The sequence below is a fragment of the Rhinolophus hipposideros genome (genome assembly GCF_964194185.1).
Source record: "Rhinolophus hipposideros genome assembly, chromosome: 16".
In the NCBI taxonomy this organism is placed as follows: Eukaryota; Metazoa; Chordata; class Mammalia; order Chiroptera; family Rhinolophidae; genus Rhinolophus; species Rhinolophus hipposideros.
Genome location: NC_138062.1, coordinates 39553741 through 39689215, shown reverse-complemented (window position 1 = coordinate 39689215; position 135475 = coordinate 39553741). Strand labels below are relative to the sequence as shown.

Below are 135475 nucleotides of genomic sequence, written 5' to 3'. Positions count from 1 at the left end.
GCTACTTGCGTTATCAGGGGATGGGGAGGACTATATTCACCCACCTTACAGATGGGAAAATTGAAGGCCAGAGAGGGGAGAGCACTTGTCCAAAAGGGTGGGGAGCCAGCCTGATTCGAACCCCTGCATCCCCGGAGGTCTGGTCCTCTTCAGCTGCCTTCTTGTGAGGGAGAACACTGACGCCAGGTCCCTCATCTGCTGAGACCTTCCATGGCGCCCCACTGCCCTCAGCATAAACAAACACATTTTTGGCATGGCTTACACTGCCTGCATGATCTTCCTGACCTCATGTCCCCCTCGCTCACTAGGCTCCGGACACCCTGCCCCAGGACACTTGCACTTTGTCCTGTTGCCTGGAACTCGTTTCCCTTTTTTCTGGACGGCCAGCCCCTGTCACCAAGGCACTGTCTTTTCTGTCACCCTGTTTTGTTTTTGTGAAAGCTCTTACTAACATCAGTTATTCATTATCTTATTTGCTCATGAATTTTTCTGTCTCCCACACTGAAAGCAGAATTTTGTCTTGTTCAAGGATGGGTACCCAAGAATGTTGATGAACCCAATTGGTAATGCCTTTCCCCTCCTCACACTTTTGTTCCAGGGACTGGAGGTGCCCAAACATCAGTAGACCCCCCAGAAGACATCATACCCAGAGGAAGCTCCGTGCAGGTGACCTGCAGAGCCTCCTGTGACAGAAATGCTGCCTTGGGTCTGGAGACTCCATTGACTAAGAAGGAAGTGGCTAATGGGACCAACTGGAAGACCTATGAACTTAGTGATGTACAAGAAGACAGCACTCCACTATGCTTCTCAAACTGCAACGGTAGACAGTCGTCAGCTTCAATGACCCTCACTGTGTACTGTGAGTGGCCGGGCCCAGGGGCCTCACTGGGCAAGCTGGGTGCAGGAGGTGGGCAGGGCTTTCGCTGCTGGCTGTGGGGCTAGGGAGAATCTCACCGAAGGGCAGGGGGACACATCTTCAGAGAGCCTCCTTGTTATTTGAAACCCCTCCTTGAACTTCCTTCTGTGCAGTTAGAAAATCAACAGGGATTCAACACATTTGAGAATGCTGGCTCTCTAGGCCTCACTCTTTAAACATGTGACAGGCCCTAGATCTGACTTTTTTAAAAAAGATGCAAATTAAAACTGGCCCTGAGATGGCATTTTTTACATATTGGCAACAATCAAAAGAATTGATAACAGCTGTGCTGGCAAGACTGTGGGGCAGCAGGCACAGTCTTGTCAGGACATTGCTGACAGTGTGGGAGCCTAAAGAAGCACAACCCCAGGCAGGGAAGAGGGTGTCAGTTCTCCAGATGACACATACTTATTGACATGGAAACTCCACTCCTGGGAATTGGGTTGACATGTGTCGCCACCCAGGAGGGAACTGGAGTGGGGGAATGGGGTTACTCACTGCAGCTTTATTCGGAAGGGCAGAAGTTTGCAAGCCACTCAAATGTCTGAGACTGGGAGCTAAACTGTGGTTTGACTACACGATGGAATAGTATGCAACTGTGTATAAGAATGAGGACTCTTCTTGTATCTCAAAAGAGAGTGAGCTCCAAGGTGTATAGCCGAGTTCAAAGGAAGCAAGCTATGCCCAGAATGAGTGGCATGCCATACTAGGCATTAGGGAGTGGCAGGAGCAGGGTGACGGAGGCTGTGTTTACTGAAAGAAATAACCATGTTAGCTGGCTGTGAGGAGAAAAGCTGGCGGAGGGGCCTCCAGGAGAAGGCAGGGGCCGGTTTTCTCCTACTGTTTTGTTTATTTTTTGGTTTTCGCTTTTGGTCTTTTGAAATGTGAGAATGAGTTACTATGACCAAAGGCAACAAATAAAATTCAAATTGGAACAAAACAAAGCCAAAAGGAAGGAAGAAAGGAAAGAAGGAGAGAGAGAGAGAGAGAGAGAGAGAGAGAGAGAGAGAGAGAGAGAGAGAGAGAGAGAAGAAAGGGAAAGAACAAACGAACTGGCCAACTGGCTTTGTGATTAGACAGCATGGCTCTTACTAACTGGATGACTGTGCGGGACTTAGCTCCTCAATTGACTCTCACACGGGACCTCGTGGGACAAGTATAATGACAGAGTGAGTCATGAAGGACATTCCATCTTCACGGTGTCTAGGCGAGGAAGCCTTTGGGCAGATATCAGCTTTGCTTCTGATTTGGAGGATGTTTGAGCAGATGTTGGCCTGGTGAGGAAAGTCCCCAGACATTCCTGGTGGCCTCTGAAAACCCCAGGGAAATTTCCTGGAAGGCCCTTTCATAGCTCAGCCTGATAGTTGAAAGCCCAGCACTCCAGGTGTGAGTTCTGGCTCTGCCACTTTCTCCTTCTGTGACTTTGGGCACTGGATTTTCCTTAATTTCTACCTCTGTGAAATGGAGCAGATAGCTGGCACACAGTAGCCATGGGTGTGACCTAGGAGAGACTCTAGTTTGGTCCTGCCTCACCCCCAGTATGAAGATAAAGGGCATCCCTGGGTGGCTATGCTTTCTCTCAAAAGGTGACAGTCGTCATTCCTGCAGGAGGTAACTGAGCCTTGAAGGACTGTAGGAATTGGTGGATAGGCATTCTGGGCAGAGGGAACAGCCTGGGCAAAGGTTTGGAGTGGGGAAACACGCTGACCTGGGGTTGGGAGGGCAGGACGGGCTGAACATCACCAGATTGGTGAGGCTGGAGTTGAAGTTGGGACCTTCTCCTCAGGGTGCTAGGGAGCCATGGATGTGTGTGTGAGCAGGCCAGCGGATCTAGACAGCAGAAAGCTAGACTTATAGGAAGCGAGAGAGCAGTTGGCCGAGGCCTTGTCCAGGGCACAGGTGTTGTGAGCAGTAGCTGTGTAGCAGAAGCGGGGGCAGACGAATGACCAGGACTTTGTAAGGTACTAAAGGTTGAGGGTCAAGAGGACCTTCTGGTCAAACAGACGTCCTCCACCAGTCTGGCCTTCAGGGCAAGGAGCTAGGCTCTGAGATGTGGGGGCTGAGGTTTGAGGGGGCCTTTGGCTCTGTAAGCTGGGGTTTGCAGCAGGTGATAAGAGATCACAGCTGAATGTCTGAGGATTTTTTCAGCCTTTTAACAGCTTTAAAGTGTATAATTCAATGAATTTTAGTGTATTTATAGAGTTGTACGACTATCACCACAATCTAATCTTAGAACATTTTCATCTCTCTAAAAGGAAACATCATGCCCATTTATACTCACTCTCTCAACCTCTTAAATGGATTAATAATAATCCTACCTCCAATAGCCCCACTTTACAGCTCAGGAAACTGAGGATCTGTTTTTGTAGCCCCGAGGGCTGGGACTATTCCAGAGGCAGTCACTCACCAACAGCCCATAGCAAAGAAACAGAAAAGCTAGGAACCATGTCCAGACACTAATAGCATTGCCGAGTGACATTTCAGGGCCTCTTGAGAAGGGAACTGGGCGTCCTCAAGACCGCTTTTTGGGGAGCCTAGGGGGTCTCAGTGCTAAGTCATAGCTCACCAGGGCTCTGCTATAAATTTTCACTGGCAATCCAGACCCGGAATTCTGTTACCTTGTGCAGAATGGAGACCGCGGCCTGCAAAAACCAAGCCCGTGGGTTATGTTTTCAGGTGCTATTCAGAGTTGTTTTTTGAACATCTGTGGATTGTTCTTATATTTTTAACATTTCAAGGGATCGCACAGCACATTTGGGAACTTCTTTCTCATAAAAGCGAATTCCTTAAAGGCCTCAAATCAGTGTGGGTGGCTCAACCTTATTCTTTGCCAACAACACCCCAGGACACAAAGCAGATAAAGATCCCTGCCCTCCTGAGCTGACATTCCATGGGGGAAACGGAGGAGAAACAAGTTTACTGAGTAGATGATGTATGTCAGAGGGTGAAAGGTGCTACGGAGAAAAATAAGGCCAAGATAGAAGAAGGGGGAGCAGAGGTCTTTTTAAAAACAATCTCTAGTGGACTGCGTAGCTGAAATGTACTGTTTATTTCACAGGATACCTGGTGACAGGCTCTGAGGTTCTCTTCCACTTTTCACTCTTAGATGCTGCAGTGAATAAAGAATTATTTTGCCCTCTTCACAACCACTTGGGGACTTCTCACCTGTAGCCCTTAACATTCTTGTCTGGCTAGGTAGTTTGGGGTGTGTTTTGGGGAGAGTGGTGAGGTTACCTTGGACAGGTGCTGCTTGGACAGGTTACCTTGGACAGCTGGTGCCCCTGCTGGCGGGTGTCCTGTCCAGCTCACAGGACACTCCCTTTCCTCCCTCCAGCATTACCAAAGCGTGTGGAGCTGGTACCCCTGCCTGACTGGCAGCCCGTAGGTGAAAACCTCACCCTGCGCTGCCAGGTGGAAGGAGGAGTGCCCCGGACCAACCTCTCTGTGTTGCTGCTCCGCGGGGAGGAAGAGCTGAGTCGGCAGCCAGCAGTGGGGGAACCCGCTAATGTCACAACTACAGTGCTGGCCGGCAGAGGCGACCATGGCTCCAACTTCTCTTGCCGCGTGGAACTGGACCTTCGGCCCAAAAATCGGGGACTGTTCCAGAACAGCTCAGTCCCCAGGCAGCTCCGAACTTTCGGTGAGGCATTGGGGAGCTTGCAGGAGACAAGTTCATATGGTGTTCTGGCTTGGAGTGAGGGGTTCTTGGAAAGGAGGGGCCGGTGGCCATGAGGATACTGAGAAGGTGGCAACTTAGATTGCAAAGGCTTCTGGGAAGAGCATGTTCTTGGCCACTGGGGTGGATGTTGGGGGCTGGGGTGCCCAAGTCACAGGACCTTCTGAGAAAGCTGTGACCTGGGGTAAGGGGTGCAAGTGTCCTGGGGCAGGGGTGATCCAGGCCACAGAGCCTCCCACGAAGAGGAGTTCCAGGTGATAGATTGAAAATGCCCCAGGAAAGGGCTTTAGCCTCCTCTCTGTTCATACCCACCCTCTCTCACCAGTCCTGCCAATGACCCGCCCACACCTTGTTAGCCCCCGGATCATGGAAGCGGGCACACAGCAGCACGTGAACTGCACCCTGGATGGGCTGTTCCCTGCTTCAGAGGCCCAAGTCCACCTGGTGCTAGAGGACCAGAGGCTGGAAACCACAGTTGACTACAACAAGGACTCTCTCATGGCTACGGCTTGCATCAAAGCGAACACAGAGGAAGAGGGCACCCAGCAGCTGACGTGTACAGTGACTCTGGGAAACCAGAGCCGGACGACATTGGAGAATGTGACCATCTACAGTAAGTAGAGACCAGGGGGGTTGGGGGGTGTGGCCAGCACTAGGAGCGGGGCTCACTGTGTGCCCTGTCTCTAGGCTTCCCTGCTCCCATCCTGACCCTGAGCCCGCCTAATGTCTCTGAGGGGACTGTGGTGAGCGTGGAGTGCAAGGCCTGTGCTGGAGCCGTGGTGACGCTGCAGGGGGCCCCAGCTGGGCCTCCAGGCCCGAGTGCCCAATTTCTGCTGAACGCCACTTCTGACGACGACGGGCGCATCTTCTTGTGCTCTGCTGCTCTAGAGGTGGCTGGGAAGGTGCTGCGCAAGAATACGACCCGGAAGCTCCATGTTTTGTGTGAGTGAGGCCACTGGACAATGACCCCCTAACCTCTAAGGCTGAGCCTAAAACCTCATGAGCTTCTGACCTCCGGTGCCCACCCCTGCCCCCATCCTGGTGGCCTCCCTTGAGTTCCTACCTAAGTCCTCCAGTCCTCGGTGGTGAAGGGTGTCCTGTTCCCTGACCTGTCCATCTTGCGGTGTTTCTCTAGATGGCCCCCGATTAGAAGAGAGTGATTGCCCAGGAAACTGGACATGGCAGGAAGGCTCCCAGGAGACCCTGAAGTGCGAGGCTAGGGGAAACCCACCCCCCAAGGTGGTCTGTCACCGGAAAGGGGGAAATGGGAGCTCACTTCCCATCAGGAAACAGATACTTGTCAAGCGGCAGATTTCGGGCACCTACTTGTGTCAGGCCACTGGCTTTTGGGGTGAAGTCACCCGTGAAGTGGTCGTGAATGTGACCTGTGAGTGTGCGGGTGTTCAGGGCTGGGCAGGGGAGGGGCAATAAGCCTGCTCCAACCCTCACTTCTTCCTATTCTTCTCACAGACAACTCGAATCAAGTGGTCACCATCATTCTGGTGGCAGCTGCTGTCATTTTGGGTGCTGTGTGCACAGCTGCTTACCTTTATAACCGCCAGCGGAAGATCCGAGAATACAAGTTACAGAAGGCCCGGGAGGCGAATGCCATGAAGCTGAACACGCCACCCTGAAGCTGCCATAGGACAGGGCCTCCACCAGTGGCAGCAGTGCCACATTGAACAGTGGCGGACATATGCTATTCAGCTGTACGTGCCTTCCGAGAATGCCAGAGGACAGGATACAGGCCTCGGTTAGGACACACACAGCATTTGGGGTCGTGGCATCTGCGCACTGAGGACTCCCAGGCCTCCCACCTGACCTGTAGCCAAGACTGGGGGTCAAGACTCAGGACATGACAGTGAGAGATATCAAAGGCTGACCTGGTCAGAAGGGGAGTGACGGAGACCCATACCTCCAACATGGAGACATCCATTTGGGAAACATTGACAAACACCCCCTATTGTGTGTGCTGAGGTCCTACAGTGCTAAGAAGTAGCCCTGCCCAAACATGGGCAGCACTGAAACACAAATCCCCATACTTCCTCTGACAGATGCCAGCTCTTACAGTGCGGTCCACTGACTCTTTCCAACTCTTGGTGATAACATATTTATTCATTGGTTCTTTTATCCGATATTTATTAGTTCCTTTTATGTGGAATAGAATGGTAAACAAGACACACAGAGGTTCAGAGGTTCTGGACCTCAGGGAGCTCTCAAGTATAATCTCATTCAGGGATGCCAGGTACAGTTGTATTGGCTGTGCATTGCATTAAGAGTGTATGGCAAAAAGGTTAAGTGGGATGGAATTTCCCACTCCATTGGCCAAACTGCTTTCCCCCAGAAGGGTACAAGCAATGCAACATGGTTTGCATGTTGCTGGTGACATGCCCAGGGACGACCCATGGAGCCCTCACCCTCCAGCACTGATGCTGACCTCTCTTAGCCATCTCTGCACCCATATGCATCTCTGCTAGTGCTCACAATGACACTTGATGGCATGCCTAAACATAAGTACCCAGTCCTTGGCAGCTAAACCATGGAGTCCCATGAAACGAGGCCCCACCCCTGTATGCCCCTGCTTTGTCCTACCTGTTTCCATCTCATTGGGACCATGTGTCATGCCGGGGTGTCATGCGGGGTCTCTGGTCCCTCTCCCCACACAAGAACACAGAATATGGTGAGGCCAAAAAGGAACATCCATGGAGCCATGGATGGAGGAGTCATACCACTATATTCTTGCTGGTGGCTGGGTTGGAGACACAGGAAGCAGGAGCCACACTATCAGCAAGCTGCCGTCCACTTCTCTGCAATCCGCAACCCTCACTCAGCCGTGCTAACTGCAATCCGCGCTTGCCAGCACCATCTTCTTGCTAGCCCCCATTTGCTGCTAGCGTAGCCACAGCAGTTATATTAGTGGCCAATGGCTCACTGGTCACAGCTGACGGCCAACTAGCCACAGCTGATGGCCATCCAATCACAGTTGATGGCCATTTACTACCTGAGCCAGCACCTTTCCACGTGAGGCTGAGAGCCTGGAAACTGCACTCCTGGCTCTGTCCCCACACCATGCAAGAACAGAACTCTAACGGCTCCAAATTCTTGCAGTGATGAGGGCCCTTCAGGCAATGGGGAGGAGAGGCCTCAGAGGACTCCCAACTCCAGAAACCCCTCCCTTGTGCTAATAAAGCTTTTTCATTTGGCCCAGCCTTGTGTGAGTTGAGGTGAGGTGTCAAGTCCAGATGGAATACTTTCTAGCCACTCTACCACAGCCCTGTCCTCCCACTTCTTCCCCCAAGAAAAGGCTGTAGTTTGAGGCACCACCCTGGGGCCCTAATCCAAATCTGAATTTATTAGGACCTTCTGAGATGCCAGTGAAAATTAAAGAGGGCCAGCCCGGTGGTTCAGGTGGTTGGAGTGCGGCGCTCCTAAAGCCAAGGTCGCCATTTTGATTCTCACATGGGCCAGTGACCTGCGCCCTCTACACTTATGATTGTAAACAACAGCTCTCCCAGAAGCTGGGTTGCTGTGAGCAGCTAGAGGTTGGTGTGAGCTGCCGTAAGCTACCATGAGCTTCCTTGAGCTACCGTGAGTTGCCATGAGCAGCTGGTGGCCAGCGTGAGAGGTCGGCAGCCAGCAAGAGCTGCCGTGAGCTGCTGTGAGCAGCAGACTGAGGACCAACTACCTCAGCCGTGGGGGAGCCCAAGGCTCATAATACCAGCATGGGTCAGGGAGCTGTGTCCTACATCAGACTGAGAAACAAAGGCTTGAACTGGAGTGGGAGGTGGGGTAGGCGGAAGAAGGGGATAAAAAATTAAAGATTCCCCTCTGGCAAAAACACATGGACATTGGTTTATAATGGGGTCTGGAATCCCATTGTGGGTATATGTATTGCAGGGTTTCTGCGCCCTCTGGAAGCAAGCCTGTCTCGGGTGGGGCTGAGGAGGCGGGGCTTCCTGCCTCCTTATCTCCAGAGCCAGCCTTGGCTTCCTTGAGCCCTGTCCCTCAGTTCGGGCTGCTTGCCATGAGGTTTCTGCTCCCCCTCTCGCTGCTGGTTTTGCTAGCGGCTGCCTACCAGGGAGGTGGGAGCGCACGGAGGCGACCGGCAATGTGGGCGCAAAGCCCAGGAGACAATTCTCCCGTGTCCTCGGAGACCGAAGCGCCGTTCTGGGTCCGCATAAGCCCCACGTTCAAGGCCGTGCAGCCCGGGAGTTCGGTGTGGCTCAACTGCAGCAGCAGCTGCCCCCTACCAGAGGGCCCCAGCCTCCATACTGGACTGCAGCGAGGCAAGACGCTCAACGGGTCCAACTGGGTATCCTTCCAGCTGCTGGATGTGAGGGCCTGGAGCTCCGACGTGCACTGCTACGTCACCTGCGCAGGAATAACGCAGGGTGCCACGGCCAGGATCAACGCCTATAGTGAGGGAAAGGGGCTCAGGCCCGGCTGGGATGGGGTGGGGGACAGAAATGGGGCGGTTGACAGTTTTCGCTAGGGGGCGCCGGCGGACCTTGCTCAGAGGCCCCCTCTTGCTTTAGAACCGCCACACAGCGTGATCCTGGAGCCTCCAGTCTTAGAGGACGGTAAGTACACTCTGCGCTGCCACGTGACGCATGTATTCCCCGTGGGCTTCCTAGTGGTGACTCTGCGGCACGGCGGCCGCGTCATCTATTCTGAGAACCTCAAGCGCTTCACGGGCCTGGATCTGGCCAACGTGACGCTGACTTATGAGTACTTGGCCAGGCCCTGCGACCTCTGGCAGCCGGTGACCTGCCACGCGCGCCTCAGTCTTGACGGCCTGGTGGTCCGCAGCAGCTCCGCACCCATGACAATCTTCGGTGAGGCACCCTTGTGATCCTGGGGACTTGAGGAGGGGTGGGAAAGGGTTATGATCCCAGGAGGCTGTGCGAGCCAAGCTTGAGCTCCATGAGGGTCGTCATACCTACAAATGCTCGGTTCCTAATTCTCACTTCCTACCCCCAGCTTGGAGTCCTGCGTCCAAACCCTTGGCTTCCACCTCCATCATAGCCCTTGTGGGGATCCTTCTCATCGTGGGGGCTGCCTACCTGCGAAAGTACCTATTGATGCAGTCCCGGCCGTAGAGGGGGTGGTCCATGCCAGTTGAGCCTGAGCAAAAAGGAATCTGGACTACTTTGGAGAACCCTGCCTGGATCAATAAAGCCAACCTCTGTTCCACCTAAAGGTCCCCCAATAGTATACTGCCTCAGACAAGTGGTCTTTTTTGGCTTTGTCGCACTTTCTCCAAGTTCCTTGTCTCCTTGAGGGCACCTGAGGTTTCCTCACTCTGGTTCAGAGTCCCAATCCCTCTGCATTGCTAGCCGGTGTAGTAATGAACACCTGTCCTGTGGCTATTATCAGTGCGGTGCAGATGGGCAAAGCAAAGGCACTGGAAGGCCTTGGGCTGTGGGCTGGCGCCTTCACTGTATGGCTTTTCCTGATTGGCTCCGCCGCTATCACCTGATTGGATATTACGTTTCCTTTCCCATCCCCCCCTTCCTTTCTACTTTTGATCCTGCACTTTCCCTGGAGCACAAGGGTGTGACGAAAACTGATCCCCATAATTGTTAGCGCTGGAGAGAAGAGCACAAGTGGGCGGGGTCACATGGACATATTGCGGAACGTGGATAGACAGAAAAGGTACCAATGTGGTGACTGCAAAGTAACAGCAATCAGATGATCCACGTGGGGTGACACAGACTTGCGTCCTGGCAACGTCCTGATAGTTATCCAGCCTGGTGGGCACATAAGGGTGTCAAAGCTTGGGGCCCAGATGCTGGGTCAAAAGTGTCACAGTTGGTCTCTTGGTCTCGCTTGGACACAGAATCTGGGTCTGAACTGGATGCCTGCTGGGCCCGCATGGTCCAGGGTTCCCATCCGCCGTGCGGAAAGTGGACTCAAGGGCGTTCTTCCGCGGCTCGCGCTCGCACACTCAGAGTAGACACGTGCCCGCTGCACGCTGGGTAAATACAGACGGAGCCGAGCCGACCCTAATTTAGACTCCCGCGAACGTTGCGCGCACTCACACGTGTTCCCGACTCATTGGCACTTTGGTTCCCGCCCCCTCTGTCGCGTGCGGGGGCGGAGCAGGAGGGGGACTAGGAGCAGGGCAGTAACCCTCAGCTCCCCGGGGTCAAAAGGGGAAGGATCTATGAGGGAGGCATCCACACCCATCCCTAGAACTGTACCAACCCCATCCAGGGCATACTAAATCGATCCCTGCCTCAGGGGGCGTTGGTGGGAAGGGCTAAATATGGGGGCGGAGCTCCGAGTCCAGCTTATTATCACAGCAAGTACGCTAGGAGTGGAGTGGGGGTATGAGGGCAATCCAGCATACCCCGACCTCCGCGTCACTGCTCGGGATGACGCGGGAGCGCGCGGCCGCCTCCAGAAGGCTTCGGGAGATTGGGCAGGCCTCCACGTAGACCCCGGGGGTCGCTTGCTCCTGCCAGGACTCCTTCTCCGAGGCCGGGAGCCTGGTGCACGCTCGCCCTCCCGCCTCCCCGCCTCCTCTGCCACCGCCCCCTCCTTGGAAACCAAGTTACCAACGTTAAACCAATCCCTGAGCGCAACTCTGCCTCCTCCACACCCCACCCGCGGCGCCGCGCCGCGCGGTCCTCGAGCCCAGCTCAGCGCTCCCGCTCCCATCGCCTCCTGTGTTTCCCCCGCGGCGGCGATGCCAGGGCTGCGCCGGGCGCTGCTCGGCCTCTGGGCTGCCCTGGGCCTGGGGTTCTTCGGCCTCACAGGTAAGAGCCCGTCCCTGTTCCGGGTGGACAGAGAGGGGGTTTCTGGAGCTGAGAAGCGACCACATGCCCCTCCCGGCTCCGCCCTCGCTCGGCTCCCACGCTTCTGCCCCCACCTTGAGCCTTGGGCTTTCTTCTCTCTCTTCCCCAACACACACCTTACACCCTTTAAGATCCTGGGTGCCCTTCCGCACTCAACCTCGCACCCCGGAGACTCCATGTCGCCCTTGTTCCCTCCCGGGATACCTCCTCACGCTCTGCTATGCACCATGGTCCACGGACTGGCATCTTTCCCTCTCGCGGCCCACGAAGACCCGATCTCCCCCACTGCTGTGATTCAGAGGCGCTGTTCTCGCTCCACCTGGAGCCTTGGCAACCGAGTCCCTCGATGTTCCCGCGGTTCCTTCCATGAGTACAGCCCCGCGTCCTCTTTTCGTGTTCTTCCCCCGGGTTTGGAGTCCTCCCTTATCCTTGATTCAGGCTCATCTCCCCTTTGCCCCGGCCTCAACCTCAGTCTCCCCATCTCCGGGTGAGAATCCTGAGAACCAGTTCATTTCCCTTCCCCCACCTGGGGCCCCTCCTCCCAGCGTTGCTGTGTGCGTCGAAGACCTCATCTTTCCTCTCATCTTCCCCCACACCCCCATACTTTCCCATCACCCCATAGGCACCTTGGAGACCAGGGCTGTCCGCTGCCACGTCCCAGAGACACCCTTGAGGTTTGCACCCTGGGAACGCGCCTCTAAAACCGAGGCTTGGTCAGGACGCGGAACTTCTGAGTTCTTTCCTTACTGCGGCCTCGGTTCATTCCCCGGGAATCCCTGACTCGGCACAGGGGTGGCTCCGCGGGCTGACCCGCGTTTCTTTGGGCAGCGATCGCACAGGAGCCCTTCTGGGCAGACCTACAGCCCCGCGTGGCGCTTGTGGAGCGCGGGGGATCGCTGTGGCTGAATTGCAGCACCAATTGCCCACGGCCGGAGCGCGGTGGCCTGGAGACCTCGCTACGCCGGAATGGGACCCAGAGGGGTTTGCGTTGGCTGGCGCGGCAGCTGGTAGACATCCGCGAGCCGGAGACCCAGCCGGTCTGCTTCTTCCGCTGCGCGCGGCGCACACTGCAGGCGCGTGGGCTCATTCGCACTTTTCGTGAGTTCTCAGCAACCACGCTCTCACTCTACTTTCCCTCCCTTTTAGGTCCCGCCCTCTGGGTCACGGGGTCTTCCCCTGCAGGCCCCACCCTCTGGATCCCCAAGCCCTCCCCTGTTGGCCCCCGGGTTCCACGCTACGTCCTGCTGAGCTTTGCCCATGGTTCCCCACATTGCAGAGCGTCCGGATCGGGTAGAGCTGGTGCCGCTGCCTACCTGGCAGCCTGTGGGCGAGAACTTCACACTGAGCTGTAGGGTCCCCGGTGCTGGGCCTCGTGGGAGCCTCACATTGACCCTCCTGCGGGGCGCGCAGGAGCTGATCCGCCGCAGCTTTGCCGGAGAGCCACCCCGAGCGCGTGGCGCGGTGCTGACAGCCACTGTACTGGCGCGGAGGGAGGACCACGGGGCCAATTTCTCTTGCCGCGCGGAACTGGACTTGCGACCTCACGGCCTGGGGCTGTTTGAAAACAGCTCGTTCCCCAGAGAGCTCCGAACCTTCGGTGAGTGGCTGCGGAGAGGAGAAGGGGACCCAGAGGGTCGGGCCGGTCCTTAAGAAGTTTGGAAGCAGAGACTGAATTCTAATCCTTACTCCAACACTCACCAGCTGAAAGCTATTTTCCTCTCTGTGCCTTGAGGATAGTAGGATGAGATAGTGCACGGTAAAGCGCTTAGTATATATTGAGTGTTCAATACAGAAATTCAAGCTCTGTTCTTCGACTCTCAGCACTGTCTCCAGACCTCCCGCGCCTCACTTCCCCCCGGCTCTTGGAAGTGGGCTCGGAAAGACTCGTGAACTGCACCCTGGACGGGCTGTTTCCAGCCTCGGAGGCCGGTGTCTACCTGGCGCTGGGGGACCAGAGGCTGAGTCCTGATATCACCCTCGAGGGGGACGCGCTCATGGCCACTGCCACAGCCACAGCTAGCGCAGAGCAGGAGGGCGCCAGGCAGCTGGTCTGCATCGTGACCCTGGGCGGCGAGAGCCGCGAGACCCGGGAGAACGTGACTGTCTACAGTAAGACCGGGTGAAGCGGGACCTCTGGGCCTCGAGGGTGGAGCCACAGGGACTCGAAGGCTAGGCAGTGAGTGGGCGGGGCCTTAGTATTGGAATGGGCGTGGTCCGAAAGTTCCTAAGTGGCGGGGAAGATGGAGGACTGAAGCCGAGTGGTGGGAGAGGCTGAGTCTGAGCCACCGGAAGGGAGTGTGGCCTGGCTTGAGCCTGAGTGGCCCGAGAGGCGGGGCGCGGTACTCACGGTTTGACCACCGTCCTAGATTTCCCGCAGATGAGGGGCAGCCTTGACCGCGGGAGGGGTGTGGTTAGTAGACTACTGGCAAATACCGCATCCCCAGGCTTCCCGGCGCCCCTCCTGACCCTGAGCGAGCCCAGCGTCCCCGAGGGGAAGATGGTGACAATAACTTGTGCTGCCGAGGCCCGAGCTTTGGTCACACTGGACGGAGTTCCCGCCGCGGTCCCTGGGCGGCCCGTCCAGCTTCAGCTAAACACCACAGAGAACGACGACAGACGCGGCTTCCTCTGCGACGCCACCCTCGAGGTGGACGGGGAGACCCTGAACAAGAACGAGAGCGCCGAACTGCGTGTCCTATGTGAGTTGACCTCTTGCCTCCCTCCTCGTGATCTCCAAGGACATACCCGGTCCCTGGCCATGTCGTGGAAGTGGGGCTTTTCTCATGGTACACGTGTAGCCTCTCTGCATCTCACACCCCTGCCCGCAGACGCCCCCCGGTTGGACGATTCGGGCTGTCCCAGGAGCTGGACGTGGCCAGAGGGCCCAGAGCAGACGCTGCGTTGCGATGCCCGCGGAAACCCAGCCCCCTCGGTGCACTGCGCCCGACTGGATGGTGGGGCGGTACTGGCACTGGGCCTGCTGGGTCCCATCACTCGCGCACTCTCGGGCACTTACCGCTGCACCGCGACCAATATCCAGGGCGAGGCAGTCAAGGACGTGACGCTGACAGTGGAGTGTGAGTTGGGGGTGCACATGCTGCTTCTCTGTCTGGTTCTTAGAGCCTAGAGGTGGCCAGCCTACAGGGAAGAGTAGGCGCAGGGTCTGAGGGGTGCCTTTGGGCGGGATTTTAGAAAAAGGAACAGGCTAGTGTGTGGGGTTGGGGGAAGACCTTAGAGAAAGACGGGAGGAAGGGGTAGGCTTTCCATAGGGATGTGGGGCGTGGTATTGGAGCAGAGTCTTGGGAAGGTGTACGCTCCGAGCCATCTAACAATTTTTAGGCCAAAGACTGGGGGAGGGCCCTGTGGGTACTTTGTAAAAACAAGAAAAAGGAGCCCCTCTGGGCTCACAAGACCCCAAAATAGTGCATGGCTTGACTGGCATGAGACCCCTTTGGTTCCACATCCTTGTGTGGGGCATTGCCTGCCCAATCCTTCCTGACTGTCTTGGGATGGGAAAGAAGATCTAGGGACATTAGGCTGATCCCTGAACACAAACCCCCTTCAGATGCACCAGCACTGGACAGCGTGGGTTGCCCAGAGCGCATTACATGGCTGGAAGGAACAGAAGCCTCGCTGAGCTGTGTGGCACACGGGTTCCCACCGCCAAACGTGAGCTGTGTGCGCTCTGGGGAGTCCCAGGTCATGGAGGGTCTGCTGCGTGTGGCCCGGGAGCACGCAGGCACCTACCGCTGTGAAGCCACCAATACTCAAGGCTCTGCGGCCAAAAATGTGGCCATCACGGTGGAATGTGAGTGAGGGCTGCAAAGGGCAAGATGGGTTATGTCAGGATAACCTTGAGCTAACTTCTAGTCCCTGCCGTGACCCTCTGCTCCCCAGATGGCCCCAGTTTTGAGGAGCTGAGCTGCCCCAGCAATTGGACATGGGTGGAAGGATCTGGACGGCTGTTTTCTTGTGAGGTTGATGGGAAGCCACAGCCAAGGCTGGAATGCGTCGGTTCTGGGGACACCAGTGAAGGGGTGCTGCTGCCTCTGGCACCCCCAGAACCTAGTCCCAGAGCCCCCAGCATCCCTAATGAACTGGCACCTGGTGTCTACACCTGCAACGCCACCAACCGGCATGGCTCCATTGTCAAGACAGTGGCTGTTAGCGTGGAGTGTGAGCGGGGCCCAGGCTGGCTGGAGTAGAGGGTGCCCCAGGTCTGGCCCCTCCCTGATAACCCCTATGACTGCTTTGCAGCGCCACCACAAATGAATGAGTCCACCTGCCCAAGTCACCAGACGTGGCTGGAAGGGGAGGCTGCCAAGTTGGCCTGCTTCGCTGGAGGTCGCCCCTCCCCACAAGTGCGATGCTCCAGGGAGGGCGCTCCCCTGCCTCAGCAGCTGCGCGTGTCCAGACAGGATGCGGGCACCTACCGCTGCTTGGCCATCAACCCGCACGGCACAGACGCCCGGACGGTCACCGTGGGCGTGGAATGTGAGTGGGGTTAGCACTAGATAGAGGGTACGGTCCTCAGAACACAGCCTTGCAGTGGTCGCATTGCCCAGGGGAGCTAGCTCAAGGGTACCTCCTTAGTCCCATTTCCGGGGATAAAGAAAACCGGCCAAACTTGAAGAGAATAAAAACTCTAGGGAACAGGAGGAGCCCGACTCCCCTCAAATCCTGGGTCAGAGGACACTAGCACGGGTCCCCACCTTCTCCCATTTGGGGTGGCGGGCTGAGGGATGTTGGTTCACACAACAGCCCGATTGTGGGGGGGCCTCTGCTGGGAGACTGGATCCCCGCCTGCGCATTCGAGCAGGGGTGGTCTCAGATTGTGCTGGGCGGAAGCGGGTACCTGGTCAGCGTCTGGGCTGGCCCTGAGTCCCCTTACAACATTCTGTCCCCCCGTAGACCGGCCTGTGGTGGCCGAACTGGCTGCGTCGCCTCCAGGAGGCGTGCGGCCAGGCGGGAACTTCACGTTGACTTGCCGAGCAGAGGCCTGGCCCCCCGCCCAGATCAGCTGGCGCGCCCCCCCAGGGGCGCTCAACATCGGCCTGTCGAGCAACAACAGTACCCTGAGCGTGGCAGGCGCCCTGGGTAGCCATGGCGGCGAGTACGAGTGCGCAGCCACCAACACGCATGGGCGCCACTCGAGGCGCATCACCGTGCGTGTGGCTGGTAAGTGGCATCTGGGGGGCGGAGTCTGCGACTTGGGACATCTGACCTCCTCCCTGCCTTCCTGTATCCACAGATGAGACTGGAGGCCAGGGTAGAAGTCTGGGGCGTCCTGACGGGTGGGGGACTTTGATGGTGGGATGAGGGTGAGGTGGAGGGAGAGGGAGCTGAATGAACTTCAAGGGGAGGGACCCTCCAGGGCTGTGACTGCTGTGGGAGAGGCTTATTCATTTGTTGGGGTTCTGCCTGGTGGAGAGTTGGTCCATTTCACCCTCCATTGTCGCTGTGGAGAACAGGGCTTGGAGAGGGACCAAGCGCAGCGGATGGCAATGGGGGGGAGGTGCGGCGTGAACTAGATCCCTTCTCCCCATTTCGTGTCACTTGCAGGCTTGGTTCTCTCTGGGGTAGAGGAATGACCCGGTCCTCCCACCCTCATCCTTTTGGGGGTGAGGAGAATTGACTTGTGGGTATCTCTGGAGCCGGGGGCTTATATCATCATGTGCTGGGGTGACGTGTAAAATGGGTCTTGTGTCACACCAGCGCTGGGAGTGACTTGGGTTTGGCATCTCATTGGGGGTAGGGGGAACTCCCAGCTGGTCCAACCTCTTTGAGGGGCTCCACCCTGCAGGTCCGTGGCTGTGGGTCGCCGTGGGCGGAGCAGCGGGGGGCGCGGCACTGTTGGCCGCGGGGGCCGGCTTGGCCTTCTATGTGCAGTCCACCGCCTGCAAGAAGGGTGAATACAACGTGCAGGAGGCCGAGAGCTCGGGCGAGGCCGTATGTCTCAACGGCACTGGCGGGGGCACAGGCACTGGCGGGGACACAGGCGGGGGCGCGGGCCCTGAAGGTGGAACAGAACCTGCGGACACCGCGGAGACGCCCGCTGGTGGCGAGGTCTTCGCCATACAGCTGACATCAGCGTGAGCCCTCTCCCCGCGGGCCGGGCTGGGGGACGCTCCCCCAGACGCAATGGGGGCTTATTGTTTTATTTATTCATTTATTTATGTATTCAATTCCAGGGCGTTACCCCCATTTTCTACCCCCCTACCCAGTAAAGTTTTTATAAGGGACATTGGTTCAGTCTGTGTCAGTCTCTGCAAGGTGGAGGCCCCCAGGGTTCGAATCCAAACCCCGTGGGTTATTCATTCAAAACAGTTTTTGTTTTTGAGAGTCTGCTGTGTCTGGAGCACACAGTGTGACTTGGAGCTTCTTTCCATTCCCCATTTCCTGCTCTCACAGGATTCTTGGGCAGGGGTGGGGACCACATTCCTTCCTTCCTCTCCCTTAGGTTTCTCTCTTCCTCCCAGCACTGCTTTCTAAACCGGCTAACTCTTTAGGGTGGGAGCTAGGGGCTTCCCCAGGATGGTTCCTAGCAGAGCTAAGGCCACCTTCCCCAGATGGGTGGAGCCCAGGGATCTGGGCATCAGACCCCTGCCGACATCTCGCCCAGATGGCAAACGAAGGTAGTGGCTGCAGCTATGCTGTCAGCTCCCAGGATGTCCTTGTCTCACTTGCAAAGTGTCCTCCATCTTGTCCATCCACTGTGCCTCAGTTTACCCTCAACCTGCCTTTGGATTTGACCCATCATGATTCAGAACAGAAACACAGGGTATCAAGTGAAACTCCTACTGCACACCACTATCCCCCTCATTCCCCACAGCATAAGGAGAGAACAGCTGGGCCTACCCCCAATCTCCTCCTCCCTAAAAAGCAGGAACAGAGCTGCAGAGGAGGAAGCAGGTCTGGACAGCGCAAACTCCGTTGGCTGCCCATGCCAACATTTCACGAGCAAAGGTGAGAGCAGGAAACGGCAAGAGGCCACGCCAGTGCTGGGTGCCAAGTACCAAAGGCAACAAGGCACAGCCTCTTCAGTCCTACACTCTCAATCACCTCTCCATTCCCACCCACCTCCTCCATGTTCCTTGAACCCCACAAAGTTCTGCCTGCCACAGGGCCTTTGCTCTTGCCATTCTATCTGCCTGGAGCGTCCTCACCCCAAATAGCCCCACAGTTAGTTCTTTATCCTCAGGTCTCTATGCAAATGTCACCTTCTCAGAGAGGCCTTCCTGAACCATGGCTAAGGTAGCCACCCAACTCTTCCACATCTTCTATACTTTCTCTGTAGCACTGAGCACTACTTGACATTGCATTAGACATGTGATTGACTATTTCTTTACTGTCACTCTAGAATATTGGCTGCACTAGAGCAGGAATCTTTGTTCTGTTCACCCTGCAGTGTCCCATTTGGGGGCTGGCATGCAGTAGTTGCTCAATAAATGCTGAATAAATGGATAAAAACAGCCATGAGTTTGCAGACACACAGTCTGAGACCTTTGTGTTTTCAGTGTGTGTTCCCAGATTCTCCATGCTGGGCAGAGATTCTCCCTGTCATGGTCAGGGACACACATGTGGCGGAGACCTTGTACCTCCAAAGTCATGGTTGAGTGAGGAGAGGACCCTGGGGCAGTAGAGAACTGGGAGTTCTGGTAGGTCGAAGAGGGAGACCAGCAAGGAGCTGAACTAGAGCCTGCCATGGGTGGGAATGGCATGTCTGTTTTAGACAGAGTGGTCAAGGGGGGCTTCTTTGAAGGCTGAGCCTCCCCTCCCTAAGTGGTAAGAAGGTGGCAGCTAAGGGAGAGTGGGGGAAGAGTGTTCTGATCCAAGGAAGGGGACCAAATGAGTCAGGGTCTGAGGGCTGAGGAATCTGGGCCCAGGCCTTCTCTACTGGCCACCCAGGAGAGACTAAAGGGGTCCCACAAGGGCCTGCCTTCTCAGGGCATGTGACCAGGCAAGTCTCACTCAGCCCCAAGGCAGGGACCAGCCCTGCCCGCACTGCATCCCACCAGTCCTTGACCCTCACTCCTCCCTCCCCATGAGCACTGGCAACCAGAGCTATGCCCAGGGCCCACCTCTTCCACATGGCTTTTGGCTTCAGGCTGGGGACACCTTTTGGTGGGGTTAAAGAGATCTTAAAAGAGGGGGAGGGGAACACAGCAGGGCCTGGTCCCTGTAGGAAGCAGGGAGGTGACATTCTGCAGGCAGAGGTGGAGCTGACAGATGAGGGGCCCACAGTGTATCAATGTGTGCCTTCTGTATGTGTTTCGTGTGTGTCTATTGTGTGTATCTGTCGTGGCTATCGACAGGTGTGTCTATTGTCTATCAGTAGATGTGTGTCTGTCAACCCGTGTGTCTTTCAGTCTTATGTGTAGTCTGTGTGTCTCATGTGTCAGCACATGTGTCTGTTCGTGTGTGTTGATGCATGTCTGTCCTGTGTGTGTGTGTGTGTGTCTTTCTACACATGGTGTCTGTGTGTGTGGTGGCTGTTCCCATGTGGCATGTTGTGGTGGATGTAGCTAGTCCCCTCTCGGGGGCTGGTGCCTGTGTACATGACCGTATGTGTGTGTGTCCCTCAGAACCCCAATGAGAAAATGCCTGCCCCACGTTCCCGGGCTGGGGGAGAGGCAGGTGAGGGCACAAGAGGTGGACTCCCAAGTCACAGCGTTCCTTCTGAGTAGCTCTGCTCTTTATTGTCCCTGCTAGTAACAGTATGAATGTCACTGCTGAGAGCATTTTCTGAGGGGAGCTCAGCCAAACCTGACTGATTGGAACAGGGACCCAGGAAGGGGCCAGTGACCCCCTGAGAAAGGGGCTCTGGGGTTTGAGGCCTGGGTCTTCTGCCTGGGGACCATGAATGGGAAGGGGGCAGAGAGCAGGCAGGCCGAAGCCCTCAAGACCCAAGTTCGTTTCCCATTCCTCCTAGGAGGTCTTCTGCCCGTTCTTCCCCTGGAGAAACTGAGTCAGGACAGGCAGGGCTGGGTGAGGAAGGGCTTACCCTTCCTGAGTTGGGCCTTGGTGGGGGCCCAGGAAAACCCCACATCTGCCACATAACCTTTTGGGCTGGACATTTTTTCTCGGTACCAGCCAGCAGCTGGAGCACCGGGTGCCGTATTTCTTATACCTGGAGTGGGAATACAAGAAACCAACATTCAGGATGCAGCAGGGGTATAGAAACTGCCACAAAAAAACAACTTTCCCCAAAGGTGCAATACCCTATGCTGGCTAAGCACAGGCTGATTTGCATGCCCACCCCAACTTCTCCATTCTGCGGACCTGATACCACAGGCATTGCAGAGAGGGGTCCCATCTTCGGCATCTCGCCAGAGAGGGGTCCTCTGGGTCCTACAGGAAGCACAGCGCCGGGGCCCTGAAGGGGCAGAGGCCAAAGGGCAGATGTCAGAGGCCAAGAGTTTGAGCTCAGGAGTCCCATGTGGGGTGGAGCATGGGGATCTCTGTGAAGGCCACACCCAGCTCTAGGCCAGCCCCAGGTGTTGCCAGATCTAAGACAGGGAAAGCTAGGAAGGGAGACAGATGGCAAAGCTTGGCAGAGGAAGAAACTGGGGGTGGAGTGACTCAGCTGAGTGGTGGGGGTACTGCAACTCCTCAGATGGGTCTAAATGGGGAAGCAGGATGGGGAGAAAGACAGGGAGGACAGGAGGTTGGTCCCCCCAAATATTTATAGCTTTCAGGTCTCCAGGACTCACCCAGGGCCTCACTGCCTCCCAGGTTAGCCTCAGGGCCCCCAGTGGGGCCTGCAGGGGGACCCTGAGAGCGGCTGCTGCAGGCCAGGCTAGAGAGCAGACAAGCATGTTAGCATTGGGGAATCTATCCTGTCCCAGACAGCCCCCCAAAATGAAGATTTCCTATCAAGATACCAGGCATCAGGAGGCATCTGATGTCTGAAGGGCCTGGCGTGGTCCCTCATTAGCAATAATAACAATGATTATCATCTGAAGAGGTAGTTAGCTTGGGGCCAGCCTGCCAGGTTGAAATCCCATTTCTCCCTAGTCTTCGTTGTGCGACCCTGGACAAGTGATTTCCCCCTCTGTGCCTCAGGTTCTTGCGTCTGTAAAAGCAGGCTTTACAATGCTTCAGTGAGACCACATACATCAAGTGTCATCTGTTACCTCTTATCGTTATTCCTGACAAATGGTAGCTATTATTATTAGAAAAAATAACACAGCAGCAGCTGTCAGTATGGTCAGGCCCATCTCATAAAGGGGAGACCCAGGCCTAGACCAGGAAGTGGCTGGCCATGGCAGCAGGGCAGGGACTGGCATTAGTCTTGCTTAGAGACTGGGCCACTTCTAATGCAGGACTGGTGTAGGAGTGTGTGAGCCAGGCCTGGAAGCACCCCACCCCGGCCCCGGCCCCACCATTATCATTAACTGCATCAAGGGTGCCCTTACCAGGGCCAGCCCTTACCTGTAGCTGGGTATGATCTGTAGGCTGGAACCCGGCTGTATCTGAAACTTCAGCGTCACCCCCTCGAACTGGGGGTCCACTTTCTCTGCGCCCCGGTGTGGGTTCAACTGCTTCCGGGGTCTCTTCTGGGGTGGGGCTGAAGGGACTGAGGGTGTCCCTGGGGGCCCCAGGCTGTGTTGCTGGTTGACTGGAGTCAGCATGGCCCTGGCATCCCTGGCCAGAGGTGGAGGTCCCAGCATCCCAAGGGCCTTCAGCTCCCAGCAGGGGCCCCGGGCCTGGGTGTCCCCAGCAGGGGGCTGGGCCAGGCCCTCCATCTCTGGAAGGAAGTGCAGGGCAGTGATGGAATCCTGGTGTGCAGGCCAGAAGGACCTGGGAACAAGGGGTAGTGTGTGTGGTCACTCCCTTCCTGGGTGGCACTACATAGGCCTCGGGGACATGGGGCAAGGGGAACCACATGACCTCTAACCACATATAACCCCACGTACCCCTGGGGACCAGAACCTCTTCTTTGTAAGTATCAGTAACTAACATTGTGGCCCCCGAATAACCTCAGAAACCAGAGGTTATGACCCCTTGACCACTGGGCCAGGATGGGGGAAGGGGCGGCTCCTTAACGCACCTGCCACTGGGTGTGAGGCATCTTGGGGCCCTTGGCGCCCGCTGGGTGGGGGTTCCGGGGAGCGGTTCGTTGTCCAGACAGAACGGCGCCAGCAGCTCTCGCAGCATCATCGAGAAGGCCGGTGCTGGCTCGGCCTCCATCATGCCCCAGCCCAGCCCCCTCTCCTAATCTCGCCTGGCCCCGCCCCTACCGGCCCACGGAGGCACGCCACCTGGGTGGGCGGGACCTGCGGGATACTGCGCTCTGGCAGAGGTGGGCAGTAAGTCCTACCTGGGCAGGGCTGGCGATGTCCGGTGCCTGCTTCCTAGCTCCCAATCTCAGGCCAGGCACTGCCCCTCTCCCTTCCGACTCTGCTAGGGTGGCCTGCACATCCCTGGCGGCCAAGGGCGGCCTGGGCCCCTCCAAATCCCTCCGCGGCTGCAGGGGCGGGGCCTTGTCACGCTGACGCACATGGGCCCTCAGGCTCTCAGGCCCTCTCCTCCAGTCTTCTGCCTCAGTTTCCCCACTGGCCCCATCACTGCTGTGGGAGGGGAGAGCTAGGGCCTGGAAGAGGCAGCTGTAGATCCAGAGGAAAGCCCCGGCCAGGACACTCAAGATGCTGCAGTTCTGTGCGACTGTTTTATTGTCACTCTAATTAGATTCCACCCCTATCCATACCCCCATTCGCAGGGGCTTGGGGAGGCCGCCCCAACCGGGGACCTGTTCCCACTAGAGCCTGGACATTGGGATCTCTCTGAAGCATTTGGCCTCCTGGGTGCTTCCAACATCTCTCTCGGGCCTGTCCGTGCTCTGGGCTGGGCTGGGCTGGCAATTTGGCTGTTCCTCCAGTTCTGGCCCTGGGGCCATGGGTGTATGGGATGGTCCAGCAGCCCATGTCAGTGGGGCTTGGGGACATGGCCGTCCACGTAGAAGTTCCTGGTGATCTTGGGCAGGGTGAATTCAGCCCCTTCAAGTTCTGGCGTCAGTATGATCTGGCAGCCCAGCCGGGAGTTCTCTTGGAGGAGGGGGGCCATGTCCAGCATGTCATCCTCCCTGGGCAAGGAGGGCAGCGGTTAGTTATGGGCACGTTGGTACAGCCGGCGAAGGACCAGAAGGGCAGGGATTGGTCACCTCTCAGGCCAGGGAGAGGCAGCCTGATCAAACCCAGGGGTGCTATGCCCCTGCCAGCACCTAGAGTGGGGAGAAGAGCTGGGGCTGCCCTCCGCTGCTGCCCAGTGGACCTCTAAACACTGGGAATGCAGAGGCTCAATGGCCAACCCTGCTGGGAGGGGCCGTCGTGCTCACCTCTCATCAGGAGGTGGTAGAAGGTCCAGGTGGTCCTCGCTCACGTACACATGGCAGGTGGAACACGCCAGAGAGGCTTCACAGGCCCCTAAGGGCAGCAAGTGAAGGGAACGTAGGTGAGGGGCATGGTCATGCTGGTGCCATCCGGTGAAAGACATAACAGAGAAGTCTATATCACCACGTGCCCCCATCTTTCCCTCCCGGGCCTGTACACCCATTGTGTGCACCCTCCAGCCTGTCATTTACTCAGCTAGCTGTTCCTGAGCTGCAAATAGGTTTTGCAAAGGGATATCCTGGGTGTCCCATTTCCCAACGATTCCCCATCATGCTGGGTCCATGCAACCATTAATGGGTGTGGACTGGACTTCAGTGTAGCTGAGAAGGGAAAGGCCAGGCAGGTTCCCAAGGGCTCACAGCCAAGGGAGCCCTTGCTGTGACTCTGTCACAGTGACTGGCAAATGTGTTCCCACTTCCCTCCAGTTCCTTAAGGAGGGACCAGCTCACTCTGCACCTAGTGCAGCAGGGGAAGGAGTCAGGGAATAAAGGTTGAAAGATGCAGAAGCGGAGGTTTCCTGGACACACTGCCACCCTTCTGATTGATGACTGAACTGTGCTTGCGGATAATGTCCCTCCTGGAGTGCTTGCGGATAATGTCCCTCCTGGACTAAAACCTTCCAAAAGGTTTCCACAGACAGAAAATCCAAATCCCTGGTATCCTCCCACTCCCTCACTCCGTCCACATCAGCCACACCAGCCCCCTTGCTCAACTCCAGCACGACAGAAACTCTGCACTTGCTATATACCCTTGGCCCGAAATGCTCTTCTGTCTACTCTTTCCATGGCCAGACCTTGTCTTCGGGGACTCAACTATCCTCCAAGTTCCCTATCTCCTGTTTCTTGTCCTTCCCCCTGCCTTGTTAACTCTTATTCATTTCTATACAGCATTTTTCACAGTCTGAAGTTACCATCTTAATCTCTGGGTTTACCTGTCCCCCATCAACCTGCCCTCCTCTCTCTGTACACGGCACTGAGCCTGGCACGTTGTAGATGCTGAGGAGACACCTGTTATAAGTGGATGATGGGACAGAATTCTCCTCTCTCTTCCAGACATGTTAGACAGTGAGGGTGGAGTCCTCATCTGAGGCCTTGGGTCAAGGCAGTCTCCTGACCCAGCAGAACCTCCTGTCCCCTGGGAAGAAACTTAACGTTGAAACTCCAAATAGATCCCAGCTTCTCTTCCTCGGCCCTGTCTCCCACATCATTAGCACCCTCGTCCCTTGAGATTATCTAATATAAATGTCCCAACTAGTCACTGCACACTAACCATGTGCCAGGCACTAAGCACTATGCACGATGTCTGTTTAATCCTCCATAACAACCCAGCAAAATGGAACTATGTTAGGCCATTTTATAGATGAGGAAACAGAGGCCCAGAGATGCTAAGTACCTTGCTCAGGGTCACAGAGCCGGTAAGAGGCAAAATTTGACCACAGGCCACTTGCCTCTAAAACTCATATTCCAATCTCCATCCTGATTGCTAGCTTGGGTTCCAGAACAAAATTTAAGGTAGGCCTGCCATGACCATCCCCATCTTCATCCCCTCTAATGAGCCTCCCAATTATATTCACCAAATAATCCTATACACTTTTTCAGGCCATCCTTTTCAGTTGCTGATAATATAATTATATATTTACTCTCTATTAGGTTAAAATTGGTATGAAATGACAGGCTTTCTCTATTTTTGTATTTTGCTGCCTGGCACACAGTAGGTGTTCAATATCCACAGACGAGCAGCACAGATTAGTGGCTAAAATAGGCTGGGTTTGACTCTAATTTTGTCATTTCACCTTGGATCAGGTCTCCACAACCTGGGGCTCAATTTCCTCCCTATAAAATGAGGTAATCTCCACTACTGCATAAACTTGTCATGAAGCGTCAATGAATGAATTAATGTGTTAACACACTTAATGTCTGCTGTTATCTTTCCTTCAACAAATACTGATTTAATACCTGTTGCATCTAAATACCATGACTGGCAACACATACATGTGAACATGGCAAACAGTGTTTCTGATCTCTTCTGGGGACAGATGACAAAGGATATAAAACAGTGAGAAGTGCTATGAGGACAATAAAACACACTAATATGATAGGCTGAGGCATGGGGACTTAAGCTTGGCTGAGGGGGATGAGATTGCCAGGAAGATAACATTTACATTGAGAACTGCTGGATGAGAAGAAACCAGAAGACCTAGTGGGAATTCACTTCAGACCCAGGGAGTAACAAACGCAAAGGCCTGAGGCAGGAAAGAATTTGGCAGTTTAAGGAACAGCAAGAAAGCTAGCGTGGACAGACTAGAGGGAGAAAGGGCGGTACAAGCAGGAGTTTTAGTAACCTCAGGTAAATGCTCAAACAAATGGTGAAGGAATGCAAGTTAAGAGCTGACCAGGGGATGAGGCAGTGGTGAGGAGTCTGGATTTTAGTCCATGATTGGTGAAAGGCATGGGAGGGTTAAGCAGCGGAGAGACGTATGATTTGTGCGTGTTTTTTTTCTTTTTTCTCTTTTTAAAAAAAATGAATGATAGGGGCCTCCCAAATTCTCTGGGCCTGACTTCTACCTTCCAGGTCCACTCCATGGCGCTGGGCCAGGTGGAGAACATTGTCCCCGACTCTGCCGCTCACAGGAATCCGTTGGCCTGACCGGTCTACGAACACCACATTCACCCTGGGGACAGACGGGGGCGCGGACGGCGAACTGGATGATGGCCCAGAATCTAGGGTTAGGAGGTCTGGCTTGGGCTTGACGGACAGTGAAATAAGCCGAAGCAGATGGGGGACCCAGGGATAACGCATCAGGGCAAGGTGGGGGGGATCAGAGGAACCTCGTGAGACGAGGAGCGGAGGACTTGGACCCCGCCCCTCCGACCCCCCCCCTCCCCCGCCACTCACACGTCCCCGGGCCGCTCGGGGCCGCTGGCTTCTTTCTCCCCCGCCGGGCGCGAGCCTGGAAAACACGGTTAGGTGAGCGGAGGCGCCGCGCCGCGCCCTGCCGGCGTTCGACGGGTTAACGCCGCCCCCATCCCGAGGCGCTCTAGGTACCTGTCGCCCTGAATTTTCTGGCTGTCGCTGGCGCCGCCGCCTTCCAGGATCCCCAACAGCCTCCAGGTCGGCTCCACCAGGTACCCCACGCCACCCGTAGCAAGAAACCGCCATTCGCACCACCCCGAGCCACGGAGGCAGCCATGACAGGCATCACGTGACCCGAAGACTGGGCATGCGCTGTGGCGCACAAGGCAGCAAAGGGTTTATAATCACCCCCATAAAAGCACCGCTTGCTTGTAGCGTGTGAATCCAAGCGTGGACTGTTGGAGTGGGGAAAGGTGAAGTCTCTGGCACACCAAGACCTGTGGAGATAATCCCAGACCACCCACCCAGGCCCACGATCCCAAAAAACAGCCAGCTCTTTCTTTAAAATTTTACTTACAAATTTTAATTCAGCAAAGGTCTGTGAGAGGATTGGGGAGAAACCGCCCCGCCCCCCAAAGTGTATGTGGACACCTAGAGGAGAGGGAAGCTGGTGGCCCAGCCGGCCAGGGGCAGGGCTCAGGGTCACTTCAGGCCAACAGGTCCTGCTGGTGGGCAGGGTCAGAGCTTATCTGCATGGAGGTGGATTCCCCCTTGGGCCAAAGGGAGGCCTGCTCCAGGTGATCTGGCCTGGGGATACAGAGGCGGAGCTCATTTTCAACCTGGGGAGAGTGAGCAGAGGCTCAGTGAGATGCGCAGTGCCCTACTTCCACAGATGGACAGCAGGACTGGTTTAAGCTGGCAGAGAAAGCCGGTCTCGGCACTTAGTTTAGGCCTGGCAGAAGGGATGGTAGGGTTGGTTTGCCAACACAATCCCCAGGCCAGAGCCATTTGGTCCTGAGTCAAGCTTCTGGAGCTCAGCGTCACAGAGGCTCTGACCAGCGGGCCTGGGGCCCAGCTTTAAGGCATCAGAAAGCAAGGGAACTGTGGCAGGGACCATGGGATCGAGAGCTGGAGTACAGGTCATAGTGGGCAGGCAGGGGCAGGAGACATGCCTGTGGCAGACATGGGAGAGAAAAGGGCTGAGCCATTTCAAACCGAAAAGTGTAGAATGGAGACCCAGACATGCTGGACCTTGCAGGAATTAAGAGCTGGGGGTCATCTTGGATTGTTTAAAAAAATAATAAAAATTAGAAAAGGAAACAAAGTCATTTGTCAAAGTTAAAAAAAGGGGACAGTCTCTGATCCTCACAGGAGGACAGGAAAACCTCCAAGGCACTCAAAAGGCCAAGATACAGGAGTGACAAGGCAGGAGAGGACTCCCAGAGAGGCAGATGTAGTTGAACACAGGGAAGGGGAGAGAGGGGCCCCCGCCTGCTCTCTCCCTCTTAAGGCTACAGGGTTTCCATGCCGGGAACAGGCCAGAGACGCAGAGTGGCCCCCAGACTCCCCCATACTCCTTGAGCTCTGGCTGGGTCAGTCAGCAAAGTCTTTCAGAGATTTTTCTATTACCGGAAAAAAAATAAAAATAAAAAGAAAGAAAAAATACAAAAACACCAGAAAACCCAAAAGCGATTTGGTGCAGGCTCTGGAGCATCTCTGGCACTGGACCCTTAGAAAATCCTCTTGCGCTTCAGGTAGGAATCTGCATAGTGGCCGCCAAGGCCCTGGGAGTGCTGGCCCACGTAGCCACCTTCTGGGCTGGGCTCCGGCGAGGGCAGCAGGTGGGCAAAGCTGCGTTTCTGGCCACCCAGTGGGGTCTGGAGACAGGAAGGGGCAGCAGGTCAGGGGCCACCCAGGGGCCACCATTCCCCTGCCCTGTGTCCCTGCCCCCACCTGTACCTTCAGCAGGTGGCTGTGGCCGTTGGGCCCAGGGCCGAGGCCCAGGAGCCCTTCTCCAGAGCTCAGTGGGGAGGAACTGACAGCCTGGGAGAAATGAGAGAGGTAGGATGGAAAGGAAACATCCCCCAGAGCAAAGGTAAGGTTTTGGTTCAAATCCTGCCTTTGCTGCTTACTAACCATGAGGCTGGGGGCAGATTACTTTCTCTCTTTGAGCTTCAGTTTTTTCATCTGTCAACTGGGGCTAATACCACCCACCCTGAGATGTTGGGGAAGGGAACGGAGGCCTGGAAGGCTGGGCAGCACCAGGTGTGGCACACAGAGGGGAGGGGTGGATGGCCTGTTTTCAGCTCGGCCTTGAGCAAAGCTGACCCCCTGCCGCCTCCCCGGCCTCAGCCTAAGCAACAAGGATCACAGGGTCCCCTTGCCTTCTGGGAAACTGAACGTAGGTGGGGAGGCTCCTCACCTTATTAAGGTGGCTCTGCTTGAGGCCAGCCTGTAGGCCGCTGGTGAAGTAGGAAGTGGGCGAGCCCGAATAAAAGTGAGAGAGGGGTCCCCCACCGCCCCCAGCACTCCGTTCGCCGAAGCCACTGGGTGGGGGGGACATCTGTAGAGAAGGGGCCAGCTGAGTGAGGCAGACTATTACAGTATCCACCCCCTTTTGTGAACCACCCCCCAAATGACTCCGGGCTTTACCAGGTGACTAGCTTTGGCCAATAGCACAGTAGCATGATGATGTAAGCAGAGGTGCCTGCCCTCCCTTCTGCCTCCTGGGAACCCTGGGACCACCACCATGTGCATGAGCGCAGGCTGGCCTGCTGGCGTGAGCACCATGTGGAACAGATAAACCATCCCAGCTGAGGCCCCCTCACCATCCTACTGACTGCTACATATATAACTAAGGCCAATGTGGACTGCTGAGCCCAGCTGATCTGCTAGGTGACTACAGAGCAAACCCACCGCCTCGCAGGAGTGCAAATAAAATGTCTGCTGTTCTAAGCCACTGCTTGTTATGCAGCAAAAACCCAGGAGGTGGGATGGACAGGATGGCTCTTACTTTGTGTCGGCTGGGTCCATGAGGCCCGAGGGCTGGCTCCCGTGGGTGGGAGAAGAGCCGCCGAGGTCCCACGTCCTGAATGAAAGTGGGAGAAGTGTGTTGGGGCCTGCCCCAACCTCATCTCCCGGCTGAATTCCCCGGCACAGCCGGGCACTTCTCAGGAAAGTCTTCCCTCTCAAGTAGAGGGCAAACTCAGGATACAGGGTAGGGCAATGAGACAGGATGTGTCTTGTCCCAGGAGGTGGCTGCACCTCAGACCCAGAGATTTCTGTGAAGGCATGTGGCCCCAATGGGGCCGGGTGTTCGGAGTTTTCAAGGTAAGCTGGGCATCTGAGTTGTGTGAATGCTTGTAGTATTTATATGCTGGCGTTAGCATTTATTTGTTATTTTTTTAGTGTGGGCCAAATATAACACAGGTGGTCTGCGGGTGGCCAGTCTGTAACATCTGACCTGAAAGAGGTTGGAATCGTAGAAGGAGCAGTTTCCTAGGGACAGAGACAGGAATCTGAGAGGGGAGAAAGGCAGACAGATAGGAGGCTGAACCCCGTCTCTAAGGAGAAGCAGAAGTGCAGCCTAAGACCTCCTGGGAGGAAAAGACAGACAGGAAGCAAGGTCTGAGGTACAGAGACAAGAAACTGAAGGGCAGGGACCGTGTCCGGCAGATTCCTCGCTGTCTCACTAGTGCTTGACCTGGCACAATCAGTAGAAGAGAAAGATCAGTTTGGAGAATGACTTCCTCCCAGGACACAAAGGGCCACAGCATCCGGCTCTCGGGAGGGCTGAGCACAGGGCAAGCAGGTACTCACGGAGGGGTAGTCGAAGCCATAGCTGTCAGGAAGCCCTGGTTCGGGGGGCAGGCGGGCACTGGTGAGAGGGCTGAGCAAGCGAGACTTGAGCTGGAAGGCTTTGCTGCTGCCACCACCTCCGGGGGCTGGGGGGTTAGGCAGGGGGCCCTCAGCTGGGCGGCGGCTTCTCCCAGCGCCTCCCCAGCCCCGGGCCTCCTTACCCGCCAGGTTGCTGGCTGGGAGCAGGCTGTGTAGGTTCAGGTAGGGGTTCAGGGGGATCCGGAAGTCCTTGGGGGGCTCCCCCAGCAGTGAGACCTGTGGCGGGAGGGCTGGGTTTGCAAGGGCCCCTGGCAGGGGGAACATCACAGGGCAGGAGGCTGGAATTGTGCTGGGTGCAGGATGGCGCCTTACCCCGGAGGGTGTTGGCAGAGGCCCACTGTCTTTCTGGAGGCCTCTGAGGCCAGTGCCTAGGAGCCCCACAGAGGAAGGGGGTGGAGTGAGCTGGGCTGCTGGGGGACCCAGGCCCATGGTTTCCCGGTCACTCCCAGAGGGGCCAAGCAGTGGCGGCAGCAGGGGTGGTGGCTTCCCTCGCCGAGGTGGCAGCTCCGGGGGCAGGCCCCCCCCTACAGAGAGAAAGAGGATGTCAGCCACACAGCCATACAAGAAGACCCTTCCTCCTAGGGTTCTAGAGCCTCTGCTTGGACCAGGGTCAGTAGCCGAGGGACAACTGTGTGCTGGGCATTGAGCAGAGCCTCCTAAGTGCATCAACTCCCAGAATGCTCATGGACATGCTAGGAAGTGGGAGCCCCACTGACAGATGAGGACACTCAGACCCAGAGAGGTTGCCCAAGGCCACACACCTGGAAATTTACCACACCCAGTGAGGAAAGACGAAGCAGGATGGGCCCAGAGAGACGATGAAGGGGCAGGATCTGTGTTACCTGCAGATAGCTCCCCAAGGAGGGGGTTAGCTGGCTGGGCCCCAGGCTGGAGGGTGCCGAGGGGAGAGTCTCCCAGGATCCCAGGCTTCTGAGGACAGAGCATAGTCAGCTGGAGATGAGGGCAGTGTGGCCTGGGCAGTAGACAGATGTGACCCAAGATCTTGGCAGTCACACCTGCCAGCACACCCAGATTCCAGTCCCATGGCCCATCACAGGCAGACATGCAGTGTCCCCCAGTGTCTGCGACACCCCAGCCATCACACATTTGGCCAGCCAATGGTAACCCAGGGCCTCCCGTACGCCAGGGCCCACCCAAGGCCTTGGGGAGACCCAGGGAACACGGGTCTCAGTGTATCACAGCCTGTCACCCCACACTGTCAGTCACCTAAGAAATACACCAGTGAGTCCTTCTTAGGTACCCACCATCCCACACCAGCCGCCTTGCTGATTATCACAGAAACAGTCACACTTAGCCACATAAGGGGCCGAGCCCACAACCTCCATTCTGACAGTTATCATCAGACAGAAGCATGTCACTGACTTGGCCCATGGAATCAAACCAGATAGGGTGGCACATGTTTGTGTGCACTTGCACTATTTTTTGTCTGTATGCATGTCTCCATGTATGTGCATTGGTGTATGTGGGTGTGTCTATGTCTATTTTTGTATGTCTCTGTATATGTACTGCGGGAGTGGGGGTGAGAGGCCCCTCTGTTCCCCTGTGGGGCCAGGACTTTCTTCCCCAGAATGAGTCACTTGCTGAGTCCTGATCACCTGTGACAGGCCAGGACCCATACTGAGCCCCAGGGACACAGCCAGACAGCCCACAACCCCAGTGAGGGCGAGCCATTGGCAGGTGCAAATAGTGTCTGAAACCGCAAGGGGCTGTGGGAGCACATGTGGGTGAGGAGGGAGCCTGGGCCCACCGCTGCGTTACCTTCTGACCCTGGGTCTGCAGGGCCAGCTGCAGTAGAGCCGTGGACAGGGCAGGCCCAGTGAGCAGTGGCATGGCCGGGGGGGCACCCAGGAGACCTGGGGAAAGACCAGGAGATGGGTGTTGGTCCCTGGATAGAAACCCCCCCCCCTCCATTAAACACAGTCCTGGGCCTGAAGCTTGGAGAAGGTAAATTACTCGCCCAAAGGAATGACCCAGGAAGGGAAAGTCTGCTCTGGGGAAGGACAGCCCTTCTTTCTACCACCCTGCCTCTTTGCAGGCCGCAAGGCTCCCACCTGCGACCCCTCACAGGTGACCTCCAGTCTCATCCCAGCTCCTGCTCATGGGGCTCGTATCACTGGGAGCTCAGATGGGACCACGGTCCCAGGGAGGTGCCCGGTTCTGAGAGGCTGGGGACCCTGCCTGCCACCCACCTGACCCACCTTACCCTGCTTGCCCCCCACGTTGCTGTGGAGCAGGGGGTTGAGCAAAAGCTGTAGAGAAGCAGAGGGCCCCAGGTTGTTGAGCAGCTGCAGGATGTTGGGTTCAGGCAGGAGGCCTTTGCCCCGATTGAGGGCCTGAGGGGAGAAACAGAGGGCACTTCAGAGCCCTGCCTGGCCAGAGGGGGGGCCTTGTCGCTCCCTGTTGGCCCCCGAGTCCAGCTGGTGTCCACCAGGGGCCTTGATTTCTTGAGGGAGGAGGGTCTGGCCCCCTGCTCCACCCCCCGGACCCGCAGTGCGCACACTCACCGTGGCCTGGGCGGCGATGAGCGCAGCCAGCATGCTACGACCCGGGGGCCCTGGGGCGCAGAAGGAGACACGCAGGTGGCTACCGCCCAGGGCCAGGCCGTCTGCCCGCTGCTGTGCCTCTTCAGCCATCTCGGCCGTCTCGTACTCCAGCACAGCGAAGCCCTTCAGCTGCCCGTCCTGGCCGTAAGCCAGCTGGGGGGTGGGGAGGCAGAGGTGAGGGCCCGGGGGCAGTGACTACTCTCACACAGAATGAGAACAGTGAACAGACGCAGATCCTGATTGTGACAGCGACCCCCCCGAGAGGGTAGACACTGGGCCAATGGGGATACTGTTCTGGCCCCCATTCCTGCATTAGTTCACTGAATCTTCTCAACGGCCCTGGGAGGCTGCATCCTACCTACTTTCTAGAGGGCAACTGAGGCTCAGAGGTCAGCATATTCAAGGTCACACAGCAAGTGGGAGGGCAGAGCTGGGCCCTGCCTCACAGTGGTCAACTCCCTTGGGCCTCTTGCCAACACTTTGGCTCAGCCAAGGCCCCAAGATGGGAGTGGCGAGCTCAGGTTGCAGAGGTGGGAGGAGGGCTGGTCAGAAAATAGGTGGGTGGCTTGGGAGGCCACGAAATCAGGAGTCTCAGGTGGAGGGCACTGCAGCCAGGGCTGAGAGGTGAGGCACATGGCCTCTGAGCTCAGGCTGGAGGCTGGTGGTGAAAGGTCACACAGCCAGTGAGCCATCGGAACAGAGGCGTGGTCATAGGCAGGCCAGAGAGGCCTCTTCACCTGCCCTGACAGCAGTCACTTGGTACTTTAGGTCCAAAGCTCCTCCTCCAGACCCTGGGGCCAGATGTGTTCCAGGACTGAGAATTTTTTGGAGATGAGAAAGGGAGAATGACACACATACTGCATATTACATAGCAGTCGCCCTCAGTGGGCTCCGGGGCTCCCTGAAAATCAAACACACAAATGGCTCTGCAGCAAGATACAAAGAGAAAGGTCACAGACGGCTCCACATCAGTTCTTCGCTGCCAGGTGAGTCTGCCACCAACTCAGCAAACAGACCTCTTGGTTTTCAGGGCACTATGGGTACTGGAATTGTCAGTGGGGACTGTCCCAGGGTACGCAGATACTGTGAAAACGCCCAGCTGGGCCCTTCACTGAGTCCAGATGCAGGCACTGTTAGCACGCCCACTTTGCAGATAAGGAAACTGAGGCTTAGAGAGGGGCAGTCCCTTGCCCAGGCCACAGAGCTGGAGCTGGCATCAAATACGGGGAGGCTGCTTCCCTTAGTGGGATGGGCCACCTTGGCGTGACGATAGCTGTCCCGAGAACCAATGCCGTTCCTCTGGGTTCCAAGTGATGTACGGCCAGTTGTGGTACGGTGTGAGACCAACACCATGTCCAGTGGGAGGGAATAGCACAGAGGCCATAAAACAGAATATGGTGCAGCCGCAGAAAGAACAAAAAAGCTCTCATGTCTGAACAAGGAAAGATGCCCAAAACAAAGTAAGTGGAAAAACCCAAATCAACGCAGGCACGGCATTAACTGAGTCAAGAAATGAGGAGTGCAGGTTGGCCGGATGGCTCAGTTGGTTACAGTACGAGGGTTGCCAGTTCGATTCCCACATGGGCCAGTGAGCTGCGCCCTCCACAACTAGATTGAAGGACAACGACTTGGAGCTGACGGGCCCTGGAGAAACACACTGTTCTCCAATATTCCCCAATAAAATTAAAAAAAAAAAAAAAAAAGAGGAACGCAGGAACATATATATGAATACAACAAACAAGAGTGAGCAGGGACTTCAAGAAAAAGCGCTGAGGGGCCGGGAGGGAGCCTTTACCCTGGATCGTGAATTTCCAAATGGGATTGGACTGCTCATTCAAAAAATTAAACAAACAGAAAAGGCTTTTTGTAACACACAAGGTCTTGTGAAACCTACTTTATACATGTCTACAGCATTCAAGTTTTTTAAGCAACTTTGCAATGAAATAATTATGATATGTAAATTGGCCTGTAAATAAATGGCAAAGTGCACTAAAGTGGGTTGCTATGGGATCTCCTTAGCAGTCTCATCTTGATGTGGAAAAATAAAGCCCCGCCCCCAGAGGACAGCGCAAACTCTCAGCTTGGCATCCGGCTGTCTTGAGAGGCAGGGGCACCCAGTTAAGAGCATGGCCCCCGAGTCAGCTACGTGACCTTGACTCCCAGCCTACATCTAAGTGGCTGGCTGGCCTGGGCACGTCCCTATATATGCCCATCCCTGGCCCTCGGTTTGGGCAGCAACGACCCAACTCACAGGGTGGTTGTGGGGATTCAATCAGATGCTCAACAGGGAAAGGGGAGGGTCCCACTCCAGGAACAGCAGCTCGAGGAGGCTGTCGGCCAGGGCCAACACCTGCTCTGAGTGCCCAGGCAAGGCAGGCTCTGGCCATCAGCCCACCTCTGGCCAGGCCCCGTATCAAGGCCCAGATGCGTATCTTCTCACAATCACATCCATCTTACCGATGAAGAGAGAGAGTTCAGAGGTCAAAGGGCAGCCAAGGCCACATGGCTTCTAAATAGGGGAACTGAGGCTCAAACCTCAACCTGCCTGACTTTGGAACCCGGCCTCCATTCAACCAGGACACCTAACTTAAGAGGAGGAATGAACAGGCAGCCATTCACAAACCAATGCTAACCCCATTTCCAAATGGGGAACCTGAGGCTCAGAGAGAGAACTTTTAGTTGGTCGTGGCCCTACCATCCTCAGTCACCTCAAGGGGATGTGGGGACCAAGCGAATTCATCTGTGTCCTGAGCTCCGCCCAGGGCCTGGTGCATGAAGTAGGTGCAAGAACATGAATGACTACTGTGGGAGCAAGGGGCGAGTGTCCTACAGTTGCCTGATTCCCTAGGTGCTAACACCCATTTACACAAGAGGAGCGGGCCCCACTCAAGGCCACAGAACTGGGGTCAGAACCCAGGACTGTCCTTTCTGAGCCAGGTCCCAGCTTCCTCCAGGCTGGCCTGTGGCTTTGGAACCAGCCTGGCTCTGCCACTCCCTGACTGTATGACCCGGGGCATGTCACTTGACCCCTCTGTGCCTTAGTGTCCCCACCTGAAAATGGGGATAATACCTGCCTCTCTGGGCTGTTACAGGATGAAGGGATTGCAATAATGTGTTCAGAACCCAGTGCGTGCTGAAGGAATGTCCACCTTGGGGGTCATCTGGGACTCGCCAAGGGCTGGGCTTGGCCTATTCTCCCTGCACTGCGCCTGTCATGGGGCTGGGCACAGGTACGGACATGCCTGACAAATGGGACTTGGATGAACCCGGGATTATTTTGTTACCCAACTCATGAGTATCAAATTGCTTTTTATGAAGGAAACTGAGGCCCAGATAGCAAGTGACTGGCCCGGGGTCACAGAGCAGGGCTGGGACCTGGTCAAGTATGCGTCCTGACCTCAAGGCTTAAACAGACTGGACTTCTCCAGAGCAGCCTCCTTAAAGCTGGGCCTGGGGCCTGAGACCCAGTAGATGCTCCACAAACATCTGAAGAGTGCAGCAGTGAAAGTGGATGAGGGCTAAACAAGCCTCGCGCCCAACTTTCACAAAAGCAGCCTCACCTGCACCTCACAGGGGGCGACCACGGCCAGCAAGGTTAAGCCAGTCGCTAGAGGGAGTGCAGGGATTTGAATCCCTATTATCTGGCTCCTAGTGAGCTGTCACCCACTATACCACATGGCCTCTCTAACAAGAACCCCAAAGTGGTATCGTCAAAGGCTTTACTGAAAAGGGACCCAGGCGACTAGAGAAGGCAGGTGACGTCAAAGGACCCCTCCCAGGTGCACTGGGCCTGGCATCAGCTCCCCAATGCCCCACTCCAGGCACAGGCTCACCTGGCAGAAGGTGGGTGTGTGGACAGCCGACAGCGCCTGGCACAGGGCGTCCACATCACTGAAGCCGGGCGGCAGACGGTCGACACAGAGGCAGCGGGAGTGGAGCAGGGCGGGCGTCAGCTGCCCCGCATCTGTCCAGTGCACATACAGGGTACGTTGGCCCAGGGGCTTGCCCAAGAGGTCCGACTTGGCGCGGGCAGCTGAGTCCTTCTTCATGTACTCAGCGAAGCCATAACCCTTGGAGTGGCCAGTGCGCTCACTGTAGACCAGGAAGCAGCGCTCCAGGCTGCCGAAGGGCCGTACCAGCTCCTCGAACTGCTGCTGCGTGAGGCTGGGGGGCAGGTTGGCCACGCAGAGCAGGGCATCTGTGGGTTGCAGCTGCACCGACAGCTCGCGCTCCCGCAGGTGGCTCTGGTGAAAGGTGCTGATGGCGGCCTCAGCCTGCTCCCCGTTCAGCAGGGTCACGAAGGCTGCAGCAGGAGGGGGTGTAGGTCAGTAGTGGCCCTGAGGGCCTGCCCCTCCGCCCCACAGCCGCCTACCCCTACTTCCCTCTAAACCACGTGACCTCAGAATACTGACCAATCAGGACATCTCAGGCCGCAGCCAACTGGATAGTTGCCAGCCTTGCATGGGTGCCTCCTACCTCCAGGAAGCCTGCTCCCTGCCCTTACCCCTACCCCTGCTTGCAACCCATAGTAGCACTCCCCTCCCCTACTCGTGAGCTCACCTGCCCTCTCACCTACTGTGCACCGGGCTTGGTAATATATAGGAACCACATGCACAACTTGCGGGACATATAGGGCAGTGGTTAAGCATGTGGTCACTGGAGCCTGGGTTTCAACTCTAGCCCGCGTGGTTTTGGGGTCTGTTTCCCCATCTTTCAAATGGGAATAACTTACTCCTCATAACGACCATTGTGTCAGCAAGGAAATGGATCTAAAACAGCATCTCCCTGCCCAAGGGGAGAAACCTAGACTTGAATCCAGGCGGACTACAGAGCCCCACTCTTCCTCATTGCCTTTCCAGGTCACTAACACCTCATATCCAAGCCCCTGCCTCAGCCTCGGTCCCACTGCCACTCCTGGTTTGCTGTCTACCCAACAGCAACAGGGAGTTTTTCAAAATGAGAATTGGATTGTGCCACGCCCTTGTCCAGGGGCTTCTCAATGCTGGGGCCAGGGGAGCCTTTGTGGCCTGGCCCTGTGGCCTTGTTGACCTCCTCTCCCATCTCCTACTGCTACTTCCTGGACCATGATGGGCACAACTCCCCTCAGGCCTTTGCACCTGCTTTTCCCCAAACGTGGAATACTGGCCCCCACCCCCCTTTACCCAGTTAACACCACCCCCCCTTTAATCTGACTGCAAAAATCATTTCATCCTCACAAAGCCTGCCCTGACTGCTCCTGTTTCAGGGCCCAGCTCTGTAGCTTCTGGTCCCATGACCACTGCACCTTCATGTCTGCAGTTGTTTGAATAACATCCTCCTCCCCAGACTAGACTGTCTCTGGCCCACAGTTGTGTCCTCATGGCCCCGCACATATTGGCATTCAGTATTTATTGAAAGACGTTATGAGTCTCTTAACCTCTGGATCCTCAATACCTGGCATATATGCATACGAGGTGCTCAGTAAACAGTTGTCTCATTGCCCCATCAATATTTACTAAGCACCTACTATGTGCCAGGCACCCCCAGCCTTTTTTAGATATCTTAATGTGACCCACCCAAGCCGGTCACGCCCAATTTGAGAAAACTGAGGCTCAGGAAGGGCGAATCACTCGCCTATGGCCAAAGAGTGAGGACAGACCACTCAAACCCAGATCCATTTGCCTCAAGGGTCCAAGAGCTTAGCCACTACCTTAGCCCACCAGATAGGTTTCCAGGGGTCACCTGTCCTCACTTCCTTCTCAGCAATGTGACAGACTGTAAACAAACGCCCTGGGAGGCTGAATACCCAGCACAATGCCTGGAGGGCAAAGACACCCACCAAGGGTCTCCCACACCAGTGGGGGGCGGCCAGGGCTGACAAGATCTGTCTCTGTTCTTATGAAGCTGACCACTGAGTGCAGGAGGCCAGGTGAGTGAGCCAGCAATGACCAACCAGGGTGGTCAATGCTATGATGGGGAGAGGGCACTGAGGGCACAGTAAAGAGCTGCCTGCTGCTACCTAGATGGAAGAGGAGACAGCTAAGAACAGCGTCACAGGGAATAGCCTGGAAGCTTATGGGTGCTTGAGGTAAGGCTGGGGTACATCCTTGCAAAATAGTGTCAGGAGAGCCTCAAACAGCTTTTGAATGAGCACATCGATCAGGGTTAGTTTAGGATCAGGTTTGATCAGATTTGCAATCAGATTGATCAAATTTGACCAGCCCTGGCTGCCTGGGGGAAGGGCAAACAGGTGCATGAAATCATGGAGGCAGAGAGGCCATTTGGGCAGAGATGAAGGGCCACCAATTGTTCTGGAGAGCTTGAAGAAGACTAGACAGGCCTGGGTGACTGGCTTACTGGGAGGGGTGTCGTGGGCAGCAGGGGAGCCCAGTGATCAGGTACCTGGCTAAGCAGCCTGGAGGGGGAACATCAAGGCTCCCCATGATGAGCACCCAAGATGAGGGACAGATTGGGGCAACCGTCTGTCCTGTGCTGGCCTAGGGAGCAACGCTGGGCCCAAAATTCAGGAGAGGAGACACTGGACCAGAACGCTCCTGGCTTCAGGGACTGTCACCCCTTGCCACTAGCCCACCCCACAACCCCACAAACCTGTCCCTTTGTATTTGTCCACAAAACAGTACTTGAGCTCATAGTCGCTAAGCAGGTCGTGCACTTCCTGTGGAGAAAGAAGCCAAAGGACAGAGAGTCACCAGGGGCTTAACAGAGCAATCCAGTGCCACCTTCATGTGGAGCAGCTATTAAGGTAGAACCATTACATCCCCCATTTTACAATGGAGGAAACTGAAACTCAGAGCAGTTACTTGCCAAGGCCACTGAGGCCATACCTGGCAGTGCTGGGATTCAGAATCTAACTGCAGACCCTTTGCTCTTAACCAACACAACATGCTCTTAGAGAGCCAGGTAGGTGAGTTCAAGTCCCACCTATGCCATATACCCTTAGGGAAGTTGTTTAACATTTCTGAGCCTAGATTGGCAAGACAGGCTGTTTGCAACATTACAAGTTAGGTTATTAACAAACTCATTTTGCAGACGAGGAAAGTGAGGCTCAGAGAAGTGAAGGAACTTGTCGAAGGTCTTGGGGTTGGTCATGGCCACAGCAGGAATGCCACCCAGGGATACCTGACTGGGGACCTTGTATACTTTAAGCCACATTTTGTAGCTTCATATGCCTCCCAATTCCCTCCTGCTGACAGGGCCGCCTTCTTGCAAGCCAGCTGCAGAGGCGAGGCTCTGGGGCCTGCTTGTGCCAGACACACTGTACACCCAGCAGGAGAGACTGCATGTTCCCAGCTGAGAGATGGCAGGTGCTAAGAGGAGGGCCAGCTCTAGAAAACATGCTTAGTGGTGCCTGCCGCAGGTCTGATCCCAAGTCATGCTTGTCCCCACACTCCGGGGACCCCACTAGCCATGTGCCCACCTACAGGCAGGGTGAGCCAGTAGCAGGTATGCTGGGAGGCCAGAGAGCAGGAATTCTCAGTAACAGGAAGAAAGAATCTATTGCACCACCGCGGGCAGGGCACACCAGATGTGATCTCCTTGGGTCCAAAGAGCACGAGAAAGCCCTGTGCTACCTCCATAGGCCCCAAGAGAAGGGCACCCCTGGCCAGCTCAGCCAAGGAGCCGCTCCACAGAACACTCGCCCCTCGTTTCCTTCAGGTCTGTGGGCTGGAGGCAGAAGACGCCACTTTTCCAAATTAATCCTGGGGCTTTGAGGGAAGAAAGACCCCAGGAACTGCTACAGCTGCCAGATCTCTAAGAGACATTAATAAATGCGTACTAAGAAAGAAAGGCATACCCTAAACAATTCTGAAACTGCTGGCTATGAGGTCCCACCACCTCATGGTAGAGGAGAATGAGGAAAAACACAATCAGAGCAGAGAGCAACTGGCATCCCTTTTTCCACACTCTCACTCTAGCTGCCCATTCACAATCCCCCAAAGCTGCCCGCCCCCTTTCATTCCCCGCCCACTTCAATCACTTGATCTTGTCCAAGCCTGTGGTCGCCCCTAGCAACATCCTCCCTCAGCCCAAAGTTGGTTTCTCCCTCCATACCCTCCCCCCACAACCCGCTCTTGGTCTCTCCCAAACCCGCGTGGATCCCGCGCTTGGATTCTCCCGCCGACGTTCCCCCCAGCGCACGCCAGCGTTGGTGTTGCTCGGTTCCCCCCGCGCACGCGTACGGTGGTATTTCCCCGCCACGCTCCCACACCGCCCCCCCATACCTGGTTGGTCACGTCCCCCGGGAGGCCCCGGATCAGTATCTTGCGGCGGTTACGGAACTGGCGCTCGGTGTGTTCCAAGCGTTTCCTGATCTCCTCTGGATCTAGCGGCGGCAGTTCTTCTTCGGGCGCTCGGCGCTCCGCGGCATCGTCGGCTTCAACCTCGGCCCCAGCCTCCGGACTCAGCGGGGGCCGGTGAGTAACGGACACGTCGGCCGCCATCTTGGGAAACCCGACGCCTTCTGGGACCAGCGAGTCGGGGCGGAGCGTCATAGAGCGGCAACGAGAGCGCGTCCACCTATTGGCCGGGAGAAGCCCCGCCTCCTTCTCGATTCCCTCAGCCCATTGGCGAAGGCCCAGCCCGCCCCTCAGAGTTCAAGCCCCTTCTGGACGCCACAGCCTCCGCTCCTTTCCGCTGCCGAGGTGTCACTCAATGGACGCGCTGTGGAAAAGCCCCTCTACACAGGAGGAATCAAGCCACAGACTCCGGATTTTGAAGGCTTTATTGTTTCGGAACCCGGGGATACAGCCACATCCCGGTCTTCTTTGGCCCAGTCCCCGGGTAGCCCGAGGTTCAGGATGGCTCCTCCCCCAGCACCTCGTTGGGCCGTTTAGACGTGAGGGGCAACCAGGTGCTCCCCTGATTCACATGGTAGATGTCATTACGCTTCCTCACCCTGAAGATGTGCAGTGAGGCTGCGATGACAGTCACGACGCCCAGGATCGTTAACACCCCCATGAAGATGGTGACGACAGGGGAGTTCCGGTCTGTGCAGATAAGCGAGGAGTAAATTCTCGCACCTGGGCCCCGCCTGGGCTTGCCCGTCTAGACCCGCGGCCGCACCTCACTCACCCTGAACGTTCATCACCACTGTCCAAGTGTGCGTGCCCTGTGAACTGACCGCCCGGCAGCTGTAGGTACCACTGTAGTTTAACTTGACGCGGAACGGGATCCCGACGGGCACCTGGGACCCTGAGCTTTCCTGCAAACACTGTAGCTGAGGTTCCGGGTTGCCCCTGGCCTGGCACTGCAGGACATGAATCGTCCTATCTTTCCACGTCAAATGCTGAGGACATTTGGCTGGGTCAATCTTGGGACCGTCTGTGGGACCACCAAATGATCAAACACCCGAGGCACAAGGGGCAAGGGAGAATCAAGTCTTCCCAAACCAGGGGAACAAGGGATCAGAGGCCAGAGTGACCTACTCACACAGGACATGCAGCTGGACGCTCCTGTTCCTGCGCAAGAGTATCCCATCGACCTCGAGGGTGGCATTGCAGAAAAAGCTGCGCCTGTCGTCCCTCTCGGTGGCGTTTATCTGAAGCTGGGCGAGCTGCCCTGGGGCCACGGCCGGAACTCCATCCAGTGTGACCTGGACTCGGGCTCCGGCCGCGCAAGTCACAGTCACTGTGGTCCCCTCAGGGACGGTCGGCTCGGTCAGGTTTACGATAGTCCCGCTCAGGTTCACTGTGGGCCCCCAGAAGCCTAGAGGAGGGGCATTAACCGAAAATTTGCTGAGCACGCCCCTCACAGCGGTCAAGCCCCGCCCTCCACCCACATCTTGCCCCTTGCGGTTACCCAGGCCATGCCTTTCGGCTACTCTGTGGACCGCCCCCTCGCCATACTTGGGGCGCTCAGACTATACTCTTCAGGTCACTTAGGCCCTGCCCGCTCTGCAACTCCTCCCACTCTGGCGGCTCAGGCCTCACTTTTCCTATTTCCCATATGCCTTGCCCTCTTGCCTCATCTCTCCAGCTGTTTTGGCCCCGTCCCCACTTACTGTAAATGGTCAAGTTCTTTCGGATCTCCCGGCTCTCGCCCCCCAGAGTCACGTTGCAGACAATCTCCCTGGCACCCTCTTGCTCTGCGCTTGCTGTGGCTGTGGCTGTGAGCGTGTCCCCTTGGCTCAAGACGGAGGTATTCAGCATCTGGTTCCCCAGTGCCAGTTGTACCTGGGCCTCTGAGGCTGGAAACAGCCCGTCCAGGCTACAAGCCAGGGGACCGGACGTTCCCACCTCCAAGAACCGCGGGACAGTGAGGCGCGGGGAGGTCACAGGCAGGACTGGGGAGAAGGGTGGGCATGAGTGGGAAATCTCACACAGCCATGGATGCCCCCTTTCCATGTGACACATTCATACCCCCCAACCAGGGTCCTTTCCCAGAATACCTTTCAGCCTGGATCACCCCTTTTCCAGGACACACCTAAACATACTTCTCAAAAGTTCCAGTGGCCAGCTGGAGCCTCCCATCTGAGGCCACCCCGCTCAAAGGCAAGGGCATGCCTTCCCAGAAGCTCTTGAGATCTAGGCCATCTCATTCTCAGGAGCCCCACCGCCCAGGCACCCCTACTGTGATTGGCCCAGCCCATCACCCACTGTCCACAGTCCCTTCCCTCACCAAAGGTTCGGAGCTGCCTGGGGGCCGAGCTGTTCTGAAACAGTCCCAGCCCTTGGGGCCGCAGGTCCAGTTCAGAGCGGCAAGAGAAATTGGCACCATGATCGTCTCTGCTGGCCAGCACTGTGGTGGTGACCTCTGCAGGCTCCCCGACCGCCTGCTGCCGGCTCAACTCCTCCTCTCCGCGGAGCAGCAACACGGAGAGGTGGGTCCGGGGCGCCCCGCCTGCCACCCAGCAGCGCAAGGTGAGGTTTTCTCCCACAGGCTGCCAGGGGGACAGGGGAACCAGCTCCACACGCTCTGGAAACCCTGGCAGGGAAGGGAGAGGAGAATAGAATTTATCAGCCAGCCCTGCAACCCCTGCCCCAGGGAGTAGAGAGGAGCTGCGGGTGGCCCAGTGCAGAGCTGTGACCTTGGACAGACTTAGCAAAGTGCCAGTGGAAGTGTCAGCTATTGTCATTAGCATCATGATTATTTCCTGTTTTGTCAGATGCTTTGCCAGGCACTAAAATAAAAATAAGATTTGTCCCCAAGGACCTCACAATTAAGGGCGGAAAAAAAAGAAAAGAAAGGGGACTAACGTTTATGACCACTTGATGTTAACAGTAATAATTATAAAAGTTCCTGTTTATTGGGAACTTTCCAGATGTCATTCAGTAATCCACCTTCATTCACATAGCAACTGAGTAAAATTTCCTCTATTATTCCCTTTTACAGATGGAGAAACTAAGGCCCAGAGAGGTGATCTACGCAAGGCTGCACAGCAAGGAAGGGGCAGAACCCGGGTTAGAGTGCAGGTCTCCCAAACTTGAGACTTGTGTGTCTATCACCTCCTTCATGTCACATCTAGGGACTCCCATGGCCCTCCTCCCAGCTTATGGCCTGAGCTTTGGCCTTACCCTCTCCCAGGGCTTGGTCTAATCAGCCCCCAGGATCTCCTGGTCCACCTGCCTGGGGTAGTCTCTCAGGGTGCTCTGGCATAGTCATGGGGTACCCCAACAACCCCAGGCTGGGTTCTCTCCCAACTGCAGCCGCAGTGCCCCTTGCAGGCACACTCTCACACTCAACAACTCAAGCCTGGATCTCAAGCTGTCCCATAGAGGCCCGCGGACGGGCTGTTCTGAAAAATATTTAACACCTTATTCTTTACAATTTTAGAATATTTAAGAAGGAGGCCTCCATCTTAACCTCGGGCACCATTGGTCAGGGATAGTGGTCTGCTGGTAATGCTTGAGCTCTCAGAGGTTGGGGAGCCCCAACAGCGAGCATTTGCCAATTTCTGTGGTGTAAATATTCCCACTATGGCTGATTTCCAGCTACCCAATGTGAGACAAGGGAAGAGATGAGCAGTCAGATCTCATGAGCCAGGACCAACAGGCTCCTACATAGCACTTGACAGAAGTACCTCTCAGACACACAGAGTGAGGGCCACACAAATACACACATTACACGGAAATACACATATGAAGACATGTATACATAGACACATACTGACAGACATCCACATCCAGTCACACAGACACATGCTCACACAGATCTGCACACGGGCACGGATACTGACACAGTTACCCATGGAGATAAACAAAGACGGGTACACACAGACATACGTGTACACTGGCACAGACACATAATGACATGTACTCACGGACACACATGTAGATATACAGATGCATGTAGACACTAGTGCCCACACGGGCTTACACAGTTACACACGTACACTAATCTGTAAGGACTTCACAAAATGGTAGGCACTATCAGTGATATTCTCTGCTATTTTCTCGTCTGTTGTATTCTTTTAAATGCAGAGAAACTCTTGGAAGGATGCACAAGAAACCGGTACCAGGGGGAGGCACGGTCTGGGGAGGAAGATGTCACCTGTTAAGAACAGGGACTCGGGAGCCACACTGCCGGCCTGTCTGCTCACGGGCTGTGAACCTGGCAAGTGACTGCACCTCACTGAGCCTCAGTTTCCTTAGCTGTGAAAGGAGGCTCATAAGTGCACCTCCCCACACCCCTCACTCCACCCCCTGCCCTGGGGCTTTTTTAAGGCTTGAATGAGCACCTCAGTGGGTGTGAACACTTGAAACTGGCCACTGGCAGCAGCACTAGGTAAATGGAGACTTGACATTATATCTTTTTATACTTTCTGATTTGGGAACCCCCTTAATTTATTACCTGCCATAAAATATAAGAAATAACAGGCACGAGCTATCAGTTTTTAAATGTTTGCTGGGATCTAAATAAATAGATTTCACATTGCTGCCCTGGCATGTTGAGATGTATCTCTGTCTCTCTGCTGTGTGTGTGTGTGTGTGTCACACACACACACGCAAGTCCAGGTCCAAGCTCTGGGTCAGAGAGGCCTGGTTCATTCCTGTAAACTCAGGGCCATTGCCCATCTACCCCCACCACTGCTTGACACCAGGCCCACCTCCAGATACATCCACTCACGGTACACTGTGATATCAGAGGAGCTTGTCATCTGGGAGCCATTGCAGAGGCTAACGCAGAGGACCTTGCTGTCACTAGTCACATTGCTGAGCTGGAAGGCCACCCAGTTCAGGCCACTGCTCACTAGCTCCTTCAATAGGGACGTCTCCAGGATGATGAGTTCAGGCTTGGGGCAATCAGTACTGCAGTTTACCAAGAGGGATCCTCTGGCAGTTATCACCGGATCCTGGGGCTCCACCCGCAGCAGGTACTCCTGGCCCTGGACACCTACGGGAACAAGGGGAAGCTCTGCTGGTTGATCCAGTGCCCCCAACCCACCCATCTTCAGGCCCCACCATCCATCACCTCCTTGGAACAACGGTCTCTGCCTTCATAGTGCTTCCAGTTCAATGGGGAAGGCAGGTGATGGATCAAGGGTAGAGGAGAGCTTGGAGGGAGATCCATAGGAGCCTATAGGAGGAAGGGAGTCAAAGAAGCTTCCTGGAAGAGATGACTGGCCAGTTTTGAAGGGTAAGTAGGAATCAGCCAAGTGAAAGGGAAAAGTGAACCTGACAGAGGGAAGAGAATAGGCAAAGGTCAAGGGAACAGATGGAACAGAGAGTTGGGGTGGAGGGACAAAGCACATGCAGGGATGAGGCCTCAGGGAGCCCTGAAAGCTGAGTGAAGGAGCCATAAACTTTGTCTCCAGGACACTGGTGAACCCCGTCAGATACAAGTTGAAGTGAACCACAGCGACAGGATGTGAGAGCTTTGTTTTCTTCACCTTCTACCAGTCCCCCAATACAGCCCTGCCCACCTGAGTCGCCTTACCTGGGGGCAGCAGACAGCAGCCCAGAAGCAGGGAGATGAGCAGAGTGCGGCAGGCCCCATGCAGTGGCCCCACGGGCACCATGGTGGCCAACCTGTGGAGGAAGGTGCTGTAATGTAGCACTGGGCAGGGCAGTGGGGAGCAGGCGGGGCCACCCAGGAATATGGAAACACAGCCACAGCAGTTAAGATTGTATAAATCCAGGGGTTGCATCTTGCCCAAGCCTGGGGAGGGGCAGGGAGGATCCTCTGTGGCTCCGAAGGTCCAGTTTGGGGGCCCCAAGTGGGGCCCTGTGAGACAACTACGGAGGGCACTGGCGAATATCTGACAAGGCGTTATCTCATTTGCACGCTCTAAATGAACCTACAGGAAATACTAGCACAATCATCTTCCTTTGTTCTCAGTACTAGGAAGTCTGGGTGGAGGGGGGTGAAATACCTCCTTTCTGCTGACCTTAGAGGAAGTTAATGGAGGGGACCTCCAGACACCGTCCTTGAAGTGATAAAGAGCAACATGATTTCAAGGGGATGATGTAGGGACTTCTAGGCAGGGCCTCAAGAGATTCGTGTCAGATCTCAACATTCTTGGAGGGCATAAAGAGAGACCCCTGGGCCAGCCCGGTGGCTCAGGCGGTGGGAGCTCCGTGCTCCTAACTCTGAAGGCTGCCAGTTCGATTCCCACATGGGCCAGTGGGCTCTCAACCACAAGGTTGCCGGTTCAACTCCTTGAGTCCCGCAAGGGATGGTGGGCTCTGCCCCCTGCAACTAAAGATTGAACAGGGCACCTTGAGCTGAGCTGCTGCTGAGCTCCCGGATGGCTCAGTTGGTTGGAGCGCGTCCTCTCAACCACAAGGTTGCCGGTAGGATTCCTTGAGTCCCGCACAGAATGGTGGGCAGCGCCCCCTGCAACTAGCAATGGCAACTGGACCTGGAGCTGAGCTCCAGGACCTGGCGCCCTCCACAAGACTGATAGGACAACTTGACTTGGAAAAAAGTCCTGGAAGTACACACTGTTCCCCAATAAAGTCCTGTTCCCCTTCCCCAATAAAATCTTTAAAAAAAAAGAGGGACCCCCTAAGATGAGTGAAGCCATGAAAATGAACAGAGCCCACATTTATTGGACACTTGTGCGAGGCTCTGTATTAGCTTCCAGAATGGCTCCTGTAGGGCCCTTTAGCACTGAAGATTTTGGGGGGAATCTCCACTGAGATCCCCCCATTCCCTGTGCACGATGCTGAGGTGGGGTGTTTGGGACACACATGAATCCTGAGCCACCGCGTGTCAAGGATGATACTTGTAACTATCCCTTACCCCTGTCCCCCTTGCCCTCACCTCTAGGCAGCTGGTCTCTTCATCTCTAGAAAAGGGACTGGGAACAGCAGTAGTGGGGATGTGGGTGGGGGTGGAGTGAGTGGTGATGGTGGTGTCAGGTGGCCACTCCCACCTCCATCTGCTGCATCTTGGGCCTCCAACCTGCCTCCTTTTCCGCTAATAAGGCCAGAGAGGGACCTTCATGGTATTCATCCATTCTCACCATCCCTGAGGCCATCTTCCTCCTCTCTAACCTGGGGCACCTCCCCTCTCCAATCAGGGGTCTCCTCTGCTGCCCTGACCCCCATCCATTTCCCACATGGTGCTGAGAGAACAACTAAAACTCAAAAGTATTTGTAAATAATATATCTGATAAGGGATTATATCCAGAGTATAAAGAAGTCCTACACTCAACAACAATAAAACCCAATTTAAAAATGGGCAAAGGACTTGAATAGACATATCTCCAAAGAAGCTATACAAATGGCCAATAAACACATGGAAAGGTGCTGAACATCACTAGCCATTAGGAAAATGTAAATCAAAACCACAATGAGAGAGCACTCCAGGAAGCAGGGCCCAGTTGGGATCCCCATAGATAGTAGAGGCCTCACTGGGACCCTGGCTTCACCTTTCCTTGACCTCTAGCTCAGTAATAGATTACCCACTGTGGCTTAATTTCCCGTCCCAGTTCCCTTCTTTAGAAAATTACCCTGAAACTTATGATTAATACCCTTATGCTTATTAATCACAACCTCTATTGCCTAGTATTCTTTTCTGGTTATTCCCACCATTGTTCCTGGGTTGTTAACACACTAGAGAGCCACGTTGCCAGAGGGAAGGCTCCATGAAGCAGAACAGACTCTCCAGAACTATCACACAGCCTCTGGAGGAATGCCCAGATTTTTCCCTTAAATACCATGAGCTAGTTTAGGAATATTAAAGCAGTTTTCGAAGGTATTAACCTGCTGTCTCCTCAGTTCACCGGTGCTCTGATAATAAACACTCATCCGATAGCCCAACTTCTGTGTCGGTCTATTGGCTGAGCGGTGCAAGCAGCACAAGCCCTGGACTCGGTTGCCCTCTGGTTTCATCCACACCTATTAAGATGGCTACCATTAAAAAACAAACAATCAAACAAACCAGAAAATAGCAAGTGTTGGGGAGGACTTGGAGAAACTAGAACTCTCACACTTGGCTGATGGGAATATAAAACTGGTTGTTCCTCAAATAGTTAAACAGAATGATTCAGCAATTCCTCTCCTAAAAGAATTGAAAGCAGGGACTCGAACAGATACTTGCATACCCATGTTCGTAGCAGCATTATTCACAGTAGCCAAGAGGTGGAAGCAACCCAAGTGTCCATCAACAGATGAATGGATAAACAAAATGTGGTCCATCTATACAATGGAATGTTAGTCAGCCTTAGAAAAGGAAATTCTGCAATGTACTACATGGATGACCCTTGAGGACATTATGCTCAGTGAAATAAGCCAGACACAAAAGGATAAACATTACAATTATACAAGGTCCCTAGAATAGAAAACTTCATAGAGAAAGTAGAATGGTCGTTACCAGGAGTAGAGGAAGGCGGAGGATGGGGAGTTAGTATTGAAAAGAGTTTCTGTTTCAGAAGATGAAAAGCTCTGTAAATCCATAGTGGAGTTGGTTACACAACATTGTTAATGTATTTAATGCCACTGAATCATACACTTAAAAATAGTCAAAATGGTCAAATTGATAGTAGTATATCTCAGTAAACACACACACACAAAACAAAACAAAACAAAAACCCATCCACTTATTTTGATTTGTATCCAAAACACGAGCTGGACTGATGGACAGGCAGAGGAAGGATGAATAGATATAATACGATAAAGTACATTTAGCAACCTGGTAATTTGGAATCTAGGGGTAGTCAGTGTACTATTCTTCCAACTTTTCTGTATGTTTGCAATTTTTCGGAATGAAATATTAAAAAATAAAAATTGCACACCTGATAGGTCTGGGTGGCTGCTCGTGCCACAAAAGGAGGAACAAGCAAACTGTGAGTACCTCCTACTGAGAGGACACAATGCCCTTTGAGAGTTGTCAAAAAATGGAAACTGAACCTACCCGTTCGTTGGTTAAAGTGAGGACATAAGAATGTGTTAAAACTATACCACAAGGATGACGCAGACTGGTAAAGCCTGCAGGACAAACAACCTTCTTTCGTCAACAAATATGGTGCAAGGAGAGGAGGGGTGGTGGAAAGAGGAAGAGAAACCCAGAACTTAAAGGAACCGGCCCTCAGCCAAATGCAGCATGTGGACCTTCTCTGGATTTTTATTTGAACAAACTGTACACAAACACCAAATATGTGAGACAACTGGGGAAAATCTAAACACTCACAAGCTACACCATGACATTGAGGAATTATTTTTAAATTTTTTTTTAGGTGTGATGATATTGTAGTTACTGTTTGTGGTGGTTACATATTTTCGAGATACATATGGAAGTTTTTACAGATAAAATATTTTCTACATCTGGGATGTGCTTCAAAATGCTTCAGTGGCAGGGGTAGGGATGGGGGTAGAGTTGAAACATGACTGGCCACAGGTGTTGGAAACTGTTGGTGGCTGTTGGTTAAGTGCAAGTTCATTACGTTATTCTCCTTTGTTTTGTATATGCTTTAAATTGTTCATAATAAAAGTTCTTTGTGTAGTTCCCCCCCCTTCTTCCACCTCCCCCCCTCTGGTTCAAGCTGTTATTTTTCAGTCTAGTTGTGTAGGACACAGTTCCCTGGCCCATGCTGGTATTATGAGCCTTGTGCTCCCCCCGGGCTGAGGCAGTCGGTCGCCAGTCGGCCGCTCACAGCAGCTCAAGGCAGCTCTGACGGCTGACGGCCACTCACACTGGACGCGGCCGCTCATGGCGCACACGGTAGCTGGTGGCAGCACACACTAGCCAGCGGCACCACTCAACAGCCCACAGCAGCTCACGCTAACCTCTGGATGCTCACAGCCGCCCAGCTCCAGGGAGAGCTGTTGTTCACAATCTTAGCCGTAGAGGGCGCAGCTCACTGGCCCAGTGGGAATTGAACCAGCGACCTATGCGTTAGGAGCGAACGCTCCAACCACCTGACCCATTGGGCCAGCCGCAAAAGATACTTAAAAAGTAGCTGCACAAGAATAAGCCAAGATAATTTTGAGGGGGAAAAAAGGAGAGATCTTCCCTGTCAAATATCAAACACGTCCTAGTGCCAATGTCTTTCCAAATTACCAGGTTGGATCCTGCAAGCAGCAATTCCCATTGGGAATTTGTCCTACAGATACCCTTGAATGTGGGTGAAACGATGAGCACACATGGTTACTCGCTGCAGTAGCACATGGGCATGGCAAAGGATTAGGAATGACTGCATGAATCCCAGCAGAGAACAAATGCTGATGAACATTTCAACAATGGACTACAACACAACCACAAAATAGAACAAGGAAATGCTACATGCCTAGATATATGGGACCATCTTCAAGATGTACTACAAGGGGGGGAAAATAGAAACAAAACAGACTAGAGCTCTGTAGAGTTTTGCACATGCTGCTTTTTTGCAAAAGATGGGAAAGCATAATATGTGTACAGATTTCCTTGTATTTGGATAATATGTCTCTGGAGGCAAAAACAGGAAACCAGATGACATTAGTTGCCTTCAGGGAGGTGACAGTGGTGGCTAATGGCCAGAGGAGGGAGACATTTCACTGCCTATGTCAATATTACCTATCCCCCAAAGGAGATGATAATTATAATGAATATTTAATTTTGAAACTGGTATAAAAAGCAAATGCTTCTAGAATAGTTTGGAATTGTCTGTTCAAGAGAGCTTCAATGCATAAGGTCTGGAGACATCCTATGGGAAAGCAAATTACCTGCCTTTCACAATGTGGCTGACAACCCATCTCAAGTACCAATTAAGTGGAAACACTTTGGCAAGCACCAGATGAACAGTATCAAATGTTTATTAAGCGCTTGTTTGCAAGTCTCTCTGCTAAGCATGTGACATACACAATGTCATAACGCTTTACGTTAGTCCTCCACGTAGCAAGCATGACTATCCCTGGCTCATAGCTGAGAACTGAGGCCCAGAGAGGGAAAGTCACTTGCCTGAGGTCAAACAGGGAGGAAAGGGTGAAACTGGCAGTTGATGTGATGGTATTAGGAGGTGCGCCTTTGGGAGGTACTTAGGTCATGAACGGGATTAGTGCCCCTATAAAAGAAGCCCCAGAAAGACCCCTCACTACCCTCCTGCTTGTGAGAACACAGTGAGAAGGCCTAGGCTATGAACCAGGAAGAGGACCTTCACCCAAATATGACCATGCTGGCACCTTGATCTTGGACTTCACAGCCTCCAGAGCTGTGAGAAATCAATTTCTGTTGTTTACAAGTCACCCAGTCAGTGGTACTCTGTTATAGCAGCCCAAATGGATAAAGACAGGGAAAGTCAGGTCACAAAGGTGGGGTCTCAGGGCAGGAGTAAGGCGCAGGGAGTGGGTGAGACCAACTTCCCCCTGTTGGGGTAAGAGTGGGAGGCCCTTTCTGTGGGTACTGCCTCCTCTGATCCCCTGAATCAGAGCCACGGGTGGGCTTCAGCAGACACTGAACACAGAGGGGGCCTGGCCCTGGTATTTCTCGTGCAATGTTTTCAGAATAGGTATGAGGTTCTGGAAAGTTGGGCGGATTGAGGCCTCTGCCTTCCAGCAGTTCTTCATAAGGAGATAGATCTGGGGGAGGAAAAACGGGCTGTGGTCACTGCCCCACCACAGTCCCATGGTGGGGGCAGAGGAGAAGGGGGGGGGTCTCACCTCACAGGGACATTTCTCTGGCCGAGGCAGCCTCTCCCCTTGTTCCAGCAACTCTGTGAGCCTCAGTACTGCCATCTGCCCCTGGGTGAGGCCTATAAGCTCGATGAATTTCTACAGAATAAAAGACAAGCTCTTCAAGAGGCACAGCTGCCTAGGTAGAGGGCAGGGGCTTGGAGTAGGACTGCGGGGGTTCCACCACGTTTCCCCGAAAATGAGACCTAGCCGGACAATCAGCTCTAATGCGTCTTTTGGAGCAAAAATATAAGACCCAGTCTTATTTTACTATGATATAAGACTGGGTCTTATATTAATTTTTGCTCCAAAAGACGCATTAGAGTTGATTGTCCAGCTAGGTCTTATTTTTGGGGAAACGCGGTAGTCCTACCTCTACCATTTCTCAGCTGTGTAACTTTGGACTTATGACTTCACCTCCTTAGGCCTGTTTTCCCATCTGTAAAATGAGGCAATACCTTCTAACACCTGGGGTGATTGTGAAAGTTAGATAAACTCCTATTCATAGAGTAAGTCTGAATCAGGTGTTTGCTGTTGTTATTAAGCCTCTCAGCAAGTTGTTTTCTCTGTCCAGGATCTTTTTTTTTAAATCTCCTATAAAGGCGTTCTCTTGGCTCCTCCTACAGCCCAGGCCTGGCCAATAATTGTGGCTCAAGGATACACATTGATTGGCTCCCTGTAGGACATGTGAGCTAAGCTGGGCCAGTCAGAGAGTCCTGAGAATTAAGCTGGAAAGCACCCTTGATCCCCTCAGCTGCAGGGAATGGGTACCTGGAGGGCTGGTGGGAGGGCTAGGGGACCATAGTTGCCACAAGAGAGAGACGGCCTGAGAGATACTACCACAGAGAACAGCATAGCTGAGTGATGGAGAAATGGGATTCATGATGATATCTGAGGGTCTAGATGTGCCCCAACTCTCCCCTGGAGTTTGCAAATAGTGGAATAAGCTGTTCCTATTTGAGTTCCTATTTGAGTTTCTGTCACAAAGCCCCTGGCATTTTAAGTGGCCCATTTTACAGATTGGGACTGTTATGCTCAGGTGGACCAAGCACTTGCTAAGCTGGGGGAGCTGGGAATTGAATGAATGCCTTTCTAACTCCTCTAGTATGGGGTAGGAATGTGGGCTTGGCTCTCACCGAGGGGGGGCTTTGGCTGGAGTCACAATAGGTCAGCAGTTCATACATGGTGACACCAAAGGACCAGACGTCAGATGCATAGTAGAACTTACAGTCCTTCAGGCACTCTGGGGCATACCTGGGGGGACAGGGCAGTTAGGCTTTGGGCCAGACCAGACTGGAGTCCTTATCTGGGGCTTGGGAGCCCTCTGGCCCGTTAGGGCCCCGGCCTTAAGGCGAGACCAGACCCTGTCACCTGAGGCCCCAGCATCCACCTCCTCCACTGACTGCTCCAGATAACCCTGGACCCCCCTCCAGGTGGGTCTCGTCTAGTCACCAGAACACGGGGCTGTCCCCATCCTCGCGCACGCAGTAGTACTCGTGGCCTTCCGGCACAGCCTTGGCTAAACCAAAGTCCCCGATCTTGACCAGCCTGTCGTTGTCCAGCAGCACGTTGCGCGCAGCCAGGTCTCGATGGACGTAATGCTGCGTGTGCAGGTAGGCCATGCCCTGGGAGCGGGGTGAGGCGGGGCCTAAGGAGCGGTGACCCGAATGGCTGGGGGACAGTCAGGTCAGGCTTGCAGGGACCGGATGCGAGAGCAGGCAGGATGGCAGGTGCAGCCAAGCAAGGGAGCAGGATGGACGCAGAGGAGACCAGAGGGGCCACTGGACCAGGGGTGGGCAAATTGGGAGGGACCGGGCTGCTGGGCGTGGCCAAGTGAGCAGAGGGCGTCTCCGAGTGGAAACTGGGCGGGTTGGGGGGGGCCTGACAGGCTGGGGGTGTGACCAGGTGATTGGCTGACGGACAAGTATGTTGGAAAGTCGGCCCAGGGGCTGGGTCGGGCAAGCAAAGGGATGGGACGCTCAGGCCAAGCCAAAGAGGAGGGGCAGGTTCTGCAAGCAGGGGCGGGCCGGCCCACCTCGCAGATCTGCTGGGCGAACAGCAGCAGCTGAGCCAGCCCAACGCTGTGCCGGGGCAGGTAGTCTCGGAGGCTACCCAGGGGTACGTACTCCATGACGAGCTGTACCGATTTTTCGCCTAAGGGCGATAGAGGTAGGGGCCAGGCGCGGCCCACCGTGAGCCCTGCAGTCCCGGACCCCAAGGTGGGGAGGGAAGGCCAAGGCCCACCCACACTAGGCACAGTCCTCAGTTGGGAAGGACCCATCCTGAACCCTGTCCCCACCCAGGGAGCTGACAACGGCTGCGACCCATCCTGGCGCTAAGAGAGCGTCCCCCAAATGGAAAAAAGGCAGTCCAGCCACGCCCACTTCGGTGCCTAACAACCTCCGTCCTCCAACCTGGGACTGAGAGGCTCTAATTGGCCACAGGCCTTGACGGCCCCGCCCCACCGATTTCTAGGCCCCGTCCGGTTCCGCCCACCTTGGTCCTCGCAGCAGCCTTTGTACTGAACGATGTGCTCGTGGTAGAGCGTGCGCAGGATATCGATCTCTCGCCTCCAGCCGGTGCGGAGCTGAGAGCCGCAGTCCGCCTTGAGGGCCTTCACTGCCACCATCTCGCCAGTGCCGTCGTTGTTCGGGTCGTAACAGTATAAGCTAACCTTGCCGAAGTGACCCTAGCCAAGAAGGCAGGATAGTTTTTAGCCCGAGCCTCGATTCCCCGGGCCCCGCCTCCACAGGCTGGTCAGTTTGGGAAAATCCTAGACCCCACGTACTTCGTGTAGCTGGGTCTCCTAGGGGCCTAGGACCCCCTTTCAATTCCCCGGGGCCTCCTTTGAAGCTGACAGTCTTCTGGACCTGGCTCTGCCCACGCTAAAAAAACACCCTTCCGCAGGATTTCCTTAGGATTTGAACTTCTCCGCCCCCCCCACCCCCCGCGAGCTTTCTAACAGCCAGCTCCCCGCCCTGGCCCTCCAGGCCCCGCCCTCACCTCGCCCAGATCCCGAATCTTTTTCAAATAGCGCTTGTGGAAAACAGTGGGGTCTGCCGCCTGCAAGTCGGGGTTCACAGCGAGGACGTCAACAAGATCTGGAAAAGCCACACCGCATGAGGTCGGACCCTAGCCCTTTACCCAGCAGGTCTACACTTGGGGGCACAGAAAGCAGGTAACTGCTTCCCCCAGCATCAACACAGAAATAAGGAAACTTTTTTCAACAGCTGGAAAATTCCACTTCTGGTCCAAAACGCAGAGTTGGCTGCATCAAACTGATACCTGGGATGTTCTGAGATTGGGTAAAGGACACAAACTTTTCATCAAGAGAGAAAACAAAACAAAAAAATGCATCCAAAGAAGTTTGGCTGTCCCCAAGGAAAACATGAAGAAGTCGGGGCATTCCCCGCCTAAGTGAATTAGAATCTGGCACACACCCTGAGCCACTGTACAGAGACCTTGGGTGCACTGTGCCTATGTCAATAGGAATCCCAGTCCCTTCCCCTGCCCCAAGGTCCCAGCACTGGGGTGGGGCTCACTTTGGGGCTGCAGCCGAGTGAGGTCACGCAGGATGGTGCGGAAGGATGGCCGCTGGGCTGGCTCATAGGTCAGGCACTGGCTGGTAAGCATGGCCAGCTCCGGGCACGAGGGTTCAGGCAGCTGGTGCTGCTTCTCGTAGAAGTGCTCTTTCTGTGGGGAAGGGAACCTGAAGGAGTCAGCAGCCCGACCCCCCAAGTCTCTTTTCCCAAGAGGCAGAGTCGAGCCCCTAAGGCGGCAGGGCTGGACCGGCCAGGTCCTTGTACTGTTTTCATTTTACAGGTGAAGCAACCGAGTCTTGGCAAAGGCAAGATGGCTTGCCTGTCACCGCAGAGCCAGGACTTAAATCCAAGTCCAGCAGATTCTGTTGTGTGAAGCATCTCACACTTGTCCCTTCCTGTCCTGACTCCCACCCATCTCTGCTCCCAGGGAGCTCTGCAGACACAGCTCCCTAAATGCATCAGACCCCAGGCCTCTGCACAGGCTGTGCCGAGGCTGCCCCTCTCTAGCATGGGCCACTGTGGTATTTCTGCACTTCGATTAAAACCTCCTCTGGGAAGCCTTGCCTACCCCTCGGCTGGGTCAGGGCCACCCTCTGGGACCTCCTCCGCACTACAGCCTGTGCTTCCTCCATCACTACCCAGGTCACTGTGTACCACAATGACATTATGAGGCCGGGACAAGGTTAACTCCAACTGATAGATAACCTGATGGAGCCCCAAAGAGATGAGACAACATATAAGGCCACAAGCCAGAGGCAGGAGCTCTGAACCCTGAATGTGCCCTTGGAGGTACTGGCGCCTTTGTGGGAAGAGCCCAAGGGTCCCCCGGATGTACCTCAGAGGGGCTGCGGCACTGCAGAGGAGCTTCCCCATTGAAGCAGATCTCCAGGAGGGTGGCACCAAAGCCCCACTTGTCAGCTGCGGTGGTTAGGCTGTTGGCCCCGCCGACGAGGCACTCAGGGGCCATCCAGGGGATCCGCTCTGCACGCTCTGGGGGCCAGGGCCAGAGGTCACCGAGGGTGAAAGGAGTAGGGGTAGCCACTCCCCATACCCAGCCATGTCCGGGTCCTCACCCTCCCTGGAGAGGGCACCCAGGCCCACGCCGGGGTCACTCAGCTTGATGAACGGGCTGGTACCCTCTGCCAATCCCAGACGTGCCAGCAGGATGTTCCGGCCACACACATTACCATGAGCCAGTCTCTTGTCTTCCTGGGGTGGGAAGCAAAGGGGGCATGGCCAGTGGAGGCCTACACACCCTGTCCCCACACCATCCCACAGGGACAGCCCATGTGGAAAAGACAATCATAGTCATTATGGGGACCCCAACACATTGTCATTGTGAGCCCAGTGGGTCCTTCCTGTTCTCCCAGAGCTGATGGTCAAGGCTCTTGGCCAGAGACAAAAGGCCAGAGGACCCCACTGCTGTACTCAAACCCATGCCACGCACACTCCTTCCCCACGGCCTTTGCACTGGCTGTTCCCTCTGCCTGGGATGTACCTGGGGAAATCCTTCCACAATCTGCAGCAACTCCTTAACTCCACCTCTGCTTCCCACCCTAACCCATGGTTCTTTCTACTTTATAACATACAACATACATATTTATTATTTCTCATTTATCCCTTCCAACTAAAATGCTGGCTCCCAAGAAGACAGACTTCTGTTTTGCTCTATGTGTGTCCTCCAGGGCCTACCAAAGAGCCTGGCATACAGGGGTTGCTCTGGAAACTGGGGTGACTGGACCAGGAGAGCTGGGGATGAATGGTGAGAGAGTAGCAAAGGTGGCCAATGCCAGACCCCACAGGGCTTCAGACAGCAAGTGGAGGAGTTAGGTGTTCTCTTCCGGGAGATGGGAGATGGGTGTGTGAGCAGAAGAGTTTCATGGAAAGATCTCGTGGGGCCAGTTTGTGGATTGCAGGACGTATTGAGGTCTCTGTCCCCAGTACTGAGGCTGCTCGGGCCCTCCCCACCACCCACAGGCCACGTACCAGATAGCTAAGGGCACTGGCCAGCTGCTGGGCTACTGCCACCTTCCAGGCCACAGGCACGCAGCCCCTCTCCCGCCGCAGCCACACGTCTAGAGGTCCATGCTCCACGTACTCGGTCACCATGATGTCTGCAAAGACCAGCCGCTGCAGGGCCACCCACCTGCCTCCACCCTCCAGGGCGCTGAGGGCAGGCCATGGGGGACTGCTGTGGGCGGGGAAGCTGTCGGGCAGGGGTGTGTGTGGGGAACTTAGGAGTGACCTCAGGGAGAGGAGAAATGCAGGATGGAGTGGAGGCTGAGGTGAGTCCAGGGTGAGGCAGAGATGAATGGTGGTGTTTGGGTCCAGGGTGGGTCTGAAACATAGTCAGCTGTCAGGACAACGGTGGAGAGGGGACTGGGGACGTGGGGGTGAGGCAGACAAGTGGAGGCAGGGAGCTTGAGGCTGGGCCATAGTGATGCTAGGATCCCACAGCGTTGGGGTGCTCGGGGGTGGAAGTTATTCAGGGTCAGAGTGAAAGCCGACATTAGGCAGGAAGCAGGAGGGATGGACACATGGGGTTCAGGTTCTGGGGACTGGCTGGGGTCACCCTGTGCAAGGAGTTTGGAGGCACACACAGGGTAGAGGTAGAGGTGGGGTGGGGCAGGGGCTGAGGTCTGGAAGGATTGGGGTATCCAACAGGGATGGGGTCTGCATGGGGTCACAGTCCTGATGGGGTTGGAGGGCAGATGGGGGCTGGGCTATAGAGGCATCTAGGAGGTAAATGGAGCATGGGATGAAGTTGGGAATCGGGGTATAATCGAGGGTTGGGGTGCAGGTAATAGTCAAGGTATAGCCAGAGGCTGAGATGCAATGGGTTGACATATAGTCAGGGGTTGGGGTATAGGTTGAAGGTCAAAGTACAGCAGGGGGTCGGGGTAATGGTGAGAGTTGAATAATCATAGATTGGGTTGTAGTCAGGGGTCAGGATATTGGTCAAAGGTCGGGGTACAACCCAGGGAGTGGGTATAAGTGGGGGGTCAGCCCGTAAATGGTGGGGGCGGTCTGCTGGGGTCCACTCACTCTTGGAGCCGTGCACACAGACGCCATGGACGAAGGCCAGGTGCACATGGGACACCTGGCTCATGAGGCTGGCTGTCTCATAGAAGGCCTGTGGGGACACCAGGTCAGGTGGCCGCACACCCAGCCCTGCCCCGGCCCCGGATGCGTTCACTCACCAGGGCGATGTCGTGGTGACTGGGGTCCAGCACCTTCAGCACCACGCGGAGCTCCTGCCCACAGCCCGCGCTGAGCGTGGGGGTGTTCCCACCGTCTGCCTTGTCCTCCGCAGGGCCTCTGCCCCCTACTTGCAAGCGGCCCTCATACACATTGGTCCTCGTGCCCTGGCCCAAGTGGGACAGCTGGGGGAACATGGCAGGGAACATGTCCACGACAAGAGCTGGTGGCTGCCCTCCCGGCACCCTCCTACCCCCAGGGGCCCCACACCTGCACACACCTGGGTGATGTCTTCCTGGCAGACCCGGTGGAAGCTGAGCTGGCTGAGGTTGAGCGGCCTGGTGCTGCTGGCCTGAGGCCCCCGCATGATGATGAGATTGGAGATCTCTGGGGGCGAGAGCCAAGTCACTGAGGGCTGCCATGGAGGAAGTGCCACCCCCCCACCCCGGGCTCCCCCATCACACCTCCTGGCTGCGGCAGGCAACAGTGGCGCAGGGAGAAGCAGTCATCACCGGCCCGTAGCAAGCAGCCCTGCAGTGCAGCCCGAAGCTCCCGCACGCTGGAGAAGGACCGGTCCCAGCTCTCCAGTGTGAAGGTCCCCGTATGCAGCTCAATGGGGAACTTCCGCAGGCGCAAGCCCTGCGTGCCAGGGTCCTGGGATGGGTGGCAGGATGAGGGCGATGAGCAGGGGTCCAGGCAGGGAGTACACCCAGCCCCTGCCCAGGACCCCCACTCCAGGCCCACCTGGTCCCTCTGGGCCACCGTGAGGATGAGGCGGTTGAAGTGGCTGGTGCTCCAGTGGATGAGATAGAGACCGTCCTCCGGCCGCAGCTTAGCCAGCACAAATGGATCCCTGCGAGGCACAAGGGGGCAGCATCACGGGGTGCTGCTGGACCCCCACCCGGCAACAGGAATGCATAAAACCTGCCCAGAGGGGCTTTCTCCCAGCTGGGACAAACGTCAGACACAGCTGCTTATGTGGTGACACTGAGTCTGGGACGCAGGTATAACACTGTCACCTATGACAACTCACGTGGAGAAACAGGCACACACTTGTGGGAAACATCTGTCAGACACTGTCAGCGACACAGTGACATACACGCTGAGACAGAAAACAGCTGTCAAATGCCAGCGCGCACACCCCCAGCCACAGACCCAGCTACTCCCAGGGTGACACACAGTGGACTGTCTGTCCCGCCCCCACAGGAGGATGTTCATTGACACGCCTGCTTACCCAGTGTCATGAGGCAGCACAGGGGCAGCGACATCCTAGGCCCAGAGGTAACAATCGTCCTGAACAACAAACAGGAGACACTGCTCCACAGGCCCAGACGCCTACGTACACGGCGGCTCATGTGCTGCTAGACTGAATGTTCGTGTCCCCCTAAAATTCGTCTGTTGAAGTCCTAACCCTCAATGTGATGGTATTAGGAGCTGGAGTCTTTGGAAAGTGAATCAGTCATGATGGTGGAGCCCTCCTGAATGGGATTACTGCTTATAAAAGGGACCCCACAGAGCTGCCATGAGGACACAGCAAGAGGACAGCTGTCTTGAACGAGCAAGTGCGCCCTCACCAGATACCAGATCTGCCCGTACCTTGGACTTCTGACCTTCGGAACGGTGAGAAATAAATGTGTGTTGTTTCTAAGCCACCCAGTCTGTTGTATTGTGTGATAGCAGCCTGAACAGACTAAGAAGCGCGCTGATACGGCCCACAGGCCCTGCACGGGTGGCACACGCCTAGCTGTGACGTGGCACTGCCATAGCTCTCATGAGGTAAATGGCTACTTCCCCCTCCCCTGGTGTAGAGCCAGGCTCAGAGGGGTCAGACCTCTTAGAAACCCCCAGGGGCCAGTCCCAGTGTTACACGCAGGGGAAGGGACACCCAAGCACAGGGACAATGGCCAGACAATCACAAACTATGACCTGGCAGCATGCACAACGGCCACACACGCATCTGATGACCACATAAGCATTGCTACTTCACACTCTCAGCCCTACAAGTCCAAACAGAATCGCTCAGTGACCGACAATTACCAGGACAGACACACACCTGCAGGGGCATAAACCCACACACGTATCTCTGAATGGCCACCAGCATTTGTAAAACATAGCAGCACAAAAATCACCCATCCGAGCACGTGTGAAAACATACGAGGACAATTTTACACGCAGTCACTGAAGCAGTGACACAGCTGCACGCCAAATGGGCTGTTCAACATCCAGACACGCACAGCAGTCGTCCCAAACCCAGTCACTCTCATGACACGTCGCCCATGCCATTGTAGTTGCTCTCTCCCTCTATAACCCCTATTGTACCACACTTGCAGGCACACGCACATGCACCTACAGGCACGCACATGGGAGTGTACTTACACACACACACACACACACACACACAAACGGACGCACCAGTGGTGTGAGTGAATGCTTGCACATATAATGCAGGCGCACACAGGCAAACATGGGCTCATACTCACAGGTCCACACCAGACACAAATGCTTGCACACACGTGTGCTCACACACTCACTCAAATGCATGCACACTTACAGCTGCACACACAAGCACACACTGAGACATGAATACCCACGAATATGTGCACACACCTCATTCGAGCCCCACAGTTCCCAGAGCTCAGTCTAGTGGGCAGCTGCTGCCCCCATGGCGCACGCGGCCCAGCCACCCCTCTGCGCACTCACAGCAGGGGTCCGTGGACACCATCCTGGATACTCATCACAAGCCATGGAGGAGCCACTTCGTGGCACAGGTAGTGGCTCGAGTCGGCTGTCAGGCGGAAATAGCCGTCCACCAGTGACACCAAGGACAGGGCCCTGGCCCGGGAAGGCAGGGTCAGCTCCTAGAGACCAGGGGTATATCAGCCAGGCGTCGCAGGCTGGAGGCACCCCCAGGCCAGCCCCCAGGCCCAGGCCCCACCAGGCACTTGTTGTCTTGACAGTGGATGCTGACATGGCGTTCCCTCAGCACGACGTGGCTGATGTCCTGGAAGTCACAGAAGTAGGCCCATGGCACCTCGCATGGTCTGTCCATGGGCTGGCTGCCCAACTCTTGGGCCTTTGCTTTCTTCCCAGAGGAGCCAGCATGGGCATTCCTGCTCCTGCCGCCGTCACCACCACTGGGACCCTGGAAAGCCAGCATGTGGGGTGGGTTGGGCAGGGATGTACCTGTTTGGTCCCCCACACATTCCATCTGTGGAGAGGCTGGAACTGGGGGCACCAGGCAATCTCCTTCAGCATCCCCCCTCAAGTCCTGGTGTCACAAGTGGGACAGAGGACCCTTCCCCAAGAGACATACATGCCAGAAGCCAGAACCTCGAGGAAGGCAGAGAAGAGAACCCTAGTTCTCTCACCCCCATATGCCAAAGGGATTGTCAGAGGAGCAGACACCAGAAATCAGGTCCTCAGGGGGCAGGCAGACAAAGGACACTCCCCAAGAAAACAGACTCTGGGGACAGAAGGACATACCCCAGAGCCATGTGGGGAAAGGGCGCACCACAGTCCCCCTCAGAGACCAAGGCCAAGATTTCACAGGAGCCCCTGCCCGGCCCCACCTGGACCCCCAGAGAGAAAAGGTGCCCTGCTCACCTCTGCCTGTACCGGCCGCCACTGGATGCCACCAGTACCGGTCACCAGCACCTCATGAGTCGGGGGTCCTACAGCGGACTCGGGCCCGGGCTCCAGAGGGGCCTGCCTGCGGTCCCGGATGTAGCAGGGCTCTCCCTCAGCCTGGGCCAGCAGCTCTAGGTGGCACACGGACACACGCTCTGTGCCGAAGCGGGGTGCCAGCCGCTCAAGTGTGGCCAGGTACTTGACCATGATGATCTGCTGAGAGAGGTGGCCTGGCTGGAAGGCCCGCAGGAACCGGTGGAAGATGATCCACAGGCGCAGCCGTGTGAAGGCGTTGTGCTGCTGGATTTGCTGCCGGAAGGAGCGTGGGATGCAGTCCTTGAAGCTGTGGGGATGACCAGGAGGGGCCAGTCAGGCGCCTGGGTTGCAGGCCTGGCTGGGTGACACGGGGTAAGTGGCTTAACCTCTCTGAACCTCCGCTGCCTCATCTAGAAAACACAGGCTATCCTGAGGTGGAAAGACCACACAATAAAGGGCCAGCACGGGAGGCTGCGTGGTGTCGGACCTGGGGCACAGAACTCAGGAGGAGTCTATGGGCTGAAATCCCAGCTCTTGGGCAACTTCCTTAAGCTCTAAAGGGCTTCAAACAGTGCCCACCTGTAGGGCTTATGACAGAATTAAGACTATTGATTGCATATAATAAGGACCATGTCAGTGTCAGCTGTTCTTATTATTGAAGTCATTATTGTTTTTAACATGAATATTATGGTTATCAATAAAAGGCACAATCCTGGGGGGTTCCTCTGTTCCTCACAAAGCCCTGCCCCCTTAGCCCCTCTCCCCATCACTTTCCCTGCACCTGACCACTACTATAGTATAATAACCCGCCTAGATTATAGGTTTCGCAGCTTCAGTCTCCATGTCCCAAGCCTTCCCTCCCACCCTTTGACCAGAGGGCTCCTAAAGCTTGAGGTTCTAGCTGCCTCCTGTCCCCACTTCCAAGCCCTTCAGGGCTCCCCACTGGGGAAAGAGGCCCCCTGACTAGTGCCTTGCCGACTCCTGCACATGGGCAATCATATTCCAAATCCGGTCCCCTTAAAAATAGGCTTTTGCCACCTTCTGCCTCTGGGCCTTTGTATATGCTATTCCCTCAGCCTAGAATGCTTTGCCAACGCAGTCCACATCCAGATAAAGCCGACTCAACTTTCAGGTCTCAGCAGAAATGTCACCTCCCCCAGGAAGTGTTCTCTGATCTCCAGGCTGGATAGGCTGCCTCCTCTGGGTTTCCCAGTTCGCTGTCACAGCCCCAGTCCTCCAGAGTGATAACACGATGGTGACAGAATATGTACTTTAAGAAGAACTGCTGGTCCCGAAGACCCAGCTCTCCTGCTGCCTCCTCCGGGCAGTGTGCCCTGATTGCCCCAAGAGTTGGCAATGGAGGTGAGCATAGCTAGCTCCTTCCTTCCCTTGAATTATAGGGAGTTCTCCAAGTTCATCCTGCTCCAGCCACACTTCCTCCAACATATAGAGCAGAGTCCAGCCTCATGGCCTTTGAACTGGCTGTTCCCTCTATAGAATTATCTTCTCTCAGATACCTACATGTCTCCCTCTTTCACTTCCTTCAGATCTTTGAATGTGAATGAATGTTACCTGCTCAGTGAGGAATTCCCTGACTACTCAATTTTAAATTGTACCCAACTCCCTGACTCCCATACCCCCAACTCCCTGACACTCTTCTTCTTCCTCTTTTCCTGTCTAATTTTTCTCTGTTGCAGGTATCACCATCTAAATCACTACACATTTTACTTTTGTATTTTCTTTATTGCCTGTCTCCTTCACCAGACATTCTTATCCGACTTGTTTGCTGTTATGTCCTCAATACCCAGAACTAATGCCAGCATACAGTAGTAGGTACTCAATACACATCTGTTGAATGAACGAAGTCATGGTAGCATGAAAGGTCCGCCTTGGTCCTACCATGCCCAGGTGTTGCCATCCATCTACACAATGTCTCTGCCCCATTTGCAGATACCTGATCTTCTTAGCCACCTTTTCCAGGGGAACACCAAGGCGGAGAGCGAGGTGGCAGAGGTGCAGAAACGCCATGCCCAGGCTCTCATTCTTAAAGTGGTGGATCTCCTCCTCGCTCGACAACTCCCACAGCGATGCGACATCATTCACAAACTCATGCTTGCCCTGGGGGTGGTTAAATTGGACAGGAAGGGAGGCATGAGAACCTGTTCGCTCCGCAGCTTCTGGCCACTTTGGGGAGGAGGGGACCCCCCCGTTTTCTGGAAAAGCCAAATACACAGCATTCATGCCTTTCTACCCAACCCTATGCCTGTGGCAGACATCACTGATCCATCACAGCACTCTTTCCCAGGCAACCGGAAGAGTCTTAAAACCCTTTGGTTCAGGCAGAGAAAGGATCCCAGATGGCATGAGTTGAAACCTATCAGCTGTAACTGGGGAGGGAAGTGGGGCCTCCTCAACTGCCCATAAGTGCCCCCAAAATAATCCCACCTCCCCAGCCCTGCTCATACCTGCTCAAAGAGGTACTCAAAGGAGGCTGGGTCCAGGAGTTGCATGCCCTGCTCTGCCTGATCTGATGAAGACTTGGGCCCTGGGGGCCCGCAGCGGTACACAGCTGGCTCCTGAGGATTTGTGCCGTGCCAGTTCCGGAAATAAAACCTGCAGGAAGGGAGTGGGCACAGCTGGGGCTGAGCACAGATTCAGACCAGCTCCAGGAAAATGGGGTGCAGGGGAGGGAGGGGACAGAACAAAAGGAGACAAGCTTCCCATAGGCCTTAGCTCACCTCATGCGGAAGTGCAGCGTCAGGCTTAGGTCTCTGGAGACCTCCAAGATGTGGTTTGGGGGCAGCCAGACCTGGGCCTGGGCATCGAAGAGAGCAAAGAGATTGAGGCAGGGTGGAGTGATGCCTGGAACAGGGGAGAAACAAGGTTAGGAGTCAGCGTCTGCTGCCATTCACTCTGTGGGCCCCCAGACCTGCTGTCTCCCTTCACAAGCCTTCCCTGCACCTCCTCCCCTGCTGACAGAGGACAATGCAATATGTTGACCATGCTGTGGCCTCACAGAAGACTCTATTTCCTAGCCTCCCTTGCAGCTTGGATGGGGCCATTGGACTGGTTTCTGGCTAATGGGATGTGAGCAGAAGAGATTTCATACTTCCAGGCTTGGAAATAAACCCTCCTGCCATCTTCCCTGCCCCAGGGATGTTAGAGATCCCTTGTACCAAGATGCGAACCATCTGACCTGCATTAGATTTTAGGTAAGCCTTCATTGTCTTAACCCAGGAAAATTTAGGGGGCTGCTTCTTACTATAGCAAAACCTATCCTCGACTGACTAACACAACCCTCCTCTGATCTCTCTCTGAACTTCAGCGCCAAAGAAATTATCAGCTACGTCCTGGCTGTCTCCCCCTAGAAGTCACAAGCCCCTTAGACATGCTTTGTTTCAAACAGGTCTTATCCAAGGTCCTAACACCTGCCCCTCCTCGGCCCAGTTCCTTAAGCCAAGACTTGGTCCTTGTGCTCAACTCCTCCCACACACTCCTCATCAGATCGGTACAAGTCCTGCTCTTCCTGCATCCTCCCTCTCTCTGGGACCCACCCACTTCCTTCAAACCCAAAGCCCAGGCCTAGTCTAATCTCTAGACTTGTCATTCCCCACACTGGCCACCCAAGGCGTCTTTTTATGTATATGTATATATATATATATATATATATATATATATATATATATATATCACTTAAAATTTTTAGCTAAAATAGTTCTTTCAGAATGATTTATAATCACCTAAGCACCAGCCACCAGATAAAGAAATAAAACTTGGTAAATATAGCCTATATCCACCTCTTTTCCCCTCCCACAAAGAGGTAAGCACACTCCTAAAGTAGAGCTTACCATTTTCATATCCTCTATGATCTAGTCTTGAATGTCATAAACTCGAAATGTGGTATTATACCATAAGTGTCCTCCTGCAATTTGCTTTTTCATGCCACAATAAGTTTTAAAGCTTCACACATGATGATACATGTAAGGTTGGTTAAATTCCCTTTTCATGCTGTCTAGTATTCCAGTGTTCAACCATACTGCTATTTATTTGCACATTCTCCTGCAGAGAGACTTTGAGATCGTCTCCCATTTTTCGCTAAGATAAATGAGGCAGCTCTGAACATTCTCATGTGTCTCCTGGAACATATGAGCTGAGTGTCTGTAGGGTGAATATCTAGGAGTGGAACTGTGTGGCCTCAGAATGTGCATTTCAACCATGTTAGATGATGCCAAATTGCCAAGTTGCTGCATCCAAGAGTACTGCCTCCTACAGAAGGAGAATGCCTCCCTGTGAGACAACTTCCTAAAGAGCCAATCTGACTGTTTAATTCACTGGTTTAAACCTTCTATGGCTCCCCCATTGCACCCTGAGAAAGCCCAACCCCTCATCACAGAATAGCCATGACCTGGACCCCAGTTTAAATTCCTACTTCCCCTTCCAAATCCTTGAAACTGACAAGCTAATCACTCTTAAGGCCTTTTGCTTCCTCAAATAGATCAGGCTCTCTGGGACTTCTGCACACGTTGTTCCCTCTACCAGACATGTTTCACTTCACCCAGCACACCCATCAGAATGCTTTTAAGAATCAGCTACCAATTGAAAAGTACAAAGTGTAGAAATCCACCAGAAGGCACACCCACCCAGTCATTGGGTGGGTGGGGGGGGTGGAGTTTGAGAGGACTTCCTGGAGGAAGGGGCATGTAAGAAAGTCCCCTTAGAGAGATCTTCTCCTCCTCTGGCAGAAGAAATTACACTTTTGAGCACATCTACTGCAGGCTCTCCCAGCCATTCCCTGTTTCCTTACTGCTGTCAAGAAATAGTCTAAAAAAAAAATAGTCTGAATTCTCAACTCCTCCCTCTGGCATTTAAGGCACTATAAGATCTGGCCCTGGCTGACTTCTCCCCCATCCTCTCCAACCTGGAGATCAACTCTGCCCTGGTCTCCCTTCTCCCACTCTCACCCACCACAGTCTGTTCCCCCCACAGCAGCCAGAGAGCACTTGTGAATACCTACGTCCAGTCAGGTCTTTCCTTTGCTCACAGACCCACCTCACGTAGAGTAAAATCCAAAATCCTCCCTGAGGCCCACAAGGCCCTGCACAACCTGCGCTATATCACCTCCTTGCCCTCACTTCCTCCTGTCTCCCCTCATTCAGCTCCAGGTGTTGCCGGCAAGTTCCCACCTCTGGGCTTTTGCCCTTGCTGCTCCTGCTGCCTGGTACCCATCTTCCCCAGATATCCCTGGGGCTCCCTCCCGTATCTCCTTAAGTTTTTAATTTTTCATCATCATCTGTCTCTGCCCTCCTACACAGTTTTCTTATTTATTACATTTCTTGCTGATTTTCTATCAGAGTATCAGTGCTACAAAGGCAGTGATTTTGGGACTGGTGCACAGTAGGTGCTCACTCAGTGTCTGTTGACTGAACAGGCAGGTGGATGGATGGGGTCCAGCTGCTGCCAACACCTCCACGCTCGCCACGGGACTCACCGACTTTGCGTGCGATGTGAATGCAGACCTCCTCCGCAGTCAGTGTGGCCTCACTGAAGGTGACCCAGGGCTCTCCGCCGTCGGGGCCAGCCCAGTGCAGGAGCACCTTCAGGCCTCCTCTGGTGGTCATGAGCCGAGCTCGGTCCTCATCAGGCGTGCTGCCCCTGGCAGTGGCCCTCCAGTGGCACAGAGGCATGCTCTTGGCAGCTGGCTTGGCTGTGAAGGGACAGCTCATCAGTCCCCAGGTCTTAACCTGGAGCTCCTGTTAGTATCTCAACCTGCTGCCCAGACAGACTGAGGCCCGAAGGGAAGATGCTGGACTCCCCACACTCTGCGACCTCAGGCAGACCATTCTCCTCCTTAGTTTCCACATCTGTTTGATGGAGTTGAGGGATGTGTCCCCACCTATCAGATACTTGTCATGAACTATAACAGCACCCAACCCCTTTATCGGACACAGTTGCATCAGTAGAAAAAATCTGCTCTGAACCCATTATTCCCAACATAACCAGGCAGACAGGTGTGGTCAGACAGACCTGGGTGGTAAATTTGGGCACTCCCTGTGTCAACTGAGGTAAGTCACTTAGCCACACTGGGCCTCAGTTTCCCCATTGGGAGAATGGAGATGCCGAGAGTGCTGCCATCAAAAGATGCTTGCGATGTTTCAACATAATTCTGCATATTCCTTATATGTTTGGCACAGACCCTGATACAGGCCTGAAAAAATGACAAATGTGACCAGAACAAGAGTAAAAATCATTATTATTGGTGTCATCCTCGTAAGTGTTCTTTTTCCTTCAGTCCAAGATTCCTGCCTCCCCCATCCACCCCCATGAGCAACCCCAGACCCTTCTTGCTTCCCTGAGCCCGGGAAGGGTTGTGTTCAGCTCTGTACCTCCAACCCAGCTCCAGGACTTTCAAAAAGCCGGGCCCAGGGCCCAGGCCTCCTGAGGTCTCCTGCATCTCCTGGGAGGAGGGGCTGTCAGTGACTCCACTGATGGCACCAATGTTACTGATTTCAGACAAACAGTGATGGAAAGAGGAGGATGTTGTAACAGCACAAGGTCAGATTCGTCAGGAATCAACTGCTTTCTCTAACCTGTTTCCTCATCTGGAAAACGGGCATATAAAGGTCTGTCCGTCAGAGGGTTGTGGGAGGATTCAATGAGATGAGGCAGGGAAAAGGCACAGCACAGGCCCCGGCACGCAGCAGGCCCTTGACCAAGGTTCGCTGTTATTGTCTATTAACTTTTAAGAGAAGACGTGGGGATGGGACTTTTGCGGTGCCCATCTCCCCCTTCCTCGTCCCCATTAGGCCCAGACCCAGCTTTGAGATGGGGTCAGGGTGAGGTCTGCACCCGGGAAGTCTGCACCCCCCCCCCACCCCCAAACCTCTACACTCGGCTGACGGGCAGGAACTGTGACGTGCACCCACCGGGCATCCACCAGTCCCCAGGCAGCGGGCGCTGTTATTCATCTCCGGCCAAGCGTTGCCCTTCCGGCGCCTCTCGCCGGCCGCATCCTTGCTGGCGACCTCTGGGGGGCGCCCTTTCCATGCCCTCCTCCACACTCAAGCCCGGGCCGGGGGACTGCGGCTCGAACCCCGGACCCCTCCCCGCCGCGGAAGGCAGCCACCGCCTGATCGCCGCCGAGACACCGCCTCTCATTGGCTGTCTGAAACGGTCACACTCATTGGCCGCCTCAGACGCGGAAGTGGGTGGCCCACACAGGCTGGCGAGAGAATGAGCCCCGCCCCCTGCGGCGGGATCTTCATTTCCTACGCGGGAGATAAGCCCGAGTCAGGCTTCCGGACCTGACTGTGGTGCAAGCCCCAGATCCTCGTCTTGGTGATCAAGGCTGCCGCCGGTCGCCACTCAGTCCTCCAACCGCCTGCCTTGTGTCTCCGCTTTCCATCCCGCCGTGTCACTGCCTGGCCAGCCCCACCCTCCAGCTGAGACCCCCCCCCTTCGTCTCTACGGAAGGCATTTCTAGCCCACCTGCTCACATCCTTTTCCAGATCTCTTGCATTCCTGTCCTCTGAGGCCACCTTGCTGTCAAAGTAGCAACGTGGACGTCCCACCTGATCTGAGTTTTAATCTCCACACACAGCAAGTCTCTGCCATTTACCGAGAAGGCTATACGCTTAGTGTTTTACACGCATCGCATTTGATCCTGGTAGCAGTCCTCTGAGTAGGAGCTCTTATACCCATTTCTCAGAGAAAGAAACTGAGGCACGGAGAGGTGACAAAGACTCCTTAACCAAACTTGACTCCTCTGAGGCCTCTTCTCCACTAGCCTTCGACCTTGCCCCAGGTTCTGTCTTTGCCCAGCCCAGTCTGAGCAGACTCCTAAGTCATCCCACCACCCTTGATACCTGATCTAGTTCCTCATCCCCCACCTTTGATGCGTAAGTCCTTGGCTTCTCTTTAGCAAAAAATTCTGTTAAGTCAGTTTAGCAAGAGTCCCCCTACCTTTAATGTCTCTCTCCTCTTAGTCATTTTCCAACCATAGATAACCCCCACCCCCACTCTGCTCTTTGGTTCCCAATCCCCAGCTGTCTTTGCTGTACTCAGAATTGATCCTGACCTTTCAACCCTATTTCAATCCCCCTATTGCAATACACGTGAATGAAGTTTTCCTTACCATTTTAACAAGCATCCGAATAATTTTTTCTTTCACAGAGGTTGAGTAACTTTCCCAGGTCACAGCACAAAAGGGCAGAGCCAGGTTTATTTCTTGAGTTGGAGCTGTAACTGCTGTAGCCAAGGGCAAGTGGCTGCTCCTCACTGAGAAAATATGGGGAAAGACAGACTCTTCCTCACAAGGCAGTTATGGAGATTCAATGTGAAGTTGTAGAGAGAGACTGAGCCTGGTGCCTGGAGGGTAGTGAGTGCTGGGAACCTGGGGCTGGGAATTAACGGTGACTCATCCCGAGAAGGGAATAATATGCAGCTGGGAAATATATGAGGGCCTTTGTACTGATATGGAGACATCTCCAGAGTGTCTATATGTTTCATAATAAAGGAGAGGAATAAAAATAATGTACTTTGGTTGGAGGAGGTCATCAAGAGGCCATAACCCTCGAGCTGGACCTGGACAATCACTGGCTCCTCACCCTTCCCCTGTCCTTGGAATGTATGTCTGCCTACCGTTCCCAAAGTGGGAGCAGTTCCCAGGACACAGCCTTGAGAGAGAAAGGTGTTGTTGAGACCATCTGGACACTATATGTGACTGAATCCAGTTAAGGCCTCTATATAAACTTTTAAGATGCTGGTGGGCAGGTGCAGAAATCTACTTGTCTCATAGACCCATGACAAGCATCTTATGTAAGTTCTCTTACTAAACCTGCCACCTGCCAATCTGGAGTGATCTGCCTCTTTCTTCAGTCTCTCCTTGTCCTAGGTGTACCAGGAGTCAGTTTACAAACCAACAATCGTATTTTATTGTACCTGCTCAGCCAACTTACGGAAAGACTCGAGAGAAAAGTGGAAATATTCTTTAGCTCAGGGAGATAAATCTTAGGGTTCTACTTGACTCCCCCATTTCTGTCACACCCACCTCCGATTCATCAGCAAAATTGGCCTGCTCCCTGTTCAGCCCCATCATCATATGCCTGGACCACTGCAGTTGCTCCTGTTCTGGGGCTCCTGTCCTTGCCCCCCACCCCAGTCTGTCCTTCTTGCATTGCCTAGAGAGCACCTGTGAGCACCTGAGTTGGGCCATGTCCCTCCTCTGCTCAGAACCTTCCTCCTCTCCCACCTCAGATAAAAAGCCCAGCTCCATTCTGTGGTCCTGCATGACCTGCCCTGTTCCCTCCCTGCCCTCCCCTCCTCGCTCTCTCCCCCTCACTCACTCGGCTTCGACCACACAGGCCTCCTCGCTGTTTCCCCAGCACACCAGGCACAGTCTGGCCTCAGAGCCTTTGTACTGACTGTGCCCTCTGCCTGGAATACACTCCCTCGGATTTTTTTATGACTCTTCCCCTCACTTCCCTTAGATCTTCAAATACTAAATTGCTGTTTTGTGCACGCTTTTCGACTTTATTTAAAACATACCATACTGTGGGGGGCGGGGGGAAAAACATACCATACTGTAAGTGTCCTTCTGCCACTTGATTCTATTTACTCAGTGACACATCCTTGAGATTAATCCATGTTGACTCAAGTGGCTCTAGAACACTCCCTTTCTCTGCCATATCATATTCCAACTGTACAAATTGATAGTTTAAAACTTAATTAACTTAATTGTCCATTCTCCTGGTGATGGCGTTTTGCGTGCTTGCCAATTTTGTTGCTACAAGGAACATTCTTGTGTGTGAGAGAGAACATATGGTTGTTTTGTTTCATGATAGCCATTACACAATTGCTTATCTTTTACAGGAGCAGGTGATCAGACCGAAAGCCTGATTGTATGGGTTACAGAATTGTGAAGCCATTTAAATACATGATCCCAACGGGCTCTTAAGCTGAGGTCAGGGCACTGAGTGGCAAGGAGTGGGTCCCTGAGGTTTAGAATGGCAATAATGGGCTGACACAGCGAACTTTGAAACCATAGATACCTGTCTCTGAAGGAAAAATGGTCTTTCCATGTTTGGTATTGTGTGATATAATAAGATGTATATATTTGGTCTTTATTCCCAATTCCTGGCACAGAGCTTCTAGAGACTTTGTAACTTCCAGAGGAACCAACCATGTGATTAGAAGGTTGGAACTATCAGCCCCACTCCACCCGCATATACAGGGAGGGGGGAGGGGATGAAGGTTGAATTTAACCAATGGCTAGTGATTCAATTAATTGTGCCTGTGTAATGGAGTCTCCATAAAACCCCAAATAACAGGATTCAGGGAGCTTTTGGGTTCATGAACACATCCACGTGCTGGGAGGGTGATGACCCCCAACTCCATGGGGACAGAAGCTCCTGTGCCCAAGACCGTTCCAGCCCCTGCCCCGTGTATCTCCTCATCTGGCTGTTCATCTGTATCCTTTATCTGTATCCTTTATCATAAACTGGGAAACCTCTGTAGTGTCTCCCTGAGTTCCATGAGCTATTAAAGCTATTGAACCTGAGAAGGAGGTTGTGGGAACCCCCAATTAATAGTGGTCAGCCAGAAGTAAAGGTGACAACCTGGGATTTGTGATTGTATTGGTGTAGAATTACCCTTGATCGTTCACAGAATGTGAAAGCATTCACAAGACTCAGAAAAGTAGGAGAGCAAGGAAAGTTTTATTGAAGGTTGGCAACATCTAAAGAAGACAGCTTCCCCAGGTGGGAAGGAGAGAAACACCAGCAGGGGAGACGCAAGAGCAGTTTGAGGTAGACAGCTGCAGCATGTGGCTGTTTACCTGGGGTTTTATGTTTTTCTATGCAGGATGCAGGGGGCTAGTCATCTTGCAGTTGTTTACCATTGCTGCTGGCCCCTTCTGAGAACTGTTTGTCGCAGTTGACTTTTTCTGAAAACTGTTCCGGTGTTTGTCAGCCTGCAAGTGTAGTGTTAGCCAGGAAACTCAGAGCTTAAGTGGTTAATCTTTAAACCTATTCCTGTTAGCTCACAGACTTGTTCTTATTAACTCTTTTTCTGACTCATCAATGATTGGAGGCTGAAGTGGGGGGTGGTCCTGTGGGACTGACTCCTTAACCTGTGGGGTCTGCACTAACTCTGGGGTAGTTAATGTCAGAACTGAATTGAACTGTAGGACACCCGTTGGTGTCCATAGAAAACGAGAATGACTTGGTGTGGAAAACCCACACATTGGGTGTTAGAAGTGTTCTGAGTAGGGAAACAGTTTTCCTTTATCATGCATTAAAAAAAAAAAAACTTTCATGAGCTTCACCTGTGGGCCCAGTTTTAAAGAACAACAACAATAAAACAAACAACTACTCAGGGTAAGAAATAAACCCTCACCACTTTCCTCATTCTAAATCAGCAAACCCAACTCTCTGTTCCCAACTACCTTTTTTTCTTCATGACCTTTATGACCACCTGACATTCCACTGGAAGTTTCTTTGAGCGCTGATTTTAATGCCTGACTTCCATTCCAGGATGTTAGCTCCATGAGGGAGGGGGCTGCCTGGTTCTCCACTTGTAACTTCAGGTCTTGGAATTGAGCCTGGCACCCAATAGGTGACAAGAAGCTGGTGAAGTGAATGGCCTTGGAGAGCTGTCCGGCCCCAAGTTGCTGTCCTGTCCACTGCAGGACTAGCCATGGCCTTCCAGCCTCAGCTTCCTCTTTGCCACTGGGAATGTGGCAGCGGGATGCCCACGGTGCCAGATTCAACAGCTAGCCCAGGGAAGGTGGGACGGCCTCTGAAGGGCTTGGAGGCTACACCACAGAGGGCGGCTGGGCCTGGGGCCCAGCGTCTACCACCTCAGGAGGTACCACAGGAAATGTCAGATGAGGTGACTAAGGATAATAATGGCAATGATCTCAGTAATAACAAATTTTAATAGCTCACATTGTCCCAGCCTGGATGTTGGGCCCAGGACTGGGTGCTTAGAATTCTCTTGTTCTCTTAAAATGAGGCTAGCACCCCCACTTGACAGCTGAAGAAAATACAGTCCACAGGAGGCTGCTGGGAAGGCTTGTGTACTGCCCCCTACATCACAGATGGGGGTCCAGGCCCAGCAGGAAGGCTCCAGGTCATCCCAACAACTGTTGGGGTTTACCCAGGACTGCAGGGGTTTCCCAGATGGGACTTTCAAGGTTAAAATTGGGACAGTCTGGTCAAACTAGGGCCTCCCTTCCCCCGTGGGTTTTCAGGGGATTCCCCAGACTCCAGAGACCTGCAGGGGCCTTCCCAGAGTGTCCAGCAGACCAGAGAAAAGCCTGGAGTTGGTGAATTAAAAGCAAAATCTTTGTGTCCTTTTGAATTGGAGGGTTCAGGGAACAGTCAGCCCCTCCCCCAAACAGTCATGAGGTTGATTGGAAATCCTTGCAAGGAAATTCCACACCCAGTGGATATGGTGGCACATATGCGAACCCAAGGCCTTTAGAAAGTAGCTACAGGGCGGATGGCTGGCTCAGTCGGTTAGAGCACTAGCTCTGGGCAACGGGGCTGCCGGTTCGATTCCCACGTGGGCCAGTGAGCTGCGCCCTCTGCAACTAGCCCTCTGCAACTGGAATTAAGTGAATGAGCTGCAGCTCAGCTCCCGGGTGGCCAGATGGCTCAGTTGGTTGGAGTGCGGGCTCTCAACCACAAGGTTGCCGATTCGACTCCTCGACTCCTGCAAGGGATGGTGGGCTGCGCCCCCTGCAACTAACAACGGCAACTGGACCTGGAGCTGAGCTGCGCCCTCCACAACTAAGATTGAAAAAACAACTTGACTTGGAAAAGTTCTGGAACTACACACTGTTCCCCAATAAAGTCCTATTCCCCTTCCTCAATAAAATCTTTGAAAACAAAGAAAGTGGCTACAAATAGCCACAGACAGGACATGCTGTGCTGGTCTCTGTAGGAAACAGGACTTACACGAAGGGAGTACATGAAGGCAGAAGCCAAAGGGTCTGGGTTCCATTAGGAATAGAGACAGTGGAAATGTAATGGCTCTGTACGATGTCAGAGGGGTAGTGGATGGGGGAGGGGGGTTATCACTGTGTGAGGGATATAAACGATAAATGTCTGTTACATTGTTTTGTACACCTGAAACTAAAAAAAAAAACACACAAAAAACCACAAAATGTCTGAGTCTCCATCTCCACTGCTGCTAGTTCTGGGGTGCCTGACTGTGGTTGGCAGAATAACAGCTCCAGCCCTTCCCCCCAAATCCCGTGACTATGCTACTTAGCAAGGGAGAATTAAGGTTGCAGACGGAATTAAGGATGCTAATCAGCTAACCTTAAAATAGGGAGATGAGCCTGAGGAGCTCAATGTCATCACAAGTGTGCTTAGAAGAGGAAAGGGGAGGCAGAAAAAGAAGTCGGAGTGATGTGATTCAAGGACTTGACTCATTTTTTGCCATCTTTGAAGATGGAGGAAGGGGCCATGAGCCAAGGAATGCAGGCCTCCTCTAGAAGCCAGAAAAGGCAAGGAAGTGATCCTACCCAGAACAGCCTCCAGAAGGATCACATGTCTTCATCTTAGCCCTGTGAGACTTCTGACCTATGGAACTAGAAGGTAATACATTTGTGGTGAAGCTACTGTTTATGGCTATTTGTTACAGCAGCGTAAGAAACTAATACTCAACATATGTTTGCTGGTTTTCCAACCCCGCTCGCATCGCTGACACCAATTCCTTTATTAGTTTGTTCAGTGTTGAGTGGAGTTCTGTTTCCCATTAAGCAGTCCTGCTTTGGGGAATTTTTCTTATCAGTAGGAAGCCTATACTCATGGGAAATGGTATACAAGAGCATTTCTGGTGGCATTGCTAGAAAATGTAGAGATTGGAAAAAACCCAAGTGTTTATCAAAAAGGACTGGTGAAATAAATGCTGAGATGTATGAATGAGACAGGGAAAGTGTTAACAGGAGCGAGCTTGTGAATTAGCAGGAATGAGCTTAAAAATTAACTGTTTGGCTCTGAATCCCCTGGCTAGCACTGCACCTACAAGCTGACAAGCACCTTATATCCATCATAGGTTAGAACAGAACAATTCCCAATCGCAACAGCAACCCCCTGCAAGCTAACATACATCCATCATAGATGGGAACAGAACAGGTTCTGGAAGAAGCCAGTCGTAACAGCAACCCCCCGCAAGCTAACAAGCACTCTACATCCTGCACAGAATAATATAAAACCCCAGGCTAAACAGAGACCCACCACAGCTGTCTCTGTCAGACTGCCCTGGCAAACTCCTTTTGCCAGTACTTTGCTTCCAGAAATCCCAGCACCTCTCATCGCTGCAAGAGCCTTCTCTACACTCTGGAGGCCTCCCTGCTGCCGCACTTTCAATAAACCTTTTCTTGCTTTCCTACTTTTCTGAGTCTCGTGAATCCTTTCATGTTCTATGAACGACCATTGGTAATTATAAACCAATACAATGTACACATATTGGAGCTTTCCACACACGAATGAGGAAGTGTTGATGGACCGATAAAATCTGTAGGTCATGTTCAGTGAAAAAGCAAGATGCATTCCAGATTGTAGAGTGGCTGTTTTCTGTAAAAAGAAGGGGAAGGGGTAAGAATATATTTGATTTTACAAAAAGAAACCCTGGAAGGAGTCACAAGAAACCAGAGATAGTGGGTTCCGGTGGTTGGGGGCAGCAGAGTGGAGGGATGAGTAGAGGCAGCTGTGAATCCCTTAATAGCATTTGGTATTTTAAATCTTGTGTCCTACCAGGGCCACAGTTAATGCGAGGCAGGAAAGCAACGATGGTGTAAAAAAACTCAGTAACCAAGATAAATATTTTAATGCAATATTTTCAAAAAGCACAATTAGCATGAAAAAAGTCCATGAACAAAGTATCGAAATTTTAAGAATCAGTAACAGTGCTGAGTTATAGCAGGGCCTGAGGCAAAAGGAAAAATCTGTAATATGGATTATCTCTGAAAGTTTTCACAGTAAAGAATTAACAAGTTGACAGTCCTGGAGGGCTGAGGTTTATCCAGGGCTTTAGGATTGCCGCCCCACGATACTTTTTCATCCGTACAAAAAGCAGTACGTGATGCCTTCTGGTTTGCAGCTCACTATTGCCCCCTGGTGGTGACCAGCTGAGGCACGACGACATTCTGGGGCCTTTACCTTTGGCAAATATTTACTTAGGGGCCCGCTGTGTGCCAAGGACCTCTTGTGGGTGTTGCGAATATCTCAGGGACAAGAAAGACTTGGTTTGTACTCTGGTGGTGATCACAGCATAAGGGAGACAATACGCAGGTCAGCAAAACCAAGCGTTTGGGTAGGTAAGGCAAGCTGCCTGGCTGGGCAGGAGGGTCAACTCAGAAAGCAGGGCAAGGAGGGCCTCTGGGAGGAGGTGGCACTGAGCTCTGGGCTAAGTGACAAGCAGTGCTGGGGGTGGTGTCCCTCAGGTGTGGGCAGAGGACTTCATTTGTTATTTCATGTCTAAGGTGAAGTGTCCTTAATCATTGTGTCCTTAACTATTCTTTAAGGCCTTTCCTGAGGCCCAAGTAGTTCCTTCTTTTTCAAAGATCCCCGCCCGAGGACTGCTGGGAAGGCGCTCAGGCAGAGGGATAGGAACACATCAAGGCCCACCTAAGTGCCAGCTGCCTGCTTGCCTGTAGCATTATCACCTTTCATCACAACCCTGGGAAGAAGGTACTACCATTACTGTCCTTGTACAGAGCAGGGGACACTGAGGCTGAGATGCCTAATCCATACTGATAAAGTGCTCACAGATCAGCAAGGAGGGAATGGAGGGAGGACATGAGATGAGGGCAGGGAGGGGGCTGGGAATATGGGGCAGGGCCTGGTGAGCCTACCAGGCTTTTGGCTTCTGCTCTGAGGGAGGGATGTGCCCCGACTCGTGCATTCATGGGCACCTCCTGGTCACTGCCTGTTGGGGTTCAGTATGGAGCAGGTGTCCAGGCCAGAGATGACGGGGGACCTGGACCAGGGTGGAGGCCGTGTGGACAAAGGGCAGTGGTCAGACCGAAGATCGGTTTTGGAGGCAGAACTGCCCATGTGGAAGGTGAGACCTGGTAGAGGAAAGGGACTTGGAAGAATAAGTCAAAGACTGAGAGGTGAAGGGGTCAGGGGGCAGAGGAGAACTTTGATAAAAGAGTGTTCCAGGCAGTGGAACAGCAAGTGCCTGGAGTAAGCACAAAGGGAGTCACCAGATAGCTGGAGGACAAAGCACGGGTGTCATAGGCCCAGCCACCAACACTCACCAGGTTCCTCTCCCCCCTCCCAAGAGAAGAGCTGTGCCAACAGCCCTTGTGAGGCCCTGTGGAGCACGTGAAATCCTTTATTGGAAGATCGCTGCTGTTTCCATATAGAAGACTCGACAGCGGACAAACCGTGGACCCAGAGCCCATATTGACTGGAGCAGGCCTCTCAACTGGGGCCCTCCCTCCTCTCCTGGACCAACCTGGCGACCTCTGCCCCTTTCTGGACCCCTGGGCCTTTGGCATAAAGCTGATGGGGGAGCTGTAGGCAGTGAACCCCCCCCTTGACTCAAAGCAAGACTTGGACGAGCTCTGGGGATGGGTGGGTGCATGAGGGGCAGGTCCCCCAGGTTGGGGGGACGCAGTGAAAGTGGAGGAAGCCAGGAACTAGGGCAATGGCATCTATTTTCATTTTTTGAAAAGGGGTGCACAGAGCCTGCAGGCAAGGGGGCGGCGGTTGGGGTGAGTCACGCGCTGACATCTTTCTCCTCGCCTTGCTTGACGGCTTCCAGCAAGGTGTCTGTGTGCCCGGGGCCCGCCTCCTCCCCCTCCTTGGCCTCGCTGGACTTGGAGTTGGGGACCCAGAGGCCGGAGTCGATGCAGCGCTGCATGTGGTACTTCGCGTCCTGCAGGGAGGAGGGTGGGCGTGAGGCCGGGTTGCCACCTCCTGGTGGCCCCCTGCGCCCTGTACACCTCCAGTCTGCTTACTGCCTATTTTAGGTCAGAGCTGTCCAAAGGGGCTGTCGATTGTCTGCAGTGATATAAATGGTCTGTAATCTGTGCTGTCCTCCACGGCCGCCACCAGCCACAGTGGCTACTGTGTACGCCAAATGTGGCCAGTGTAGGTGAGGGACAGAATTTTTAATTTCCCTTAACTTTCATTCAAACTTAAATAGTGTAGGTCTAGAAGGGTCAGCAAAGGACCAGACAGTAAATATTTTTGGCTTGCAGGCCACATGGTCTTTGTGGCAACTGCTCAACCCATCACCCCTCCACTCTGTGGTTGGCTACTGCACAAAATCAGTCACAGACAACGTGAAAATAAACGAGCATGGCCTCTGCGTACCAGAGACAGGCAATGAACCTGTGAGCTGAAGTCTGAAGACCCTTGGTCTAGATGCTCATTCCCCACAGAAACTTCGAGAAAGCCCAGAACAGATCCTGTGACTGGACCCATTTTACAGATGAGGAAACCAGTGAGCCAACTAACAGGAATGGGGTCAAACCAAGCGCCATTGAACCTCAAAGTCCTCACCTGCCAGTGCAGTTACTGCTTCTAATAATGACAGCGCAATGAGGTTTCCCAGCATCTACCATGTGCCCAGCCCTCCCCACGCACTTGGCCAGTGAATAGCAAGAAAGAAACTGGACTAAAGGGGTAACAGACGCCTCCTTGGGCCACCCTGAGTCACTGGCAAAGACGGGGTCAGCAGGATGTGCTGGCTATAAAGGGCCCACAGTGACAGTGGGCACAGTAGGTGCTCAATAAATGCGAGCACAAAAGCCTGGCTGCCTCCTGTGCCGGCCACACAGTAACCCAACCTCCCTACGCATTCTAGAAGCCCAGGAGACCCTTCTACCAGCAACATGGCGAACAAGGCTAGAGAGGAGCTGGGGGACACAGTGCTGGTTCAGCTGCTCAGCCTGGCTGGTAGGTGGGCCTGGGGCACAGGTACTCACCGCAGGGTCCATTTTGCTGATGGCGTCTTGGAGCATCTGCACGTCCTTCACGTCAAAGCATTTCTGGAGTTCCTGTGGGGGCAGAGGAGCTGGGGATCAGGGCCTGGTTCCCCGGGACCCTGGGAGTCCTGCCGGCTGGCTGGCTGCCGCCTGCCGGGGGCTGGGGCTCCACACCTCGGGGAGGGACTCGTAGACTTCCACGGGGTCCAGGCCGCCGGGGCCGAGCCGCTTCTTGCGCTCCTCCTCCTCATACTCCTTCATGGCCTTCTCAATGCGCAGCTTGGCGCGGCCACGCACACGCTCCTTGAAGGCCTCCAGCTCGTCGTTGAAGCCCTCCATGTACTGGCGGTCAGCTGTCTGTAGGGAGCAGGAGACGGGAGGAGTTCGCTGGGCAGGATGGGGAGCACCCAGGACCCTCCTGCTGCTGCTTCTCAGATATGCTGTGTAGGTCAGGCCTCTCCTCTGCCCCATCTAGTGTCCCCTCAGCTCAACTCGACCACCCACACAGGCACAGCTTGGAGACACTGCGGGTCCGGCTCCCGAGCACCGCAATGAAGCAAGTATCACAGGAACATTCGGTTCCTCAGTGCACGTAAAAGTTATATTTGTACTACACTATAGTCTGTTAACAGCACAATAGCATTACGTCTAAAACCACATACACGCCTTAGTTAAACGGTATTGCTGAAAAATGCTATCTATTCGGGGCCTTGATGGGGCGGCTCAGAGGACCCAGCAGCAATCCCTGGGTACCAGCTGATGTGACACGTCTTCCTTCCTTATTCTTCCCACACGCAGTACCAAAATGGGGAAAAGGAGAAAATAAAGCCTTACTTTGTTTTACTTGCCATTTATTATGAGGAACCTTTAAAGCATTTTTAAGGAAATACTCAAAAGCAAAGTTGGAAAAATGTCTGATCTTTCTATAGAAAGTTGAGAACAGTATGTAACTGCAGGAAACCCACTGCCCCTTTGTAAGCTGTGGAACCCAAAATGTATGGAAATATTGGATGTTTTCAGCAAGGGAAAGAAAATGTGGTCCAAATTAAATTTTCCAAAGAGAAAAAAAAAATGCTATCTACCATCTGAGCTTTCAGCGAGTTGGAATTTTCTTGCTGGTGGAGGGTCTTGCCCTGGTATCATCTAAGACCAATGGTCACAGATCACTATAACAAATATAGCAGTAATGAAAAAGTCTGAAATATTAAGAGAATTACCAAAAGTGACCCAGAGACCAAAGTGAGCAAATACGGTTGGGAAAATGGTGCCAATAGACTTACTCGGCGAGGAGTTGCCACAAACCTTCAATTTGTGGAAAAAAAAAAAAAAGTAATAATCTGTGAAGTGCCACAAAGTAGTGTGCAATGAAATGAGATCCGCCTGTATGCTAATGACCAGCTGCCTGCATGCCCCCGTGAACTGACCCGACACCCACTCCCTCGACGTCCTCGTGTGGGGACTTCCACAGGCACCTCAAACTCAACACAGCCACAGCCGAGCTCCAGATCATGCCCCCCAGCCCCATCTGCCTTGCCCCGTCTCCCCAGGTCAGCATGGGGAGCTTGGGTAAGAAAGCTGGAGGCATCTTTGACTCTGTCCCTCAGCAGCTTCCAAACTCTGTCTAGGAGCTGACTACTTCTCCCTCCTCCACGGCTCAGCCCTCTCCTAACCTATGAGGTTCTGATCACAGGGAGTCAGTCCCAGGGGACATGTGTTCAGGTGTTCGCCTTGTCCCCCCACCCCCACCAATCCGTGGACGGCAGGCTGGTTCCCCGTGGACCAGCCGACATCCAGTCCCCACTGCTCAGGGCCCCCACCTTAATCTTCGTGAAGAACTGCCGGAAGCAGGCGCGGGGGTCCACCTTCAGGCTCTTGGCCAGCTCCAGGATGAACTGCATGACGATGGTCTGGTGGGCCACCTGCTCCATGAGTGCACACTTCTGCAGAGGGAGAAGAGGCAGAGCGTCACCCAGTGGCAGCCCCCAGGTAGAGCCTTTCCCGGGCGCTGGGGCAGGGCACACGCACCTCTTCCACCTCTAGGTCAATGCACCAGATGACCAGGTAGTTGGCCGTCTCCTCACACACCAGGTGGACATTGTCTGACAGGTACTTCTGACTGTCATCCCAGCGGCGGAGCATGCCTGCAAGAAGGCGTTGCCAAGGTGCTGGAAAGGCCCAGAAGCAAAGAGCCAGCCCACCGCATGCACCCACCTGGCTGCCCCCCACAACCACACTCAGCTCACCGAAGTGCTTGATCTGTTTCTCGTACTTCTCCACGAAGGTCTTGTGTTTCTGCTCCCTAACCTCCTCTGACTCCTCCTCCGCCTGCTCAGGCTTGGCGTTGACCATGCTCTGTGGTGGGGCAAGAGGGGGAGTGGGCTGGGGCGAGGCCGTGGGGCGGCCCGAATGTGGCCGTCTGGGCCGTGGCCGCAGCGCCCATCCCATCCACGGCGGAGGCGGTGATGGCGCTGTGAACATCAATGTGGCAGGAGCGTGGGTGTGGCACGTGTGGCCTCGAACTAGGGCCTTCGGGCAGATCAGAGGGGGACCGGTGGGGTGCTTCACCTGCCCGGCCCCCCGACACCTGCTCCCCGCCCGCCTCCAATTCTGTCCCTCCCTTGACCTGCGCTCCTCACCCTCTCGCACCCGCCCCCGGCCCTGCACACCTTGCTGAAGCCGTCCTTGCTGAGCGTGTCCACATTCCAGGGCATGCTCTTTTCCTTCTTGCGCATCTCCTCCAGCTTCTGCTCCCAGTTCCGCTCCTCCTTGCGCAGCTGCTGGGCCTCAGCCTGTAGCCGCTCCAGCTCCGCCTTGCTGCCCTCACCCTCGGCCACCTCCAGCTCCTTCAGCTTCCGCTGGCACTCGGCCACTTTGCGCTTGCACTCACGGCAGCCCCTGTCCAGCTCCTCCTTCTCCTTCTGGAACTGCTCCATGCGCTCCACCCGGGCCTGTGGGCAGGGGTGGCCCACCATTCTGGGGAACAGCCTGTCCCTTGACCCTGGCCCCACCCTAGCCCAGGGCACCCAGAATGCACCTGGGATGGCCAAAAGGAATGTCTGCACCAACCTGTGCCCCAGATGCCCGGCTTCCACCCTCACCCCCAAAGGGACCTGTGTACACTGAGTCAGGGCAGGTCTCTCCACTGCTCAGAACCCTCCATGGCTCCCACCTCACTTAGAGCAAAAGCCCAAGTCCTCCCCATGGCCAGCAAGGCCCTGAACGATCTGCCCTGCCACTTCCATGCCCTCAGCTCCGCCTGCTCACCCTCTCCCTCCAGCCACACTGGCTGGAACTCACTTCACACCTCAGCGCCTTTGCACTGGCTGTTCCCTCAGCCTGAATACTCTCTCCAGATCCCCCCACAGCTTACTCCTCGCATCCTTACCACCTTGGCTCAATTGCTTTAGAGATGAAGCCTTCCCTCCCTCCCTACTGAAGATCAGGACCTCCCCTTACTCGTGTCCTGCTTTATCTTCCTCCTCAGCACTTGTCACCTGTTAACTAACATCCAGTGACAATTATTTATCATATTTTGGGCATTGTCCTTCTCCAAGGATATTGGCTCCGGAGATGGGGATGGACCTGTTCACTGTGTCATACACAGAGTAGGGGCTCAGGAAATGCTTGTTAGATGAGCACAGTAAAGAGAAGCTGGACGGGGCCTCATCCCCCATCAGGGATTCAGGCTGCCCTTCTTCCCTGGAGCCTCTCTCAGCAACACGTGGGCACCTTCCTCTGCCCACCAAGCCTCTCGGTCCAGCCTCTGCCCGGGTGTCCTGCAGGCATCTCCAGCTTCATGCCCCAAACTGACCTCACCATTTTACCCTCCAACACCTGGTCTCCTGCCAGATCGTCCCTTAACAAAGACACTCCCCACTCGCGGCCTGTGCCCCCTGCTGAGGCCTGCTCATTGGTCTTGCCCCACCCTCCTGCTCTGCCACCAAGTCCTGACGATGTTCACTTCTAGATGGTTCTCCAATTCACTCCACTGGGAGTCTTGAGCCTGGATCACTGCCAAGGTCTCTCAGCTATCTCCAGGCCAGCATGCCCTCCTGAGACCCAATTCAGTGCCCAGCAGTCTCCTGTCCCCCTACCCTGGTTGTTACACCCCAGATGTCCACTTCAGTTGTGCCCCAAGCTTGATGACGGCACCCATCTCACCAACCACCTGGCTCAGTGCCCCATCCAGGCCCAGAGCAGACCGCTGGGCCTTGCTTGCTCTCCAGCCCTCCTGCTGGCTCCTCCATCACCTCGCCAGGCTCCTGACAGCGCCTGCCCAATCCTGAGAGGCACCACTGCTTTCAACTGTTGGCCCCCCACATCCAAGCTCAGAAGCTCCTAGAGGAGTCTCTGACACATAACATCTGACTGCAGCTCTTCCCGCTGCCCCACAGTGGAGTTCTGGGTTCAGATGGGACCCAGGACCCCTGCACCAAGCTGCCCAGCTGGCACCAAGGGCCTGTGGGGGGCTGGGTCCTGCCTTCGTCTCCCAGCTCTGGGCCCCAAGCAGATACTGGCCCCTTCTGTTCCCTGAATACACCAGCTCTCTCCTGCCTCTTGGCCTCTGCACATGCTGTTCCTCCCACCTGGAACTCTTTTCCCCTTACTCCACCTGCTTTGCCCCCAAGTCCCAGCTTTGACAGAGCCTTCCTCAAGTGCCCCCCAACCAGCATCAAGTCCCAAAGGCCCCTCTGTGATCATCAGATGACGTGATGAGATGCTGGAGGACAGCCTCAGGGCCCCAGACCTGGGGTCACACTTCATGGTCACTGTGCACTGCCTGGGCATCCCTAGGCCAATCTCCTAACCTCTCAGAACCTGTTTCCTCATCTTTCAAATGCAGACAACAATGCTGACCTCACGGGGTTGCACTGGGAGAAGTAAAGGAGATTATAAATTAAAGCAGATGGTCCAGGGCCATGGACGCCCAGCAAGCACCAGCCCCACACTGTCTATTGTCATTACTGTCTGTTCAGGGGACGATCTCTCTCTCTCTCTCTCTCTCACATTCTGGGGCTCAAACAAGAAACGGTACTTCGCGTGCTCAGTTTGATTTCTGGCCCAGAGTAAATGCTCCTTAGCTGGAGGTGGTTGTCACTACATCGTCACAACACCCAGGTCTGCCACTTACTGGTGATGCGTCCTTCGGCAAGTCGCTTAAACCAGGGTCTCCCTGTCTTGGTTTTCCCAACTCTGCGAAATGGGGCCTCACAGGGTTGCTGTGAGGACTAAATGAATTACTCCACAGCACCTGCTTGCAACAGAGCACTCAGTATCTCACTGTTATCACCACTGTCATGGCTACTGCCACCAGAATGCTCTGCTAACTCGCTCAGTGCCTTATACGAGGCTGTATCTCCAAGTTCTAGCACAGGACCAGGCATACTGAGGGTGAGAACTGGGAGACCTGGGCCGCAGAAACTGACACAGCCAATCCTAAGCCACATTTTTCCCCATGTGGATAGGGGTCAAAAAGGCCCTCACCTCTGCAACCTCCCTTTCTCCACAAAGGCCTGTGTTGCCCAGGTGCCTTCCCACTACCTTGAAAGAGGCTTTCTGGGGTCGGCACCATAGTTGGCCTAGGGTGGCAGCAGGAACCTACTACCCTGCTGGTTGCTGCTGGGAGGCGACCAAGCTCTTCCTGGTGTCCTCTGAGCAGCTGCCAGGGATGCCGAAGCTAAATAAAGGCCACCCGGAGTTGGTGGCGGCAGCTGCCTGCCCAGCCTGGGATTTACACCTCCAGGAGGGACTGTAGCACGCTGGGCAGGGCAGAAGCCACAGGGGTGGGCAAGGCCTGCGGGTGGCAATGCCCTTCTGCCTTACAGATAGAGAAATCGATGCCCCTAGAATCTTGATGCAGCGCAGCTTACTGGAAGAAGCCACAAGAAAGCAGTGGCGGCTGTCTGAGCAAGGGAGCCGAGGAGGCAGGGAAGACTCACTTGTCCCCTTCTGGAATCTGTGTTTTGTTTTGTTTTTCACCATGAGAGTAAATTACCTAAATAATGATGATGACGATGGTGGCTAAAGTTTACGGAGAGCTTATTACCTGTCAGGTGCTGTCCCAAAAGCATTATACACATTAAATAAATAAGGCCACCTTCACGACAACCCTACGGAGTGGACACTATGAATGTTTCCAGCTGGGGATGTTGAGGGCACCGAGAGATCAAACAACTCACTGGAGGTCATGCAGCAAGTCAAGGCATTCAGAAGCCCGGATGTGAAACCAGGTGGGCAGGCCTAGGCTCCAAAGGCCACCAGGCTACCTTTTCACTACTCCCACCTCCAGTCCTAGGCCCTGAGCCAAATTCTTTTCGGATCCAATCTCATTTCATTTTTGCAATGGTCTTGTGAAGGCAAGGCTGGGATTAGGACCCAAGCTTCCTTGGTGCTGGAGATGCTGAGGCCTCCTGTCAGCAACAGCCAAGAGGCTTTCCGTGGCAAGACAGGAAACGTTTCTGCTTCAGGAGTGGGGACGAAGGGGGGCGGAGGGCAGGGTGGAAGGCATTTGCCACAGGAGAGGGGGCACCGGTCTCCACAAAGCAGGATAGATTAACCTCTTTATGTGACAGAAACGAGTTCCGAAGAATAGTCTTTAAAACTTTGTGGAGGTCTTAAATGCTTCATAATAAATTACAAGAAATAGAAGTGCTAGAACTTTCTCCTTAAACTCCAGTGGCTTGCCCAACAGGTACACTACCCAAGAGACTGCTGCTCTAAGGAATAGGGTGGAAATGGGACTGGGGATCCGATGTAGAGACTAGATGCCTTGGCAAGATGGAAAACGGCCCTTCCAGGAGTTTCTGGATACATGACTGGGAGTTGCCATACCAGAGGGTGGAAGGTTCTGAGAGTTACTAAACTCTCAGTTTGAGAGTATAATAGGCACAGCTATGTGGGTGCAGCAGCCCTGATGTGTGGGAGCAGGTTAGAACATTAAGATTACGAGAGCCCTTCTGTTGGTCTGTGGACACTGCCGGACAGGAAAAGAGGAGGGAGGACACTGGGGCTCGGGATTCTGGGGTCTGGATTTGGGGACAAACATAAAAACGGGCAGTGAATTTGGAATCAGACTGGGAGAGAGGGTTCCTGGTGAGGGCAGGGACAATTTGGGTGCCTGAGAGCAGCAGACCAGGCCGGGGTCAGGGGGAAGGCAGAGTGGGTTTGGACGAGGTGTTCCAATGCTGGCAGAGGTTCCAACAGGAAGCTGGTCTTGGGGTTTAGGTGGTGCCTGGGTCTGCATGCCAAATAGGGGCCGGGGGTGTGGCTGGACGGGAAGCCACAACGGTAGGGTTTCCTGGTGTCATGGGAAACGGGGTCTACGGTAGGTAAGGGTAAAGGAGAGCAGCCAGAATTGGAGGCTACATCAGGGTGGAGCTGGTAGTTGGTCTGGAGGGCAACTGGGTTCCAAAGTCCAGGCCCAGGAGGGACGAGGGGCCCTCGTGGTGCACAGGTCTGCAGGATGGAGTAGGGGTCCTGGGTGGGGGGCGGCATCCCAGGTCAGGAACAAAAACCCCAGGGGAGGCCAGAGTTTCTTGTTCCGTTTGGGAAAAAAGTGGGATTTCTGGATCTTAATGGGAATCACCCTCAAGACCCAGGGAAGCATATCACAGATAGATTCAAAGCATTGAGGACTCTAGGGACTGGGGAGTGGCCGATGGGATATCCAAGATCAGAAGTGGGGACCCGAACAGATCAGGGTCCAGACTCTGAGGCAGAGCTCTGGGTGTAAATGAAAGGTCCCAGACGGGACTAGGGGGCACCCCCAAAGCTTGGCTTGGGAGTCTAGACTCAGGAAGGTGCCTTAAGCGTCAACTGGGAGTTCCATGCAGAAATTCAGGGTTCCGGCAGTTCTGGGGTCCCGGAGTTTAATCGAGGAACCCTAGGCGATGTTAAAAGTCCAGACTGTGGGATGGGAATCCCAAGTGTCAACGGCGGAATCCCTGGCTGTACAAGGGATCGGAACTTTGCAGCGGAGTCCCAGGAGGGTGGGGGAAGGGGCTGGGCGCGCGCGCTCTACCTGGTGCCGCCAGCGGAAGAGGCTGGCCGTATCGATATTGGGGTGCGTCTCGTCTTCATCGTCAGACACTTCAATGTGGTCCCACACGCTGTAGTCCACCATCTTGCCTCTGTGGCCCAGCCCGCTCCGGCTGTGAAGGCGGCGGCCGCGGCAGCTACAGCACGGGAGCCTCAACCCGCGGAGCCCCGCCCCTTCCGCTTCCGCCCGGGCGCGCAACCCCGCCCACGCGTGACGTCACATCCCTAGTAACCGCGGCGGCGTCACTGGCGACCGAGTTAGTCTTAAAGGCCCCAGCGCGCATATTCGGCCCCCGGGAATCCCGGTCAAGACCTCGCCTCATCCGACGCGGGGTTCCCACTAGTCATCTTCTAGGGGTATACGGGCGGGAGCTCCAACCTCAAGCTCCCCCTCATCTCTCGCTGCCCTCAGTGGGAGTTTGCGGTCGTGGCTGGGGGTGAAGTTGGCGACACTAAGGGAGAAGATTGTCCCCTCAGCCACGCCGCAGTGACATCAGCCCGAACCCCCTGCAGGGGCAGGGCTTCGGCGAGGACACCCGCCCCCTGCCCCTTGTGAGTTGGGACCTAACTTACGCTGGGGAAGGGTGTGTGATCTGAGGGGACCTTCCCTCAGGGGTGCAGGACCCTGCCTTGGGAAGCTCTTAGTGGAAGAGGGATATTATGGCCTTGCCCTTGGGGGGTGGGAGGTGGCAGCGATGTGACCCTGCCTTGGGGTCTGCTATTTTCTATGGTCGCACCACAGTCTCCTTGTGCTGCTCCCATCTGCTGCCACTCCAGAGCCAAGATTCGCGCATACGCACCCTCTGGAATCACCTGGATCCCTCAAACGTGTCTCGGACGCGGGTCCGCGGCGTTTTCCCGTGTGGCCGCTAGGTGTCGCTAACGTCTAGCCAGCGGCCCGTGCTCCAGGCCCAGCTAAGTGGTGGAGCTGGCGGGTGGATAGCAGAGGTGCGAAAGGGGGCTTTCCTCGTACGTAGAAATACTCCAGGACTGCTCATAGCCCCTTCCCTTTCGTCTGGACGCGCTCAAAGAACTCCATTATTCTGAGTTAGGGCGACACCAGCCGCACGCACACTTTCGTAAATCCCAATCCACACTTTGATACCGAGATAAAAGGCTCTGTTGCAGCCTAGGGCCAGGATTATCTCAGATTAAAGGGCACTCCGTGAGGGTCGGGGTGGGGGGCTGAGAGGAGCTTTAGACCCTCAGGTGAGGGGCGCCTCTTCCCAGGCTCTCCAAAGCGGATGTTTGGAGGAAGGGGGCTGGAAGGTCTCCAGATCGGGGGAGATTCCCCTGCCCGGAGAGGGGATGGGGCCATCCAGAAAAAAGCCCCCTCCTGCTGCCGCCCCTCCACCTCAGGCTCCATTCAAACCACTCAGTGGGCGGGCGGAGGCGGGGGAGTCCCCCTGTCTTTCTCCCCTCCCCCTCCAGCCCCGGCAGTCCAGGATCTCAGAGACCGTCACAGCCCGGGCACGCGCGCGCACGGACCGACACCCCAGCGGGTCTCACAGTCGCGCACACACACATACACAGCAGCAAACAAAGGGTCTGGACACCCTTGTCCCCTCCCGCCCCCCCCTCCAGCCGGAGAGGGCGGGGCATCCCCTCCCCAGCTCCCCTGCAAGGTAAGCTTCGGGCTGCGAGCTGCGGTGGGGAGGTGAACCGGAGCCCTGGAGGGAGGTGGCAGGATGGAGGGGGTTTCCCCACTCCCCAAGAAAGCCTGCCCTCCACCCCGTAGCCCTCTGAGGGCTTCAGGCCTGCCTCCGGACTGCGGGGGGGTGTGGGGAGGACCCCGGATGCCGGGGATTCCCGGGTAGGCGCAGGAGTCTCTCCCTGGCCTCGGGAGACTGAGCTAACTGGCCCCAGTTAAACCGGGTCCCAAGAGCCCCAGCTTCCAGAATTGGGGACAGGGCGCCGGAAGCTCTCCCATCAGCGCCAAACCGTTTCTAATCTCCTGCCAGCACAGTATCTCCAACCCTGGAGATAGAGATCCCAGAGTTGTTTTGCACTGTCCTTTGGTCTCTCTCCCCGCTCCCCCACCCCCATTAGCGCATCCCATGCTGTGTCTCTGGTACCTGCGAAGTGGGGGTGGGGGGCTGGGAATGCTCCTTTGGGCTATCCAAGCTTCCTTTGCTGCATCCGATAAGCCACACACTTAGCTGCAGTGGGACCCAGCAAATGGCTTTGCCTTCCTGAGCCTCAATTTCCACATCTGCAAAGTGGGTAATGGCACACCGAGGCTTACACGAAGTCATGCATGCGAGCCTGTCCTTGCCTCATCATTTATTTCTTAGCTCATTTCACACCTATTTCCCAAGTGCCTACTATGTGCCAGGGCACTGTAGCCAGGCAGTGATGCCGTAGCAACCAAGACCAGCCGGGTCCCTGCTCTTCTGACCCTCTAGACTGGTAAGGGAGCAAGATCAGTATGTAAACAGAGAAATACCCATGGTGATTTCAGACTGTGCAGACTAAAATCGTATCAGGCACAGAGAGTGATGGGGTGTGGTGGTGGGCCGGGGAGTGCCGGAGATTAAATGAGATTTACAGTTTGTATCTGTCTGCCTTGTTCTTTCAGCTCCATGAGGGCAACATCAGGTTCAAATCAGTGCCTGGTACACCGTAGGTGCTCAATAAATGTTGAATGAATTAAAGAGGGAATTAGACAAAGAGTATTTCCTTAGTATTTTAGATCACAATGGCGGCTTTATCATGAACGAGTCCATCCAACCTCCCATTTTACAAATGAGGTTGAGTGAGTCCCTAAGACCCAGGGATGGGAAAGATGTCAGAGGTGATAAGGTTGACGAGGTGTCATCATTCCCACAAAAGTCAGGATGGCTGAAGGAATGGTTGTGAACAACTGGGAAAGGAAGATAGCAGAGACCAGACTTGGGCACCGGCTCTCCAGGAACCTATGACACCCAGGCAGAAACTACCTCTCCCGGCACCATGCCGATATTCATCCATTCAACAAGTATCCAGTGCCTACTATGTGTCAGGGGCTGGGGACATAGCAGTGAACAGAAAAAGCCTCCCTGCCCCACGGAGCTGATATTTATTGGGGGAAAGAGAAAAACAACATAAACAAATAAATATGGTAACAACAAATTATGCTTAGGGCTGTGAAGGAAACAGACAGCTTGTGACAAGAAAGAAAAAGGGAAGGGTCCCCTTCAAGTTGGATATCCAGCAAGACCTCCTGGAGGAGCGGAATTACTCTTGCAAGACACACACACACACAAATGCAGACAAATGTAATCCTACTCACACTCTATACCGAGAACCTAAATAATATGCCTGAGGCCACACAACTAGGTGAGCGGCTGAGCAGAGATTTGAACCCATACTTGGCATTTCTAACCGCTGTGAAAAGCTGCTTCCTGCTGCCTCCACATGCAAACACTCTCCCCCACACACATTCGTGTCACAGTCACACACAGGTACGTCTAACCTCATGCCCACATAGACTGATGTGGTGTCACCCTGTCACATACAAACACTCCTACAGGTAGAGTCTTGTCTCAACTATATAAACTGATGCGTGGAAAGTTCCACCTGTCAGTTGAATATGCACAGCTGTGTACAAAGTCTCATGCACATACACCTGCGCGCATATACATGCACGTGGCCACCGACAGTTTTCCCAGGCCCGCTTCAGTGCCAGGCAAGGAGCTTGTCAGACTTGGATGCTCAGGGCCAAAGGGTAGACTCAGCCTTTATCCTCACTCCTTTCTCTCTTGTTGGCCACTTGTCCCCATATCCTCCTGAGAGAAGTAGGGGGTGAGCAGGATGTCAGGCTGGGAGAAGCCAGCGCCCTTCTGTTAAGCCAGGTTAAGGGCTCCCAGGGTGGGCCTGTGGCTGATTGCACTGACAAGCTAGGTGGGGGAAAAAGCCTCTCTCAGCCTGAGCTTGGTGCCAGCTGCCCAGAGCGGCCTGCTCTGCCATCTGGACCCCCCTCCTCAGACAGCCTGCTGCCCAGGGGAGGGGAAGGCAGGCTTAGAGGCTGATGCCCTGCCTCCTGAGCCCAGGTTTCTGCCAGGACGGATTGCTGCAAATGTGCATGGGTGTGTCCGGACAGTAGTGACATGCATGTCACCTCTCTCCCCTGGCCTGTGGGGCTCCTCTGGCCTTCCACTCCTCCATTCCTTCCTTCATTCCATACGATCTTGAGCACCTATCATGGGCTATTCTAGGCACTGGGGATGTAGCCAGGACTAGCTACAGAATTTGCACAGCACAGGGCAAGAGGAAAATGCAGGGCTCCTGTTCAAAATTATGAAGAATTTCAAGATGATGATAGCAGTGCATTAAACCTTCTAAACGTAGAAGATTGTGGGATTGCACAGTTCAGATGTCCATGAGAGGTGGCCCTTGTTACAGGTAGAACAAGCCAGAAAAATCCCCTGCCCTCATGGAACTAAGGAGTTGGGGAGAGTAGAAACATAAAGATATGTCAGGGGTTATAAGAGCTGAGAAGAATAAGCTAAGTAAGGGCAGAAGGTGACAGGGTTGGGGGAGACATCTGTATCAGGGAAAGATCTAGAAGGTGACTTTGAGCAGAGACCCGAAGGAGGTGAGGAAGTCAAGCAGATTTATTCATTCATTTAAGAGCTATTTGTTGAGCACCTACTGTATGCCCACATTGCCCTAGCAGGGGACAAAACAAACCAACAACCTGATCTCATGTCCTAATCAAAGGACAGGCAACAGCTAATAAAAATAAGAGGTAAATTCTATATCTTGTTAGAATGTAATAAGTGTAAAACAAACAAAATGAAAACCGAGTCAGGGAAATCAGGGGAATGGAAGGAGCACAGGATACCTGAGGCTGGTTTTCTGGATGGAGGGAACAGCAAGTGCAAAGGTCCTGAGGTCTGAATATGTTCAAAGTGTTTTAGGAACATCTAGGAGGCCACTAGGGAGAAGGGGAGGATGGGAGAAGGTGAGATCTGTCTATAGCTCCATGTGATTCAACAACAGTGATCGTTGTTATTACTAGGATAGTGGCCATTGTTTTGTGAGCACCTACTATGAATCACTGTGCTCAGAACCTTACATACATTGCTTCACTTCATCTTCATAACAACCCCTCAGGGAGGTATGAATATTATCCCCATTTTACAGACAAAGAAACTGAGGCTCAGAAAGGTTGGGCAACTTCCCCAAGGGTATATGGCTAATAAGTGGCAGAGCCAGGATTTGAATGCAGGTCTGTCAGTGTAATTCTGGAACCTGAGTATGGCCCTTTCTCTGCTTGTCTGAGCATATGTATCTATCTGCATTCAGAGAGAGCGGGTGCCTTTCTCTCCCTGTGTCTATCTGTACTTGTTCAGCATTCACTGAGACTCTGTGTGGGGGATCATGATGAATGGGTACCATTTCTTGCCCTCAGAAAGCTCTAATAGGGAATAGAGATAATTACAAGCCAGAATGATGAGGGATTTAATGGGGCAGAATAGGCAGCCGTGGAGCCCAGAACATGGACTGGCTTGGCTTTGCTGAGAAATGGGGGTGACTTTTAAGCTGTCTATACATTCACCTATTTGTTCAACAACTGTCTGTTGCAGGCTTGCCTGGTGCTAAACACTAGGCTGGTGAGATGATGTTTATATTCACTTTTACTAGCTGACACTGAACTGAAGTGCTAGCTAGTGCAATAAGGTAGGAAAAATAAGTCACAATAAAGTATCTAGTCCGTGGTAGACCTACTAGGAACTTTATAAATATGCTAGTGAATACTCAAAATAACAACCAGACATTGAACAAATACCTATTAAGAGCCTACTGTGTTCCAGATTCACGCACTGGGGATACGTAATGAATAAAATAAATATTCTTGCCCTACTGCAGCTGATATTCTGGTGTGGAAAGAGACAATAAACATAATAAATAAATTACATAGTATGTTTTGAGATGCTAGTGCTATGGGAAAATGGAGCAGGCTAAGGGGGATTAGGAATCCTGAGGGGCTAGCAACTTTAAAAGAAGCAGTAGAGAGAAATGCAACGAGAAATGCCTGAAAAGGTGAAATATGAGCAAGACCAGAAAGATGTAGGGAGCCTATGATTATTTAAGGGACGAGAAGCAGAGGGAACAGCAAGTACAAAGGCCCTGAGGCTGGAGCTTGCCTAGTGTGTCCAGAAATAGCCAAGAGGCCAGTGTGGACAGAGCATAGTGAGCCAGGGGTAGAGTGGGAGGAGGTGAGGACAGGAAGGTGACTGGGCACCTTGGACAGGATTGTGTGGACCTCCTACTAAGGACTTTGACTTTTCCTCTGAGTGAGGTGAAAGTCATGAAAAGTACTAAGGACAGAAGGGCCATGACTTCATTTGGGCTCTAACAGGCTCCCACAAGCTCAGATGTTAGCAGCGTTTATTAAGCATTTGCTGAGTGCCAGACACCGTTCCGTGAGAATTCAGTATGGTCTGATCTCATTTCATTCTCACATGGACCCCGTAGAAATTATCATTCCATTTCACAGAGGAGAAACTGAGGCTCAGAGAGTTTAAGTCACCGAGACAGGGCCACACAGCAGTAATTTGCAGCGACTGGGTGAGGTGAAGTAAGCCAGCTTTTCCCTCCCCCAAGCTTTTAGACAAGGCTAGCCGGCAGTGGAGCGCACTCAACATCCGGAGCTGCGTCTGTGTCCCTGTCTGTTTCTATTTCCACGCGTTCCTGTCTGTCTCCGTGCGCCTCTGCCTGCGCGTCCCCCATCTGTGCCCAAGCCGCTCTTTCTGTGCCCGGCCCCCGCACATCTGAGCTATTTTGGGTTTAGGTTTAAAAACCCAACAGCTCGGAGGAGACTCTTCCTCCGGCCCCTGGCTCGGACCACGCACCACACGCGACGGGCTCTGGGAGCTCCTGGTCTTCTCTGCCAGATCCCCAGGCGTGGGTTAGCCCCAGCGGGAGGTTGCTGGGGCAACCCCCGCCCCAGGCTCGGGGGTCCCCCAGTGGCTAACCCTGGCACTGACGCTGTCGGGGGCCCAGAAGTGCGTCAGCTGTCGCTCTGGAAATGGCAGGCGATGTCACAGGCAGTGCGTCAGCAGCCTACTGACGTCACGCCCGGGGAGAGGCAACTGACCAGGGGGGGCGGATTCTAGGCCCCGCCGGCAGGGGGCGCTAATGGTGGATGCCTTTGGCTTGGTCCTGCAGGAGGCGCTGGCCCAGGCCGACAATGGTCCCCGCTGACCTCACAGCGTACTAGATTGGCGTGATGAAGAGGAGTGGCAGTGTCCAGTCGGTGGCCGGGACCCGGGACGAGGTGCGAGGGTTGGGGCCCAGGCTGTGGCTTGGGCCACTTAGGAGAAGGGCGCCCTCTAGTGACCAGGGCTATTCACTAAGTGGCCGCGAGGAGACATGTCCCCTCGTGCCTTTGTTTCTGTTATTCTCTTGCTGCCCGAATTAAGAGGCCCTCAGCCCAGGGGCAGAAGGCAGAGTCTTCCAAGGGACATCCGAAGTCGGTAAAGCATTTTGGGTGGAGCTGTAGGTGAGGTCTTGAGGTTCTTGGAGGTGAGAGGGGGCCACAGACATTAAGTCCAACAGGGAGTTTCTTAGACTTGGAGGGTGGGAAGAGACCCTAAAAAAGTGATGTGTTAGGGGGATCACATGTGAAGGACAGTGTACAGGCATGTGGGCCCAGAGCAGAGTCCCCACGGCTGGGACATCAAGAGGGAGCCCCATAAAAATTATGGCTGAGAAAGGGCACCCCTCAGATATAAGGGGTGGGAAGGCACTCTGTGGGAGTGATCAGCCAGTGGCTCAGGCTTGAGGGGGGACGCAAGGATTCTATCCGCCCATCAGCCTCTTCCAGGTGGCTAGGGAGGGTCATTTCTGGGAGTGGAGCTCACAGCTGCCTGGCCAGGCCAAGCACCCATCCCATCTTTGTCCCTCCATAGAGGCTGGGGGAGACCCCTGAACCCAGCCATGTCAGTATGCTGGGGGCCTGCCTCCGACGCCCTCGCCGTCGCCTGTCCATCGGTCCAGGCCTGGGCTGGGTGGACCCTGAGCCCTTGGACCCTGGGGTTCCTCTGCTGCCACGGCCCACCACGTTGCCACTTCTGATCCCTCCGCGGATTTCCATCACCAGAGCCGACAGGTAGGCAGGAGGTGTACCAGGCTGGGAGGTGGGGTGGAGGAACAGGGCCAACTGGACTAGGTCCAGCTACCAGCCCTTTCTGTGTTCCACGCTCCCCGCATTTTGCAAAACCAGCTGAAAACCAACTTCTGGAACATAGTGGGTCAGGCTGTGACACCCATCCCCCAAGGTGTCCCTTGCAGCCTCTAGAAACCCCTTTCATTTTGCAGCTGCCTGAGTCAGCAAGGGGCAAGGTTGTGAAAAGGAGTTTCAGCCCCACCAGCTCCCAATGGTGCCTCCACACTCAGAGAGCTGGGCCAGGCTAGAGAGCAGGCGCCTGATCAGTCTGCTATGCGCCTTTATTTCCCCTCCTTGAAGGATTCTGTTTCTTCTAGAACTTAGGAGGGTGGGATCTTGGAAGAGGTCTGGCTTGGCATTTTTCTTTCTCCTGGGGAGATGTGAGAGGTATCTGTGAGCTTTTACATTGCACTTTCTTGCTATTTCTCATCAGGGTCCTCCCAGGGCATTCCAACTCCCATCAACTTGGCCCAAGGATGAGTTCAAAAGCCAGAGGACTGAGCTGGTCCTGGCTGCTGGTGGGCCCCTGCCCCAACTGCACTCCCCAGGTCACTGTTCTCTGCAACCACGATCTCCCCACCCTTTCATCTACTCAATTGGAGGGCTCCAGGGTCTCTGCTTGGGTCATGGTATAATGGTTCATAGACAAGTGGGAGAGGAAGTGACTGGCATTCCTACCTGGGGAGGTCTAATATACCCCACCTCCACCCCCTCCAACGAAACCCTCTAGCTTTCTGCACTTTCGGGTCCGGCCTGATCCATCCCAGCCTCAGGCCACAGCTCCAACTACCAGCTTGGCCTACGGTCTTATGCCCTTCTCGCAACCCCTGTGTGGTCGGACACTCCCCCACCCCCCACATCCTGCATTGCCCATCCAGAGTTCTTTAGCCAACGCTACAGCACCCCCACCCTACCCCTGTGCCAAGACTTTGGCCCAGACCAGGACCCTCAATTGATCTGGGGAGGACTGCAGCCCTCGCAAATCCCCCAGAAGCCGTTTGTGTGTGTACTTGCCAGGAGGGTCCCCGAGAGAAGTGGCGGATACACTTCTGGCCTCTGGAATCCCCCGCGGCTGCTGATGGGGGGCCGGTTCTTGCTCCACGTTCTCCCACGCCTGGAGCCCCCTCTGGCGGGGAGAAAAGCTGCTGTGGGGGTTGGAGACTGGCATATATATGAACATATATATATGAACATTGCGGGGGATGGAGGGAGAGAGGTGGTGGCAGACAGCTCGGCCTCTACGGGGGAGCCCGGGACTGGGGAGCACCGGAGCGAGGGCCTGCTTCGGCGCGTAGCGTCTGAGCGCCTCGGCCCAGCGGCTGGGGCACCCGGGCGCGTGTGCTCCCCCTTCCGGACCGCCACCAGAGCTCCGCGGGGCTGGGGCGGGGGGAAGGGAGCGCTCGGATCCTGCTCCTTCTCAGCTCGCTCGCTAAGCGCAGCTCTGGGGGAGGCGGGAGCGTGAGTCACGGCGACTCCCGATTTAGGTCCCGGAAGGGGGGTTTTGCCGGCGGGGGCCGAGAGGAAGAGGCGCCGATGTTTACTCGCCCGAAAAGGGCACGGGTGTGTCCCGTGGCTGCCGGGGACCTGCCTCAGTTTACCTCCTGAAGAAGCGCTTTAGAAGAGACAGCGAAACAGAGCAGTGGGTGGGCAGCCGGGGTATTGGCCACGGGTGTCCTCCTGGAGCCACAGGGGAACCAAAGAGATACACTGAAAACACCCCAAAGTGGCCCCAGGCCAAACACACACAGGCGGGTGGAATCTGTGTGACTGGCGGCGGTTGGGGTGGGGGGAAGTTCTTTTGCGGGGGCATCCGGAATCCGGCCCCTGGTGGTGTACTGTACACACACACACACACACACACACACACACACACACACCAATACACTTGGATTCCCTCGGACACGACAGTCAAACAACCGAGGCTGAATCGCGTGCACAACTCCTCAAACACGGACCGACCACATTACACACCCAAAAGCGTGGGAACACATACACAGCCCTCAGGCCACCCGAATATACCCGGTAGGAGCGCACACCTTCCAAACAGCCAGCACTCGTGTGCACACATCCTTCACCCACAGACACACAGATACACACACAGCGAAATCCAGAGAAACAGGCCGACCGCCGCAGCCAACCACGTGCGCACACACACTTCAGGATATCAAAAACACAGACAACCCTCGGAAGGGGCCACGTGCGCTCACATCCCGCCCCGGGAACACACTATCACCATGCTCCGACCCACTAACAGTGGATACCCAGCACACCGCCGCTGTCCTCCGCAGGAACCGTGTCTGTGGTACCGGGACCCTTTCCCACACGTCCCCCTGGCCTGGGGTAGCGGCGAGGACACGCCAGCACCGGACTCCTCCCCCGCCATGATGGAAGGACTGACTGACACTCGCGCAACCAGTCGGGCGTCTCCTTCTCGATCCGATTAACCGTTTAACTCCTTTGTTCCCGTGTGCGCAGCTGCTAGGCAGGACGCTCTGGAGAGAGCAGCGTTCAGGCGCCCCCTCCCCGCCTGGACCTGGGCTCTGCGTGGGCGGGAAGGGCCCCCCCCATTCTTTGGGTGGCCGTTCCCCACTAGCTGGGACCGAGGAGGAGTGGGGCGGCGCTGACAGCCGCGGCGGGCGGGGGGCGGGGAGGGGCGGGACGGGGGTGGGGGAGCCGTGCTGGCGCCGAGCCGCGCGCGGGGCGCGGAGAGCGCTGCCGGGTACGGAGCGGAGCGCCAGACGCCAACAGGAAGCCTCGGCGCCCGGCCCGGGGGCGATCGGCCCGTAGCGCCCCCGGGTCTGTCCCTGGGGCGCCATGGCCCCACCGAGGCCGGGCGCACCGGCGGGGCTCCAGGTGTGTCGGCTCGCGCGCAGCTGAGCAGGGTGTAGTTTGGAGAGGCCGGGGCCCCCTGGGGTGCAGGTGGGGGCCGGCGCCATGGAGCCCCCAGCCGCCCCATCGGAGAGGAGCCTGTCTCTGTCTCTGCCTGGGCCCCGGGAGGGCCAGGCTACCCTGAAGCCGCCCCCCCAGCACCTGTGGCGGCAGCCGCGGACCCCCATTCGTATCCAGCAGCGCGGTTACTCCGACAGCGCAGAGCGTGCAGAGCCGGAGCGGCCGCCACACCGGCCCATAGAGCGCGCGGATGCTGTGGACACCGGCGACCGGCCCGGCTTGTGCACGTCCCGCATGTCCTGGCCCTCGTCCTTCCATGGCACCGGCACCAGCAGCGGCGGCGCGGGGGGAGGCAGCTGCAGGCGGTAAGACTCCGGGAGGCGGACGCGCGCGGAGCCAACAGGCGCGCAGGGTGGATGCAACTCGCACCGCTGACCGCAAGGGGACGCTGTGAGGCGGGTGGAATCGGTGTGACTGGCGGCGGTTGGGGTGGGGGGAAGTTCTTTTGCGGGGGCATCCGGAACTGTACCCCAGGCTTCGTACTGAAGCCGATCCTGGGGTTGACTTGGGGGGCGCCATGCTGCGTGTGGCATTGACGGGGTCTGGGTTGAAGGCTGCAGCTTTAGGGGTCTATATCCTTAGTCGGTGACAGTGCAGGACAGTGGCTAGGCTGAGTACCACTTCCAGGGATTCTCCTGGAAGTATTGTCCTGAAAGCTAGATTCACTCTTTGGGAATACTCAAGGGGACACTGTGAGGGGGTGGCGCCTTCTAGGACCAGTGTTTTCTCCAGACTGAGGGCCTCTCATGGCCCTTCTAGGGGGTGGAGAACTGTATGGGATGGGGAGGAAGGCATTCGTGGACTCGCCCTGCAGCAGCTGGAGTCAGAAATCCAGAGAGGGCCTCTTTGGGGAGCACCGTGTTGGGGGCCTGTGTGCTGAGTGGAGTTCCTTTCTTAAGGCAGGAGAGTTAGGGTTCAGTAGCTGCACAGAGGCGGGAGCAATGTCTAGGGGGTGCACAGTCCCAGCACAGGGTGGAGTCCCTGCCTCCCCAGGTGACAGCGTTAGTGAGGGTGTGTGCTGGGCTGGCTCTGACTATCTTCTCACTGAGCTCAGTTGGCTCCAGCTGTTAGGGTAGGACCAGCTGTGGTTGCCTTAGCTGTGTGCTTTGCCTGGATTTCTGAGGTTCTGTGATTGTAACATGGGGACAATGTGTGTGCTTCAGGGATAGTGATAATTGTGGCAGTGGGAAAGTGTGTGCTCCTAGGACGGTGATTTTGTGACTAAGTACTTCTGGGACAGTGACTGTGACAGTGACTCTGTGGCTATATGTGCCTTCAGAATGTTGTGATTGTGTCAGTGATGGTGTGTGTTGTTGGGATACTGTGATTGTAACAGAGTAACTCTCTGCTCCCAGGACCGTGATTGTGACAGTGACTGTAGGTGCTGCTGGGACAGTGGTTGTGATAGTATGCATTCCTGGGATGCAGTGATGGTAGCATTGAGATGTGTGCACTCCTAGGACGATGTGATTATGTCAGTAGGACTGTCCGTTCTACCTGGGACACTGAACTTGAGACACTGTGATGTGCTCTTGACTGCCATTGTGCCCTGTGCTTGGGAGTCAGTGTTCTGACTTTCGGGGTATGTTCCTGTGTGCCCGGTGTGCTGTCCTCTAACCACCTGGTGCTCCGATAGTGCTAGAGATCTGACGGTATGCTCCGGTGACATGAGTGACTGACAACTTTGATTGTGCTTTGCCTGCCCCCCATGGGTGCCCCTCTGCTTGGGACATCACTAAGACAAATTTGGGCCTCTCACTCTTGGAGTTCCCAAGCCAGGCCCCTCTAGGCTGTGACCCTACTATTCTACCTCCAGAGACCTCCAGCAGGCACCACAGGCCCCCAGGCCACCTCCACCCACCTCCATTCAAGGCACACCCAGCCCCTTGCCCCACCAGGAAGTGTCATGAGCCCCGCACACACAGCCTGATATTTCCCAAAGGGAACCAGAGACAAGCTGAAGGAAAACAAACTGGAATCAACAGGAAATGCCAAGACCAAGGGCAGCATGCCAGGTCACTGTTCTGAGAGACCGAGGAGGGGGTGGGGTCCAGTAGGAACTGGGCCCTATTCCCTTTTAAGGCCCCAGGGACTCCCCTTATCCTGGTCTTGGGGTGCTGACTCTCGGGATGGCGACTGAGTGGTAATAATCATTATCTTAGTGTCATCCATCTCCTAATGGCTCACTGTCAGGTTCCATGTGGGGGACTTTTTCACATGTCCTCATCCCCTGGGTCTGGCGAGGTACTCCTATTGGACAGATCAGGAAACTGAGGCTGAGGGGGGCAAAGTCCCTTCTCCTTCTTGCCCAAGTTCACACAATCAAGAAATGGCAGAGCTGAGATTTCACCATAGGTGGAATCTATCTGCTGCCTGGGTGTCCTGGCCACTGGGAGCTTCAGTTTCCCCATCTGTAAAGTGGGGCTGTGGTCAGCACTGCCCTTTGGGTGTTGGTTTGAGACTTCTGTGAGATTCGGGATGTGTGTAAAGGACTTAACACAAGAAATGCTCAGTAGCTAGTCACTCAGGGACTTGAATTTGGGAGAGGAGGTGGAGCCTGCTTAGACCCTGTTCCTCCAGGATGGAAAGAAAAAACAGGAACCTCAACCACATGCCAGCAGGTTTCTGTTTCACAGGTTTCTGTGGCCTATGTAGCCTCCAGGGGCTGTGGTGGGAGGGAGGGCATTGGTGCCAGTATCCTTCCCTGACTCCCAGGCAGAAGGAGGAAGGGGGAACTGAGAGACCTCGAATGGGAACCTTGCTTTTTAGAATGGGCATTCTGCCATCCCAGCTCTCCGGAAGATGGTTCTACCAGTGCATACACAGGGGGTTCCAGCGCTTCCCACGTTGGAGTTTATGCAGCCACCAAACAGTGGGTCCAGGGAGCCCTCCATACTTGAGTCACAGGTACCTCCAGAGAGCATACTGTCCCGGTCCGAGACCTGGGGATATATAAACCTGCGCTCTTGGAGCCCTGCAGGGCTGAGTTAGGACACCACCACGATCTGTCAAGAGGCAGATGGAGCACGAGGAAGAGGGCTCTGGTGGTGAGATGGGGGGGGGGCTTGACTTAATTGGGGGTGGGGCCAACGTATCGACCCCTGCGGCCCCCTTTACGCCCCCAAATTTTCCCCACAGAGAGGGACGCTGCCTGATCTCAGGCAGCCGGAAATGGGGTCTCTCTTTGGCTGGTGGTTTCTGTCCCCGCTTGGGTCCTCTTTTTCCCTTGTCTCAGGCGATCCCTTGACCCTGGCTAAGCGGATGTCTCCGTGCGCCCCCTGCTGGGCAACGAAAAATGCACAGACTGAGTGTGCGCTGCTAGTCCGAACCTGTGTGCGGTACTGGTCCCTGAGCAGAGCTAAGTTGCGGCCACCGCCACTGCCGCGTCGCCCACTGTTATTATTTAGTGCTTACTGAACGCTTGGGAATTCAGGCGCCAGGCCGGCCGACCGCAGGCTGCGCGTGAGATCTGCGCCTTCCCCGGGTGGGTTGGGACCAGGCTGCCACCTCCATCCTCCAAGGGGAGCGTGGTGGAGTTGGCCGCCTGGCGGGTGGAGGGGAAATTAGCGGAAAAGTTGCGGAAGCGGAGTTCCCGTCTGGCCTCCGAGGTCCTGCCTATGTCCTTGCCCACGCCCGGGCCTCCCAATACCAACCTGCATTTTAACTCCCAACATCTTTCTTTGGCTTTCCATTTCAGCCGAGGAAACGCAGACAAAGTTGCTTGCCCGAGGTCACACAGCCAGGAAGGGCAGAACTGAGGTTAAAAACCAGGTCTCCTCGGCTTCAGATCAGTGGGTGAGATTCAGATTGTGCCCCTGCCCGCTGACTCTCTCTCTCTCTCTCTGACTTGGGGCCAGCTATCAGGCCTCCTTGTGCCTCAGTTTCCTCATCAGTAAGCCGTGCTGAATAAGATCTGCCCACCCCAGGGCTGTGGTAAGGCTGAGATAGCTGACGTCAGGGCTTGGCAGCCAGGAGCTGGTGTCTTGAGAACTACACTTCCTCAAAATGACTTCAGCAGAGAAGGGGGCGTCCCACACAGCACAAACCCAGGCCCTGGTGCCCCTCTCACCAGTAACATATTGACTGCAAGCTCCTTTGAGTTGCAGGAAACTGGGGCTTTGGGCCTGGGGGAACTACAGACACAGCTGTGAAGACAGAGTTTTGGGGGGCATCTGAGCCCACTGTTTTCACTCTTGAATAAGAGCTCAAATTCAGCCTTTGCCCTTGACTTGTTGTGTGACCTTGGGAAAGGACTTCATCATCTGAGCCTCAGTTTCCTCATCTGTAACAGGGCCATTCATCCCACATTGATCGAGCATTTTCGGGTTGTGACTGAAGATAATGAGATAGACCCACTTGCTGCCTCTTGGAGTTCAGAGACTCTAGGTAGGTGAGGAAGAAATAGCAAGTAAAGGGATATGATAGCTCTAGATGGTGACATGTGGGACATGAAGAAAAATATCCTGGGGACAAGGAAGGCCTCTTTCAGGAGGTGACATTTGAGTAGAAACCTAAATAAAATGAGAGAGAATGGTATACAGGTGTCTGAGGGAATAGCCAGTGCAAAGGTCCTGAGGTAGGAGTGTGCCTGGCATATTGGAGGAAATGTAGGGAGGCAAGTATGGCCAGGGCAGAGTGAGCAAAGGGTGAGTGGAAGGAAATGAGGCAGGGAGATGAGGGGGCAGTTCACCTCCCTTGTAGGCCATGGTCAGGGTTAGCTTTAGGTCTCAGTTTACATCTGACTTCCTAGAAAGGGACAACAGTCACTTTCACGGTTTAGGAAGCTAAACCGTGAAGGGCCTAGTGGCTAAAGTCCCAGTCTCTGGAACCAGACAACTGGATTTACAATCCAGCTCTTCTCCTTCCAGTCTGGGTGACCTTGGCCAAGGACCCTATTCCCAAAGTCTGATGTGGCAATGTCTGGGGACATTTTATTTGTCATGATTGAGGCGCGCTACTGTCACCTAGTAGTAGAGGTCAGGGATTCTGCTACTGCTATGAGTGCACATGACTGCTCCCACAACTTCCATCCCGGCCCAGGACAAAGGATTATCAGGCGCCAAATGTCAGTAGTGCTCAGGTTGGGAAACCATGCTTTCTCATTGAGGTGGTATCACCTTCATGGGGCCAAAATTTGGTTCTTGGGATGGATGTGTGAAAAAAAAATCTTTATGTACAAAGCCCTGATATACAAACAGCACATAAACAAATATACAGTATTTCTGTGGTATTAGCATTTCATCGAGGAGGCGATTAGGGGGAAATGTTTAGGCAGTAATAAAATACAGAGTGACAAAAACTGGTCTAGAGCCTGAATCAGCCACTCATTGGCTGTGTGACTTTGAGCAAGTTGGAGAGAAACATCTCTTCACGACTCAATTTACCCATCTCTAAATTGGGGACAACAATAGTATCGCTTTGTGGGTGTCTTGTGAGGATTAAATAAGAGCATAGCTACCATGTTTCCCTGAAAATAAGAGCTAACCAGAAAAAAAAGCCCTAGCATGATTTTTCAGGATGACATCCCCTGAACATAAGCCCTAATGCATCTTTTGGAGCAAAAATTAATAATACCCGGTCTTATTTTTGGGAAAACAGGGTAGAGGTGCTGAATCACAGGAAGCATTCTGAAGATCCGGTGCTATTAGTGTCGTCATCTGTATCCTCTGTACATCTGTATTCTAGTACACTGGCTGACACATTATAATCTCTCCATAAATGTTTTGTCAAATAATAACAGTCGTAGCTAACATTCAGTGAGTGTTTACTACGTCCAGACACTTTTCTGAGCCTTTCACATGTCCATCCACGAGGTACGTAGTATTATTACACCCATTTTACAGGTGGAAAAACTGAGGCTCTGTGAGAGGAAGTGACTGGCCAAGGTCAAATGACTCAGTGCCAGAAACCAGACTCAAGCCTGGGCCATCCGACTCTGGGCCCCATGACAGCAGAGCTAACAGTTAGAAAGGTATTCATAGAGGTGGGGCCCTAAAATAGAGATTGGCCCATTTTTCTTATTTAAAATAAGCTTCTCTCCATTCCCTAACCCCTAAGAGCCACAGACAGGTTGGAGTAGGGTCTGGAATGATAACCAGCTGGCTCACTTTGTTCAAGGGTCTTCACCTCTCTGAGTCTCAGTTTCCTCATCTATGAAAGGGGATAATGTGCCCCCCAGAGTCACAGTAGTTGGGCATACAGAGCCACTGCCGAGGTCCCAGAAAGTCCTCATGCTTGTGTACTACTGTGCCTGCGTGGGAGTCAGTGCTGAAGGGAGGTTGAATTCTTGGGGTCACCTCATGAGCTGTGGGGGCCTCAATTCTAAGAGGTGTCTCAGAGACTCTAAGGAGTGTCTTGAGACTGTGAACATACTCAGATCTTCTAGGGGTGTTATAAGACATGTCTCAGAAGCTGTGGGGGGGCATTCTGGGAGGTGGTCAAGGATTGTGGGTGGATCTTGGATTCTGGGGGTAGCCTAGGGTTGTAGAATAGTTTTAGGAGCTGTGGAGGAATCTAGTTGTGCCCCTGGGATTTTGGTGGCATCTCCATGGTTATGGGAGCACCCCTGAGTCTAAAGTCACCTCTGCGGTTATGTCGGAGGTCTCTGCTTTTGTGGGGGCATGTCAGGGATGCTGTGGAGCCACTCAGGGATTGGGGAACATCTGGGGGACTGGAAGCATTTCTGGTATCTGTGAGGAATGCCCATATCTGTGGGAATGCTCTGTGGCTCTGGGGGATTCTAGCGGTACTCTGTGTGTGGGGGGGTCTCTGCATGACTCAGGGGTGGTGGTGGTGCTCTAGGGGATTTGGGGGACATCAAGTAACTGAAGTAACTGAAGCAGTGGTCCTGGGATTTGAAGGGGTTTCTCGTGGGTTCTCAGAACACCCCTGGCACTTGTAGGTGTGTCCTGGGATTCTTGGGGTGCTGCTGAGATTTGTGGTGATGTCTCAGTAACAATGAGGACACTACTGGGGGACATCCGGGGAGCTGTGTTCTCTCAGAGCACTTCTGGGTTTTGTGGGGTAACCCAGGGATTTGGGGTATACCCTCGGGTAGTGTGTGGGCATCTCAGGAATAGTGGCGGCACTCCCTGGGATTGTGGGGACGTCTGAGGGACTTTAGGGACACTTCTGAGGTCTGTGGGACCTCTCAACACCATGGGGCTTGTGAGAGCGCCTTAGAGATTTGGAGGAGGTGCGTCCCAGGTGTTTGTAGAGACGCTTCCAGCGATTATGAGGACATCAGAGGAACTCAGGGCCCCCCTGGGGTCTGTGGGATGTCCCTGCTGCAGCCCTGCATCTCCCCAGGCCCGCCCCGCCCAGGGGCGGCCCCAGCGCGAAGCCGGAAGGGCCGAGGAGGCCAGGCGGGGTGGGGCCGGTGGGGCCGGTGGGCCCCAGGGCTGGGCGGCCCGCCTGCGTGGGCCGCGCCCGGCGGGCAGCGCTGCTCCCCAGCGCCCGCCAAGGCAGGGCCGCCCCGCGCCCCCCGCGGCCATGGCGCGGCCGCGTGGCCTGGGCTGCATCCCCGAGCTGCAGCTGGCCGCCTTCCCGGCGGCAGCGGCGACGGAGGACGAGGCATTCCTGCCGGAGCCCCCGGCCCCGCGCGCGCCCCGCTGGCTACGTTCGCCGCCCTCCTCTCCGGTCTTTTTCGCCAGCCCGTCCCCAACTCTCCGCAGGCGCCTTCGGCTTCTCCGCGGTTTCCAGGATTTCGGCCGCCAGGCGTGGGCCGGGTAAGTGCGCCCAGGTGGCTGTGGGTTCGAATTTCCACGGTCCACCTGACGCGCGCCAGTGTCTGGGTTACATAGCTGGCTCCGCCCAGCCTCACTTTTCCTCTTCCGTCACAAGGCAGCGATAAAAATCATCCCTGGCCCGCCAGTGTTGCCGTGGAGACATCTGATAGGGCATGCAGTAGGCGCTCAATATAACACTACGTTCCTCCCACTTCCTGTGCAGACCTGAGGCTGCAGTCAGGCTTTGGGAGAGCGAGGCCAACCTGCCACCCCGGGTGATCTGAGGACGCCTGTTCAGTTCTGTTGGCTTTAGTCTAGCGGCCTGTGAAATGGGGCCAGCGGTGCCCTCGGGGTTGCTTTACCAGGAGGCTTGCTGGTCACCGCGTGCACCGGGCACGGAGGGCAAATGGAAGTACCCTTCTTGGCCAGACCCTGGTGGGCGAGCAGCCTGAGGGTGAGAAGCCTGGCGCCACATCCGGTCTCATTTTCCAGTGTCCCTTTATCCTGAAAACCAAGGTTGGCAACCCGGAGGTGGGCACGGGCTAGAGCTGGAGGTTCTCCGGAGCTGGGAGAGGGGCCTCTGCTTGCCCCTTACCACTACTCTCCGTACACACTTGTTTAGAACCAGAGTCCCGAGACACAGACTAGGAGAGGGCACTGCGGGTACGGACAGGACGCGGACCCAGCGAAAGACTGGGGGCCAGGAGAGAAGAGGAGGAGGGTCAGGGCCTCTGGGATCCTGCCCTGGGGCTGAGGAGGGGATGGCGGGGGAAATAAGGGCCTCTCTCGGGTTTCACTCTGTGTCTCTGTCTCCACTTATCTGTGTCCAGTCTCGGTTCGATCCCCCAGCCCCACATCCCCCGCATCCGTCGTCCCTCCCCCGAGTTTGTGTCCCAGACCCCGCACTCTGCTGGCGCGGGCGCCTTGTCCCCCCCGGGGCACCCGGCGCCCTGAGACTTTCTGCGGGCCCAGCTTGACGTCAGGATTGGGGGAAAGGCGGGGCCAGAGTGGGGGGGCGGGCCCAGAGCCCAGGAACCGGAGCCCGGGGCACCGCCCCCCCCCTCAGGCCAGGGGGAAAGGAGGCAGGCGAGATGTGTGCGCAGAGTTCCGCAGGGCCCCACAGGAGGAGGCAGGCGCGGAGCCCGCGGGGCACTGCGAGGACGCCAGAACACCCGGGGCAGTGCCTCGGGGGTCACCGGGAGGGCAGGTGTGGAGGCAGCTCCGGCAGCGGCCGCAGACACCTCGGACCTGGCGAGCTGTGCACGCCACACCACGGTGCCTTCTCCGTCCCCATGCGCGCCCCTACAGCGCTTGGCACCCATGCGCTCCAGTTCAGCCCGCCGGGCCAGGCCCCGGCCCCCTGCCCTAGCACTGCCCCACGCAGGCCCTGAGTCCCTGTTCCACTTCTCCTTCAGCGACGAGGACACCTGTTGGCACCCTCCAGGCAGATCTGTCAGGTGGGTGGCCCGCGGCCAGTCCCCTCCTTTTCCACCAGAGGGCTCTGACTGCTGGTGGGGGTGTCCAGTTTGCCTTGGGGAGTCTCCAAAGTGGTTTTCAGGGTCTACCTAGAGCCCCAACCCCCTCCCTGGCCCTAAACGCCTGGGTACTGCTCAGGGCTTCCTGCAAGTGGCTTCAAAAATGGGTGCTGGGTCCTGCCCCCTTTCTGCCTACCCAAGATGGGATCCCTTCAGCCTCTTTGCACCCCTAAACCTGGGCTTCTGGCATTCACCCTAGCAGCAAGCATGGGTGTCCAGGGTCACCTGGGCTCCACTCCCAGGCCACCGGCCTCCAGCCAGGTCCCTGGGCCCTTACCCTTCCTCTCTCCTTGCTAAGGCTGCCAGGCTGAAAAGCAAGCTGGGGTGGGGGTGGGGAGGAGATTCGTGCTGCAACTGCTGCGGGTATTTAGAATCTCCTGGACAGTTGTGAGACAGAGAAGTGGCCTTTAGGTTTTCAGAATTCTTGGGGTACTCCAGCCATCTTTTTGGTTCCCTCCATCAAGCCCCTCAGACACCTGGACACACACATGCTCCCTAACACTGACACACTCCACGTACACAGCCACAGATGACGTAAACACACACACACAGGGCAGTTGGGGTCACCCAGTGTTTACTATGTTGGGCATGGGTCTCCTGGCTGGTGGGGGCAAAAACAGAATCCACAATTGACCCATGGCCATGGTGACACACAGACTACAGTACCCCTGGCCTCACACAGTCTTGTATACACTGCACTGCCCACGGGAACACACTCTGACTGCAACACATACCCAGGCCTGATTCCCACCTCCATACGGCTGCACACAGGCGCACACCTGATACCAACTCAGGAGTCAGGGACAGTCACAGGACATGTGTGGCACACAGGTATACCCTTACAACATCAGCCAGACTCACAGATCCATGAACACGGGTTCTCCTGAACACCACCCTCCACTCACACACGCACAGACCTTTCTTGTACATCCCACTCCACTAACAGCCATGTCACCTGGCACCACGCGCCTGCCTGGCAGACACACCACATTGCCTGCCTTCAACCTCTGTGTGACCTTCACAAAGTAAATGCCAGACCTTTCCATAAAGGCTGCCTGGCACTTCCTACAAAGGAGTCATGTAGAGTCGGGCAGAAAGAGCCTGGGGAGACACCAGGCCTGCCTGGGGGGACACAGATACCCAGTGGTTTGGCATGCAGCTTTGTAGCCAGGCTGCCCTGGTTCAAATACTTGCTCTACCGCCAGCCAAATTAGTCATCCTGTGCCTCAGTTTCTCTTTCTCTTTAAAATGGGGATGAGTGCCTGTCTAGGCATAGCACAGTGCTTAGGGTGTGACATTCAAGAGCAGCCAGCTACTTTCATTGTTGTTATGATTTTTCCCAAATGGGACGCGTCCCCTTTCGTTGCTACCCCCACTCCCACCCCGGCTTGTTTGTTTCCCATTGGTCCCTGCAGCAGAACTCTCTGAAGTGTGCGTCTGTCCCTGAGCTACCCAGCCCTCCAGAGGCCCAATTTGATGTTTTGGATCCCAGGTGGGCAGGCCTAGAGGCCCCAGGAGGGTGGAGGCAGGTAGCAAGTTCACCTAAGAATGCAAAGTGGTCAGACTGTCCCAGGTGGAGTTTTGGGCAGGTCGTTTCCCTTTTTTTTTTTTTTTCCTATAAATTTTATTGGGGAATATTGGGGAACAGTGTGTTTCTCCAGGGTCCATCAGCTCCAAGTCAATCTATGTAGCTGTGGCGCAGCTCAGCTCCGAGTCCAGTCGCCACCGTTTTCAGTCTTTAGTTGCAGGAGGTGCAGCCCGCCATCCCATGGGATAATTGAACTGGCAACCTTGTTGAGCGCTCATACTCTAACCAATGGAGCCATCCCGCTGCCCCTACGGGAGCTCAGTGGCCGCTTGTTGTCTTCAATTTAGTTGTGGAGGGCGCAGCTCACTGGCCCATGTGGGAATCGAACTGGCAACCCTGTTGTTCAGAGCTCTCGCTCTCACCAATGGAGCCATCTGGCCTCCCAGGTCATTTCCCTTCTGATGGAGTGTCTGGGCATGAGGCTGTGACGTCAGGGCCTGTCAGCTGCCCCTGACTCTGGCTTATGGCTGGGGTCCCATTGGGACATCTCTGGTACAGCCTCTAGCCTGATGTTCAGTCACCCTGAATAGCAGCAGGCCAGGGAGGGATGACTCTCCACTGCCTGGGGGGTAGCTGAGAGCCCCTCACTCACAGGTTGCAGTTCAACAGGCCTAATCCCCTCCCCCTTGCCCTTCTGCAGCCCAGGGAACATAGCTCCTGGAAGCACAAACAGCAGGGCCCCAGAGAGCCTCTTCCTATCCTGGCCTCTGGGCTCCTGCTTGCAGTAAAGTGAGTCCTCTGGGGCTGCAATATCTGCCCGAGATGCTACTTGGGCACTGTCTCGGGCTTGGGTCTCACCTTCCCTAAACTGTACTTCAGTTCCTGGGGCAGGGGCAGGGTCCTCTCTACATAGGTATGCGCTGCTCCCCTTCCCAGTGGCACTCAGCAGAGTCAAAAACAAATCCAGGCTGGGCCTTAGGAGATAGGACATGGTTCTCAGGCAGCGAGATCATCCCCCCACCACTACCATACCTCAGTCTCCTCATTGAACCAGGATGTTATTAGAGTTAGTGGAGACATAACTGGGTTCATGTGTATAAAACACTTTGATGATGCCAGGCCTGGCGAGTCCTCAGTAAGTGTCTTGTTATTACTACTCTACACCTGAAAGTGTCTAATCTGGTACCCCGTACATAGCAGGTACTCAAGGAATGGGAATTACCACCAAAGGCTCGAGGTCATGATTAAGTATTCCATCTTAAGGTGTGTTTTTTAAATGTCTTTAAAAGAGCAAAATATCAAATTCACCCTTTTTATTATACATCTATATGAAGTTGTGGGGTTTTTTTTGGTGGTAAAATAGAAATAACAAAATTTCCCATTTTAACTATTTTTGAGTGTACAATTCAGTGGCATTAAGCACATTCACATTGTTGTGCCACCATCTATCTCCAGAACTTTCTTACCTTCCCAAACTGAAACTTTCTCCATTAATTCACTCCCTATCCCCTCCCCCTGGCCCCTGGCACCACCATCTACTTCCTGTCTGTATGGATTTGACTATTCTAGGGACCTCATATAAGTGGAATAGCACAATATTTGTCCTTTTGTGTCTGACTTATTTCATTTAGCATAATGTTTTCAAGATTCATCGTGTTGTAGCATGTGTCAGAATTTCCTTCTTAAGACTGAATAATATTCCATTGTATATAGAGATACACCACATTTTCTTTATCCATTCACCCATTGATGGACACGAGTTGTTTCCACCTCTTGGAGATTGTGAATAATGCTGCCATGAACATTGGCGTACAAGGAACGGTTTGAGTCCCCACTTTCGATTCTAGAAGTAGAATTGCTAGATTACATGGTAATTCTATACTTAAATTTTTGAGGAGCTGCCAAACTGTTTTCCACAGTGGCTGCACCATTTTTACATTCCCACCAGCAATGCACAAGTATTCCATTCTTTCCACATCCTCATCAACACTTCCTTTCCTTTTTAAAATAACAGCCATCCTAATGGGGTGCAGTGGTCTCGCACTGTGGTTGATTTGCATTTCCCTAGTGACTAATGGGGTTGCCTATCTTCTCATGTGCTTAGTGCCCATCTGTATATCTTCTTTGGAAAAATGTTTAAGTCCTTTGCTCATTTTTTAATTGGCTTGTTTGCTTTTTGTTGTTGCTGAGTTTTAGTTCTTTATGTATTCTAGATATTAATCCCCTATCAGATACATGATTTGCAAAAATTATCTCCTATTTTGTGGACTGCCTTTTCACTCTCCGAATAGTGTCCTTTGAGGCACAAAAGTTTTTAATTTTGAGAAGGACAATCTATTTTTTATTTTGTTGCTTGTGCTTTTGGTGTTATAGCAGAGAAATCACTGCCAAATCCAATGTCATGAAACTTTTAAGCATTTTATAGATTTAACTCTTAGGTTTAGATCTTTGATCCATTTTGAGTTCATTTTGTATATGGTATGAGGTAAGGATCCAACTTTTCTTTTGTATGTGGATAACCAGTTTTCCCAGCATCATTTGTTGAAAATACTGTCCTTTTCCCATTGAACGGTCTTGGCATACATGTCAAAAATCATTTGACCACGTATGTGAGCGTTTATTTCTGGGCTGTTTATTCAATTCCATTGGTTTATATGTCTGTCTATGTAGGACCACACTGTTTTGATTACTGCAGTTTTGTAGTAAGTTTTGAAATTAGTAAGTGCAAGTCCTTCATCTTTGTTCTTTTTGAGGATTGCTTTGGCTATTCAGGGTCCTGTGAGATTCCATATAAATTATAGGATGGACTTTTTCTTTCTATTTCTGCAAAAAAATGTTGGAATTTTGACAGGGATTGCATTGAATCTGTAGATTGCTTCAGGTGGTATCGACATCTTAACCTTAAGTCTTCCAGTCCATGAACATGGGATGTCTTTCCATTTATTTGTGTCTTCTTTAATTTCTTTCAGCAACATTTTATACTTTTCAGTGTACAAGTCTTTTGCCTCCTTGGTTAAGTTTGTTCTTGAGTATGTTATTCATTTTGATGCTAGTATAAATTAAATTGTTTCAGTAATATCTTTTTTGGATTGTTCCTCGTTAGTGTACAGAAAAGCAGTTGACTTTTGTGTGTTGATTTTGTATCCTGAAACTTTGCTAAATTCATTTATTTAGTCAGTTCCATGAGTTTTGACACGTTATCCCACCACTGGCTCCTTTCTCTTAGCTTCCCTCCTTGGGTTAGATAACTTGCTAGAATGGCCCACAGAACTCAGGAAAACAGTTTACTTACTAGGTTACTGGTTTATTATAAAAGGTACAACTCAGGAACAGCCAGAGAGAAGAGATGTATAGGGGAGGAGTGACACGGAGCTTCCATGCCCTCTCCAGTTGTGCCACTTTCCCAGCACCTTGATGTGTTCAACAAACCCAGGAGCATTCTGAACCCTGTCACTTAGGGATTTTGATGGATGTTTCATTATATAGGCATGACTGATTAAGTCATTGGCCATTCCATTGGTGATTAACTCAACTTCTAGCCTCAATCCCTTCCTCAGAGGTCTAGGAATGGGGCTGAAAGTTACAACCCTCTAATCACGTGATGGCCTCTCTTTCAAGTAGCACCCCCCATTCTGAGGCTGTCTGGGAGTCCCTAGCAGGCAGTCATCTCATTACCTTACAAAAAGTCACTTTTCACTGCTGAGATTCCCAGGGTTTTAGGAACTGTGTGTCAGGAACACAGGGCAGAGACCAAATATATAGGTACACCTACAAACACACACACATATGTATATACACATATACAAACACACATATACATATAGCTTATTATCTCCCAGTAGTTGTTTTTTCTTTTCTTATTGCTGAATAGTATTCCATGCTACAATTTATCCATTCACTGTTGGTGTACATTTGGTTTGGTTGTTTCTAGTATCTGGTGATATGAACAGAACTTCTACAAGTATTGGTCTGCAGGTTTTTGAGTGGATGTATATTTTCATTCATCTTGGGTAAATACATAGGAGTGGATTTGTTGGGTCGTATGGTAAGTATGTATTTAATTTCATAAGAAACTGACCAACGGTCTTTCAGAGTGACTGTACCATTTGGCATTCCCACCAGCAATGAATTAGAGTTCCAGTTGCTTGGAATCCTTGTTACCACTTGTTATTATTGTCAGTTTTTATTTGTTTGTTTTTTAGCCATCCTAGTAGGTATGAAGTGATAGTTGTGGTTTAAATTTGTATTTCCCTAAGAACAAATGGTGTTTCCTGTGCTTATTTGCCATCTGGATATCTTCTTTGGTGAACTGTCCAAACTTTTGCTCATTTTTAAATTAAGTTGTCTCGTTGCTATTGAGTTTTGAGAGTTCATTATATATTCTGGATCCAAGTCCTTTGTCATATATTTTCTCCCTGTCTGTAGCTTGACTTTTTGTTCTCTTGACAGTGTCTTTTTTCAGAGAGGAAGTTTTCAGTGTATTTAAAAAGCTTTTTGAAGTTTTTTTGGGGGGAGGAGTAGGGGAACAGGACTTTATTGGGGAACAGTGTGTACTTCCAGGACTTTTCCATGTCAAGTTGTTGTTCTTTCAATCTTAGTTGACAGTTCTTTCAACCCAGCTCCAGGTCCAGTTGCTGTTGTTAGTTGCAGGAGGCGCAGCCCACCATCCCTTGAGGGAGTCGAGGAGTGGAACCGGCAACCTTGTGGTTGAGAGCCTGCGCCACAACCTACTGAGCCATCTGGGAGCTCAGCAGCAGCTCATTGACTTCATTCTAGTTGCCGAGGGCGCAGCTCGCTGGCCCATGTGGGAATCAAACTGACAGTCCCGTTGCCTAGAGCTCGTGCTCTAACCAATTAAGCCACCAGTCCGCCCCTGAAGTTTGTTTTTAAAGGCAGTTTGAATTTCTCACTATTTAGAATTTCGGGTTTCTTTCCTAAAATTGGAATGTCTGGTTACTCATGGCCCCAGCCCCACTCTGCTTTGTGTGTTGGCTGCCTGACCCCTTGGAACATCTTTTTTCTAGTGGATGGATTATGCTCTGATGGCGGTCAGGTAAGCAGAGGGCAGCAGTTAACATTTTGGTTTAAGGAGTCACAAGACTTGGGTTCGAATTCTGACCCCACTATGGTCTTGCTATGTGACCCAGAGTTACATTCTCCTCTCTGAACCTGTTTCTTCATCTATAAAACGGAATCAATGAAGTCCCTTCCCACTCCCTCCTCCCAGAACTAGCCTAGAAAAAAGGCTCTGTATATGGAAGCTGGTGTCACTGTCCTGGTCTAAGAAATTTAAAACTTATTTTGTTGTTGTTGTTGTTTTGTTTTGTTTTGTTTTCAAACTTATTAGCAGAGGGGCTATTCAAATACAATCTTATGCTGACTCACAATAGGTAGGGCCGGAAAGGGGAGGGTTCCATTTCCTCCCCTAACACTGTGTACCCCCCAGAGCATAGCCTAAAGTCTGCTCACCAGTCTAACCCCCTCATTTTAACAATGGAGTAACAGACCAGAGAGGGCAGTGGTCTTCCCAAGGCCACACAGCATGTTGCAGGCACACACTCCTGCTGTCATCCTCAGTTCTCCATATCGACTGCCTTGCCGAGTCCATTCCCTAAGTGGTGTATATGGGGCTGATAGACTTAGGATTGCCAATATGGTTTGAGCTCTGTGCCAGGCATCATTCTAAGCATTTTACCTGTGCTAATGCTGGTCACCTGGATGACCTGAGGGAGGGGGTGGTTGTTCCTATTTTGTGGATGAGGAAACTGAAATTCAGTCATTTCCCCAAGTCATAAAGCTGGGAAGTGGCATAGCCAGCATCTCCCTGCCTTATCCTGAGGCTCTTGGTCTTATCAGTATCCCCAGGCTGGAGTTCCACTGTCCTCCCTTTCTGTGTCTGTGTCTCTGTCATACTCTGTCTATATGTCCATTCCAGCCACACCCGCTTCCTTGCTGGCCCTCAAACAAAAACTGAATCCTGCCCCAGGATCTTTGCACTTGCTGTTCCCTTACCCCGGAGTGCTTTCTACCACCTCCAGACCCATGGCCTTCTCCCTCTCATATATCACCTCCTCAGACAGGCCTGCTTCAACTACAGCAGCTAAAAGCAGCTCTCCAGCAACTTGCAGTCATCCATCTAGTTTTAATTCTCTGCGTGGCACAATCCAGTTCATGTATTCATATATTCATTCCTTTATTCATACATTTTATGATTCATTCCATAAACGTGCTAGGCCATGGTGTTGGCCCAAGGGATACAGCAGGGAACAAAGCAGGCAGAAATCCCTGATCTATGGTATTTAGTTCTAGAAGGGAAAGCAAACAGTAAAGAAGTAAAATATAGACTATGTTGGCTAAGTAGTATTTTTTTTTAAGGAAAGGAAGTATAAAATGTTAGGACAGCGGTTGGAATTTTAGATGAGTTGGTCAGGGGAGGCTTCCTTGAGGAGGCAATATTTAAGCTGAGGCCTGAGGAGGTGAAAGAGGAGCCACTGGAGATCTGAGCAGGGGAAGTAGCCTGTGCAAAAGCCCTGAGGTGGGAATGTGTCTGGAATGTTTAGGGAACAGTGAGGAGGCCACTGTGGCCAGAGCAGAGTGAATGAGAGGGAGAGCGGGAGGTCAGAGGGCAGGACCCCGAGGCCACAGTGAGGACTTCAGCTTTTGCTCTGAATCACCTGGGCACCATAGGAGGTTCTGAGCAGAGGACGGATGTGACCTGACTTAGGTGTTTACAGGTTTCCTCTGCTGCTAAAGGGGGAACAGACTGAGGGGCAAAGACAGGAGGCAGGGACCAGGGCAGAGGTGAATGCACTGGTCCAGACAACTATGAGGGGGGCTGGCCAAGGAGGGAGAGAGACGTGGACAGATTCTGAATAGATTTGGGCTGAGTCTGATCTGAGGTACAAAGGAAAGAGTAGAGCCAAGGAGGACCCCACTTTTGCTGCTAGGTTAACCTGTTTATAGTCTAACCCTCCCCATGTCATCTTTGAGAAGGACACTGCTGTGTCCCCAGCACCTGTAAGAGGGCCTGGCTCACAAAGACTTTCGGTAACTGTTTAATCTCTGCTATTCTTTGTCTCCCATCTCTTTTGGGGTGTCTGTCTCTAATGTCCTCTATCTGCCCCCCAGCTCTGCCAGGAATCCCCTCGGCCCACTTGTTCCTCTTAACCTCCCTGATGCCATCTCAGCCCCTGTGGCCCCTGTTCCTCTTCCCCCGCAGCTGTGAGGCAGAGAATGGGCCGACGCCATCACCCGGCCGTAGCCCCCTGGACTCGCAGGCGAGCCCGGGCCTTGTGCTGCACGCCGGTACGGCCACCAGCCAGCGCCGTGAGTCTTTCCTCTACCGCTCAGACAGCGACTATGACATGTCACCGAAGACCATGTCCCGGAACTCGTCGGTCACCAGCGAGGCGTGAGCACCCCTAATCCCACCTGCCAGCCCATCCAGGCCTGGCCCTACCACAGGCTGCTCTTCCCAACGTGGAGGGGTTCACTGCCCAAACCCCCACACCTGTCCTCCCCAGTGAAGGGTAAACAGCCCCTTGACTCCTATCAAGGGCTCAATTCCTTTATAGCATGTTCACCCAGGAAGCACCCACCCTATCTATCTCTGACCCCACCCAGCCACACTGAGCCCCTCCCTCAGGCCCAGCCCCCACCTGTGTCCATACTGTCCTTACCCACCCAACCTACATTGGCTGTCAGGGCCTGGCCCCACCTCAGTCTGCGTCTCCCGCAAAGCGGGAACACCCCCAGTTGAGCCCTTCCCTCCCACTACTTCCTCCCAGTGTCCACCTCGGCTGAGCCCCCTCTTTCTGCCCTCCTCCAGCCTTCCCTTAGCTAGGCCCCCTTATCATGACCACCTATTGAGGTGTGAGCACCCCCCAGACCTGCTGAGCCCCCTCCCCTCTCATTGGATCCTCCAGCCCTTCCCTTGCCACATCAAGGTACCCCTCTCATCGGCTCTAGGCCCCTTCTTGCCCTCTGCCCCTCCCCACCAACTGTTCTTACTAGGCCCAGCCTCTGTAGTGTGTTCTGCCTCCCCCCACCCACCCACCTGAGCCCTTCTCCCTGAATGCCATTTCCTTCAGGACCAGCCCCTGCAGCATGTCCACCCTTGGGAGGTGTACGTGCCCTCTGCTCCCACCCCCAGAGTCGTCTCCCTACCCAACGGCCTTCCCTTGCCTAGCCCCCACAGAGTGTCTACCCTAGAGAGTTGCTTTTCTGGCACCCCAGCCCCTCTCCTCCCAGGTCCTTTGGCATCCCACTGGGAGGACCCCTGACCTGCTCCTGTTCTTGATTACAGGTATGCTGAGGACCTCATCGTAACACCATTTGCCCAGGTGAGACCACTCCACCTAAGGAAGGAAGGGGCTCCAATCCTGTCCCACCTTGGGGATAGGGGGCCAGCCCCTGCTCCCCTTTCCTCATTGTTATCCCTGGTCCCAGGTACTGGCCAGTCTCCGGAGTGTTCGCAGTAACTTCTCACTCCTGACCAATGTGCCCATTCCCAGCAACAGGTAAGTTGAGACTGGGCCCCAACAACCATGATCAGGAGGCTAAGCACGCCTGAGTTCCACTCTCAGCTCTGCTATGTGATCTCAGGCAGGCACTTGACCTCTCTGAGCCTCTGTTTAAGTAATAGCTCTGAGCCAGTAAACCATTGAATTTGAATGCCTGACACAGAAATTTTTATAAAGACCCAGGGGTCTAGATACAGGGTGGTGAGGCCATGAGTGGCCAACCACCAAAGCCTCTGGGCCATGCTTGCCCTCAAGCCAACTTGCTGGGCAAATATCACCCTGTGGTGCCTCTTTCCCCCTCTATACAATGAGAATTGAATAGCGCCTCCATTAGCTAGCTGCTGTGAGGAGTGCAGAAGGTGATATATAGAAAGTGCTAGAACATTGCCCAGCACATAGTAAGCACTCACTAAATAGGAACAGTTCTTATTTGGGGTCAGGGTTATGGCTGAGAGCTGCTGTTCCCTCTGGGAGGGAAGGCAGAGCCATCCTTAGGAGGTTCAAGGCGTGGGGGCTGGAGGTGATGTCCTAGGAAGCAGGAGCTTTGGAGACACAAAATCTGACCCTATCACTGATCACTTATGTAGACTCCTGGGAGGCGGTTCACCTCCTTGATCCTATTTCCTCGTTTGTAAAATAGTTTCTTATGGGTAGGGTTTCCAGGTGGGAGGGAATTCCTGCCTGTTCTCAGGAATTTTTTTCTCTTTCCCGTTCCCGAATCCCGAGAAAAGTTGGTCGGGAAATTGGGAAAATCGGCTCCTTGAACCCAGTAATACCCACAATGGGAAATAAACGTACTACTCACAATGTATCTCTTAGACATTTTTCCTGTTTATTGCTAGGGTTTCTGGGTGGGAATTCCTGCCCGTTGGGAATTTTTTTTGCTTTCCCGTTCCTGAATCCCTAGAAAAGTTGGTTGGGAAATCGGGAAAATCAGCTCCTTAAACCCAGGTGGTTGGTAGTATCGGCCGTCACTTTGTGGAAATGATTCATTATGGAGAACAGAAAACAGTATATATCTCAAGATTCGGGAATGGGAAAGTGAAAAAAAATTCCTGAGAACGGGCAGTATTTCCCACCTGGAAACCCTACTTGTTGGGCTCTGTGAGAGGCTGCAGGTAGAGGACATGGCAGCATGCCTGGGACCCAGTGAGCACTCAGAAAAAGGAAAATCAGCACTATCATGGAGAAGAGGTGGCAGGGGTCTGCAGGGGCCCAGGCTGGCACTGGAGCCCCATTTCTTTGCAGGCGGTCCCCACTGAGTGGCCCAACTCTCGTCTGCAAGGCCACACTGTCAGGTAACTATGCCCAGGGGTAATGGAAAAGGGCCACTCTTACTGCCCCAGTGGGGGTCCCTCACCCCGGGTGGTTGATTCACCCCGTTTCCCAGCAGCCCACTCACCTGGCAGACCCCCATCACCATGGGTTGGGGCCTTGGGGGTCTGCCTGTGGATCTTCTTAGTCACTGCCGCTGCTGCCCCCCTCTCCAGAGGAGACATGTCAGCAGTTGGCCCGGGAGACGTTGGAGGAGCTGGACTGGTGTCTGGAGCAGCTGGAGACCATGCAGACCTACCGCTCAGTCAGCGAGATGGCGTCCCACAAGGTGTGCGGGCCTGGGGTGGCAGGGTGGCGGGGCCAGTCTGTGAATAAAATAAGGCCTGTGGGGTAGGGCCAACCCCTGGGTGGCAGCTTTAAGACTTGTAGTTCCTATAGATTCTGACTTCTCCCAGGGCCCTGAGAGCCTGGTGTGTGCGTGTGCGTGCCTGGCTGTACATCTATCCAGAGGCGACCATCTCTTGGAGAGGAGTCCTATCCTTGTATGGTCAATAGGTGTGTGGCCGTGGCTGTGGGTGTGTGTGGCTGTTGATTTTTTGGCCATACATTTGCAGTGTGGGGTTGGGGTATGTTCCAATTGGTTCTGTCAAGAGTGGCATACAGATGTGTACCTATGGATGATGTGTCGGTGGGCACAGGCTATTGTGAGGGGCTGTAAGTGTGCTGGAGGGATGTGTATGTCTACAGGTGTGAGTGGGTCCAGGTGCAAATGTGAGTATGTGAGTGTGTGTGTGTGTGTGCTTGCAGGGCTGCTGGAGAGGGTACAAGGCTTCCATGTGCAGCTGTGCAGGCTGTGCACTGCACAATTCCAGGGGGCACTATGCAGAAAGCAGGCCGTGTGAATTGAATGGTGCTTCCTGGAGTTATGCAGGATGGTGGCAGCCCCTGTGGAAGGATGCCTATCAGGAAATGAGTGTGCAGATGGAGGAGTCAGTATTGGGGGGTGCATACGCCTATGGGTGGAGGTTTGTCGGAACATAAAAGTCTGAGGGCGATTGTGTCCCTGCGCATGTGTTGAGCATCAGAAAACGTGACTGTTTCTCTGAATGTGGATGTGTGAGTCTATGTCTGTGATGGGTGTGTGTGTGTTTTGTGTGTGTATATTCTCTTATGGATTTGTCAGGGTACGTCTGTGTCTAAGGCCACATGGGTATTTGTGTTTGTTTCAAAGTGTGTCTGTGGGTGTGTTGAGTATGTGTCTGTGTGGCTAGTGTCTGGGTGCTTGCCCTTGGTGTGTTTTCGTGTCGGGGTGTGGGTCTGTGTTCTTAGAAAGGGTGTGTCTGCCTGTAAATGTGTTGCACATCAGAGTTGTGACTGTGTGTGTGTGTATGGTCAGTGAGTGTCTGTGTGTTCGTGTGTGTCAAGTGTCTGGTTGTGTTGGTGTGGAAGGAATGTCTCAGTATGTGTCTGAGTGTGTGGAGCATCTGGGTGTGTCCATGGAGGAGGCATGGCCCCTCAAGGGGGTGTGTGCCCCTTGTATGTGTGCCCTGGTGTGTGCCTTGCCTATCCCAGCAGCCCTACCTGGGTCCTGGCCAAGGTCCGTGGGCTGCGATGCTCCTTTAACACCCCCCCCCAGCACCAGCTGACATCACATGCAGCCTGCCAGTGCTGCAGTGAGCGAGCGTGCGTGCGTGCCCGTGCACACACACACACACACACACACACACAGGCATATACACCTAGACCAGAGCCTCCGAAGCTGCCTCCTGGGACCCTCGCCCTGCCCCCACCCATGGGCAGGGGTCCCTGGCCGCCTCCAGCTGCTGTAGCTGGAGGGCCCGTAGGGGTCAGGGGCTGACAGACCATGTAACCAGGGCTGCCACCGGGAGCGCGGAGGGGAAGGGAGCCCCCAGCCCTGCTGGGCCGGCCCAGGCCCCTCCGCGGCTCCCCCTTCCATTGCCCACCTGCCCAGCACCCCACCCCCGCCCCAGAGGGTGGCTGTTAACCCCGGGACTCCCCAAGCCCAGCCTGTGTGTGCGGCAGCCCTGAGCAGGGCTAAGACTCCAAGATGCCCTTGGTGGATTTCTTCTGTGAGACCTGCTCCAAGCCGTGGCTGGTGGGCTGGTGGGACCAGGTAGGAGACCTTGGAGTGAAGGGTGGGCAAAAGACCCGGCTCTAGCCCTCTGACCTCTGACCCTTCAGCTGACCCCAACCCCCCACCTGGAATTGTGTGTGCAGCTGTGCACGTGTGTTGCCTGGAGATGAATGCTTATGACTGTGTCTCTGTATGTGGCCCAGGGTGTAGATGGTGGGTAGCTGGGGGGGTCTCTGTCTGGGTGTGATCATCAGTGCACACATGTGTATGTCTTCAGTAGTTTGGGGCCACCTGACCATATGCTTGTTTGCCTGGGTTATGGCGTGGCCCTGTCTGAGATCATCTGGCTCTGACGGTGGTGGTGTGTGTTAGGCATATTTGTGAGCCCAGAACTGCGTGATTTTGGGGGGGCACTGTCTGTGACCACCTTATTATATAGGCCCCTTGATTTGTGTCTGAGGCTATGTAGAACTGGATAACAGGAATCTGTGACTCAGTGTGTGGTTTGTGACTTTGGGTATGTGTGTGTCTCTTTCTGTGTACCCAGGGTCTCTGGGCAGCACTGGGAGGAGAGAGCACCCTGTCCTGGTGTGGGCCACATGGGCTCACGCTTCCTACCCAGCTTCCCTTCTGCCTTTCTGGACAGAGTCGGCTTCTGCTTTGGGGGTGCTTTGGTGGAGCTTGGGGGCGGGGAGCCATGCCCTTTCTCCTCCTTGCACAATGTCACAGCAGACACTGTGTGAAGTGGCATGGAGGGACCAGGAAGGGCCCCCAAGCCTGGTTCTGGGTATACTCTGTTCATCTGGTATCTGTCCGCCATGAAGTTGGGGGAGAGGGGGCTGTGATGGGAACCCCACTCCCCTGGGTGACTGAACTAGGATTTCCTCAGTTCACTATTGTCCTCTGCTCCAGCCAAGCCTTTGCTTCACCCAGAACTTGAAGACTGTGTTCTCTCCTTCAAACTGGGCTGGGGGCCAGGACTCCTAGGGAGTGGGGTCAATATCTGGGGAGACGCAGGCCAAGGGTAGCTCTGGGAAGGCAAGGGTTAAGGGGCATGTAGCCTGCCCGCCCTTTCCCCCAAGCTCAGCTGCTGGTTGGAAGGGGAGTTGCTAAGGAGACTCCCATCGCCATGGCAACGGGATTCTCCTGATACCCCATTGGTTCCCTGTTGGTCAGGAGCCCCTCCCTTCCACAGGTACCCCTCTGGCTCCTCCTTGGTGGGGAGAGAGGATGGGGAGGGGAGACCCCCCTTCCTCAGGCAATGAGGGATGTACTGAGTCCTGACTCCCCTAGATTGGGGACCACCATCCAGAGCTGGGAGGAGAGGAAGGGCTGATCCCTCCTCTCTAACAGCCTGCTGGCGGCTCTGTTGGTTCAGCAGAGAAGGAGGAGGGATTCATGGGGTCTTCAGAAATTTCTTGGGAGGAGCTGACTCTCGCCTTCATTTGTGACCCCATCATTCCTTCCTTCTTGCCTCTCTCACCTTAGTTCAAGAGGATGCTAAACCGTGAACTCACACACCTGTCAGAGATGAGCAGGTCAGGAAACCAGGTCTCTGAGTATATCTCCACCACATTCCTGGGTAAGTGAAGAGCAGCACATGGCAGGGGACACCTGAGCTGGGGGGGAACCAGATTCCGGGTCCTATTGTCCATCTTTGTCCAAGGGACCCTGACTCTTAATTCCCCAAAGGTCAAAGTCACACTTAAGAGTCTCCATACTCATGATGCCCCCAAACTCAGTGGGACCCCATTTCCTATATAACCTCCACATTAAAAAAATTTCTCTAAACTGAAAAGCCCCTCCAAACTCAGTGGAACCCCAGTGGAACTCTCAAACTCAAGACCTCAAGAAACCCTCAAACTCAGATAGAATTCCTAAACTTTAAGATGCCTCCAGGCTGAAAAGCCCCTCCCCCCCCAAATTCAATAGAATCTGCAAACCTGGATTCCCCCAAATTCAGAAGACCCCCCCAAAAAAACTCAGGAGATAGGCCCAATCTCAGTAGGGTTCTCAAACTTAAGGGAACCTCTGCCCCGAAGAGTCCGTAAAAGACCCCAAAACTTTAAAAAACTTCTAAGCTTAAAAGTCTCCTAAATTCAATAGAATCCCCAAACTTGTATGACCCCCCAAATTCAGTAGACTCTCCAAACTTAGATACCCAAACTCAGTAGAATTTTTAAGCTTAAAAACCTGGAAGAGATTCTCCAAATTTAGGAGAATTTCCTAACTCAATTGAACCCCAGTACAGTAGAATACCCCAAATTTTTTGGAACCCTTAAGGTCATGGGAACCTGCAATTCATCCTAACCTCTGAACTTAAGAGCCCAAGCTGAGGATAACCCTCACAAACTCAGGATAATTTCACCCTCACAATTTATCACCAAAGGTCCCCAAATGCAGGAGACCTACCTCCCCCAAGCTTAAGAGAGGTTTTGAGTTTCAAATGCTCCGCCCGTAGGGTTGTGGCTCTGCAGAGTTCTGAGATCCAGCCAATGGGAGCATGGCATGCAAATGACCCCTATTAGGCCCTTTCATTCATTGACTGGTGGGCCCCAGGTCACAATGCGTGGCCCTGGCTGGGCTCTGGAAGCCCTTGAAAGCTTAGGAAAAGGGTTCCTGGGCTGGCCCCCAGGCAAGCCGGTGTCACCAGCTAGGGGTGGAGGTCCATGGAGCCAGAGACCACACTTCCCTCCCTCCTCCCAGCGTTATCCACCCCCAGCAGCAGTCTAGGTCATTATGGGGATGTTTTCACAGCCAAAGAAGTTTCCCTGACTATCCGGGACAGACAGCAGCTCTCTGTAGCCTCCCCACCCCACGTCTTGGCTTCCTAAACCACCCCCCTGCCAAACCTGGCAATTGGACTGAGGCCACTCCATGGCTCCTGGCAGGCCCTGGGGTCCTCACTGCAGCCCACCACCTCCCAGAATTCCTGCCTCCCCTCTGGTTTCCAGCCTATGAGTAACCAACAGCATGACACCCAGAAGTAGTCTGCCCTCCCCGGTGAGACTTCCCAGAGTAAATGGGATGGGAACTGAGGGCCAAACAGGGAGTCTCCGTGGGGAAACTCATGCTTGCCTCTCCTCCATTTTCTGCAGACAAGCAGAATGAAGTAGAGATCCCATTACCCACGATGAAGGATGGAGAGAAACAGCAAGCATCCTGGCAGAGACCCTCCCAGCAGCCCCCACCCCCTGGGCCACAGTTCCAGCCCATGTCTCAGATCACGGGGGTGAAGAAGCTGACACATAGCAGCAGCCTGACCGACTGCAGTATTCCCCGCTTTGGGGTGAAGACAGACCAAGAGGATCTCCTGGCCCAAGTGGGTGGGGTTCTCTGGAAGTTGGTCTGGAGAAAGACAGGGGTTTCTTGGGGCCCAAGGAAGGACTGGGCATTGGGTTAGCCTGAGATGAGGATTGGGGCATACAGGTCCTACTGCTATCCAAAAATAGAGTGTTCCTATGAAACCTTTCATAAACCGAAACGGCGTAAAGCAAAGAAGCAGTTACCATTAATTCATACGTCTTTATTTCGTTTACCAAGATCAAAACACTTAATTACTTTCAGTTTTATGCGAAGTGTAACACCCTTAGAAGCTCTCTTAAGGCTTTTCTGATACTGAGGACACATCTTGCTAACCGATACACAAAATAAATCTAGGTAAAACACAGATGCTCACAGACACAGTTCAAAACTCTGGTGGCTGGAAGCTAAGATGCTGATTGTGGTTCAGGGGGAAGGAGCTTGGCAGGGCCACTCTTGCTGCTCAGGGTGCTGATGCCTCTACAAAGGCTACTGCCAAACAAATGCTGAACGCTGTTTTTGCCTTTTTTAAAAGCAAAAAGCCTCTTCGTATTTCTTTCAGTTAGCAAAAACAGGTACTAGTGTAGGTCTTTTGTAAAAGCAAGTGGCATAACGAGAACTTTCAAAAAGTGCAGGATACCTGTGTCTGCTTTCGGAGACTCGGGAGCAGGAGAGGAAGGAGCTAAGCTGCTTTCGGAGACTCGGGAGCAGGAGAGGAAGGAGCTAAGCAAGGAGGTGGTCTCAGCTGGAGGCCAGCGTCAGCCTGACCCCACAGGGAGCTCTGCAGTCGATCTCATCCGGGAGGGAAGAGTGCTGACCTCTGCACCCCGTATCAGTCACTGGCTGGGGGCTACCCCCAGGGTGAATGACATTGCCCCCTCTGTGTAGCTCCTGTAGGGGCAAAGGCAGTTTTCTGGAGAGTGGGGCAGCTGTGAGCCTTAGAAGCAACCGTCCCAGCAGCTGGGGGGCAAGTGCAGTGGCCAGTGAAGGGGATTTGGGCAGAATCCCAACAGTGTCCAGTACAGGCCAGACCTGGGATTGGCTCCTGGCTCTTCCAAGGGACCTTAAGCCAAGGGGCTTCTACACTGATTTGTACAGTAGAGGTGATGCACTGTCAGTGTGTCACTCAGCTGACATTTATAGTAACTCTCTGTGGACTAACACTGGCCAGTACTACATTGGGTCACCCAGTGTTTATTGAGCACCTTCTATGTGCTAGCACTGTTTTGGATCCTGGGAATCCATGGAAAATTAGCCCATGTTTCTTTCCTCCCGCCGGTGTCCATGAGCAGTTTAGCTCAGAGACTGAGCTGTGCTTTGGGGTTCACATCCTGGCTTTGCCGCTTGTGAGCTGCAAGGTCTTGGGTAAGTCATGTCATTTCCCTGCCCCTGCCAAATGAGATCAAGTGCTTAGTACAATGCCTGGCACTAAGCATTCAATAATAAGTATTCAGTAGACAGTCTCTGTGGTTGCTTTGTTATTTCCTGGCCCAGCAGGACCTGGGCAGTAAATTCTATGCCACTGAGCATGCCACCCACAGGGTAAGCAATAATGGTGCTACCTTCAGACCAGCGCTATGCCGGCAAGGATCTAGACGGCCCTGGGCCTCACAGGCTGTTGATCTCTGGCGTCCATCTCCTCCAGGAACTGGAGAACTTGAGCAAGTGGGGCCTGAACATCTTTCGCGTGTCAGATTATGCAGGGGGCCGTTCCCTCAGCTGCATCATGTATGCGATATTCCAGGTAGGGCAAGCTGAGGAGGGCAGGTGGAGGGCAGTGGGAGGGAGGGGCAGGGTGGGGAGCTGAGGGCCAGCAGGGTTCACCGCCTCTTCACACCTGCCCTCAGGAACGGGACCTGCTGAAGAAGTTCCGCATCCCCGTGGACACAATGGTGACGTACATGCTGACCCTGGAAGACCACTACCACCAGGACGTGGCCTACCACAACAGCTTGCACGCAGCCGACGTGCTCCAGTCCACCCACGTGCTGCTGGCAACACCTGCGCTGGACGTGAGCACTGCCTGGCCCCGTCTCCCCAGCCCCCGCACTTTCCCTGGCTGCCCGTCTCCTGTCTCCTGCTTATCTGTCTGGCCCAGGGTCTCTCACCCTGTTCCTTTCTTATCTTTATCTTTCCTGACCCCTGTCTTTCTTCACTACCCATCTCTCACCCTGTCTGACTCCCCATCTTTCTTACCCCAATGTCTCTCTGACCCCTTCTCTCTGCCTCCAGGCCGTGTTCACAGACCAGGAGATTCTCGCGGCCCTCTTTGCGGCTGCCATCCACGACGTGGACCACCCTGGGGTTTCCAACCAGTTCCTCATCAACACCAGTGAGTGGGCGGGGCCTGCAGGGCTGGAGGCGGGGCCTGCAGGGCTGGAGGCGGGGCCTGCAGGGCTGGAGGCGGGGCCTGCAGGGCTGGAGGCGGGGCCTGCAGGGCTGGAGGCGGGGCCTGCAGTGTCCCTCCCTGCAGGGCAGCTCCATGGGCGCTCCGGTCTCCTGACCGCCCGCCTGGGCCTGGGTTACAGATTCGGAACTGGCCCTCATGTACAACGACGAGTCGGTGCTGGAGAACCACCACCTGGCTGTGGGTTTCAAGCTGCTGCAGGAGGACAACTGCGACATCTTCCAGAACCTCAGCAAGCGCCAGCGGCAGAGCCTGCGCAAGATGGTCATCGACATGGTGGGCGGGGGAGAGGGCGGGTTCAGAGAGGGAAGGCCACCTTTGATGGGTGGTGCTTTGGGGAGGTCCGAGTCCTGGATGGAAAAGCCCGCGTCTTTCGGCGGGACTTGTGGGGACAGATTGTACCTAGTGAAAACTTCAGAGGCTCAGGTTGGTACAGCGGGTGATCGGCAGGGCTTCAGCGGCCCCGGTGGTGCCCCCTTTCCCCACAGGTGCTGGCCACGGACATGTCCAAGCACATGACCCTCCTGGCTGACCTGAAGACCATGGTGGAGACCAAGAAAGTGACCAGCTCGGGTGTCCTTCTGCTGGACAACTACTCTGACCGCATTCAGGTGCACGCCTCTCACATGAGGAGACTGGTCCCTCCCCTCCCCCTTTTAGGTCTGGGTTGTTGCCCTTCTCTCAGCTTCCAGCTCCTTTCTTGCCCATCTTCCTGTCTGTTTTTCTCTCCCCTCCTATCTTCCCCTTCCAACCCCCATCTCTCTTTCCCATCTCCCCCCATTCTTCCTCAACCCCTTCCTGCCTCTCCCTTCCCCTCTCCCCCACCACTTCTTCTCCTCTCCCTCGTCCCTCTATCTCCTCTATCTCTCTCCATCTCCACCATACCTCTCCCTACCTCCTCTTTTTCCCTATCTCCTTCTGCCCTTTCCTCTATCAGCCCCTTCTTATTTCCCTTCTCCTCTCCCCCACTCATCTCCCTCTTTATTTCTCCATCTCTCTCCATCATCTCCCTGTTCCTTCTCCCTACTCTCCGTCTAAGAGGGGAGGTAAGGAAGTCTGAGGCCTCAGATGGGGACCGGGCATGGCCTCTGAAGGTACCCTGCCCCACGCAGGTCTTGCGAAACATGGTGCACTGTGCAGACCTCAGCAATCCCACCAAGCCACTAGAGCTGTACCGACAGTGGACAGACCGCATCATGGCCGAGTTCTTCCAGCAGGGTGACCGTGAGCGTGAGCGAGGCATGGAGATCAGCCCCATGTGCGACAAGCACACAGCCTCGGTGGAGAAGTCTCAGGTACAGTTTTAGGGTGCAAATGGAAGGGAACAGGGCTGGCCTCCCACCCCATCCTGGCCTGGAGCTTTCAGGCCCGGGAGGTCCTGACCTGCCCCTCCACAAGGTCAAGTCTTTTCCATGTTGATAGGAAATAGCAACATTTTGTCCTCCCTAGAACAACCAAATTGAGCCTCTGGGCACACAGACCTGTGTTCAGACTGCTCTAACTCATTTGTAGGAGGCACCATAGTATCAATAATAATACTTATCTAAGTATTATTGATACATAGTATCAACAATAATACTTATGTTGATTTAGCTTCTGTTTCTGATATTGTGGCCTGGCCATTGATATTGTCCCTGATTTTTGGTGGATTTTGAAATTAGGTGAAATGACTTGTCTTCATCGTGAACCTGTTTAATTTAACGAGAAGGGCAGGAATGCAATCTCGCAAAAGACTCAACGTTGAAGTGTGAACGTAGGAGTTTCTCACCCTCTCCACTTTGAGTCTCCTCCTTGTGAGATCCACCTTTCCTATTTCAGTGTATATGCCCTTCCAGACCAGGGTTACCCAGCCTCAGCTCTGTTGACAGTTGGGGCCAAATCTTTTTCTGCAGTGGGGACCATCCTCACTTTGTAGCATTGTAGGGTGTTGTTGAGTAGCACCTGTGGCCTCACCCACTAGATGCCAGGAGCACCTTCCCCTTCGAGGTATAACAACCAAAAATGTCTCCAGACACTTTCCAAATGTCCCCTGGGCCTGCAAGTGATCCCTCCGCCTCCCCACCCCCACCCCAGTTTTATAGTTTTATTATGTAGTTATTTTCAGAGGCAACTTAATAGCAATGTTGAGTTTAGCTTTTTTAAAAATAAAAAGGTTATCTCTATATATACACACACATTTTATACAGCTTGCCTTTTCTTCTCAACAATAACTTGGAGGTCTGTCCAAGTTATTGCACACAGATTTAGCTCCTCCTTTTTCACTACTATATAGTATTTCCACAGATGAAGATAGATAATGATTTATGTAGTCATTCCCCTGTATAATGAATATCTGTGGAGTGCATTTTTTGAAAACTTATTATTCTTTCTTTCTTACTGTGCAAGAGTTTTTCCAGGGTGCATCTGGACAAGCAAGCTTGCTGGGTCAAATGGTATCAGCATCTTTTCAATTTGATTAGATCCCGCAGTATTGTGGTGCCATCCGCACCACCAGGCCGGTGGTTTATATCTTCTTCCCCCTCCTCAGGTGGGTTTCATCGACTATATTGTGCACCCACTTTGGGAGACATGGGCTGACCTGGTCCATCCAGATGCCCAGGAGATCCTGGACACATTGGAGGACAACCGGGACTGGTACTACAGTGCCATTCAGCAGAGCCCGTCACCACCGCCTGAGGAGGAGCCCGGAGGGCCAGGCCACCCATCTCCACACGATAAGTTCCAGTTTGAGCTGACGCTGGAGGAGGAAGAGGAGGAGGGGGCGGCGTCCTCCGCTCTGGGTGCATTTGAGGTGCAGGAATTGTCCACAGCCCAGTATGCATTCCCACCTGTGGAAGTGTTGGAGGTTGATGGCCAGGACACATCTGCAGAGGTGGAGGAGGTAGAGGAAATGTCCTTGACCCAGCAAGCAGACAGTGTGGCTTCGGGCCAGGACGAGTCCACATCCCCAAACGCATCCGTGGATCCCGTGGGCTGCCGCAACCCCCCTGAGAGCCTCCCTCTGCCTGCCTTGAGGACCCCGCCCACTCCAGAGGAGGCCCTGGGCCTCCTGGGCCTCCCCTCCATGGTGGCCGAGGTGGGGGCCCAGAAAGAGCATCAGGCTGCCAAGAGGGCGTGCTGTGCCTGCACAGGGACAAGCAGCGAGGACCCACCCACACTCCCATCTCCCAGGTGGGAGTCTGCTGGAGACCCTATCTGAGCCCCAGCCCCTACACCCTTTTGCCCTCCCTGCCTCCTTTCACCGCCATCACCCCCCAACTGCCTCCTCCACTGCCTCAAAGACTCTTGGGCCTCCTGAGAAAAAAGAAAACAGAAAAGTGGGGTTTTTTCTCTTTTCTTTTTTTCCCCTTTCCTCCCACCCCCACCCCCACCCACAGGGCCTCTTTTTGGAGGTGGGGCCTGGGGAATGAGGGGCTGAGGTCCTGGAAGGGATTTTATTTTTCGAATTTTAATTGTTACATTTTTAAAAAAAGGAAAAAAAAAGAAAAAAAAAACCAGGATGAAACACAGCAACTGTAGATGCCCCTGTTCCCGGCTCTCCTTGTCCATCTCCACCCCCTCACCCCCCCAGGCCCCGGGCGCAGTCTTCCAGCCTCTTTGGGCTCTCTGTCTGGGCCCAGGCAGGCTTAGGGGCTCCCTCCAGGCTCTTCTGAGCTTTGGAGGGATTCTAGAATCCAGCCAGAAATAGCCATTCTGGGCAGGGCTGGTCGGGGCGGTCACTGTGAGGAGCCCCAGCTCCAGCCGCTCTCAGGCTCACTGCCCTCCCCCACCCCAGAAGTCTTCCACCTCATTTTGCACAAACCTGGCAATACTGACTCGGGGACAGGCACAGGGACGCTGTGGAATTTAGGATGCTGGGAGGAGAGGGTGTGGGAGAGACATTCGCATTCACACTATCAGCCTAGGATCTGAGGTTTCAGGAGGGCCTGATCCTCCCTCCACTTGCCACTCTCTTCCCCTTCCACTGGGTTCCGTTTGAATTTTCTCTGTTGGGGGGGAATGGCTCTGAGCTGCATCCCCCTTCCAGCTGCTTCTCATCTTGTTTCTGCCTTAATGATTCCCATGGCCATAGGAGAGGGGGTTGCAGTGGCTCCTACCTGCACCTTGGTTGGGGTGGGGCCAGGCCCAGAGCCCCCATCCTGGGCACCCTCCAGCATCCTCCTGCTCCCCTCCCCAAGCCTTTGCCCTAGGAGGAAGCAATAATGGTGTACACCCACATTCCCTTTCTGGGCATCCTTTCCTACCCTGGCACCAAAGTCATTTCTCCTTTGTCCCCACTTTGCCAAGCCTTCCCCTCTCCTAGTTATTCCCCGAGCAATACGACAGACAGATGAAAGGCCATTTTTTTTCAAGCCATGGGGGAATGTTTGGAAGGAAAGACCCCCTTTTCTCCCCTCCTCTATGCCCCTTGGCCTGGTTCTGCGCAGCTGGGCAGGGCACGACCTCTCTCATTGCCCTCACCCCTCGCATTCTGAGCACACGGTACTGTAGCCTCCCCTGCCCCCAGCCTTCCATCTGTCGGTCTATCCCGCTGGGGAGGACCACCCGCTCCCACTCCCATGATGCTGTACAGGGTTCATTTTTGTAGTGAAAGTTTCTGTCCTAGCCGGCAACCGGAGTGGGCCTTTTTTGTGTGTTTTTTGTTTTATTTTCTTTTTTTTTCTTGTACATACTGTATGGTTGGTTTGTAAATTATTCTACAGAGGCAAAAAGGGAAAATAAACTTGCCCTTCCCCTGCTGACCCAGTCAGGGGAAGGATGGGGGTCTCCCAGAGGGAGAGTCCCCATTCCTGCTGTATTATACAAACTGTACAATAGACCCCGAAAGGGTGGGCTTAATGCTGTTGTTTGATGGGGAATCGGTTCATCTGTGGGATGAGGGCTTAGCAGAGTCTGCCCCTCTTCCTGCCCCAGGGCCAGGTGTGACTGGCCTCCATTGAGATGGACCCCCCCACCCCCAATCAGGGCTCCTCTCTCCAGAGGGGAGCACAGGACCCCTGTGAGCTGCTCGAGTGTTGTCCACTTTGACAATAAATCAGTCGGTCTGTTGATCGATAATCAATCCTTTGATCTTGTCTCCAATTAAACCGAGGCTTTCACCAATCTTCCTGGCTGTTGTGGCTTCCTTTCTTACCCTGGTTATCAAGATGTACCTCTCCTGCTCTGTCGGCCTGGGCCTGGGATGGGGGCGGGGGGCTCTGTTAGAACCCCTCCCCAAGCAGATAGAACTTGAGGCTGCAAGGAGCTTGGTGGAAGGCAGCCCCCAGGCCTGGGCCAGATTCTGGCACAGGGGACTACAGGTTGTAAAGTGAAGGTTGAGACTACAGTCTTGGGAGGCCAGCAGACCCAGGTAAACTTCATTTGTCCCACACACAGCACACAACTCTTGGGTTCTTCTGGAATCCCAAAGGCACTCCTGGAAACCTCCGGAGGCCTGATTGATGAGGCCTCCACTTGGCTGCCAGGTCATGATAAAAGGTCTCCGGTCAAATTCTGCCATGTAGACATTAAACTTGGTTCACAGACACAAGAGAATTTACATGTGTAAGTTCCATGAATTCCCAGCGTTCTGTCCAATTTGGTGTTGCAAACTATACGTTGCATGAAAACAAACCAAGAAACAAACCTGAATTTTTTTTTAAGTTACAATTTTTTAAAAAAAATTTTATTAGAGAATATTGGGGAACAGTGTTTTTTCCAGGAACCATCAGCTCCAAGTCAAGTCGTTGTCCTTCAATCTAGTTGTGGGGGGTGCAGCTCAGCTCCAAGTCCAGTCGCCCTTTTCAGTCTTTAGTTGCAGGGGGCGCAGCCCAGCATCCCATGTGGGAATTGAACGGGCAACCTTGTTAAGAGCTCGCACTCTAACCGACTGAGCCATCCAGCCGCCCCTAAATCTGAATATTTTAAAGGCAGGGCTCTGTGTTGCTTTAGGCCTGTAAGCCTTATGGGTATCAGGCAAACTGAATCCTTCAAATTAATGACTGGCCACAGAACGGGCTTGGGATAGAAACTCTGTGTTTCTAACTTGCTCATAAAAGGTTGGGGAGTGAGTGAGTCTCATATTTTAAACAATACACATACTCGAATACCGTTAATTCCGCCCATAGGAGCTCCTTTTTCCAACCTTTATAAGACTAATTAACAAGCCCCAGATCTCATCAATCAAAGGGTGCTGACATTCATTATGCTGATGGATGAAACTTCCCAGGTGGAAAAAGACATGGATAACAGAAGTATTTGTGATTCGGGCTTTCAGAGTCAAATACTGGCTACCTCTGGGGGTTAATAAAGAAAGACACAAATACATACACAGTGCTTAACCTTTCTACTGCATTAATTGATTTCAAGTTTGTTCTCCAAAATTTGTCAAAAATCCACAGTATTTATATTTTTAAGTAAATACAGTCAAGGTGTTACATTTTATTAAAATAAATGATTAAAGGATAAAAATTTCCTATTGTTAT

At 54.1% G+C, this 135475-nt stretch overlaps 11 protein-coding genes across 33 annotated transcripts in view; 4 read left to right on the top strand and 7 right to left on the bottom strand.

Moving 5' to 3' along the window:
• ICAM1 (intercellular adhesion molecule 1) overlaps positions 1–8454 on the top strand; it is a 10051-nt gene extending 1597 nt beyond the window's left edge. The window contains exons 2-7 of one of the 2 annotated variants that reach the window (XM_081077631.1): positions 599–859; positions 4251–4556; positions 4918–5205; positions 5280–5534; positions 5728–5979; positions 6063–8454. In XM_081077631.1, the coding sequence (XP_080933757.1) occupies positions 599–859; positions 4251–4556; positions 4918–5205; positions 5280–5534; positions 5728–5979; positions 6063–6226 (1526 nt within the window). In that variant the 3' untranslated portion in view covers positions 6227–8454. The remainder of the gene's footprint in view (positions 1–598; positions 860–4250; positions 4557–4917; positions 5206–5279; positions 5535–5727; positions 5980–6062) is intronic. The other variant, XM_081077632.1, reaches the window with a different exon arrangement.
• Positions 8455–8616: 162 nt separating this feature from the next.
• ICAM4 (intercellular adhesion molecule 4 (Landsteiner-Wiener blood group)) lies at positions 8617–10087 on the top strand (the record flags this gene model as incomplete). Its single annotated transcript, XM_081077633.1, has 3 exons — positions 8617–9010; positions 9128–9427; positions 9573–10087. 3 exons carry the CDS (start codon positions 8617–8619, stop codon positions 9689–9691), a joined length of 813 nt encoding a protein of 270 aa, XP_080933759.1. The 3' UTR covers positions 9692–10087.
• A 758-nt stretch (positions 10088–10845) lies between these two features.
• Positions 10846–17634, top strand: ICAM5 (intercellular adhesion molecule 5). Of its 4 annotated transcripts, none has more exons than XM_081077623.1 (11): positions 10846–11353; positions 12221–12490; positions 12669–12989; positions 13214–13501; positions 13837–14091; positions 14221–14469; positions 14958–15200; positions 15290–15568; positions 15650–15886; positions 16304–16570; positions 17318–17634. In XM_081077623.1, the coding sequence occupies exons 1-11, from the start codon at positions 10861–10863 to the stop codon at positions 17407–17409; spliced, it is 2994 nt and encodes a 997-aa protein (XP_080933749.1). In that variant the 5' UTR covers positions 10846–10860; the 3' UTR covers positions 17410–17634. The 4 variants fall into 4 exon arrangements, with proteins under 4 accessions (XP_080933749.1, XP_080933748.1, XP_080933750.1 ...); XM_081077622.1 differs by having other exon boundaries at positions 17196–17634; XM_081077625.1 differs by lacking the exon at positions 10846–11353 and adding an exon at positions 11366–11879 and having other exon boundaries at positions 17196–17634.
• A 2433-nt stretch (positions 17635–20067) lies between these two features.
• On the bottom strand, positions 20068–22898 carry ZGLP1 (zinc finger GATA like protein 1). The gene is made up of 5 exons (XM_081076640.1): positions 22446–22898; positions 21827–22195; positions 21106–21191; positions 20675–20768; positions 20068–20522 (listed from the first exon to the last, which is right to left on the bottom strand). Exons 1-5 carry the CDS (start codon positions 22586–22588, stop codon positions 20393–20395), a joined length of 822 nt encoding a protein of 273 aa, XP_080932766.1. The 5' UTR covers positions 22589–22898; the 3' UTR covers positions 20068–20392.
• A 151-nt stretch (positions 22899–23049) lies between these two features.
• On the bottom strand, positions 23050–26994 carry FDX2 (ferredoxin 2; the record flags this gene model as incomplete). 3 transcript variants are annotated; one of them, XM_081076643.1, is made up of 5 exons in its annotated part: positions 23050–23477; positions 23730–23817; positions 26349–26455; positions 26680–26734; positions 26830–26994. In XM_081076643.1, the coding sequence occupies 5 exons, from the start codon at positions 26981–26983 to the stop codon at positions 23321–23323; spliced, it is 561 nt and encodes a 186-aa protein (XP_080932769.1). In that variant the 3' UTR covers positions 23050–23320. The 3 variants fall into 3 exon arrangements, with proteins under 3 accessions (XP_080932769.1, XP_080932767.1, XP_080932768.1); XM_081076641.1 differs by having other exon boundaries at positions 26349–26485; positions 26830–26983; XM_081076642.1 differs by having other exon boundaries at positions 26349–26504; positions 26830–26979.
• Positions 26995–27200: 206 nt separating this feature from the next.
• On the bottom strand, positions 27201–41713 carry RAVER1 (ribonucleoprotein, PTB binding 1). 3 transcript variants are annotated; one of them, XM_081077553.1, is made up of 14 exons: positions 41321–41713; positions 39687–39753; positions 36932–37401; positions 33060–33251; positions 32759–32888; positions 32314–32408; positions 31377–31464; positions 30847–31058; positions 30657–30750; positions 30457–30581; positions 29651–29725; positions 29060–29200; positions 28597–28680; positions 27201–28514 (listed from the first exon to the last, which is right to left on the bottom strand). In XM_081077553.1, the coding sequence occupies exons 1-14, from the start codon at positions 41588–41590 to the stop codon at positions 28368–28370; spliced, it is 2190 nt and encodes a 729-aa protein (XP_080933679.1). In that variant the 5' UTR covers positions 41591–41713; the 3' UTR covers positions 27201–28367. The 3 variants fall into 3 exon arrangements, with proteins under 3 accessions (XP_080933679.1, XP_080933678.1, XP_080933680.1); XM_081077552.1 differs by having other exon boundaries at positions 30457–30750; XM_081077554.1 differs by lacking the exons at positions 27201–28514; positions 28597–28680; positions 29060–29200; positions 29651–29725 and adding an exon at positions 29997–30340 and having other exon boundaries at positions 30457–30750.
• A 34-nt stretch (positions 41714–41747) lies between these two features.
• On the bottom strand, positions 41748–53188 carry ICAM3 (intercellular adhesion molecule 3). Of its 7 annotated transcripts, XM_081077557.1 has the most exons (9): positions 49247–49994; positions 47425–47735; positions 46974–47065; positions 46164–46430; positions 43716–44021; positions 43099–43380; positions 42528–42803; positions 42171–42419; positions 41748–42085 (listed from the first exon to the last, which is right to left on the bottom strand). In XM_081077557.1, exons 3-9 carry the CDS (start codon positions 47053–47055, stop codon positions 41892–41894), a joined length of 1656 nt encoding a protein of 551 aa, XP_080933683.1. In that variant the 5' UTR covers positions 47056–47065; positions 47425–47735; positions 49247–49994; the 3' UTR covers positions 41748–41891. The 7 variants fall into 7 exon arrangements, with proteins under 7 accessions (XP_080933683.1, XP_080933684.1, XP_080933685.1 ...); XM_081077558.1 differs by lacking the exons at positions 47425–47735; positions 49247–49994 and adding an exon at positions 53117–53188; XM_081077559.1 differs by lacking the exon at positions 47425–47735 and having other exon boundaries at positions 49247–49376.
• On the bottom strand, positions 50557–70688 carry TYK2 (tyrosine kinase 2; the record flags this gene model as incomplete). 2 transcript variants are annotated; one of them, XM_081077550.1, is made up of 24 exons in its annotated part: positions 50557–53035; positions 53117–53227; positions 54265–54382; positions 54581–54753; positions 55164–55282; positions 55625–55817; positions 56132–56229; positions 56671–56821; positions 57506–57660; positions 57744–57879; positions 58657–58784; positions 59716–59803; positions 59871–60053; positions 60149–60255; positions 60333–60522; positions 60613–60721; positions 62569–62726; positions 62804–63010; positions 63472–63838; positions 65486–65649; positions 65997–66144; positions 66270–66393; positions 69020–69235; positions 70455–70688. In XM_081077550.1, 24 exons carry the CDS (start codon positions 70459–70461, stop codon positions 52901–52903), a joined length of 3585 nt encoding a protein of 1194 aa, XP_080933676.1. In that variant the 3' UTR covers positions 50557–52900. The 2 variants fall into 2 exon arrangements, with proteins under 2 accessions (XP_080933676.1, XP_080933677.1); XM_081077551.1 differs by having other exon boundaries at positions 70590–70686.
• Positions 70689–78351: 7663 nt separating this feature from the next.
• On the bottom strand, positions 78352–89706 carry CDC37 (cell division cycle 37, HSP90 cochaperone). The gene is made up of 8 exons (XM_081077467.1): positions 89499–89706; positions 84145–84426; positions 83722–83830; positions 83504–83619; positions 83296–83418; positions 81653–81835; positions 81479–81550; positions 78352–80424 (listed from the first exon to the last, which is right to left on the bottom strand). Exons 1-8 carry the CDS (start codon positions 89598–89600, stop codon positions 80266–80268), a joined length of 1146 nt encoding a protein of 381 aa, XP_080933593.1. The 5' UTR covers positions 89601–89706; the 3' UTR covers positions 78352–80265.
• A 1349-nt stretch (positions 89707–91055) lies between these two features.
• PDE4A (phosphodiesterase 4A) lies at positions 91056–134115 on the top strand (the record flags this gene model as incomplete). 8 transcript variants are annotated; one of them, XM_081075921.1, is made up of 17 exons in its annotated part: positions 91056–91140; positions 96671–96779; positions 97414–97613; positions 118629–118820; positions 119715–119751; positions 119858–119928; positions 121180–121229; positions 121422–121534; positions 124790–124883; positions 126400–126623; positions 128250–128348; positions 128452–128616; positions 128837–128936; positions 129133–129287; positions 129500–129622; positions 130124–130306; positions 131539–134115. In XM_081075921.1, the coding sequence occupies 16 exons, from the start codon at positions 96732–96734 to the stop codon at positions 132208–132210; spliced, it is 2526 nt and encodes an 841-aa protein (XP_080932047.1). In that variant the 3' UTR covers positions 132211–134115. The 8 variants fall into 8 exon arrangements, with proteins under 8 accessions (XP_080932047.1, XP_080932046.1, XP_080932044.1 ...); XM_081075920.1 differs by lacking the exon at positions 91056–91140 and having other exon boundaries at positions 95359–96779; XM_081075918.1 differs by lacking the exons at positions 91056–91140; positions 96671–96779; positions 97414–97613 and adding exons at positions 100605–100924; positions 108293–108346.
• LOC308508727 (uncharacterized protein) lies at positions 95877–100860 on the bottom strand. The gene is made up of 4 exons (XM_081075925.1): positions 99932–100860; positions 99269–99347; positions 98685–98796; positions 95877–98040 (listed from the first exon to the last, which is right to left on the bottom strand). Exons 1-4 carry the CDS (start codon positions 100051–100053, stop codon positions 97991–97993), a joined length of 363 nt encoding a protein of 120 aa, XP_080932051.1. The 5' UTR covers positions 100054–100860; the 3' UTR covers positions 95877–97990.
• Positions 134116–135475: the final 1360 nt, after the last annotated feature.

Excerpts from the sequence above, each read along its gene's own strand:
- ICAM5 (XM_081077622.1), top strand. The coding sequence starts at position 10,861 with ATGGGGGCGGAGCTCCGAGTCCAGCTTATTATCACAGCAAGTACGCTA. Across the intron at positions 12,491-12,668 it reads TGGGCTCATTCGCACTTTTC|AGCGTCCGGATCGGGTAGAG; the intron begins GTGAGTTCTCAG and ends CCCACATTGCAG. Across the intron at positions 13,502-13,836 it reads GGAGAACGTGACTGTCTACA|GCTTCCCGGCGCCCCTCCTG; the intron begins GTAAGACCGGGT and ends CCGCATCCCCAG.
- CDC37 (XM_081077467.1), bottom strand. The coding sequence starts at position 89,600 with ATGGTGGACTACAGCGTGTGGGACCACATTGAAGTGTCTGACGATGAA. Across the intron at positions 83,620-83,721 it reads GAAACAGATCAAGCACTTCG|GCATGCTCCGCCGCTGGGAT; the intron begins GTGAGCTGAGTG and ends GCCTTCTTGCAG. Across the intron at positions 83,419-83,503 it reads TTGACCTAGAGGTGGAAGAG|AAGTGTGCACTCATGGAGCA; the intron begins GTGCGTGTGCCC and ends CTCCCTCTGCAG.
- ZGLP1 (XM_081076640.1), bottom strand. The coding sequence starts at position 22,588 with ATGATGGAGGCCGAGCCAGCACCGGCCTTCTCGATGATGCTGCGAGAG. Across the intron at positions 22,196-22,445 it reads TGCCTCACACCCAGTGGCAG|GTCCTTCTGGCCTGCACACC; the intron begins GTGCGTTAAGGA and ends CCTTGTTCCCAG. Across the intron at positions 20,769-21,105 it reads GGGAGGCAGTGAGGCCCTGG|GGCCCCGGCGCTGTGCTTCC; the intron begins GTGAGTCCTGGA and ends CTGCCCCTTCAG.
- LOC308508727 (XM_081075925.1), bottom strand. The coding sequence starts at position 100,053 with ATGGCGGGGGAGGAGTCCGGTGCTGGCGTGTCCTCGCCGCTACCCCAG. Across the intron at positions 99,348-99,931 it reads GGACAGCGGCGGTGTGCTGG|GAGGACACCCGTGGCCAATA; the intron begins GTATCCACTGTT and ends CTGTGGCTCCAG. Across the intron at positions 98,041-98,684 it reads TTCTCTCGGGGACCCTCCTG|GAGAAAGAAAAATGCCAAGC; the intron begins GCAAGTACACAC and ends ACATCTCCCCAG.
- RAVER1 (XM_081077552.1), bottom strand. The coding sequence starts at position 41,590 with ATGACGCTCCGCCCCGACTCGCTGGTCCCAGAAGGCGTCGGGTTTCCC. Across the intron at positions 32,889-33,059 it reads TCATCGCCGCCCAGGCCACG|GCCCTCAATCGGGGCAAAGG; the intron begins GTGAGTGTGCGC and ends TTCTCCCCTCAG. Across the intron at positions 29,726-30,456 it reads ATGGCTTCGACTACCCCTCC|GACGTGGGACCTCGGCGGCT; the intron begins GTGAGTACCTGC and ends ACTTTCATTCAG.
- ICAM3 (XM_081077555.1), bottom strand. The coding sequence starts at position 47,184 with ATGCAACCCCTGGATTTATACAATCTTAACTGCTGTGGCTGTGTTTCC. Across the intron at positions 43,381-43,715 it reads CAGGCAGCTCCGAACCTTTG|TCCTGCCTGTGACCTCCCCG; the intron begins GTGAGGGAAGGG and ends CCTTCTCCCCAG. Across the intron at positions 42,086-42,170 it reads AGTGGTGATGAACGTTCAGG|ACCGGAACTCCCCTGTCGTC; the intron begins GTGAGTGAGGTG and ends TTATCTGCACAG.